General features: G+C 44.9%; 2 protein-coding genes and 1 long non-coding RNA gene across 5 annotated transcripts; all 3 read right to left on the bottom strand.

Annotated features, from left to right (window-relative positions):
* Nucleotides 1-43,700: 43,700 nt before the first annotated feature.
* On the bottom strand, nt 43,701-74,277 carry LOC128842861 (uncharacterized). The gene is made up of 3 exons (XR_008446136.1): nt 72,975-74,277; nt 47,824-47,955; nt 43,701-45,270 (listed from the first exon to the last, which is right to left on the bottom strand). It is a non-coding gene; the product is annotated as an uncharacterized LOC128842861 (long non-coding RNA).
* Nucleotides 74,278-74,356: 79 nt separating this feature from the next.
* Nucleotides 74,357-76,386, bottom strand: LOC128842857 (potassium voltage-gated channel subfamily A member 5-like). Its single transcript, XM_054039103.1, has one exon. It carries the CDS (start codon nt 76,303-76,305, stop codon nt 74,434-74,436), a length of 1,872 nt encoding a protein of 623 aa, XP_053895078.1. The 5' UTR covers nt 76,306-76,386; the 3' UTR covers nt 74,357-74,433.
* A 13,222-nt stretch (nt 76,387-89,608) lies between these two features.
* On the bottom strand, nt 89,609-108,956 carry LOC128830492 (elongation of very long chain fatty acids protein 4-like). 3 transcript variants are annotated; one of them, XM_054016332.1, is made up of 8 exons: nt 108,795-108,956; nt 105,011-105,077; nt 102,550-102,737; nt 96,107-96,187; nt 95,068-95,124; nt 93,295-93,409; nt 92,299-92,426; nt 89,609-90,646 (listed from the first exon to the last, which is right to left on the bottom strand). In XM_054016332.1, exons 1-8 carry the CDS (start codon nt 108,810-108,812, stop codon nt 90,476-90,478), a joined length of 825 nt encoding a protein of 274 aa, XP_053872307.1. In that variant the 5' UTR covers nt 108,813-108,956; the 3' UTR covers nt 89,609-90,475. The 3 variants fall into 3 exon arrangements, with proteins under 3 accessions (XP_053872307.1, XP_053872306.1, XP_053872308.1); XM_054016331.1 differs by having other exon boundaries at nt 95,068-95,127; XM_054016333.1 differs by having other exon boundaries at nt 95,068-95,127; nt 108,633-108,956.
* Between the last annotated feature and the right edge of the window lie 35,223 nt (nt 108,957-144,179).

Here is a 144,179-nt window from a genome sequence, read left to right on the forward strand (position 1 = left end):
ATTTTGGGGGTGGGGAGAGAAGAGTGAGTGAGGAGGGGAGGGTGTTTTTCTGAACTTTGGTATATTTCAGTATGGTGTGATAAAGGGTGAGTGACCATGGATTTCAGCTATTTGATTGTAATTTTCGCTTTCTGGTGTGGAATTTGTTTGGAAATTTTCCCTTCTTTTTAGATTTTTCCCTTTAGCCTGGATTTTATTAGGTTCCTAGGCCATCATTCTTTCCTAGGCAGGAACAAACCATGCGGGGGAGCAGAAAATGCACACATGTAGCTTATGCACTTGCCTCCTCATTCTTCTGTTGGGCTGTGGTGGGTATTGTCTCCTCCAGGAAGAGGCTGAAGCCATGTCTTCACTGTAAAAAAAAGTGCATTTTTACAGTGAAATAACTAATCATATTAGTATGTCACTTTAAAATCCTAGTGGCAACAAGGCACAGGTAGTTTTTACTGTGATGTAGGAAGATGGGTCAGCCACAGGTGGAAGGTATAGTGTTGACTTTGCCTACCAACATGGTGATAAAAATTGTGTAAACCTCGTTTCCACTATGTGGAAGCAGAGCAAGGCCTGACAGGGATTTGAAAGGGATTTCAAATGCAAACAGTCTTTGTTAGAAAGAGTCAGGCTAACTGTAACCCTAATAATGTGAGACTTGTAGAAGCGAGGATTGTGTGAGGCGAGTGGGAAAGAACTGTGTGAGAAGTTGTTGCGACCTTGTGTAGATAATATGGAATGTAGACTAGAGTCTAAATAAGTGAGAAAAATAAGATATCAGGATGACCTATGTATAAACAAAATGCAGCTGTTGCTTATTATTGCATGTAACAAAAGGTATAATTGTTTACCTGGAGAGAGACCTGCCTAGGAGGGGGAAACCCTGTGTCCTCGTGCACTCTTTCTCCACACAATTGCTAGAGATAATAAAGTATCTGACTTTGCTGCACCCAAAAAAAGAGTGAAAACTGTTTTTCTCCAACAATTTTGGGGCTCGTCCGGGATGGCAATGCCCGCTGAGACAGCAGCAACTGCTGTGGACCGTTCCCCTTCGAATCCCATGGCGCCACAATAAAGATTAGGGACCTTTTGAAATCTCTATTGGGGTATCGGAGGAGGATTGCCCATGGAGACCGTCTGTCCCTGTTGGGCTTACACCATCCGAACTTATTAACTGTGCAGCAGGATCAGATGCAGAGCAGTGCTAGGGAACTGTTTGGCTGCCCCCAATAAGGTTAGTTTGATGTGGTGCTGGGGACTTAGTTTTGCCACCCCCAATAAGGTTAATGCATAAGGGAAATGCATTAGGTTAATGCAGCGGTGCTGAGGGGTTTTTACCGCCTCAAGAGGGGTTTTGACTGCCTCAAATAAGGGAAAAGTGTATTAAGTCTGGATATAGAGGAGTAAGGTTATTGTTAAATGAGATGCATCTAGATTTGGGAAAGAATGTGTATGACTGTGTGTGTGCGCGTGTATGAATGAGCTTTGTTGGTATAAGCCGCTGATCAGGTCTAATACTTAAGCTGACTCTAGCCGCCCCAGGGCTACCCCATGTGGGAGTTCTGAAAGCAAGGGGGGTCAGACGAATCTTGTGACCCAGCGGAGCCACTGACTCCAGTGGACCCTTTCCTGGAGACGTGAGAGAGTAAGACTTTGCTTTAGCTCATGAGCCACTAGCAGACAGGACGTCCTCAGCCAGTGTAGGTGATTGGAAAATGGGTAAGGGACAGCTTAAGAATTCCCTCTCACCCCAAAGGGTACCCCTGCGTACCACATGTATGTGTATTATGGTCCCCAAACCTGCAGGTATTTAGAAAATTGGAATGTTTGCACGTGTGATAATCCATCTAAATACTTCTCACTAGAAGGTACCTTTGATTTAGATAAACTCACATACCTCAGAGGAACCCTTCTATCTCCAAAAGCCTCTGACACAGTGGGAGCAATTTGTCTATAGCATCCAGATGCCTCCCTATCCAAACCATTTTATTAACTCCCTCGGCTTCTTTATATCCCCAAGTCAGGTAAGGCTGAAAGCAAGGAGGGAAAGGAATGGGTTAATTTGAAAAATTCAGCTTGGCCCAGAGATAAAGAAAAGCTGCTCTGCATTCAAGGTCAAGAATCAACGCAGACCATGCCAAGTACAAAGAAAAACTACTTTCGGCCCCAGCTGGCTGTGGGAAAAAATATAGACAGAGGTAAACCAAAGGCAATACACATTACAGGACTGAGATTACATTTGCAAAGCTTAACTGTCCAGTGAGATCCAACAGTCTGCCTTTGCGACCCTGGAGCCGGTGTGGTTTGGTGACGCTGAAGAAGCGACAGGCAGCCAGCCTGGACTGGAATCTCTGAAAGAGATGCCGCAGGAGACCCCAGGGTGTAAAAGAACAGCCCTCCCAAGAGGGAAGCAAGTTGGAGATTGCACAGCGCCTTCTCTGGACGTTACACACAGACATGGCCAGTCTGGACATACATGAGTGAGTATGAAAGTGGCTCAGGGCTTGGGGCATTAATGTTTTTTTTTCTGAGTGATGTGGGAGTGTTCCCAACACTCGGTTGTTGTTTTATTAATGAAGCTTTAAAATTCAGTCAGATGGTGTGTTTTCTTCATCTTCCCCCAACGATCCTGCGGTGTCAGCCTGATCACCTGAAACGAGGAATAGATTTCTGTTACTAATCTGCCACAGTTTTGGTAGAAAATTGAGAAGGGGGGAGCCCTGCAGAATGCACACCATCTATTTGTTTTGCCCTTGTTATTTTATGTTTGCTTTACTTGGTATTGTTGGTGTTATATGTTGAGGATTGCATGATTAAAGTGTGCCCACTCTCAGCCACAGTAAGTCTGAGAACCGGAGAGGGGTTTAGCATTCCTTTCTCCACCCCGGTTGACCGGGAAGGGTGTCAGGTGGATCTAAACCCAGTTGTAGCAGGACTGGGCAATAGAGAAGTTGGAGAAAAGGGAAGAGTCGTGTACTTGATAACTAGAATTGAGCAATTAAGAGCATAGATCATGAACCAGGCAGCAACTCAAACCTACGCCCAGGGCAAGTTGCAAACCTTGAGACAGGACTTCCAGGCAGAAAAGGAAGCACTGGCTAAGCAAGTACCGGTCCTTCAGGGACTTGTCAAAATTTAACCATTTGTGCTCAGCATACGCCATAACAGCAGTGTATTTGCCACAAGAGAAAATTGAATAGTTAAACGCCATTGGGCCATGCGTTTTGCCCAGGTGGCAAGCCTCATGAGGGAGGACTCGGGTAGCCTTGTGAGTAAGAATGTTTAAGGGAAGAGACCAGGAAGGGTGGGGGCTAGTTGATAAGGCCACCCTCCTAGCTAAATTGGTAGTGGAACAAGCCGGTGCCCATGGAAGGGATGGTTCAGCGAGAAAAACAGGATCGGGCCCAAGCGGGCAGGCAACAGATAGAGAGATTGGAAACTTTGAGGGCATAGTGGAAGGAAAGGAGTAAGTAATTATAAGCATGGGGATTTCAAATCCCCAGGACAATAACTGGAATGGTAAAATCTGAGTTGATTTGGTCTCGTTTCAGGAGACATGCAAGTGATTTAAGAAATAGAGTGAGAAGTTAACTCTGTAGTTGCTAGAGGGAATCAAGCAGTGAAACTTGGTAGGAATGTCTGTAAGTAATCCAGGCAAGAGGTTGTACTGAGTGGACTCCTCAAAAGTGGGTGTGCTTGTCCTAGCTTGTTGCTCTAAAGCTCTGTAATAAAGTTATTTTACTGAAAGGGTATATGTGGCATACATCGAATAATACGACTAATGTACTGTATAATGGCAATATGTACGTGTTCATTGTTGGGAAAAGGTGTATGAGTGAAGAGTGGACGTTTCCTTTGTAGGAAAAGAGAAGCCAAGAAGGGGAGAAGGAAAAAGAATAGAATGAGTTAACTGAAAAACTATAGCTAGCAACCTCACTCCAAAGGTAAGACGCTGGCCCCCATTCAAGGACACTGCTCACAGCTAAGACTTGGCTGACAACCAAGAAAAAGGGGGGCTTGAATGAGCCCAAGCAGCTGTAAAATCTGCAAAACGCTGCCAGGCCTTAATGAAATGTGTTAAGCTTCTTTTCTCACAGGTAAAAGAAGTGCTACCCAAAGACCGTAGCAGCCCTGCCATTCATTGAAACCAGGAGACTGATCTACGTAAAGTCCATCAACGAAAGACTGCTTTGGCTCCACGCTGCAAAGGCCCTTCCAAGTCCTGTTAACCACCAACACCACTGTGAAGTGCCAAGAACTGACTGCCTGGACCCATGCTTCTCACTGTAAAAAGATCCCTCCACCTCAGGAGGACTCTCCGACTGATGAGCCTATTTTTCCTTCTAGCTCTGCTGTGCCTTCTGGACAGCAGGAAAAAAAGACAAGGTGAAGTGCTAGTAACCTCTCCCTTGTCCCCTGACAGACCTACTGTGCTTTTGGATTTTTCTAGAAGAAACAAAACCATTACAGGATGATGTGCTAGTAACCGCTCCCTGTATGATGTTGAACCACGACTGTTTCAGGAAAAGAGAAGAAGGAACACTCGCTACATTGAAACCGACAACTAGGATATTGCAGCAATATAACTAGTGTGTGTAAAAACAACAGAAGAAATCTTTTTAGTAGTGAAGACATAGCCTTAGAGTCCCACTACTCCAAATATGCAGTTCCACTGAGGTCTGGGCAGACCTTCCATGACCTACAAGAGGCAAGAAGCATCTCTGCCAAAATCATTAGCTTCCACGCTGCTGCCTAACCTCCCTGGGCAGTATGGCTCCTTCTGCTGACATGATCGCCACAGCACAGATGTGGAAGTTGTTTCACTCAAAAGAGTGAAGCTGAATACAGGTTAAGTTGAACAAGTGAAACTTTATTGCACTTCTCCATGTGTTTCTCTGTCCACGTGACTGAGTTGCTTCCAGCCTAACTCTCCACATTCTCTGTTCCTTGTGTCCCTATTTTAAAATGTTTGCAATATAAACATTAAAAACAAATAATTGATGCCAAAACTCCCACCCTTTGTCCCGAGGTTGCTAGCATATGGTGGAGTTGGAGTCTTATCTTCACCACAAACTCAACTGGTTATATAGTCTGAGACAGGTCACTCTGAGCGTGGTTGCCTGTTGAGGAGACCAAACTCTGTCTCCCTGGAGCCCTGTGCCCTTTAAATCACCACCACGGAAACTGGTCCAGTCCGGCATGGAGTACTGGCTCTTGCCAGTACGCCGTACCAGCTTACTTTCACCTCTGGCCATATCTCCATCCTTCTGGCTGCAACAGATCTCCCCTGATTGGTAGGAGGGTTTTGGCCCTTTATCCCATTAGTGCCTGCACTTGAGTGTTTTGACACCCAGGATGGGGTATTCCTGTATGCCAAACAATGCTAACAAGAAACAGTCTTGTGTATAAAATTCTGATGCCGCACATTGATCAGATCCAGGGATTGTACAGCTGAATTCCCCAAGAGGGGTCTGTAGTGCTAACCCTACATCACCACAAACTTCAGTTGGTGCCCTCTGTTATTTTTTTGAGTTAGGTATGATAAGATCACATTTTTCCATGGGCTGCATTATGCTCTCATTGTATATTATTAGATTGTGCCTGCTCTTTGTAATGGGTGTATGTGAGTCCAATTCACCTGAGGAATCACATTTCAGGATGCCCTGCTATCCAGTGAATGTTGCACAGAGCATTACCCTATTAACATTGTTGCATACACCGAGGTTGGTATTGTCCCATGTTGCTTTCCTTTCCTGACAGCCTGAACCTGTTATACTCTTGGACTCAAAGGAGAGTGTCAAAATGTCATTGTCTGATGTGCCACCACTATCTTGTACAAGACAGACAACCTTTCACACACTGCTAAAATGGTTCAACTTGCCACATTCCTTGCAATTCTGTCCTAATACAGGGCACTTCTTTACCCACGCATGCATTCTCCCACAATAAATGCATCTCACTATGGGTATGGAACCCTGGCTTCCTCATTCCTTTACTGTTGCTTCACTGCATGTACCTCTCAGTGGGAGGGGGTGTTGTGCCTTCTAGAATTTTAGCCTGCCTCCCAAGGCTTCCGTTGTATGCCCCATGTCGAAGCATCTGTCCATTGTGAGGGATCACCTTCCTGGAGCAGCCACTCCTTCAGGAAGTTTTCCCAGCTGCCAGAGTATCCTGTTGTAAATTACAGAGTCTGTCCAGTCCCCAGAATTGCATGCAGCAACCAGGGTACATAAGGAAGTAACAGACCTCAATCCCCTACCCTTTGGATTAGTATCCAATGAATGAAACTGTCACTCCACAGTTTCATCCTGCTTTTGGAGGTATTGGGAGTGAGGGCAATAAGTCCTCATGGCTCCTAGGACTGCTGAGAGGCTTGAGCCAGTGGTAAGGTTCAAAAAGTGGTACAGATCTCTCTGCTTTGTTCACCAATAAGGTAAAGTGACAGTTTTAGTTTCCTGGTATTGTGCACCTGCATGGCCAGCTCTGTGTAAAGCTCAAACTCCTCATTCCACCAACCCCATCACTGGGCTCAATGTGCATGTCTGTAAAATGCAGGACTCCAGGATGCTTCAGACCGAGTTTCATGACTCACACTGCCAGCTGGTGTGCTTTGGAGACCTCACAGCTCCGATGCTGCCACCACGTTTTATTAACAAAGAGAAGGTGAATGAAGGTCAAGCTGAACAAGTGGACCTTTACTAAACCCTTTGCAATGCTCTGTCCAGGTGGCTGCATTGCTTCCAGTCCCACTTCTCACATTTCCAATTTTCCGGATATTGGATTGGCAATAGCCCCTCCAGGGAATATGAGCCCTCTTGACACCAGCTCCACTGATAACACTACAGAAGTGCTGCAAGACTCTAGCCACAGTGAAGTCTCCAGGAGTTAAAGATTAATTTCCTGGATACTACTGTGAGCAAACTGAGGAAAAAAAAAAATCAGACTTCTTAGAATGAATATCCCAGCAGCTTAGTGAGTTAAAGAGCAGCACTACTCTGGCATCAGCTTCGTGTGTCTCGGGCCCTCATTGGCCATTAGCTGCCTCTACCTGAATCATCAAACTGTCTTGGGATCTTTTGGGCCTTAGGGTGTGGGCACCTGACTCAGCTCAATTGTTGGTTCAGTCTGTCATCTGGACAGCCATTCATTTCTGCCTCTGGGTGGGTGTCATGTTCTGGTGTGCAAGCTAGACCAGTGAGGGGTTGTGTCACAACCAGCCCCACAACCTTGGGTGCCTCACAACATTTTTATGCTGTAAGTCCCAACCAGGGCCACTCACAAACAGCCTAACATCATGCAGGTCACACCCTGAATGTTTGTCTATAGATGCAGCCCTGGTTCTGTAAATCTGACCCCAGCACCCTGTCAGCAACATACCAGTCACATTCTGGCTTCTACCAGCCTTGGTTACTGCTTTCAGGGTGACCCCAACACTCCCAGGTCTCAAAGTTCCCCCCAAATGTGTGTTTTGCACTGTCCAGCCCTCTCCTGGACAGTTCAGATCTGTTGCCCTGGTGAAGAGTCAATATTTGACTGTTTGCTACTTTAACTGGAGTTAAACACTTCAGCTTAAACACAGCACTGGATTGTTTAGATTAAAAAAATAAAGTTTATTAACAAAAGATAGGATTGTAAGTGAATTCGAGAAATCAGGTATTAGTCAGAAATGGTTACAAGATACATTTTAGATACTAGAAAGTTTTAACGAACTAGACTTGGTTCAAGGTCAAATCCTTACCACATAACCCCAGCAATGTGATGGACCAAATTCTCATCTCAGAATCTCCCCCAAAATTCAAAGGGCTGAGTCTTCTTTCTTGTTAGGTGAAAGAGAAATACCTTGGGTGGTTTTGCCCCTTACTTTTATAGTCCAGTCACCCTTTGAAATGCATTTTCCTGAAAGTTACCCCTAGATAAAGTTCATTTCAGCTGTGAGGACAGAGACGGAGTCTCATGGTGAAAGAGGTTCCATGTTATTTGCTAAAATGCAGATTGATCTGTTCCTTCCCTCCTTTGTTGTCAAAGAATGGCCCACTTGATAGATGATTGCCGGTCAACTTTGATGACACTTGTCTAGAGGCATCAGTTTGTCCTTTGTCTTGGAGAAACCAGCTTACACCCATCTAGACTTGTGGTATAATATGTGGTAAAACATTGTAGTCATTTCAGCTTATTTTCATAACTCTTATTACACATTTCATACATCCATTACACAAGACTATTGATCAGTATGACAGTTTTTAAATGATACCTCACAAAGCATAATTTGCACAAAGATTACTTCAATAGTGTACAGGATGTGAATACAGGGGTGCTTTTGGTCACAGTGGGAGTGTGGGCTGGGGAGGCTCCCAGAATGTGCCCAGCCAGAGTTGGCATCCCTAGTCTGCACTAACTTATGCCATTTTATCCTGAAGGTGAGTGAGGATGGGAAAATAATCAGGAGAGGACCTACTTCTACCCACCCCGAAACTGTCTGTTCCTCCTCCCTCCCCTGGGTTGGCATGGTAAGGAGGGACTGGAGACCCTCTTTTCTATGCTGATCCCAGCTGAGATCAGTATGTGCAGCCTCCCCTCCACTCAGTGATATAGGGGAACATGAAGCCCCTAGTTCTCTGGTCTATATCTTATTGGGTTTTATGTGATCCTAGATATCCTTTATAGCTTTATTTTGATACTGGGTGAGATTCTCAGATGGTGTAACTGGCAGAGCTCCACTGAAGTCAGCACTACATCGTTTTACACCAGATGAGAATAAGGCCTTAGAAGGCTAAAAACGAATTCTCAAAATTTGAATAAACGAAACTTTTAATCAGCAATAAACTTAGGAGACAGAGAAAAGTCTATCCTTTACTCCTTCCACAGCCAGACTTCCTACTGAAATCAATGGTAAGGAGGCTGTAGTAGTCTGCTTCTGCATAAATCAGATCCAGTATTATATGTGGAGAACAAATATTAAATCACATTGGCAGACAATTGATTTTCAGAAATTGATTATCTGGAGAAATAATTCCAAGGGCTTATGTCTAAAGTGCATGTGATACTAAATCGGGTGGTGGGCAAAGAAAAGGGATAAGGATAAGTCCCAGTCATTAGATAAGAATCTGTCTCCCTCACCCCAAAATGAAGAACACTTGGCACTGAAACACAATAGATCTTGCACATTATTTGGCAGCCAAGAGAAGTTGCTTTGACGCATTGTGTCCCAAATGAAATCAGGAACAGCATGAGAGGAGAGGGAAGTGAAGGGGCTGTGTTGTGGAGAGCTATTAAAACAAGCTGTTAATTTTCTGGAAAATTGGGCAACATGCCTGTGGCTTCTAACCCATAAAAAGCAAATCAATTTTGCTTTATGTTGTTTTAAGTGATTTGCCTTTGCCATTGCTCTGTTGAGAGAAAAACAAAACAAGAACACACGGACCTTAATTTTCTGGAGCATACAGGAAGATTAGTGCATAAGGGAGAGAACATCTGTTTCCCTTCATCACTAAACTAAAGATTTTCACCACAGAGAAGATTGCAACCTTTATGATCTTGAGCTTATAAATGCTTATTATTTGAATGAAGGCAGGAGTCTAGCAAGAGATTATTTCCCTTTAAAAGTGATGGAATGAAATCACATGGACAATCAGCCTTTGAGCTTTCTTCCCCCAGAACACATCTTCGTAGTGTCTATTGTAAGCCTTGACCAATTTCAATCTGGGGGTCCTGTATGTGGTCAATCACCTCCAGATTTTGGTATTGATGGTTTCTTCTCTTGGAAGACATTGAATCTTGGTACACACCACTACCATGATACTTTTCTTGTACATGTCCATAGCAATGCAGGCATCTCTAGGATCATCCTATTTGTAAGTAGGCAGCACTCCCATCTGCTCCAATAAAAAAAGGCTACCCTGTATATTGTCAGCTCACTCCCTTCTTGGGGTTTGGCTTTGTTAACAAGGTAATTCATAATACCTAGCTCTTACAAGTAGATGTCAAAGCACTTTACAATCTATAATGTGTTTATCCTCAACATCACTGGGAGGTAGGGAAGTAGTAGTCCTGTTTTACGGATGAGGACCTGAAGCACAGAGAGGCTAAGTGACTTGCTCAAGGTCACCGAGGAAGTTTGTGGTAGAAACTGAAATTGAACCTTTGTCTCCCATGGCCTAGGCTAGTGCCCTAGCCACTGACTTCAATTTAAATTCAAGACCAGCTCTGGCCTGCTTTATCTTGCTTTGTTTTTGGGTTCTTGTGTGTTAGACTTCTAGATTCCAAGAAATAAAATAGTGTTACATCATAGAAACAAAATGTTTTTCCATCTAACTTCTGTTTATGTGCCATAAATATAATTCTCCTCAGGTCTGAATGTTCCTAGGGTTCATAGTATTGTCAACCTCAAGCATTCAAAAATCAGGAGATTAGCTTAAAAATAATACATTTGAGAGTAGGAGGTTGCCTTATGTTTGAGGCTTTAGGATGTACTCTGGTCATATTTTCAATCTTTCCTCTACAACAATATGGGCTAGAAACCCGCCAGCCCAGATTTCTGACACATAGGCCGCGTAGTATTTAGGCTAGTAATCTAGAACTCATGGAAAGGTTCCCTACTCCTCTTGGTAGTCTTTCTAGCTTTTTGGACAGAGCTTTTTCCTCTCAACTGAGCTTTATTACCAGACTCAGGTGCACTAGTCACAGAGTCAGGGAGATCCACTCTCTGCAGGGCATATCCTGTACAATGCCTAAGCCCTTTCCTGAGGCAGAGAAGTAATCTATTATTGTTGATACACAAAACATATGCATGGTACCCAAAGCAACAGAACCCAGTAGGTGGAATTATGGGTAAGCAACGTTATAATTCATGCAAGTGAACCTGGCCTGAGCTGGCTTTTCCTCTTCTCCCCTGCAGAGAGAGAAGGGATCTCCATCCCTCAAAATCTTGAGTCTCTGGAGCTTACACATAATTGGGGCCCCTAATGAATAATGCAATACAGCTAGCGAGCAAACATTCAGGACTGAAACTGGTATTTGTTCAACTTCCTTCCCTTTGCACCATAGGAGCTGGGGAACAAGTTCTTCTGCAAAAATAATAAATAATGGGAATGCAATTTAAAAACCACCACCACTCCTAACTGCCCAGTGAACAGTAAAATGTCATTCCCAGCTTCTCTAAACACAACTCTAATCTAGCCTTATTAGAAGTGGCTTGATATTTCAGCATGCCCTTGTGACATTTTTCGGATGACTTGATAGTTACATGAGGGCTGTTACTAACAGGGACTTGTCCCCCTCTTCAGACTAGTCATTATGGAGGGAAAAAAAGTCCATCTGAACAATATTGGAAAAAATTGGCATTGGATGTGGTTTTCCTGCAGATTACCAGCAGCACTCCTTGCAAGTATGTCCTTGTACAGTATAACTTCATGGCAAAAGCCTGGCTTTTAAAAGAATGGGCCCAAATTTGTGAAAATATAGGAATGTTTATGTAACTATCACTACCACCTTTTTGCTAGAGGATGTTGGTATCTGACACTGGGAGATGGCAGCCATGTTTATAGGTTTCGGGGATTGCTCCAAGGTGAGCCCAGGAGTGCTACTTATGCTTTGGATGAGGGGTAGCATAACTGAGGGGCTTGAGGAAGAAGGTACTTTCTGTTAAGGGAGACTTGTGGGAAGAGGAGCAGAGCTGTGGAATTAGAATGAAGTGGGGTGGAAGAAGAGAAGAAAAAAGGAATGGAGACAAAGTAACTGTTAGCAGAAGGGCTACAAGTGAGGATATTTCTATTAGGGCTTGTAGCAGTAATAAGGGCTGTCTAGAGGTTCTGTCCCCCTCCTCTCAGGTAAGTGTCCTTTTCTTAGGGCTATGGGATATTCTGATGAGTGTTTCTCCATTTCTCTTGTTGAAGCAGTTCCACTCCAATTAAATATTCATTGGGCCAGAAAGAATTACTCTCTAGTTCAGCAGTTAGGGCACTCACATGAGAGGTGAAAGGATTTGAATTTGGGTTTCTCTCATCAGGCAGCAAGGAGTGTGTGAGTGTGAGTGAAGAGAATTGAACCTGGGTGTCTCACACCCCAGATGAGTACCCCAACCACTAGGGCTAAGGGAGACCACCACCTCCTTTTGCTGCCTGCCATTGTGTGGGGGTTAAAGAAGCTCAGAGAACACCTACCAGCTTGGGCCTAGCAGGCAAGATAGGTGGGGGACCACCTCGTTCGAGGATCTCACTAGGATTTAGGCATGAGATAAGGTGCCCAGATTGAAGTGGCTGTACACATGTTCACTGGCAGAAACTTGACACCGACATTTCCTAGGCACCTCCAGGATTAGATGGCAGTTGAGTAGGGATTTTGGGGATCTCAGTGGTGCCAGAATGTTAGGCACCTAAAGTTAAGTCCTTGTCCATAGTCCCTGCTCTTTCCAACAAAGCTATTCTCTCACATACAGCCCCTCACTCCACTTGTTGGTCTTGTACTCCCTATCCACCAGAGTCCACTAGCTGTCAAGTCAGGGTGACCCACTGGCTACAGGGTCTACCTTGTGTTGATGAAAGGGCATACACTTTGTACAATTATGTTAAGCTATTATCATTCATAAAACCAGAGCAATTTTGAAACCACCACCATCTGGAACCATGGGTAAGCAAAAGTTATAAATTATTATAAGCAAATCTCATCTGAGCTGGCTTTTTCCTCCTATAGGGGAAGGAGAGTCTTTTCCCTTTCAACTTCCTGTAAGCTCCAGAGCTAGAAGGGTTTATGCCAAAACATTGCAATCAAATGCACATAAATGTTAGCACATGCATCCAGCACCTAGCATATCTGCTGCTTCAGCACTGAATATTGCCCAGCTAAAGCCTCCCCAACCCCCCATATCAGACCCAGCAGCACAGAAGAGGAATGAGAAGAACCAATCATTTATTCAAAATAAATATATTTGAAGGCAGGTTCGTGACTGTAGGGAAAAAATGGTAGGGGAATAGCTGTGCTAGAGAGTCTGAAAACCACTGCTTTAGTGACCCCCATCCTGTCTGCCATACCTTTCCAATCTTCCCATCTCGATTAAACCAACTGATGACTTACTCAGCTTCCTTTGCTAGATGTTAAGAGGCTGAAGTGCTTCTTCCAACCAAGAAGCATCTTCAAACAAAGCTACAACTCTGGTCTTCCTCCTTGACTCAGGCCTACAAGCCTGTATGAGGGGGAATTACTTTCTCTTGGCCCTTGAAGGGAGTGGGACCAGGATCTAATCTTAAGAGCCGGATTTCCTGATTGTCTTCTGTGATGAGATAACTGGCTCTGTGGATATGGGGAAAGCAGTGGATGGGATATATCTTGACTTTAGCAAACTTTTGATATGGTCTCCCACAGTATTCTTGCCAGCAAGTTAAAGAAGTATGGATTGGATGAATGGATTATAAAGTGGATAGAAAGCTGGTTAGATTGTCGGGCTCAATGGGTAGTGATCAACAGCTCGATGTCTAATTGGCAGCTGGTATCAAGCAGAGTGCCCCAGGGGTCGGTCCTGGGGCCAGTTTTGTTCAACATCTTTATTAATGATCTGGATGATAGGATAGATTGTACCCTCAGCAGGTTCATGGATTACACTAAACTGAGGGGAGAGGTAAATATGCTGGAGGGTAGGGATAGGGTCCAGAGTGACCTAGACAAATTGGAGGATTGGACCAAAAGAAATCTGATGAGATTTAACAAGGACAAGTGCAGAGTCCTGCACTTAGGACAGAAAAATCCCATGCACTGCTACAAGCTGGGGACTGACTGGATAAGCAGCAATTCTGCAGAAAAGGACCTGGGGATTACAATGGATGAGAAGCTGGATATGAGTCAGCAGTGTGCCCTTGTTGCCAAGAAGGCTAACGACATATTGGGCTGCATTAGTAGGAGCATTGCCAGCAGATCGAGGGAAGTGATTATTCCCCTCTATTTGGCACTGGTGAGGCCAAATCTGGAGCATTGCGTCCAGTTTTGGGGCCCCCCCACTACATAAAGTATGAGGACAAATTGAAGAGAGTCCAGGGGAGGGCAACAAAAATCAGTGGGCTGGGGCACATTACTTACGAGGAGAGGCTGAGGGAACTGGGATTGTTTAGTCTCCAGAAGAGAAGAATGCAGGGGGATTTGATAGCAGCCTTCAACTACCTGAAATGGGGTTCCAAAGATGATGGAGCTCGGCTGTTCAGTGGTGGCAGATGACAGGACAAGGAGCAATGGTCTCAAGTTGCAGTGGGGGAGGTCTAGGTTGAATATTAGAAAACACTTTCACTAGGTGGGTGGTGAAGCACTGGAATGGGTTACCTAGGGAAGTGGTGGAATCTCCATCCTTAGAGGTTAAGGCCCAGCTTGACAAAGCCCTGGCTGGGATGATTTAGTTGGTGTTGGTCCTGCTTTGAGCAGGGGGTTGGACTAGACGACCTCCTGAGGTCTCTTCCAACCCTAATATTCTATGATTTGGTCCTCAAACGGCCACATTTATTCTGCCCTCTTTCATACTGGCTTAAAATATAGGACTTCTCCTTCTGTAATAGGTTCTATTGTGCCAGATAAACGTACATGTGCACTGAAGCCGATAACTTTTGATGCTGAAGCTAAGCCTTGACACCAATGCCATGTAGCTGTGAGACTATTTTTGCCCACATTGTATTTGTTTGTACTTTGATACCCTCATTTACGTTACAGTTCTTACAACAATGGATTCAAGAGCATGATCAACAATTCCAAGTTGCATTCAGCTGTGAAATGAACAAGACAAGATTTCACAACACAAGAATACTTCTGAGAAGAAACCTAGCCTTATCCTAGAACCTACAGGATATTCATAAGATTTTCATCTGAAATGAACCTCCTCCCCTCCTTTGTTTACCTCTTTCACACACACCCTTGGTCCCACCAATAGAATTATTGTTATTGTTCTTTCAATAAAACATGTTTTAAAAAAATAGAAATCTGTGAGTGACATTCAGGTTTACTAGCTTTTTATAATAACTGCTGCATGCAATTAAGAATTGAGACCCTAATCCACCAGTTGGATCTATTCAGGCAGGCATTATACCTACTGGACAGAGGGTCTGCTCAAGGAGTTCTAATTCCAGGATCAGATCCTTGGTCATAACATAAAAAAAAATTGAAGGGTATGTCTTCACTACCGGCCGGATTGGCAGGCAGCGATCGATACAGTGGGGATTGATTTATCGCATCTAGTCTAAACACGATAAATCGATCCCTGAGCGCTCTGTCGACTCCTGAACTCCAGCTCGGCGGGAGGCGCAGGCGGAGTCGATGGGGGAGCAGCAGAAGTCGACTCACCGTAGTGAAGACACCGTGGTAAGTAGATTTAAGTTATTCACATAGCTGAAATTGTGTAACAGCTCAATTCCCCCCAACACACACCCCAGTGTAGACCAGGCCAAAGTGATTAATGCACTGTGTGACAGGACATGACTCACCACTGCAGTGCCCCCTGCTGAATGTCCTGGGGATCAGCTCTGCTAGGTGGTGCAGCCTCTTACGAGCATAACTTCTTCTCCAGGGACCCACGTCACTACCAGGACCGTGACATCCTCTTTAGTGATGCAGCCCTCTGGCTGTGCCACAGTCTGTGCTCCCCCTTCTGGGTGACAATATCACAGTCTGCTGCCCAGCCACTTCCTTCAGTGGTGACTGGGGCCCAGTCAATACTCCAGGTCCCAGCCCAGGAACTGTCCCCTCCGACTCCTCTATAGACCTCCCTGGGCCACTCCCCCATGGCCCCAGCACCTTCTTTGTCCTTGCCTCAGGGCCTCTGAAGATCCCTGCAGCCTACCAGGAGCTGCCTTTAGCTCCCCAGGTCTCTGCCTGCAGCACTCATCTGTTCAGGGTGCTTGCTGCTTTCAGCCTGCAAGGCAGCCAGTCCCCCCTCCCTCCTTGAGCTCCAGGGAGTGAGTGAAGCTGCTTTGCAGCCTTTCTTATATGGGCCAGGCCAGCCCTGATTGGCTGCGCCTCGCAGCCCCTCTCTAATTGGCTGCCTCCTGTGTGCCTCCCTAAGGCACAATTCGCCCCTTATGGGCCAGTGTGGGGCACATGCCCCATCACACACTGAAAAGTTAAAACTAACACTTTCCATTCTAGCTATTAATACTGGGCACCTATTATATAAAATGCCAGAGTCAGACCATTATTTAAAACTAATAAGAACAAAAGACACCCAAGAAATTAAAAACAGACATACAGATTCAGATTTTCATTACAGATTCCTTTCCCACACTCAGCCGGAGAGTCTGTGGGGCTGATTTGCCTCATTTACAGTGTAGACCAAGAGTAATAGCTTAGATCTGGGCTGATAAATTAGTCTAACAAGTTTCATATCATGTTCAAATGAATTATTCAAGATTAACAAAATATTCAGCCTGCTCTAGTTAACAAATGACAATGGAAGGTGGGTAGGAGAGGTCAGTGAGTAGGAAATTTCCAATGTACCTTGTACCTGTTGTGTGAAGAAAGAGGACTTCAGTCTCCAGTTCAGTCTGTTTAGTTGGCTTCCGTAAGGAAGTTCTCTTCAGCTGTGGGGCCCACTTCTATTCCCTCATTACTTCACGCATCCTGGCATAGTTCTGGATAGTGTCCAGTGATTCCTTTGTGAAGAAGTAGGCGCTGTCTGGGGTTCTTTGTTTGGTATTCCGTGATTTTAAAATGGACACTTCATTGGTTTTTCATTTGTTGCCTTGTTATCTGTTTTCTAAACCATGTGGCTCCACCCTCACTTAGGGGACAGGCCTTTAGCTGGTGGGCTCTGCTCATCTTCCTCAGAATTCAGAGAAGAATGTTTGCATCCTTGGGGCAGGGAAGGGGTGGAATTCTCTGCGACTGCTGGGCCCTTTTCCAGTCCCCTATTCATTCACACATCTAGAGAGGAGTTCCTCTAAAGTGGACTTACATTGTCTCAGAGCAGTGAGTGTTTTCTAGAGTTATCTGCTTGGTTCCCCCTTCTGGCTTCCTTATTGACTCCCATGATCTATCATTGTCTGTTCATTTTTTGACCCCTATGCTCAGTTCTGTGTTCAATGGCCCCTCTCATTTGAGAGAACAGGCGGTGTTTTTTTGGGGGGGGGGGTGGAGGGGGATGTTGTCCACCATCAGGATTTAAACAGGCTAACTGGCTTCCAAGTCTGGGGTGTCTACTCTGAGGTGGAGGCTGTCACAGTTTCAGGGTAACTGCATCTGTATTTCCTCACTCCATGGTCCACGCCAGAAGTTCCCAATCAGGTCTCCAGTTGTCACCTGTCTCTGGGCAGGGTTCACACTACTTTCTGACTGGAGGCACAGCCCCCTGCCTTTAAACTGATGTCACCAGCAAGCCAGTCTGGCTAAAGGCCAGCCCCTGTACATTGCTTTCTCTCTCTCCAAGGGTGAGCAGTGTATTGCCAGCAATTACAAGTTACCACACAGCCTTTTCTAAGCATGCACATTTATTCTTGAGGCAAAAACCAGAGAAAACCTAAAACACAGATTTAAAGACACAAACACACACATGGAACATACCCACAGTCACCCATCAGTTTTATGGGGTCTAGTAGGCTTAAGTCTTTTCAACCCTTCCACAAGGGTTGGGGAGCCTCCCTTGGACAGGTCCTGATAGTTTGAAGGATCAGAAAGAAGGCCCTTCATCCTCCTCCTATATTATAAGTAATGGGAAGTAAATCAATCGAGATACCTTGATTGGGGCAGGGGGATGGGGTGCAGAAGGGGGTACAGGGGTTGGGCTTTGGGTGCAGGCTCTGGGCTTGGGATACAGGAGAGGTCGGGGGGCAGCGATTACCTTGGGCGGCATAGCTCCCAAAGCAACTGGCACACCCCTCTCTCAGCAGCTCCTAGGCGGGTGGGGCCAGAGGGTCTCTGCATGCCACTGCCCACAGGTGCGGCCCCCGCAGCTCCCATCCAAAGGCAGCTGCGGAGTTGGTGCTCATGATGGGGGCAATGTGCAGAGACACCCCCCGCCCCAGGGGCTGCAGGGACATGCTGGCCACTTCTGGGAGTGGCACGGTGCAGAGGGAGGGAGGCACCGTGGGCAAGGAGCTGCCTTAGCCCTGCTGTGCTGCTGCTGCTACGTCTCTGCGCACCCTTGGGGGGAGGGGGTAGTGGGTCTCCGTGCACTGCCTGGGGCAGGAGCAGTGCAGGGAGCTGCCTCTCCCTGCCAGGGGCATGCAGAGATGTGCCAGCAGCCAGCCGCTTCCGGGAGCAGCGTGGGGCCACCGGCCATGGCATGCAGGCAGCCAGCCTGCCTGAGCCCTGCTATACTGCCAGCCGGGACTCGGGGGCAGGTTGTCAGATAAGATTTGTCCTGCATTTTGGGGGCCCCCTGTCATTGGGGGGCCTGTGCCACTGCACTGTTTATTTCATGGTAAATCCACCTCTGCCTGAGTCAGTTCAAGCTCAACCTTTTATACTGAAAGGCCTTTCTTTGTCTCCTAGTCTCTGGAAAACCCAACCTGAATCGGTCTATGCAAACCACTCCACGGGGTGGAATGTCTCTGGAGTAATTTACTGTCTCAGGGGTAACCACCACCCACTGTTTTTGTTTCTGGAGAACTTGCAGTAACCCTCCCCCATGGAGTAGAACACAATCATACATAAACTGTTACAAAATGCAATACCATGATTTCCAAAGATACTGCATGCTGTTCCAATATCTGTCACACCACCCATGGCTGTTCCTGGGGTGGGGACTCCACCTCCTTCTGGGAGGTCAAAGACTAGTTGGCTTATGTATTTGTTGTCTTTCCCCCTGTGAAGGCCCTTCCTGTGGTGAGGCCCTTCTGGAGGGCACAGGATTGCTAGACAGGGACCTTTCAGGAGCTTGTTTACTTGAAAGGCAGAGAGAAAATACAGAGCTGTAAGTACAGCTGAAAAAAAAAAAAATGAAGTTCCCAGGTGAAACATACAACTCAGAAGTAAAGAAGAAAACCCTCATTAAAGTGGGTTTACTATGAGCTACTGCTTGACAATCAAGAGACCTTTCAATAATGATTCTATATTAATTGTAACTTCCTTATCTATTAGCTACATTTTATTTCTGAAAGCTTCATTCATCAGATTCTACAGAGGAGTAACCACAAAGGCCTGTAGAGGCAAGGCATGGGGGGAGGGGAGGAAGATGCGGGGTCACATCCCTACTTGGATTGTACTGAGCATGCTTAGTAGCACTGCTGAAGCCAGCTGCCCTCTCTGTTCCCCACACTATCGGTAGGCATGGGTCATCTCTGCTCATGTGTTTGAATAGGGAAATCCACTTTAATCCCTGGAATTGCAGCTCTTGATGTCCTGTTCTTAGTAAGGCAGCAGCTTTTAGAAAAGCTTTCATCCTCAAGCAATACAAGGAATGGTGGAAGGAGACCATCAGCTGCAAGCAACATTCCCATTGCTGGCAAGGAACACCTAGAGCCATGTCAAGTGCCTGGCTTCTGGTTGACCTCACTGTGTGGGCACAATACAGAGAGCAGGAAGGGAAGGGAAAGAAATTGCAAATGAAAGAGGTATTCAGGGATCTAAACATGCCTATTTATGGCACTTTTCCCCTAAGGCCCTTCATGTTTGAGTTTAAGTATAGTTAGTCACTTTGCCAGGTCAACTCAGAGTCAGGACTATATACTTCTCCATCTTTTGGTGCTGTGCTTGGCTGACAGTCAAACCAGTGCTCATTTGAAGATGGGACAAAGCATTGGTAAGGGGCCACTACGATCACTGATGGTGCTGTATTCAAGGGTCGATTTCTGCTCTGTTGGATGAAGTTTGCATTCAGGTACAGCCTGTGCAACGTCAGTGGACTGGATTCTCCTCACTTACTGTTGTGTAAATTGGGATAGCTCCATTGAAGTCAAAACATGTAAGGGAGGATAATCAAGCCTACGGACTTCAGTGGGGTAGCTCAGAATATGACTCTGCATAGATTAACAGGCCTGATTCTAATCTCACTTACACCAATTTCCACAAATTTACTTCAATGGAGTCACTCCCAATTTACACCAGCATGAGATCAGAATCAGGCCCTATATATCTGAATGCCAGGGAAATTGGTGGTCAATTACAAAGAGGAGAGGGCTTGACAGGATGAGAGCAGGTTAAAAAGTTTTCAGTGGAACGGTTTTCCCCATCAGAAAATGCGGTTTTGTTGAAACTGAAATGTTTCATATCGATTTTGTCAAAATAGATGGAAAAAATTGGAACAATTGAAATCTAATTGGAGTGTTGCACTGCAACTCAGTTTTTGTTATGATAAAATATTAACCATACAACATATTGTATTATGTTTAATATTAAATTTGTCATTTCTGGAAACATTAAAATGAACTTACTAAGTAGAATATTTCAGAGTTTCTGCTGTGAGAAATTGAGATTAAAGTGGATTCGGGACAAAAACATAGCAGTGTATATGTCCTAAGGCAGATCATCTGTGATGCAGCCTGTCTAATGAAGAAATCTCAGTACCTGAATATTAGTGGACTGCTGGCTTCATTTCTAATCTCTTGCTTATAAAATTGCTGTGTTAGTAACAGGGCAGCCCCAAGCATGCTTGGATCAGACTGGTTTTTGGTGACATCTTACAGATGAACTCATTAAAAGCCCTGGATAACGTGGTAGATGATCTACTCCAGGCAATGAAGAAAAGGAAACTTCCCCTCTCTGAACACCACTTTTCCTCCTTTGAGAGATTATCAGCAGAGTCTAGTTAAAAAAAGACACAGATACTTGCAGTCTGGGACTAACTGGGGGAAAGAATAAGCTGATAAAATCTGCCCATCTCGCGTCAAAAAGATAAAGCTGCATCAGTCTTAGCCCCTGAATTTAAAGATTAATTCATTGGCTGCCACTTTTCTCCTGACAGACTGTTACAAAATAAATCCTAGAATGGATTGTAGTCTCTTCTAATGGCTTGCCTGCCTGCCCCTCCCTCATTGGAGTCCTCTCCTTTGGCTAAGTCTACAGAAGCCAGGCTGCCACTTTTGCACCTGTATGTACATGTACATGTACATGCACCCATACTTGTCAGGTGCAAACACGAGTATGCTCCAACACCAGGTGGAACCCCTTTAATAATCAAACAATTGCTCAGGCCCAGCTGTTACTACTAAAAGCACATGCACTAGGATTAGAGTTTTCAGAGTGTGAGCAGGCACTTAAATTTCATAAATGAGGCACATGTGTGTGAGCAAACCTGTATGTGCTCATTACACATGTGAAGGCCCAGTAAAGGCCCTTTTGAAAGTATATCCCTTTATGTCTGGGAGCACTTGGAATTTATCTAGGATGTCAGGACTATCTAAGTCTTATTTCCAAGCTAGATGTTGGAGAGGATCTTACATTCCCCCCCCCCCCCCCCCAGTCCAGTTTTATTTGTTCTATGAGTAATAATGGGCCACATTCTCAGGTGGTGTAAATCAATGTGGCTCCATTGAACTCTGTGGAGATGCTCTAATTTACACCATGATTACACCTACACTGAAGTGGGGTGGTGAAATGTCTAGCTCAAGTTGACATACACGTTAGGTCTGCTTGAGCTAGCATGTCAAAAATAGCAGTGTGGCCACAGCAGCATGGGCTAGCTGCCTGCGTACATGCCTAAGATCTTGGGCATGATTTCACTTGCGCAGCTAGCCCATCCCAATGCACATTACACCTTAGGGAATTCTGCACCACTGTGCATGTGCAGAATTTGTGTCCCCTGCAGATTTCTTTGCTTACCTGCAGAAAAATAACTCTCTGATGGGGAGCAAAGAGAAGCCACAAGAGTAGTCATGCAACCCTCCCCAGCAGTATGTTTTGGGGGCCCAGGACAGCTGGCAGAGAGATAAATCACTGTGGGTCAGGGGCCAGGACTGGGGAAGACTGGGCTAGTGGCTCCTACTTTGCATTAGGCTCAGTTGCTAGTCCAGGTTGGGCAGGACAGGACTTCCTCTTCCCCTGCATAGCATCCAGGGCTGGGTCAGGCCCACCCTCAGATTTCTCCTTCAGCTGCAAGAAGCTCGGACACCCCCTCCTCCCAAACACACACAATTCCTGCACCCATTGCTCCTCAGCTGCAGGGGGAGGGATCCCTGTAAAGAGAGCTGCTCCCCCCATCTGCCCAACCCCCATGCATCCAGACCACCTCATACCCAGACCCTCCCACCCAGCCCTGAGTCCCACTCCCCCAACTAGCCAGTCGCACCTGAATCCCCACCCCACAGAACCCCACTCCCCCAGCACCTGGATGCCCCCAGAGCCTCCCAGTTCCCCATGCCAAGTTATATCCCCCACAAACATCCAGACCCCACCACCCCTGCTGAGCCCCAACCACCTTAATTGGGACTCCCCTGCAGAGTCCCATTACCATTGCACCCAGAACCCTCTGCCCCAACAAGCCCTTGTGCATCCACATCCCCCCTCCCCCCCACACACACACCTGGATCCCCCACTGAGCCACCCGCACCCAGGTTGCCCCACAAAAAACCTCTCAGCCCACACTTGGATTCCCCCCACACTCAGCCCATCCACACTTGGATCCTGCCCTGCTGAGCCTGCCTCCCACACCTGGTGCACCTGGCCCAGAGGGGCAGGGCCCTGCGGTGTTACTGAGGCAGGCCCCATCCTTGTGCTGTCAGGATTGGATGTAGCCTCACTGCTGAGTCTGTGTCCCAGCGCGTGGGATGGGGGAAGATGCACAATAGTCTCCCACCTTTGTGCAGCCAGTGGCTTGTGCTCCCCAATGCCATGCTGGAGTCTCCACATTTGTTTGACAAATAAATGTTGCAGAATTTTAAAATATTGTGCACAGAATTTTTAATTTTGAGGGCAGAATGCCCTCAGGAGTAGCATTTGCAGCTACACTGATATTTTTAATGCACTAGCTCAATTTGTGCTAGCTACCCAAGTTCAAAGTTACACCTCCCAGCTGCAGTGTAGATATTCCCTTAAAGGAGGGTCTGACCCAATGTGTTTAAAAGGCAAAGAACTAATAAGGCAATGTGATGAGTAATCTAGATTAAAATAGATATATGTTACAGAATGTGTAACAGCCCCCCCCAACACACAGGGTTTGAACTTGCAACCTTCAAGCTACAAGACAGGAGTATGAACCATTAGGCTGTGCAAAAGATCACTGTTTTTTCCAAGCAAAAACACCAAACCACCAGAGGGAGCTCATTCCATCCTATGACTGTAAATGATGAACTACAGTGGAACAATGAAAATAGAATGTGGAACAGGGGTCGGCAACCTTTCAGAAGTGCTGTGCAGAGTCTTCATTTATTCTCTCTAATTTAAGGTTTTGCGTGCCAGTAATACATTAACCTTTCTAGAAGGTCTCTTTCTACAAGTCTATAATATATAACTAAACTATTCTTGTATGTAAATTAAATAAGATTTTTAAAATGTTTAAGAAGCTTCATTTAAAATTAAATTAAAATGCAGAGACACCCACCCCAGACCAGTGGCCAGGACCTGGGCAGTGAGAGTGCCACTGAAAATCCGCTTGCGTGCCACCTTTGGCACACGTGCCATAGGTTGCCTACTCCTGATGTGGAAGTTCGGTGTGTTCTTCAGTTCATACCAAGTTCTGCTTGCACACAAATCTAGTGGGGGGGGGGGGGGGGGGGGGAGAAGGGAAGGATTTTTTGCCTCTTTGCTATCACAATTAGACCTGGTTTGGAATTTAATGACTAACCTGTTTTTTGTTGGATGTGTTGATTTGTCAAAACAGGATGGTTGTTTTTTGTGGATTGTACCAGTTTCAGCTAGACTTTCATAGGGAAAAGTCCAGGATGGAATTTCTGGTTAAAACTAGAGACCGAGACCCACCCCAGAATAGCCAGTGGGCAGGACACTCACCCAGGAAGTGGGATGCCCAGGCTCAAGTCCTTGCTCTACCTGATTCAGGGACTTGAAGCAGGGGGTTCCACATCTCAGGTGATTACTCCAACCACTGGGCTATAGATTATTCTCTTGCTTGCTTTTAGTGAAAAAGTTTGGAAGGTCTCAGTTTTGTCTTGTTCAAACAGTTTTGAAAATCTTGAAAATGTTCACAGGATGGAAAAGCCCATTTAGCTGCAGTCTCGTGCAAGAGAGAGTGTTCATAAGAGGAGCATGATTGGAACTAGTCAGTATTTTCAACGGGAGATTGCTTCTCCTCCTCTTTACCTGCTCCCATGCGTGCTCAGATACTACAGTGATGAGGGCCATATAATTACATAAGTAGGCATGGATCTCAGGTGCTGCAATTGGTTAAGCAGGTGGCCTTTGATTCACTGCAGAGCCATGGCTTCAGTCTAGTGGTGTTTGCAGCAATGTGCTGCCATAGCCTTTCAGAGGCACATGTGGGTAGATCATTCCTTGGCTATTAGAATCACACAAGTTACAGACAGAAGAGGTCTCTTTGGTCACCTACTGCAATTCATCCCCTGCAGTGCTAGTCCAGGGTTTTCTCCCTCCAAAGGTACTTTGACCAACCTACTTTTAAAATGTGAGTGATGGGGCTTTCCCCATTCCCTTTGGGAGACTTCCAGAGTGAAATACATCACACCATTCCAAACTGGTTCTATTAGGCCTGTTTTCCTAAACTTTTTTTTTTATCACATTATTTGTGTATGTACCCGGCTGTACAGCTCCAAAAAATCCTTTTCTCCCAAGTGTTTATATGCTTCACATTCTTGTAGACACACTTAATCTCTTCATTTAGCAGTCAGTCAAGATATCAATGGATCTAATCCAGCAATTTGCTGATGTGACTATGCAGATCCTCTGGTACTCACTCCCCTGGTCAGAGGAGTGTGTGCATTACAGCTATAAAATGCTACTTAAACTTGACTAAAGTGGCCTCTACAGCTAAGGTGACCGGACATCCCGATTTTATCAGGACTGTCCTGATATTTACTTGTTTGTCCCACATCCCGATATTTTGCACTCCAACTCAGCCCCAGCCCTGCCCCAACTCCGCTCCCTCCCTGCCCCATTGGATCCCTCCCCAAATCCCTGCCCTGGCCCTGCCTCTTCCCCAAGCACGCTGCATTCCTCCTCCTCCCCCCTCCCGCCCAGGCTTGAGCAAACCAGCTGTATGGCAGTGCAAGCGCTGGGAGGGAGGGGGAGAAGCAGGATGTGGCAGCCCACTCAGGGGAGGTCGAGGTGACCTGGTGCAGTGGGGGGCAGGGTGTGGAGCTGCTGGTGGGTGCTCAGCACCCACCAATTTTTCCTATGCTCCAGCTCTTTTTTTCCCCCCTCTGCCAGTGACCCCCATGTCCCAATATTTCATGTCTCTCATCTAGGTCACCCTATCTACAGCATAGCGCTGCAGTTTCTCCATGGCTTAGAAGGACATTCCTTCCTCCTTTCCCTATCCACGTGCATCCCAACTTCTTAGCCCATAGTCTTCATAACTGCAGAGAAGACCTGCTGGTTTTAACTCCTAATAGCATGTGGGAAACAAGAATAAAGAGGATCCTGAAGAGGTCTGCACTTGTGCCTACCCCATACATGTTTGGAACTGTAACCAGGAGAGTCATCACCAGACCACTGAACAAATGGAAAAGACGACACTTTAGAGACTGAGCTCTGTCTTTTACAAGTGGAGCAGCACCAAGGCTGGTTCCTATGCTTGGAATCTGAACTTAAGGGAATCTCCATGAAGACCAGATGTGTTCTCAGTTGTACTGGTGTAAATCCTTAGAAGCTAATTGGACTTCACTAGAGTTACTCAGGATTGGCCCCAGTAAAACAGAGGTAAAATTGGACTTTGTGTGAGAAGTTATTCAATCTCACTAGTTCAACACCAGAAATTCAGACAGATTTGGAAAGCTATAACATAGATATGTATGAAAAAGTGCAACTTATTTATGGTTAGGCTGCTTTACATCTACTTTTAAAATGTCATTAACCATTATGTGCCTCTTCTCTTTTTCCATTGTCTCTTATTTGTTTGGATTTGATGCAACAGGCTATCAGATATTAGATTATCTGAGGAACAGAGATAAGAGGAACAAATTACATCTATTAAGGTATTTGGAAATGCTCTTTGGTGTGTTCAAATAAAGATTTTTTAAACAGGAAAGCAGGACTGTTGAAATCACTTAACTGCTGCTGCTTTCTCCAGCAAGGAGTCAAATCCTGCAGTACTTATTCAATGAAACCCTAATTGAAATCAGCAAAAGTTTTGCCCAACTATGAACTGCAGGACTTATCCCACGGTTTTTGAGGGCCTGATTTTCAGACACTGGCCTCCACTTTTATGTAGATTTCTAAAAAAAGAACAGGAGTACTTGTGGCACCTTAGAGACTAACAAATTTATTAGAGCATAAGCTTTCGTGGACTACAGCCCACTTCTTCGGATGAAGAAGTGGGCTGTAGTCCACGAAAGCTTATGCTCTAATAAATTTGTTAGTCTCTAAGGTGCCACAAGTACTCCTGTTCTTCTTTTTGCGGATACAGACTAACACGGCTGTTACTCTGAAACTTGTAGATTTCTAAGTGACCCTAACCCAGCATTTCTCAAGTGTGGCCACCATGGCCACATGTGGACACCAGGGGCTTTTCTTGTGGTCACAGCCTCCTGGGATGTGATTGCAGGTGGGGCAAAGTAGCAGCCCCTCCCCCTCCCTGATGCTCCTGGATGCAAAGCCTTGGTGTTGATTGCTGGGGCTGCTAGCAGGAGTTGGGATGTGCCCTCCCCTCTGGAGACACCTGGGGCACAATGCTGTAGGAGATGGCAGTCAGTGAGTTCCCACCTTCCCAGGGGCAGTAGGGCTCAGGCTTTAGGCTTCAACCCTTGGGTGGTGGGGAGGCAAGCTCTGGCCAGGGGGCTTCGAGCTCCAGACCCCTGCTGTCTCCTCCAACCCCCCCCACCCCATCCAGGGCTTAATTTATCCCCAGGCTTGGTAGGGCTGAGTAAGTCTGCTGTGAAAAGTGATACTTGTAGGTTTGTTAATGTTACTTTTCCCGACAGACTTACTAGCTAGCAATTAAATAAATTACAATGAATTGGACGTGTATCTGTGTTGGCTAAAATTGGTGGCTGCACTCTGAGACCACCAAAAATTTGGTCTTGAGAATTCCTGCACTAAACAGTGGGTGCCAGATTGCACCTGCATTCTGGATGCTAAAGAAATGGAGACCAGTGTCAGAAAGTTTGGTCCTCACTATCTAAATGTATTTGCTGGTTACTCTGTATTTACTTAGCAAATTTCAATAAGGAGCAAAGCAGTTTTTACTCTGCTGATGAAATAGTAGCAAAAGTACAGAGAAAACCATGCAAACACTAAGCAACACAGTAATTCCCAGAGGACTGGTGCAGAGCCTGGGAATTCTCTACCTGCACAGTCAGGCATTGCCAAGAAGGCTCAGGTGTACACTGTATGAGATGGAGAACATGACACTGTGGAGGGCTGTTATAGTTGATATGCAGCAATGTTTTTAATCTGGAATTAAAAGCTTTGATAGTATAAGTTATTTGAATCTCTGCTGGAATAGTAGAGAAGGGAGAGAAAGTTCTAGAGGAACTATGAGCAGACTAGGAGAATTTGTTCCAGACAACAATTGAATAAAAAAATGTAACTTGATTTTCTGTGAATTATTATATTTGGATTTTTACCAATTTGTTGTGACTTGTAATATTTAATGAGTTATTTATACAAACATATTTCAGCCTAAAGTGACTGAGTGATGCACTATTTGTTACTGCTAAGAGTAGCTACAAGTTGTCATTCACTATCCATGCTACGTGTCCAGTCACATGGTATCCTCTCCATTCTGACTGGAGGATTCCTAAAGCCTCAAAGACCTTTCAAGATGGTCACACAAACCCTTCCAGTGCAGTCTAATGGGAGACCACAATCACAAGTTGTCACAACATTTACACTTTCTACACAGTTTGAGTCAGATGAATGTTCAAAAAGAAAACAAGGGGCTGAAGTGAATTGATGGGGTCTTTCCTCAGATGCTTTTTGGGGCTGTTTGCCCAGGTTTGGCAGCCCTCAGGGAACAAGGATTGTTCAGCACAAGAAGGAGAGGTGAGCATCCTAGATATCAAATGAATACATTTGCAGAAATTAACTCAGCTCCCTTTCCTCTTATGTGCAGCTGTGTTCATGTCAGCTGCGATGGTAGTTTGAGACTATACCACAATATCAAAAGCAAGCATCTTTATCTGGCCATGTTTCAGAGCCATTTCCCATCCTTTTAGGTCTCAGAGGCCAGTTCCTCTGGAGGGTCATTTCACATCTTGTTTTCCCAATGTATTCTCTGGTTTAAAATAATCCCATTTGCTAGATAGGCTTCCTACAGGTCCATAACCTCTTCACAGAGGAGGAACGATGCCTTTGATACATTTAGTAAATGGTTTTTCGCTATAGATAGCCCTCCTGTAACTGCTACCCCTCCAGCCCACAAAGTCTGTCAGTCTGATTCTGCTCTCCCTTATGCTAGTTTTCTATTGACCTCACTGGAATTACTCCCGAGTTAAACCAGTGAGACTAAAAGCAGAATTAAGCCTGATGTTTCATAGAACAGGAAGATTTCTGAAACCTCTTCTCAGGCTGGAAAGCTATTCTAGAAATGACAAAGCACAAAACAGTGACCCAGTGGTCCTTTAAAAAGCAACATGGAAAGTAGTGATTCATGTTTTACTAGCTGCTGGAGCATACACTGTTTTTAATGGAGGAAGATAAAGAAAGATCATGCATACTCAAGGTAGGTACCACACTTCAAAGCATTCTATCTCTGCATGGAAATGGTTAGGACAGATTTCAGTGCAGAAGAAAGTGATTGCACTGGGAAATTCACTTTTCTCCCCAGTTTTAAAAACCCAAATCTATTTACACATTAAAAAGGCAGCTCTGAGTTACACTGGCTACAAACAGCCCCAAACAGTCCCTATAAGCTCAGCTGAGCTTAGGGAAGTCCTGACAGTGCCTCCTTTCCCTTGGCAGTGGCATGGGACATGTATGCTAGAAAAGCCACTATACCAACTTTTACCCCACAGGAGGATCCCTGCACACTGGATTTACCTTCCCATTGCAAGCTGTGTCAGATTTAGGTCCAGAATATACCACTTCTAATGTAAAAAGCACTCACATGGGTCGCTAACTTCAAAACCCATTCATAGTTAACACCTTCTGTGCTGTACCTAAGCCAGCCTTCTATCTGGACCTAGTAAGCATTAAATTAGAGGCCACATGAATAGTGACTATTAGTGAGTGAGGCACTGCTATCAAGTTGCTCATCCTCAGAAGCAACTCACTGAAAAGACTGAAGAGAGGTGGGCCATGGCTGTCTCCTCCGCTTCCATGCGTGGACCAGCAGAGCTGGCTGGCCACACAGAACTGGGGAGGGAGTATGCCGAGTGACTTTAAGAGCACTAGTCAGTCACAAGTGAATGCTACTCAGACCAAGTGAGGGTTGCAGAATTGGGCCCTCTTTTCAGGAATAGGAGGGTAACATTAAAACCCATCACCCTTTCCCCATCTGAGCCAAACATGGATTCTTTTTGCACAGTGCTTGAGGAGTGCAGCTTCCTCCACCTTTTTTGCCTCCACACAGGGCCAAGGAGGACTTGCTGCTGCTAGCTATCCATGAACACCCGGAGAAGGGAGATAGACTGCTGTGACTGTGCCAGTGTGGTAAGGAGAGTCTATTCAGCTGGGCTGGGAGTGGGTGCAGGGCTCTGCCTTCTGCTAGTAACCAGGAGGATGTGGCACTCACTACAGCTTATATAGCCTAATTCTGCCACCCTTACTCATAGTGAGTATTCCCTTAACCTTGTTGATTTCAGTGGGACTAGCTGGTCTGAGTAAGGGTGGCAGAACTGGGCCCACACAAACAGCACTGGCAACATCAAGCATTAAAAAACAAAACAAAAACAAAAAAACACACACAAACCTTCATGAGCCAGTCTGCCTCCCTGCATCCACCCCCACACACAGGAAGTTGGCTTAAATGCCATGATATTTAAAAATAATAATAATTTGGGGTTCTCTTTATTTGACCTCAGGTTTTGAGCCATTAGGATTTAGGTTTTCAAGCTTTTCTACAGCTTTGAGAGCGCTTTTCCTTGTTATCTGAAAGCGGAGATTCTCTCAGTCACAGGATTTCAGGAGCTGCTGGGGCTTTAACAAAACAAAACCCACACACCAGCTATCGTGAGACTTACAATAGATCTGAGAGAACTGGCAACACTAATGAACCCCAATGAGTGTTCTTCTCCTGAGCTCTCTACACCCCAGTGTATTCTGTCTGCATAGGCAGAGTTCCTCCAGGCCTGCCCCAGCTGTACATCCCCTGCAGCGTGGATAATGTGCTTAGCAGCACCATTTGGCCTAGTAATCTTATTTACTCCTGTCTTGGCTATCGTTTTGTTTTCGTCGTGCCTGTTCTGTAATCTTGTTTACACAGGCTTTCAACCCAGAATGTAAAACAAATGATGATCTTACAGGAATGTGTTTACCAGTCTCACATGGACAACACCATGCTGTTTGATTGCTGCCCAACACCCAGAGTCTATTAGCAGTCCCCTGAGTCCACCCATTTTTTCAAATGGGCAGAAGAGAGCAACAGGATTTGTGGCGTGACAGTGGAAAAATACAGTTACCTGATTCAATTGTCAGGGAAACAGAGGCCTCTGCACTGTTTGGAAAGGCTTCCACACACACTTGCATGCTGGATGTAATGTACTGTATACCTGCAGCTGCCCTACTCTAGTCCCATCTGTTGGAAATTAATGTTCATTTTCCTCATCTTGCCTTCTTAAAAAAATGAATTAGTGTTCAATAGATGGAGTTGGCAGTGATTTTAGCCAGGCACATTGGGGGCATGAGCTGTGCAAGTTCCCTTGACACAAACATACATAGGCCTGGTCTACACTACGGGTTTAGGTCGACTTTAGCAGCATTAAACCGAATTAAGCCTGGACACGTCCACACAACGAGGCCCTTTCTTTCGACTTAAAGGGCCCTTTAAACCGGTTTCTTTACACCACCTCCGACGAGGGGATTAGCGATAAAACCGGCCTTTGCGGGTCGGAATTGGGGTAGTGTGGACGGAATTCGATGTTATTGGCCTCCGGGAGCTATCCCACAGTGCTTCATTGTGACCGCTCTGGACAGCGCTCTCAACTCAGATGCACTGACCAGGTAGACAGGAAAAGACCCGCGAAGGTTTGAATTTCATTTCCTGTTTGCCCAGCGTGGAGAGCACAGGTGACCACGCAGAGCTCATCAGCACAGGTAACCGTCATGGAGTCCTCCCAGGATCGCAAAAGAGCTCCAGCATGGACCGAACGGGAGGTACGAGATCTGCTCGCCATATGGGGAGATGAAGCAGTGATAGCTGAACTCCGTAGCAGTAAAAGAAATGGAAAAAGTATTAGAAAAGATCTCCAAGGCCATGAAGGACCGAGGCCATAACAGGGACACACAGCAGTGCCGCGTGAAAATTAAGGAGCTACGGCAAGCCTACCACAAAGCCAGAGAAGCAAACGGAAGGTCCGGGGCAGAGCCGCAAACTTGCCGCTACTACGCGGAGCTGCATGCGATCCTAGGGGGTGCAGCCACCACTACCCCAACCGTGTGCTATGACTCTCTCACTGGAGAAACACACAGGGAAGACGGTTCGGGGAACGAGGAAGATGACGATGGAGGTACTGTAGGTAGCTCACAGCAGCAAGGAAGCGGAGAAACCGGTTTCCCCAACAGCCAGGATATGTTTGTGACACTGGACCTGGAACCAGTAACCCCCGAACTCACCCAAGACCCTCAGGGCACACAGGAGACCTCTGGTGAGTGTAACTTTGTAAATATTTGTAAACATTACAAAAAAAAAGCAAGCAAGTCTGTTAACGTGTATGGGGATGGAGCGGAAATCCTCCAGGGACATCTCCAGAAAGCTCTCCTGGTTGAAATGGGGTGATTTTATTAAGGGGGACATTCAGAGGCGCCCGTTCCTGCTATTCTGACCAGAAATGTTCCCCGCTGTTAACCACGCGGTGGGGGGGGAGGGGTGAAGTGATCATCCCAGAGAATCGTGTGTGTGTGTGGGGGGGGGGGGGTGGTGGTTTACTTGTGTTTGTGCCGCATGTTAACCGGGAAACCGCAGCCCCCTCCTTTTACATTGAAACCCCATTTTAAATGGACAACCCAATTCATCCTTGATATGGGAAATGCGCTGCTGTTTGCAACCTTTCCCGCATGTTAAGAAGGTTAAAAAAGCCAAAACACTGTGGCCTACGATGGCTGCCTGCAAGCCGAAATATGTGACCTTGTAATGAAAGAGTGTACCCATTGTTCCCTAAAATGTGTCTTTTTTAACCACCTCTCCCTTCTCCTCCACCAGCTGCAAATGTTTCTCCTTCGCAGAGGCTCGTGAACATTAGAAAGAGAAAACGTAAGACGAGGGACGAGATGTTCACGGAGCTGCAGATGTCCGCCCAGGCTGATAGAGCACAGCAGAATGCGTGGAGGCAGTCAATGTCGGAGATGAGAAAAGCCCAACATGAACGAGAGGAGAGGTGGCGGGCTGAAGACGATAGGTGGCGTCAGCTTGCAGACAGACGGCAAGAGGCAATGCTCCATCTGCTGGAGCATCAAAGTGATATGCTCGAGTGTATGGTTGAGTTGCAGGAAAGGCAGCAGGAGCAGAGACTGCCGCTACAGCCCCTGTGTAACCAACAGCCCTCCTCCCCAAGTTCCATAGCCTCCTCACCCAGACGCCCAAGAACACGGTGGGGGGGCCTCCGTCCACCCAGTCACTCCACCCCAGATGATCACCCAAGCATCAGAAGGCTGGGCTTCAATAAGAGTTAAAGTTTTAAAATGCAGTGTGTCCTTTTCCATCCCTCCTCCCCCACCCATCCCAGCTACCTTGGCAATTATCCCCCTACCTCTGTAAGGAACTAATTAAAGAATGCATGAATGTGAAAAAACAATGACTTTATTGCCTCTGCAAGCGGGAGGGGAGGGTGCGGTGGGGTGGTTGGTTTACAGGGAAGTAGAGTGAACCGGGTCGGGGGGGGGGGGTTGGAGGGTTCATCAAGGAGAAACAAACAGAAGTTTCACACAGTAGCCTGGCCAGTCACAAAACTCGTTTTCAAAGCTTCTCTGATGCGCACCGCGCCCTGCTGTGCTCCTCTAACCGCCCTGGTGTCTGGCTGCGCGTAATCAGCGGCCAGGCGAGTTGCCTCAACCTCCCACCCCGCCATAAAGGTCTCCCCCTTACTCTCACAGATATTGTGGAGCGCACAGCAAGCAGCAATAACAATGGGGATATTCTTTTCGCTGAGGTCTGAGCGAGTCAGTAAGCTGCGCCAGCGCACTTTTAAACGTCCAAATGCACATTCCACCACCATTCGGCACTTGCTCAGCCTGTAGTTGAACAGGTCCTGACTCCTGTCCAGGCTGCCTGTGTACGGCTTCATGAGCCATAGCATTAAGGGGTAGGCTGGGTCCCCAAGGATCACGATAGGCATTTCAACATCCCCAATGGTCACTTTCTGGTCCGGGAAGAAAGTCCCTTCCTCCAGCTTTCGAAACAGAGCAGAGTTCCTGAAGACGCGAGCATCATGTACCTTTCCCGGCCATCCCACGTTGATGTTGGTGAAACGTCCCTTGTGATCCACCAGGGCTTGCAGCAGCATTGAAAAGTACCCCTTGCGGTTTACGTAGTCGGTGGCTTGGTGCTCCGGTGACAAGATAGGGATATGGGTTCCGTCTATGGCCCCGCCACAGTTTGGGAATCCCATTTCAGCAAAACCATCCACTATTGACTGCACGTTGCCCAGAGTCACTACCCTTGCTATCACCAGGTCTTTCATTGCCCTGGCAAATTGGATCACAGCAGCCCCCACAGTAGATTTGCCCACTCCAAATTGATTCCCGACTGACCGGTAGCTGTCTGGCGTTGCAAGCTTCCACAGGGCTATCGCCACTCGCTTCTCAACTGTGAGGGCTGCTCTCATCTTGGTATCCTGGCGTTTCAGGGCAGGGGAAAGCAAGTCACAAAGTTCCATGAAAGTGCCCTTACGCATGCGAAAGTTTCGCAGCCACTGGGAATCGTCCCATACCTGCAGCACGATGCGGTCCCACCAGTCTGTGCTTGTTTCCCGGGCCCAGAATCGGCGTTCCACGGTATCAACCTGCCCCAGTGACACCATGATTTCCACATTGCTGGGGCCTGTGCCTTGTGAGAGGTCTATGGCCATGTCAATTTCCTCATCACTCTCGTCGCCGTGCTGCAATCGCCTCCTCGCCTGGTCCGGGTTTCGCCTTGGCATGTTCTGGCTCTGCATATACTCCAGGACAATGCGCGTGGTGTTCATAGTGCTCATAATTGCCGCGGTGATCTGAGCGGGCTCCATGATCCCAGTGCTAGCTATGGCGCCTGGTCAGAAAAAAGGCGCGAAAGTAGTATCTGATGGACCAGGAGAAGGAGGGAGGGAGGGAGGGAGGGCCGAGTGACGACATGGCGTACAGGTACAGGAACAGGGAGAAACACAAACAACTGTCACACAGAATGGTCCCCCCAAAGATTAAACTGGAAACCCTGGGCTTAGCAGGCCGTTGATTTCACGGAGGAAGGGGAAGCAAATGAACACAGAACAAATCTATTTTTTACATCTTAAGGTGGCAGCCGACGCTGCAGCATGAGTGACAGCCATACCAGTACGATGATGATGGGTACCAATCATAATATACCATCATCTGCCAAAAGGCAAGGGGCTGCTGCTGTGTAGCAATGCAGCCCCACGTCTGCCAGCCCCACGTCCGCCAGCACCCAGCATCGCCCTCGGCCTCTTCTGGGTGCTTAGCAGACAATATTGGGCATTTGGCAGAAAATAGTATATTATGACTGGTAACCGTCATCATCAAAACAGTAGCATGTCTGCCCAGGTGGCCATGATTGACAGCCATACCAGTATGACGACGATGGGTACCAGTCATAATATACCATCGCCTGGAAGGGGCTGGTGCAATGCAGCACTACGGCTGCCAGCCCCACGGCTATCACTCATGCTACACCATCTACCGCCAAAAGGCAGTTAGCAGCTGCTGCTGTGTAGCAATGCAGTCCCACGTCTGCCGGCACCAAGAGGACATATGGTGACGGTGAGCTCAGCTGTGCTGAGCGGGCTCCATGTTGTCTGCACAGGTAACTCAGGTAACCCAGATAAAAAGGCGCGAATCTATTGTCTGCCGTTGCTGTGACGGGGGAGGGAGGAGCCTGATGACATGTACCCAGAACCGCCCGCGACACTGTTTTGCATCATCCGGGCATTGGGATCTCAACCCAGAATTCCAAGGGGCGGCGGAGACTGCGGGAACTGTGGGATAGCTGTGGGATAGCTACCCATAGTGCAATGCTCCGGAAGTCGACGCTAGCCTCGTACTGTGGACGCGGTCTGCCGACTAGAGCACCTAGAGCATTTTATTGTGTGGACATACACAATCTGCTGTATACAACCGATTTCAATAAAACCGGCTTCTATAAATTCGAACTAATTTCGTAGTGTAGACATACCCATAGGCCTGTGGATTATAATCCACAATTGCAACATCCCCTGATATTCAAACCCTGGCACCACACACAGCTCTGCCAGTGTGCATTATTTCTGACCTACAGCATCCCCTGCTATTCAGACTCTAGGATGCTACACAGCTCAGGCAAAATACACCCCATTCCCGGCCTGCTTCACCCCCTGATTTTCCAGCCTTTGAGCCCACGCACAGCACAACTGATTACAGCCAGTTGGGAATTTACTGAAAGTCTTTTCTCATCTGGAAATGAGAATATGTCAAAACCAAAACTGATCACAGGAAAGAGTTGGTTTCAATAAGTGTCCTGTTATTCCCCGCCCCCCCGCAAAAAAAAGTTAAGTCTCGTTCTGACATTTTCAAAACAAAAACTTCAGTTTGACTCAAAAATCTGATTTTTTGCTTTCAAAATTAAGTATAGTAAAAAAAGTAAAAGATATCAAAATCAAAAATAGAACCAATCTGGTTGTTGTTTTCAGGGGAGGGGGAATTTTCATTCATGAAAATCTAAGATTTCAATTTTTCATCCCAATTTGGGAGGGGGAAGATTTTTGAAATCTCACAAATTCTCCAGGGATAAGAAAACCCCATTTCCTACCCAGCCCTATGAATGATGCTGTTTGATCCTGGCTTGCAGTACCCCCATAATTTCAATCCCAACACAGAAATGTCAATCCTCCTATGTTAACTGCTTCTATTACTGCAGTCTACAGACCCTACACCACTCAGATGCAGATGACACTAAACTGGGAGGAGAGATAGATACGCTGGAGGGTAGTGATAGGATACAGAGGGACCCAGACAAATTAGAGGATTGGGCCAAAAGAAATCTGATGAGGTTCAGCAAGGCCAAGTGCAGAGTCCTGCACTTAGGACGGAAGAATCCCATGCACTGCTACAGACTAGGGACCGAATGGCTAGGCAGCAGTTCTGCAAAGGACCTAGGGATTACCGTGGATGAGAGCTGGGTATGAGTAACAGTGTGCCCTTATTGCCAAGAAGGCTAACGGCATTTTGGTCTGTTTAAGTAGGGGCTTTGCCAGCAGATTGAGGGACATGATCATTCCCCTCTATTAGATATTGGTGAGGCCTCATCTGGAGTACTGTGTCTAGTTTTGGGCCCCACACTACAAGAAGGATGTGGAAAAATTGGAAAGAGTCCAGCAGAGGGCAACAAAAATGATTAGGGGTCTGGAGCACATGACTTATGAGGAGAGGCTGATGGCACTGGGATTGTTTAGTCTGCAGAAGAGAAGAGCGAGGGTGGATTTGATAGCCGCTTTCAACTACTTGAAAGGGGGTTCCAAAGAGGATCGATCTAGACTGTTCTCAGTGGTAGATGACAGAACAAGGAGTAATGGTCTCAAGTTGCAGTGGAAGAGGTTTAGGTTGGATATTAGGAAAAAAAATCACTTGGAGGTAAAGCTCTGGAATGGGTTACCTAGAGAGGTGGTGGAATCTCCTTCCTTAGGAGTTTTTAAGGTCAGGCTTGACAAAGCCCTGGCTGGGATGATTTAGTTGAGGCTTGGTCCCGCTTTGAGCAGGGGGTTAGACTAGATGACCTTCTGAGGTCCCTTCCAGCCCTGATATTCTGTGATTCTATGATTCTCAGTTTGCAGCTGCTCAGAAGTAGATGCTTTTCTTGTTGTCCTCTGAAGTATGCTGGAATCAATCATTGCCATAAGGGATTCAAAGTATGTTGGATTCAGCTCTAGTTTTGGATTTATATCCAGCATGTGTTTTGATTTCTTTATTACATCTATACGGGGTAGAAAATCCTTGGTTTTAATAGAATAATATTATGCAGTTGCATGCATTTGTCAGGATTCTACAGAAGTTACAGTAGTAAATTAATTAGGAAGAAAAATGTTCTCTTTGGATTGCTGAAGAGTACATGAGCTGGCAGCTGTGCTCAGAGCATGCATCAGAATAAAAAAAACATATAAAAGGAATCAAGAGAAGTGAGAGTAGCAGTGCCTAATAGCAGTTTGTTAACCAGCTCATGGGGTTAACCAGAATGGCTTCCAACCCTCTAATAATTAATGATCAGTTAGAAAGGAAAAATGACAATGTAGAAATGAGTTCATCCAAACTAAAGTAGTCTTCATTTAATGGTAATTCTAATTAAACTACACAGCCTACACAACTACCTGTTTATGTGGATGGATCATACTACTTATTGAACATTGCTAGAGGAGTATATACTCCATGTCCAAAACTCAATGGGAGTCAAGCAGTGGCCATACAGGCAGAGGCAGATTAAGTATGTTGGAGCCCTGGGCAAAAAGATTTGGGCCCCCCACATCCCTCATCCCCATCATGAAGCCATGTCCCTGCTCCTCCCCTTACCCACCCCCCCCAGGCCCTGCCCCCTGACTGGGCCAGAAGCCAGGTCCTGGTAAGAGCTGCCCAGAGAGCCTGGACCACTGTGGGGAGCCCTGGACCCTCCATCTGCCCTGTGCAGTGCACCCTGGGGGGCAGGGCTGGGGGCTGCTCTCAGGCACCCCCATCCAAGGCAGGTGCAGGGCCGAGTCTCCCGACAGCTGCCCGGGCAGCTCTTACCACAGCCTAGGGCAGTGGTCCCCAAACTGTGGGGCACACCCTCCTATGGGGGCATGGAGGAATGTTCAGGGGGGCACAGCAGGGCACAGCCCTAGCCTCAGCCCTGCCCCCACCCCCACCCCCAGCTCCACCCTCACTCACAGTCCCCAACCGCGGGCCCTGGCCCTGCTCCTGGCCCCAGCTCCTGGGATAGGGTTGCCAGGCGTCCGGTTTTTGACCACAATGCCTGGTCAAAAAGGGACCCTGGCAGCTCCACTGCCAATGGGAGCTGTGGGGGTAGCACCTGTGGATGGGGGCAGCAGGCAAAGCCTCTGGCTGCCCGTCCACCTAGAAGCCAGAGGGGCATACCAACCACTTCCTGGGAGCCATCTGAGGTAAGCTCTGCCTGGAGCCCACACCCCAAAGCCCTCATCCCTGGCCCCACTCCAGAGCCTGCACCCCCAGCGAAAGCCCTCATCCCCTCACACCCCAACACCTTGCCCCAATCCTGAGCCCCTTCCTGCACCCAAACTCCCTCCTGAAGCCTGCACCCCCCTACTTTGAGCAGGGGGTTGGACTCTTTGAGCAGGGGGTTGGATACTTTGAGCAGGGGGTTGGATACTTTGAGCAGGGGGTTGGACTAGATGACCTCTTGAGGTCCCTTCCAACTCTGATATTCTATGATTCTATGATTCTTGTACCTCCAAGCCCAGCGCCCCCTCCCACACCAAACTCCCTCCCAGAGCCCACATCCCACACTTCCTCTTGCACCCCAATTCCCTGCCCTAGCCCTGAGCCCCCTCCTTCACCCCAAACCCCTCATCCCTGGCCCCAATCCAGAACCCACACATCTAGCCCTCACTCCCCTGCACCCCAACCCTCTGCTCCATCCTGGAGCCCCCTCCCACACTCAAACCCCCTTGACCCCATGCCCCAGCCCCCTCCTTCCCAGCCCACCCCAGAGCCCACACCCCCCAGCCAGAGCCATCACCCTCTCCCATACCCCAACCCCCTAACCCAGCCTGGGTCCCTTCCCACACCCCAAGCCCCTCAGCCCCACCCTGCAGCGTGGAGCCTCTCCTACACCCCCAAGCCCTCCCAGCCCCACCCCAGAGCCTGCACTCTCCAGCCAGAGCCCACCCCACCCCCCCACACTCCAACCACCTGCCCCAGCCTGGTGAAAATGAGTGAATGAGGGTGAGGGGGAGCAAGCGACAGAGGAAGGGAGGATGGAGTGAGCAGGGCTGTGGCCTTATGGAAGGGGCAGGGCCTCAGGGTAAGCATGTTCAATTTTCTGCAATCAGAAAGCTGGCAACCCTATCCCAAAGGGGGCGCAGACTGGGTAATGGGTGCGGGGAGGCACCACTGACAAAGTTTGGGGATGTCTGGCCTAGGGTGACCATACTTCCCATTTTGACCCAGACATTCTGAATTTTTTTTGACAAAATTGGGCATTTGTCCTGTTTGTAAGACCAAACAGGACAAATGCTCAGTTTTTGCCAAAAAAGGGGCAGGGGGATGAGTGGGGGGGTGAGCAGTGGAGCTCGGGGGGGTGAGGGGAGGGGCACAGGCCAGCTCCACCTGGGGGGGAGGGGGAAAGGGAGAAGGGGCTCAGAGGAGCTCCATGCCATGCAGGAGGGTGCAGAGGGGGAAAGGGAGAAGGGCTGAGAGCAGCTCCACACTATGTAGGGGGAAGGGGGAGAGAGAGAGGCACGCTCCAGCTTTGTAGGCGGGGGACTCGCTCCAGCGCCATGCAGGGTTGGGGGGGTCCTCGGCCCAGCAGTCCTCAATCCAGCACTGCATAGGGGGTGGGGGCTCAGTCCAGTGCCACACCAGGCAGAGGGGAAGGGAACATGCTTAGGTCAGCTCAGTGTGGGGCTTGGGGTAGAAGCACTCAGCCAGATCTGCCTGGGGTCAGGGGGAATTGGTCATCACCCTTCCACAGGCTTCTGGCTGGGCCTCGGGGGAAGAGGAGGAGCAGAGAGTGGGACTAGAGTTCTGGCAGCTCCTGCAGGGCCACTGGGCATGCCCTGCCCTCCGCCCCATCCGCCCATACGGTAATCCACCACTGCATACAGTTTACAGATGGAAGCAGAAGTCCAACCAAAAGAGTTGTTGGAGCATATGGGACTCCATAGAGACCGGAATAGAGAGAGCAAAGACTGAGACTGGGTCAAAATTAGTCATCCATTTGAATGTCATAACCTTAATTTATACACAATGTCACTGAGAGTATGGCCTCAGACAAAAGCTATATTTGGATTGGCTATTTGGGATATTTTTTGTGAGTTTACATGGTCCTTGTGGCCTTGTGACTGAAGATATGAAGAGGAATTGGAAAGATCTATGCTTTGCTTCTCACAGGACAGAATTCCCATTTCCTTCATGTGTCTTAGAGCTACAGCCTGGGAGGTTATGTTCGACCACAGAGAGAAGAAAGCAGCCTACCTTATATGCACAATGGACTAAATCCAGTTCTCATTCAACCTGTATAAATCCCGAGTGACTCCATTGGAATCAACAGAATTACCCTAGATTTACCAATATGTTGGCAAAATAAAAATCTGTCCCACTATCTTCCTTAAGAAATGACCTGCAAACCATTCTTCAAAAGCAAAATAAGAAAACTTGAGAGTTTTCAACTCTACCTGTTGGTCAATAATTAGGTACAAAAGAAGTTAATTGGGTGCCAAAATGCCACTCTGAAACTCAAAGGAGGAACTGTTCACCTCTGATAATTGGACTCAGTCACTTCCATTTCAATAAACCACCAGTTAACTTGATGAATACCTAAGCAATTAATTTATATATTAAAATATATACTACTAGATTAAGATAGGTACAGTATTACTGGATAATTCAGTCACACACTATAGGTGTAGTCCCCATTACTACAGGGTGGGACTATGTCTCCCTTTAGTGGCTGCTTTGCCTAGAGAGGCTAGTGACTACGCGACAGCTGCTGGCTAGGGAACTTAGAATTTCAGCTCCCACAGTCCCAGAGCAGATGCAAAGCTAACAAGCATCCCACTGGCTTTCCATAGCGATAAATATCCTACTGAATAGAAGGACTCGGTAGATTCAGAATTGTAGGCCTGGCTTGACATGAGTAATTGGACATGGGTGAGGCCTCATTTTTTGGGGAGACAGGATTAGGGAGGCAAATAGATCAGCAGGCTGGAAGCACAATGTCCACAGTAGCTAAAATAAGAGGGGGAGGGACACCCTAGGAATAATTTACAAAGGACAAGATAAAAATGAATAAAATGAGCCTGCAATGTAAGATGAGGTAATGAGTAAATTGTGCATGGGCAGTGCATGCTGTACAGGGACTGGTTCCCATTACAAAGTGACCAAGCCAATCCCCAAACAGGTGATGCAATGTATAGTAAATGCAACAGAATGTGTAAGTGTATATAACGGAAGAGTTTTGCTGTGTAACTTTGAACGTGCGGTACGCCCCATATGCCTGAGGGCTGATCAACTCAGCCTAGTCTTGCTGTATGCCAAATAAAGGAAGCTGAATGACAAGACTGAGTTCTGGAGGAACTGAGTGGAAAAGTTCACAGGGGAACCCCAACAAGAGTTTTCTTTTTATTGACAGAGTTAAAGTACTATAAACAGTCACTGACATGATCAAAAGTCTGAAGTGGGCAAGGATGAAAAGCATCTCTAATTTTGAGAATGGTTCATTAATATCCTGGTTTAATGGACTCGTGTGGCAGCAAGAGCCTGAACCAAAACCCATTGATGTCAATGGGAAAAATTCCAATTGACTTCCATACGCTTTGCATCAGGCCCCAAAGGAATATTGCAGCAGTAATAGTGGCCTTGAGTGTCTCTGGATAGTGAGCAGCTCCTAATACAGTTGACAAGAGAAACCAAATCTCCATAAAGCAGAAGAGACATAGGAGTGTTTCATAGCCTTCCTGAGAGTTTTTTTAAAGTTTATTAAAATTTATAGCCCTGTGAAGTTTTGTAAATGCACACCAAGATCAAAAGACTATTTGATCACTTTTTAAAAATGCTAATTAAGGCCTCTACCTGCAGACATTTGAGTATGTAAATAATAGTCTCATTCACATCAGCTGGGATTATGCACATGCATAAAATTAAGCACACTACAGGATCAGGACTTCTGACCCTACGCACAAGAAAGAGCAGTGCTGAAAGTCACAGGAGCCGCTTGTCATGGAAAGGAAAGTTAACGTTATTTGAGGCACTCTTTGTTTTTCAGACTGTGAAGGTCTAAAGGCTTGTGTCTGATCAATAATATCTCAGGTCACATCATTCATTTTATTTCAGACAGAGAAAAACCCCTGTGGGAGGCTGGGTTTTATGGCAACAGATTTCAGCTAAACAATAAATGGCCAAAAGAACAGGAGTACTTGTGGCACCTTAGAGACTAACAAATTTATTAGAGCATAAGCTTTCCAAAAGCTTATGCTCTAATAAATTTGTTAGTCTCTAAGGTGCCACAAGTACTCCTGTTCTTTTTACAGATACAGACTAACACGGCTGCTACTCTGAAATAAATGGCCAGATCCTCAGTGTCAAATAACTGAACCCCTATAATGTCAAAGGAGCAATGTTAGTTTACACCAGCTTAGGAGAATGGCTCAAAGGGTTTGAAACAGGTGAGCCAGCCTTTTTCCAGGATCACATAAGAGTATATTCAATTCAAAAAGCAACACAGGGTTCACAGAAGAAAAATATTATACTCACCCAAGCTTTTAAGAGCCATCCATCCTAGGAAACCTCTCTTGTATCTTCCTCTATAGCTCCTCTCCTGCTGCGTAGCACTCCTTTAAATAGAGGAACAGAACTCACCTGCTCTTCTTGAGCAGAGGCTGGGATACACACAGCTGTCTTTCTTCATCCCACAGTAATAAGAGAGTTCTCTGCTTCTAATTTAAAGCAGCTGTGTCTGGTTAATACCCTGTTGGTGTCCCCTGTTACCCATCTGTGTATCTTAGGTATTTATATGGCTGCCATTACTGTAGCATCTGATCACCTCACAATCTTTAATGTCTTTTTCCTCACAACATCCCCATGAGCTAGAGAACTACTATTGTCCCCATTTTACAGATGGGGAATTTAAGTCACAGTGTGACTTGCCCATGGTCACACAAGAAGCCTGTAGCAGAGCCAAAATTGAAGCCAAGTCCTCCAATTTGCAGGCTACAACCCTAACCACTAGACCATCCTTCTTCTTTTCTGAGGGAGGCTGTGGTGTAATACTACCCCCAAAAGTTTCCTCCTACGATCCCTAAAAGGCATATACACCCTCATGAGCAGGACAAAGGATGTATTGTAGTCACTGAGGTGGAATAACATGTGATATACACATGAGGCCAAATTAGACCTGGTGTAAATGGGTGAAACGCTATTGATTTGCATCTGCTTATACCAGCTCTGAATCAAACCCAGGGTGTGCAATGTTTTAGGAAATAGATGCTTTTGAAAAAAAAATCTTCTCAATGTAAGCAATATGGTGTAGTTATTGCTGGGATTAATTTACCCCTTCACTGGTATAGCTCCACCCTCTCAAACTCCACATCAGAAGATCTCCTATGTATGCCAGATATATCCAATGCACACCTACAAAGACTTTGTTTCGGTACAATATACCGTAAATAACATAGTTTTGAGGAAAACATTTTTTTATTGAATTAAGAGACAGGGGCAAAAGGCAGAAAGAATACAGGCAGCGCACATTTCCCAAATACCAATATTAACAGAAAGAGAAATGGAAAAGTGTTCAAGTCAAAGCCACACAAAAACTAAGACTAACCTTCAGATGTGTACTAGACCTGTATGCACAGCACTTTGATGCTAAGATTTGAAATATTAACCCTGGAGACTTCACATCTTAAAAATACAAAAGAAATAAAAGAAAATTAATGTCAAAAAAGACAGAAATAAATGGTGCTTGAATAATCTCCCTAAACTATGAGAGAGTTTGACAAAGAACAGCACTAGTGGAAGGAAAGCAAAGACTTAGAGACGATCATTCATGTATTTCCATACGAAATCCAAAATAGCAGAGTCCCTGATGTATTTCACTGTGTCTGAGAATGAGTTCAAAACTGGGCTCTGAATGCAGAAAAGCTTCTCTGTAAGAGAAAACTCCCAAAATAACAGATTTCCAAACATCCAAATTGAGGAATCCAACCGATGAGAACACATCCATGTGAGGGGGAAGGGAGGGCGGCGGAGAAGAAGCTGGGCAACTCCAAAGCAATGTATGGGGGGGAAAGGTTTTCAATAGAGTTTCATATCCCAAGAAGGTATGGGAACAGGGAGCAAAGGAATCTGGCTACCTGTGTTAGTTCCAATCTCTGAACTTCTTCCCAATGTCCTTTTACTGCAGCGGGACACCAGGAGAAAGGCAGCCAGTCCTCTACCAAGCAACTATAGGTGCAGTCTTTAGGATGCATACCAGATACAGAGATATGGCTTAGATCAGACACATAGATTGCAATGTTCCATTATTTTGCTTTACTTTAGAGCAAACCAATAATGTATCCGTGCCTCCGGAAACCATTCCTGACTTTCCTGTTGGACAAATCTTCTAATTCAGTACAGTTGCATAGACAGATTTCACAGAAGAAAGAAATTACTTTTCTCCCCTACACTCGTAAGTGAGATTTCTAGGGTAACATTTTCAGAAAAGTAGGTAGATCCACTTGCAGGATAGTATGCTCAATTACATGCCTACATTTGTGCATGCAATGAATACAGCTACCTCTGCAAATCAGGTATTTGCCTATGCAAATCACCAGTTAGCTTGGCCAAATAACCATTTACAACGGACAGATTTCCATTGACTTCAAGGGCAGCTGTGTATTTTCTTACCTCCAGCCTCCCTTTCTGAAAATTTGGACCATAAAGGTCCTCTCCCAGGAGGTTACCTTCAGCACCCTATTGGGTTTACAGATATGATTAATGAAATGGTGTCTTAACCAAAACAGTGGCCACTGAGTAGCGAATAAAATTTGTTGCCAAAGATGTCAAACCACAATTACAATGACTTCCTTTTTCTTGCATAAATATAAATTAAAAAATAAAATATTTTTTTTTACAAATTTGGAAATAAAAATACGTAATATACAAAAAAATGACAAGCTAAGTAGATGTAAGTATAAATTAAAAAAGCAACACAAGATCAGTTAAAAACATTATAAAAAAAGATGCCCTAAATAGCTTCTCAGGCAGCCTCTGAAAGAGAAAATAGAAATATAAAGGATTATTCAAGATGGTTTCATCTTAGTGGAATCACATAAGCCATTTGTAACAAGGTCTGGAAGGAAGAAAAATATTCTGCTCACAAACTTAAACCCCGATCCTGCAAACACAAATATACACATGCTTTATAGTGTTTGCAAGACAAGGGGCATTCTCACCTGGCTAAACTTCAGCATCTCTCAGAGGCAGGGTAAGTGCCCTGTCCCATGAGGCAGCTAAGAGGAGGGGAGGAGGAGGAGGAGAATATTTACAAATACATGTAATTTACATTTTGAATAATGTAGCATTGTGAATGGTAATCAGAGGCGGCTCCAGGCACCAGCGCAGCAAGCGCGTGCCTGGGGCGGCAAGCCACGGGGGGCAGCCTGCCGGTCACTGTGTGGGCGGCAGTCAGGGAGCCTTCAGCGGCATGCCTGCGAGAGGTCCGCCGGTCCTGCAGTTTCGGCGGCAGTTCGGTGGCGGGTACCCCGAAGCCGCGGCACTGGCAAATCACCCCCAGAAACGCCGCAGAATCCACGAGACCACGGACCACCTGCAGGCGTGCCGCCGAAGGCCACCTGACTGCCATGCTTGGGGTGGCAAAAAACATAGAGCCACCCCTGATGGTAATTATGTCATTCAGAGTTAGAGAATATGATAGATAAGAATATACATAGACTTGTGTTATAAACTCCTGTTTTCACTAGCCTCTCACTTTTGCAAGTCTTCTCTGTTTTGGCTGAAATTTTCCACACTCCCATCAGAGCCCAAAGGTAAATGATGTTAAGAAAGTTGAAGTAAAATACACTTTAGTGGATTTTGAAATGACTTGAAATGACTAGACTAAAATAGATCCCTTTTCCCACTTAAAAAAATGAAGACACTTTTTTCCTTGCAATGCTAGGAGCTGTCTATGTGGTATCTGCAATGATGACTATGGGTGTGAACCTGTGCTCACTGAAGTCAAAGACAAAGCTCCCATTGACTTTAATGGTGCAGGAGCAGGGCCTAGATGCCTAACTAAACCATAACGGACCTCCATCAATCCTTCCCATGAGGCTCTGGGGAGGAAATCCCCATGACATTCCCCTTACTGAGACCCCATTGTCCTTTCGGGGCGGGGAATGGCATCTACCCTTCCCAACCAAAAATGGCAACACAGCATAAGGACTTGATCCAAATTTCCTTTCAGGTGTATGGGAGTTTTTCCATTAACTTCAATGAGATTTAGCTCAGTCCTAAGGACCAGATTTACAAAGGTATTTAGGCACCTAAAGATGAAGATAAACACCCAAACATCTAACTCCCATTGAAATCAATGGGTGTAAGGCACCTAGGGACAGATTTTTAGGCACCTAACTCCCACTGATTTCATCAAAAGTATAGAATATTTTGGGAAAATTTTCAATATCACTCAGTGCTGGCCTAACTCCTCTCCCAGAATCCGATCTGGTCTCTAACTCCCATTGATTTCATTGGGAGTCAGGCACCTAAACACCTTTTAAAATCTGGCTCTTACTGCCTATATGCAGTGGCCTTTAACTTTCCTACAGGTGTTTATCTTGGACAGAACATAAAGGTAAATTTGGGTGGAAATTTTGAGAATCACCTTGGGAGCTTTTTCAAAGTTAAAATATCCGGATAATCTTCAGTGCAGAAAAGATCTCAGAGATGTTTGGTAAAATCTGATTTAATCATTTTTCAATTACAGAGATTTTGTTTGGGATTTCAGAAATGTTTAGCAGTGGCCTAATATTGACCCCAGGAAGAGTTAAGCCAATGGTGAGTGCGAGGTTGCCACCCTCCAGGATCGCCCTGGAGTCTCCAGGAATTAAAGATTAATCTTTAATTAAAGATTATGTCATGTGATGAAATTTCCAGGAATTCGTCCAACCAAAGTTGGCCACCCTAGTGAGTGCTACTGAAAATTTCACTCTGCATTTGAAATTTCCCCCAAAACATTCTGATGAAACAATTCAAAACAAACAGACAAAATTTTTCAAACTAATCCAGAAGAACACGTTTTCATACCGATTCACATCAAATAGAAGTGAAATGAAAATGTTTCAATTTTGAGGCTTTTTCCTCCTCATTATCTATTTACTCCTGGAAAAGGGGCAGAAAAGAGGGAGGAAGGAAACAAAAAAAGGGAAACCAAAAAAATTTCATTTTGATTCTACTCAGTTCAAATTGAAATGAAAATGTTTTCATTTTAAATTGTTTTGTCCAAAGTCTGGAAATTTTGATTGATGCAAAAATTGTATACAGAAATGTCCATACTGTTTGAAAAGGCATTTTTCATTGAAAAAAATGTGATTAATAATTTTCAATCAACCCTAAAAACAGGAATTATAAGGCATAACCAATCTACCATCCTAAACCGTATCCTTTCAGAATAGTATACAACGATCTGTGTTATGCACTGCAGTGCACACTACATGCTATTTTGTTATGGGTAATGCAAGCAAGGATAATGCAACGTAACAGATTAACATTCAGCATCATATTGTGTTCCGTTATTTTTATCCTGCTGTTTCTTTCACTCACCAACTCATGACTCACACCCTCCCCAGACTGGAATTTCCATCCCAGTACTGTGTCTCATTGGGTGTGCTGTGCACTGCTATGTCCCGGGAAGCCTTCTCAAGAACAGCACCACTGTCTCTGCTCCAGGTCACTCTAGAGAACAAAAAAATGCAACGTCACCTATAATATGGCATCACAATTACTGTGACTACTGCAGTCTGTTTAGCAAAGTGCTTTTAGCATTCAGTGGGGTTATGGCATTAATTTAGCTTATTACATAGGTGTCGACACTTAGGAACCTAGGTGATAGAAACGTCAAAGACAGGTAGATAATACAAATACAGAGAGACCATTGCATGGATAACCTACATTTCAGAAACCTTTATGAAGGCTCTTGTGAGATGGGCAAATGAAGTTCAATGTGGATAAATGCAAAATAATGCATGTTGGAGGGAAAAACTTAAATGACTCCTAAACCTTACAAGGTTCTAAATTAGCTGTATCAACTTAAGACAGTGACCTGGGTGTCAGTGTAGACAGTTCAGTGAAGACCTGTGTTCCATGGGCAGCTGCATTAAAAAAAAAACTACCACAATGTTAGGATGCATAAGGAAAGAGATGGGGAATCAAACTGAAAATATTATAATGCCTTTATTCAGTGATGCCACCTGGTCAGGAATAGCATGTGAAGTACTGGTCATCCCTTCTCAATCCATGACCTCTCCCTCTCTTTTCTGTTTTAGGGCCAGACTGTGGTCCAACCTTCCGTGACTACACTGGGGCATAAGACCCTCCAACCTCCCTCCAACCCACATCGCTGCTTAGGATGTAAATGGGAAAGCAAGCTCCATATGGCCACTACTGCCACTGCAATCAAATGGTTGAGGCGGGGAGCAAAGAGGGGCAGGAAGAGGGAGAATCCTTGGCTCCACTCCACGTACTGTGTGAGCCTGTGAAACTGAGCTGGTATGGACAGGAAGTAATCTGTCCCTGTTATGGGGCTGTAGCAGAAGACTTGCCCATGCAGCAAGGGGGAACAGAGAGGCAATTGGACTTTCTGAGTTACAACTTCTTCCCTGCGTGGCTGCTGGGGTTGCACAGATATGCATCGCCCCTTACACAGGGCTGTGCCTAATGGCACAATCTAGCTCTTCATCTCTCCAGTGCTCCCAGTCGGATCCCTTGGACCTCTGTTCTCTCTCAGTCTTTCATGCCTGGTCTTACAGACACCCACAAAAACCTTCCCGAGGAGACACCGAAGCATGCTGCGCTCCCATGAAAGTTACATGATGTTCTCTGCGGATCCATTAGCCTCATAGCAAAGCTTAATCTCCTGTCAGCTCAATTTTCAGCAGGTTCTTCTAGGTGCACTGCTGATGGTGAGCTAGACAGTCAGACAGCAGTGCCAAGTGGCCTGCCACTGCCAGAGACACTTTACTGCTCTACATGCTGATGCTACCTCAGGTCACCCGTTGTGTCCTCTGTCCTACTCTCTCACCCAGCCCAAAGCTAGAGTACAACTGACTGGCTGGAAGGGAGTGGATGTGCATCAGAGGGAAGGAAGATTGAAGGCTTAGTCATACTCCCCAAATGCAAATGTCAGGGCCTTCCCTCAGTCCAAATAGCAGGACATCCTGAATATGGAAGCATGTCCTTAGCACACCAGTCATGTCATTGCCTCCCACCATCTTTCCCAGCTGTAGAAACCCTGAAGCAGAAGCCTGAAGAGGCTGTGGTTACTGGCCTGAAATGAAACCTGTTGCCATTTTAAAGACAATTTTTTGAGTGGGAAAGCTAATGGAATCAAAGAGGCCCAAAGACGAAGCAGTGCTCTCAAAGCAGTGCAGCATCCTGCTGTCAGCGCCTGTGAATGTTCGATCCCAGCTGCAGCATCCCAGTATCTTGGTATTACTGACTCAAATCAGTAACAGGTTCTGCTTGTCAAACCCTGATCAGAGGCACTATTCAGCAACATCTGTCCTGTGCTTTAGTCGCTTGTCCTCAGCCTATATTTTTCCTGAGCTTGTAGCTCATTTGTCTTGAACTAGTAGCATCCTATCTAGGTCATTCCAACATCTAACTGTCTGATTTGAGTGGGACTCTGACACTATCTTGCTAGATTCTCCCAAGCATCCCAGCCTCTTCCCACCATCTGAGAGTGCAAAGGGGCTGGAAAGCAGCCAGTCTGGCCACTGCTGTGAATCCTCCTGGCAAGGGGGAGCTCTCCACTGTCACAGAGTTGTGTACTGAGGCCTTGTGCTAGACCCATCCATTCCACTCAACCCCAGCATAGGGAGAGGGAGGCAGCTTGGATGAAATACACTGTGCTCTATCTGTGACTCAACTGATATATGGACCATCAAGGAACATAGCCAGTTGGAAACAGTTAGCGCAGCCCCCAGGTTGCTCTCACCTGTGCAAGGGTGTCATTGATCAGCTCTGAGAATCAGGGAGCCATAATCAGCTTCCTATTCCCCCTGCCATTTTGTTGAGTCAAATGGAAGTGCAGTAAAGTTGAGCCATCAGGGCCTGACAATAAATTATTCTGGATCATAAGGGCCTGAAAATAATTTGTTCCTTAAGGACAAGTCCTATTTTAGTGCAAGACCTATAGGTAGCTCCCTCACTCCTAGTTTTGCTACCAAAGATGTTTCTTAATGTAATAACTGGTTTGTCTTTCTTGTTTGAAAAGAGGCTTTAAATAGGCAGCCTAGAAAAGATATAACTAGGGCGACGTTCTCTTAGATGTTAAGGCAAAGGAACGGGCACCTAGGGGGTCTGGACTCCTAATCCTCTCAGTTGCTATCTCTCATTGACTGGCTTTTACCAAGTCACTTGACTTCCATGCACCACACAACGGCAACTTCATGGTACATAAAGGATCACACTAGAATATAAATGTTGACTTGGCTTGAGATGCACTGAAGAAAAGTGATCAATGGTTCCATGTCTAGTTGGCAGCCAGCATCAAGCAGAGTGCCCCAAGGGTCGGTCCTGAGGCCAGTTTTGTTCAATATCTTCATTAATGATCTGGAGGATGGCATGGACTGCACTCTCAGCAAGTTTGCAGATGACACTAAACTGGGAGGAGTGATAGATACGCTGGAGGGTAGGGATAGGATACAGAGGGACCTAGACAAATTAGAGGATTGGGCCAAAAGAAATCTGATGAGGTTCAACAAAGACAAGTGCAGAGTCCTGCACTTAGGATGGAAGAATCCCATTCACTGCTACAGACTAGGAACCGAGTGGCTAGGCAACAGTTCTGCAGAAAAGGACCTAGAGGTTACAGTGGACGAGAAGCTGGATATGAGTCGAAAGTGTGCCCTTGTTGCCAAGAAGGCTAATGAAATTTTGGGCTGTATAAGTAGGGGCATTGCCAGCAGATTGAGGAATGTGATCATTCCCTCTATTCGACATTGGTGAGGCCTCATCTGGAGTACTGTGTCCAGTTTTGGACCCCACACTACAAGAAGGATGTGGAAAAATTGGAAAGAGTCCAGCAGAGGGCAACAAAAATGATTAGGGGGCTGGAACACATGACTTATGAGGAGAGCCTGAGGGCACTGGGATTGTTCAGTCTGCAGAAGAGAAGAATGAGGGCAGATTTGATAGCTGCTTTCAACTACCTGAAAGGGGGTTCCAAAGAGGATGCATCTAGACTGTTCTCAGTGGTGGCAGATGACAGAACAAGGAGCAATGGTCTCAGGTTGCAGTGGGGGAGGTTTAGGTTGGATATTAGGAAAAACTTTTTCACTAGGAGGGTGGTGAAGCACTGGAATGGGTTACCTAGGGAGGTGGTGGAATCTCCTTTCTTAGAGGTTTTTAAGGTCAGGCTTGACAAAGCCCTGGCTGGGATGATTTAATTGGGGCTTGGTCCTGCTTTGAGCAGGGGGTTGGACTAGATGACCTCCTTGAGGTCCCTTCCAACCCTGATATTCTATGATTCTATGATTCTATAAAAAACATTTCAATAATAATCAAGTAGAGAACCTAGTTACTTTGCTGAATGCATCATTGGCAGGGCCGGCTTTAGGCACCAGCAAAACAAGCTGGTGCTTGGGGCAGCACATTTTTAGGGGCGGCATGGCTGGCGCCAGCATGCCGCCCCTGCTGCCCCTAAAAATGTGCCTCGGATGCCCTAGCTCACCTCCGCTGCTGCTGCCGGCTCGCGCGCCGCTGCTGCCCCTCCCTCCCAGGCTCGCAAACCTGGGAGGGAGGGGGAGATCCCGAGCGGCTGCGGCGCGCATGCCGCTTCTCCCCCTTCCTCCCTCCCTCCCTCCCTCCTAGGCTTGAGAGCCTGGGGGGAGAAAACAGGGCTGGGGATTTGGGGAAGGGGCGGAGTTGAGGCGGGGCCGGGGGTGGGGTAAGAAAAAAACGGGGGCCGCCAAAATTGTTTTTGCTTGGGGCGGCAAAAATCCTAGAGCCGGCCCTGATCATTGGAAGGTATAGTAATAGAAGCAGGGTTAGAGACTTAATGGAACAGAACAGGCTCTTTAAAGGGGCAGTAATCTTCCCCAATATAAAGTGATACCATTTTGGTATAGTAATTTAGCTGGTGTGGCAGTTAAAGGAAAGGAATCCTATAAGAAATTAGCACTGCCATTTTATTCTCCTCCTTTATCCGCAACCAGAAATGTCCCTTGACTTTTGAGATTTTATGTTTTCTCAATGTTGTGTCGAGGCCTCCAAATTAGGAGATCTGAATTTTCTGGAGCTGGAATTTTCTTTTCCAGGAGACATTGTGTGTGTTTCCCCTTACTAACCGCCCTCAAAAATCCATGAGCAAATGCAGGACTCTGCATTTTTTGGCTGATTTAGGCCACATTTACATTTAATTTGACCCTGAATTAACTAGTTGGTGATCTTGCTGGAATTTAAGTAAGATCAGTTACAGAGGGAAAGCCAACAATCTTTCTTATTACAGGTTTCCATTGGAAGAGTAATTCATCATAGATACCACTGAAACCTGATATTGATATTTAGGATTGTACAGTGCATCCCTCAGAAATGTACAAGAGTCTGATTTCATTCTGTTGCATTCAATATCTTAAAGTCACTGACAATCACATTCTAGTTTTGTAGGACTGTTCAATGCCAAGTAGTGTAACTGTATTCTCTCTTTACAGGTGTTCTTTATAAAATGTAACAGTATTGAACCTAGTCCTCAACTCCCTGAAGTCAATAGCAAAGTCCCAGAGACTTCCATGGGATCAGAACTGGGCCCACTATTTTCAATACAGAGACGCACAACTAACCTGCATGTGTTAGCTGTTCAAATTTGTTAGGGTTAGATTATCACTTTCACTTCAAGGCATGGAAGAGAACTAGACTGAACAGACCTGACCTGGCATACAGAGAAAGATGGGAGTAATAGCTCTGTGACATCATCTCTCCTTCTCCCTGGTCCTGAGGAAACTCCATGGCAAATGTAGCATGAGAATCAGGTGCTCTCTCTGTGAATCAGGAAGGAGAACTGGAGCATCACCCTCTCAGAATGTGCAGGGATTACCCAAGTAAAATAATATTGATCCTGTCAACACAAAGTGTGGTGTCCTTCACCATGCAATTAACAATTGCCCCTCCACACAGAGGGAGTTTGGGACAGTGGGGACTGCAGGAAGGTACCTCCACTCTGATGAGCCTTTTAAAGTCTGTCAGAGCTAGATTCCTCTTGTGGAGACCTTATAAACTAACCTGATTGAAATTATTGGTGCTTGTTCAAAAAACGGGGTCATTCATAAACCAACTGCTATGGTCCCATCATACACATAGGATATGTCTACACTACAGGGACTATACTAGCAACCTGGGGCCTCTGGAGCTTAGTGCATGAGCCTCTACTACATGAGCTAAAAGTCAACGGGCTGTTAGCTAAGGCTGTAGAGCAGACTCAATCTCTCTCTCTTTAAGTGGTCTCGGTGCCATTAGATGGGACAGAACACCATACCCAGAAGGTGTGTGGGTTACATGTGGTACTGCCAGCATAACCTGGTAGTGTAACACAGCCTACATTTCCATCGGTATGGGAACACCACCTTCCCTAGCGATGTTAGCGAGATCAGAGAAAGCATTTTTCTGTTGACCTTGCTGCATCTATACTGTGGATTTTTCATACCCCTGAGTGAGGTAACTCTGTCAGCCTAAATTTTTAAGTGTAGACCAGGCCACAGAAAAGTTAGATAAAAACATAAATACACTTGCTGGAAGACTGCAATATAACACTACTTCATTTCAGAGAATTCAGAGAGAGATCACATAAGAACCCAAACAGAGAGAGCGAGAGAGAGAAAAAGAAAAGCAGGTTGGTCCCTAAGGCAGTGAGATACAACTGACCCCACCTTGCTTTAAGCTGGCTTTTTCCAGACTGACTGTCTGCTGACTAACTAAGATGACCCAAATCACATAGCTTTGGTAAGAGACCTCATTCCTGCAAGCAGAACTAGGAAATGCCTCACATTTAAAATGATAGCTAATCGTTTTTAACCAGCTTTCAATACACCACACAAACAAAATGCGTTAGGTTGAAAGAATGTTTCATTGTAGTCCAGTGAGCAGCCAAACTACAACATTACACTTTTGCTACACAACTTCTGCACTTCTTAAAAAATACAATAATTAGAATACCTGGCAATGAAAAGTTAAAGTGTCCAGTCAGTTCCCCATGGCCTTATAATCCTTCATCACTCACCATCCACCCCATAAACACCACTTACCAAGCTTAATTTTGCCTCCTAAAATTTGAAAACACATGCATGATGGTGCAAATAACACATTGCTAGGAGACTGAAAAATACCATTTTGTATTCAAGGGATTCATTTTCAATAACTTCCCAGTAATTTGTTACTGTGACATCTGAATATCTTTTCAGGAGGGTACATTCAGGTTGGGTGGGTGTTGTAGGTTGGGTGGGCCAACACCAATAACTTTAACTATTGCAGACTTGAGAATAAATTATCAGTTTTCATCATGGCAAAAGGCTAATCGTGAGGTGCTTCAAGCTTCTGTACTAGGTCTCATGTTGTTTAATACATTTATAATGATCTGGAAAAGGGGGTTAATAGTGAGGCAATAACATTTGCAGATGACCCAATGTTATTTAGGACCAGAAAGGACTATAAGGAACTTCAGAGAAACCTAAACAAGGTAACGGAATGGACAACTTGATAGCTAATGGCCAGTGAATATTTGGGGGGGGGGAATTAAACCACTCTTACACTTTAAGGATTCTAAATTAACTGTATCCACTCAAGAAAGGGATTTGGCCATCATTGTAAACAGCTCAATGAAGAGCTCTGCTCTATGTGCAGCTGTGCTCAGAAAAGCAACCGAGATGTTAGTATGCATCAGGAATGAGATGGAGAATTATTTAAAAAAATATTATGATGCCATTGTACAAATCAATGGTGCAGCATCATCTGGGTACTGTGTGCAGCACTGGTCACTCCATGTCCAAAAGGGTACTGCATACTATAGGGGATTCAGAGAAAGACAATGAGAATGATCAAAGGCCTAGAAATACTGTTATATGAAAAGAGACTGAAAAGACTGGGATTTTTATTTTATTTTAAAAAGGAGATGAATAAGGGAATACATGATAGCTTCCGCTATCCCTATCTTATAACACAAGAACTCAATCAAAATAAGGGGTGGGAAACTTGAAATCAGTAAAAGGAAATACTTTTTCACACAACGGGGAACTAAGCTGTGGAACTCACTGCCAGAAGAAGTAGTTAAGGCTGAGAACTTAACCAGATTCAAAAAGGGATTGACTAGTTATATGGATATTATGAATACCCAGAGTTATTATAAATGACAATAAAACATTTGGGAGGGATATTAAACTTTGTGCTTTAGGGTTTATGCCAATCTCTAACTATTAGAGACCAGGATGAGACCTAAAGGCTACTGTCAGAGGCAGGATACTGGGTTAAACGGACCACTGTCTGACCCAGTATGGAAAGTCCTATGTTCCTAAATCAGGCCCTGTGCAATCCTATATTTTAAATTGAATGACATCCAATAGCAATAGAACTTAACCTTTCTAATAATCAGTCGTCTCAAGACAAACATGAAAGTGTCCCTTGAATTAGACACAGATGAATTGCTTTTCAATTGTGGTGTCATTTGCAAATTGGATCATGGTTGAATGTACACCAAAGAAATGCATGACAAAGAGAGATGTGAGGCAGCCATGCTGTGTGAAGAGATGGACATTTATTTATTATTCATTACTATTATTATTCAAAAAGCATCAGGAAACCCTAAGAGTCTTGGAAGTACCTAAAAATAGTAGGGTGCATTACTGCTTGAAGACTAACAGATGGAATTCTACATAGTGGCAACTACATTAAAAGAAAAGTTAAGGGAGAACAAAGAGAGATGAGTCCTGCTGCTTTTTGAAGGAGAACATTAACAAGCTAGTATAAAGCCCCCTCATCTCTTCCAGTGGGTGCAGTTTTGCTTCACCACTGTGACAGAGCGAGCTCCAAAGGCCAGAGCTGAAAATCACTGCAAAGCCAAGAAAGAAGAAAATATTTAGGATGAGCGTTTCAAAAGCATTCAGCATTAGCATAACGGCACCCACTGAAATCAATGAACTTCCACTGGCTTCATGGGAGCACAGTTATGCCAATACAAAGTGCCTTTAAAAATTCCATGCTTATTTTTTACTGCAGTGAGTTCAGTTAGAATGAATGTATCTAAACTGACATGTTTGCTCCAATAGTTATTTCTGGTACCCTTCAAAATACTTCTTAACATCCTCTTATACCGTGGTATTATGATGCACTGCAATATCAAATCATCTGTGATATGCTCTCAGATTGATTTCATAGGGAAAGTACAAAGCACCACTTGACTCAGAACTCCTTCTGCAGTTCTATTTTCCAGGTTAAACATTATGCACTGACAGTGACATCAGGCCTTATATAACTTCATGTGATGTCTTTCTAGATAGTGTAGATACTGACTGAAACACAACTTTGCTTTAGAGTTGACAATGAATAATAATTATATTGCCTCCAGCCTTTACCAAAATACTTTCTCATCTCACAGCTAGTTCAGAGCCACGCTGAGGCCCAATACGGCTCTTATTGAAGCCAATGGCAAAAGTCTCATTGATCTATATGGTGCAAAACCAGGCCTTTGGGGTTCAAGTTATAGCACAAACCAAATTGGTTTCAGCAGGTCTGTGTGTGACCTGAATTCTGTCCCATGGTGTGCCTTCTGGGCAGGAACAGAACAGAAATGTCTACACCTTAAAGGATTTGTTTTGCTCTGCCAATGTTTGCCTATAACACCCATGAACCTTGACGAGACCTATAGTATGTTTGCACATCAAGCACTATAATGCAACCCCAGCAGCATCTTGGGGCCTTGTCCTCCAGGGTGCTGAGCACATTCTGGGAGCTGCTGATGGCCTTTAACTCCCAGTGACTTCAATGGGCATTGAGGGCACTTAGTACCAAACAGGAGGTGTCCAACACCTTGCAGCATTGGGCCTTCGTGTAGATGTATAGATGACTATAGATGGTGGGTAACATTTCATTGGTGATTTAGGAATCTAAGGGTTTGTCTACATGGTGGTGTAATGTGTTCGACGGAGGTACAATTTCTAAAGCACACTAATGTGTTGCACAGTAATTAGTCCATATAGACTCTGCTGGTGTGCTTAAATGTAGTGCTCTTTCAAACAGCACTATGTTAAAGTGCACTAGGGAACCATTAGTTCACACTAGCAGGGTCTACATGGACCAATTAATGCACAAGACATTAGTGCACTTTAGAAATCACATCCCTGTAGAGCACATTACCCCACATGTAGACAAGTCCTGAGTACCACTGGCTTTCAGTGACTTTCCTAAGCATCTATGTGACTTTTGAAAATGGGATTTAGTCCCAGATCCTCAAAAGGTATTTAGGTGCCTAACTGCCATTGGTTTCAAACGGTATAAGGCTTGGTCTACACTTGAAAGTTGTACCAGTATAACTATTTCATAGGGGTCTGGGGTTTTGTACCATTAGAGTTATACGGGTACAACCCCTACTGGAGGCATAGTTATACTAGTATAAAGGTGACATTTATACTGGTATAGTTTATTCCCTTTCTTGTACAGAAATAGCTATACCAGTTTAAAGCACCTTTATACTGATATAACACCAGGTGAGATGTATCGCTTTGACTATACAGTATAGTTAAAGTAGTGCAACTTTCAAATGTAGACAAGGTATTAGGTGCCTAAATGTCTTTGAAGATCTGGGCTTTAGCACTTGTCTACATGAGGAAATTTACAGGCATTTCAATTCCAATATAATTATACCAGATTAGTTAAACCAGATTTAGCCCCACGTGAACACTGTCAATTGGAAAAAAGTGGCCTTAATTAGGTTTAGTTTAATCCACTTCCAAAGCAAATTAAACTAAACTGAATTAAATCCATTTTTATTCCAAATGAGAGCATCCACATAGGTGTTTAATCCAGTTTAACTAATCTGGTTAAAATTCACATTTTTGGTTAATTCAGATTAACTCTCCTAAGTGTTCCCATGTACATAAGGCCTTAGGCTCTTAAGGCACATAGGTGCTTTTGAAAATGTTATCCCCAATGCCTAATTTTTATCTATACCATGAAAGTTATTGTGATATGCTGATAGCACACTCTAAATGGGTATAGTAAAGTTACACATTGAGTCCATACTGCACATCTAGCTAGCTAGATAGATAGCTCCCTTTTAAGATTTTTTCTGATAGCACTCACCACCATAGTGCCCAAGCTGTGACATTAAATTCATAGGCGGATTCTCTGGATGCGTACATCATATGGCAATGACCAAAATACACTTCCAGCTCCAATTATTTTATGGCATATCAACTCTGGGAATAAGCCCGTTTGGCAGCACGTTGGGCTTTTATTCTACAATGTACTTTGCGTATACATTCCTTGCTTTTAGCCTGTGTACTTACTACATTAGTTTAGGTTTCAGAGGGGTAGCTGTGTTAGTCTGTATCAGCAAAAACAATGAGGAGTCCTTGTGACACCTTAGAGACTAACAAATTTATTTGGGCATAAGCTTTCGTGGGCTACAGCCCACTTCATCAGATGCATGGAGTGGAAAATACAGTAGCAGGTATAAATACACAGCATAGGAACAGATGGGAGTTGCCTTACCAAGTAGGAGGTCAGTCTAACGAGACAATTCAATTAACAGTAGGATACCAAGGGAGGAAAAATTACTTTTGAAGTGGTAATGAGAGTGGCCCATTTCAAAGTTGACAAGAAGGTGTGAGTAACAGTAGGGGGAAATTAGTATGGGGGAAATTAGGTTTTGTAATGAGCCAACCACTTCCAGTCTTTATTCAGGCCTAATTTAATGGTGTCCAGTTTGCAAATTAATTCCAGTTCTGCAGTTTCACGCTGGAATCTGTTTTTGAAGGTTTTTTTGTTGAAGAATTGCCACTTTTAGCTCTGTTATTGAGTGACCAGAGAGCCTGAAGTGTTCTCCTACTGGTTTTTTAATGTTATAATTCCTGATGTCAGATTTGTGTCCATTTATTCTTTTGCGTAGAAAATGTCTGGTTTGGCCAATGTACATGGCAGAGGGGCATTGCTGGCACATATCACAGTCTCTATACAAAAGAATATTTTCAATTATCATTAAATACATATTTTCTTTTTAAGACAGGCACCTTTGAGGGTCACAATTTACATCCCTGAGGGCTGTAAGTGGCTCCCAGTACACACATTAGATACCACAGCTGCATCCAAATGTATTCCGTTATATAGTGCATAAACTGATTGTATAAATGAGGCATACGTGAATGTGTTGTTTTCACAGTAGTTAATCAAGGAAGCAATGATATTTTTCCAGAAACAAATAGAGTGTTTATCAAAAGTTACTACCCATATAACAAGAGGTTTAAGCAGAGCATGAAGGTACAAAGAAAGACCTTGGGCAGATTTTTCTGCCTGTTTATATGGTCAACATCCAGATATGAACCAACCTCTTCTTCAGTTAGGCCCAGATTACAAAGGTATGCAGGTACCTAAACCCCAAATGTAGGCACCTACAACCCACTTTTAGGCTCCATAGAGATCCACAAAACTCTTGCCAAACCACGAAGGTACATAAACTCATTCAGTGGCTAAGTTTTGGCAGTGAAAGTTCCCTAGGGGCTGTGATAAATGAAGGAAGGGGGGTAGCTCCCTTTTATGGACACGCAGCCAGCCAGTAGCTATAAAATCCCACTTAGTAGCTGTTCTCTAATTGCTCTACCTGCAAAGGGTTAAAAAGTCTCACTGCTATGCATAGGTAAAGGGAAATAAGTTGGCACCTGGCCGAAAGAGTCAATGGGAAGGCTAGAACTTTTTAAAATTGAAACAAGACTCCTCTTTTGTCTGTCTGTGTTGTTCTCCCAGGGAGAAGCGAACAGGACAACAACTATGCTGTAAGAAGCTTGGGGCCAGGTATGAAAAATTCCTGGTATCATACCTAGAAACTACTCATATGAAACCCCAGATATTTAAGTAGATCAGGAAATGTCTAGGAAGAAGCGATTAGGTTTATCTCTTTTTATTTCTTTATGGCTTGTGAACTCCTCTGTGCTAACCCCAGGTGTTTTGGTTTTGCTTCTAACCTTTAAGCTGGACCTCAAAAAGCTATTCTAGATGCTTAATCCTTGTAGTTTTTTTTTAATCTAGCAAATGCCCAAGTTTCCAGATGTATTTTCTTTCTTTTTTTTTAATTAATAAAGTTTACTTTTTTAAATAACAGAATTGGATTTTTGTGTCTTAAGAGGTTGGTGCATATGTTGTTTAATTAGCTGGTGGCAACAGCTGATTTCTTTTATTTTCTCAGTTCTTCCCCAGATGGGGGGTGAAAGGGCTTGAGGGTACCCCACAGGAAGGAATTCCCAAGTGCATCTTCCTGGGTCCTCAAAGGGGTTCTGTACTTGGGTGGTGGTAGCATCTACCCCTCCAAGGTCAGAGAAAAGCTGTAACCTTGGGAATTTAATACAACTGGAGTGGCCAGTATTAATTTTTAAAATCCTTGCGGGCCCCCACCTTCTGCACTCAAAGTGCCAGAGTGGGGATTCAGCCTTGACAGGGCTTAAGTTTCTGCCTCCAGGTACACGCAGTGCTGCCTCACTCTAGGCACCTGGGGAATATCTTCCACCTAAGCTCCAGAGCAATTCACAAATCAGGGAAGACAGTCGTTTGGCTACCTAAGTCCTGTGCAGGGCCCAATCCAGTAGGCATGCTCAGAAGCCATCTACAAGATAGGGTCCCATTCAAAATCCAACCAGGGGAGGAGGTGGTGGTCATGCCTTTGCCCTCTCAGGTGGGTGCCCTAATCACTGGGCTACAAAGTCATTCTCTCTCTCTCTTTCTCTGGCCCAATGACTCTTTAAGCATTTATCCAGAGTGGAACAGTCATTGGGAGTGTGAAAGAGAGAGTGCGAGAGAGCATGACTCTGTGGTCCAGTGTTAGGGAACCCATGTGGGAGATTCTGGGTGCCTAGTCCCTGCTCCAATCACTCTGTAATGATCTATCCACAGTGGAACAGCTTCAACAGCTACCTACCTCACTAATCTGGGCTTGGTTATTTGAACATTGATCATCACCTCTCTTGCCATACAAAAGAAGAACAGAAGAGATTGAGGGAGCCCCCACCTCAGATTACCCCATAGCTCAGTAGTTAGAGGGGTGGATGATCCCTGTTCAAGTCTTTTCTCCCACCCACCCAGCAAAAGGGAGGAGAAAAGACGGGTGGTGCCGCTGCCTCCTCCTCTGCCTGTAGTTACTGCCTACCTAAGCTTTCGTGGGTAAAAACCTCACTTCTTCAGATTTGTGAGGTTTTTACCCACAAAAGCTTATGCCCAAATAAATCTGTTAGTCTTTAAGGTGCCACCAGACTCCTTGTTGTTTTTGTAGCTACAGACTAACACGGCTACCCCCTGATACTTGCCTGCCTAAGCCACTCTTGTGAGAAACTCCTGAGGCGCCTAAACCACCTAACTCCGGAGAGCGGTTCCTGGTTGTAAATAGCTAGCTGAGATCATCACCTCCCTGCAGCCTGGACGTAGGCACCTGTCTCTCTGAGGGGGTGGGGCATAGCACACACCCTTCTCATAGACATCACCCATTGGCTAGTTTAGGCAGCTCCCCACCTAGCGCACTGGCTCTTGGGACACTGAGCAACCCAATGCCTAAGTCCCGTTACGAAACTGGGCCCTCGTGCCTGATTCAATGGGAGTGTTTCTAGTGATTCCAAGGGGTGATGGAAGAGACTCTTAATGAGGGAGCACTTAACCCTTTGCATACAGCTACTGTACCAACAAAAGAGTAGCATGATGAAGCACTGTAACATACCAAATGACCAGAGTGACTGCAGGCCAGACTTTTAAAAATTTTAAAGGTATTTAGATGCCTAAAGATGCAGATAAGCACCTAGTGGGATTTTCAAAAGGCTCCTGTGAGGCACCTCTGCCTGCACCTGTAGGCACTTAAATACCTTCCAAAACCTGGCCCTAAATCCTTGGAGTTAAGGCACAAGACTGAGGCTCAGGAAATGTGCATCTTATTCCTGGCCCTGATGTTGTGTGCCCTTGGTCACGGTGCTTAGGGCTCAGTTGTGCCCTGTAGGCAAAGCCCTGTATTGGGAACAATATGGAGCTCCATTACCCCAAGGGAAGTTCTAGGAAAAGTTTTTCCTCCAAGGAGAAGCACACCAACTCCTATGCCAATTCTGGAGGTGCAGCATACATGGCTGCTTGGTGCACGGAGTGGGGAGGCATCACCCAACCCCATTTAGGGGGACTTGGGCCCCTGCAATTAAAATAAAATTAGCAATTCCGGAGCTCCAGGAAGCAAAGGGGCTGCAACTGCTGTCCAGGGGTGCAAAAAGCAAATGGGGATAGGGCTACTTTCCTTGTAACCCAGCCACCCACCCAGCTGGGCAACTGGACAAAATCTGACCCTTGATCTTTCTGTGTTTCATTTTCCTAATGTGTAAAATGGGGGTAATAATATAATTTACCTCCCTCCTAGGGGCGTTGTGAAGTTTAATAGGCCTGATCCACAGCCCACTGAAGTCAGTGGGAGTCTCTCTGTTGATTTCAATGGGCTGAGGAGCCGGCTGAATGTTTGTAAAAGGCTCTGGAATCACTGGATGGAAGGAACTATCTTAATGCAAAGTTATTATTTTCCAGTGTTATAACAGACCCCTGCTTCCCACTGGTATTTTGTAACTTCCCTCTAATGTTTGTTACATTGCAAAAGAAAGACGGGAAAGAAAAATCAGCATGAGCTCAATTTGGTTCCTTCTGATTGTTTTCTGTAAAGCCAATGTGATGTTTTTCACTGTTACTCAGCAATACTACCTATAGCAGTGATAGCACAAGGTAATTAGCATACAGTGGGCCTAAATCTGTTCTCAGGATGCACCAGTACAAATCACTTGAACTGAGTTCTGTGCTGACTTACCCCATGTGCAACCATATTAACTTTAATTGGGTTGCACCTCTGTAACTGACAGCAGAATTTGGCCTGCTCAGTGTAAAATGCTTCTGTATGCTAACTCGATAGTTGATTTAATAAGGTAATTAAAATGAGCACACTGGGAAGCCTATAAAACTTGTTGACATGCCCAGTACTATTAATCATCCGCATTCATTCTTATAATTCTAGTTTTAATATGTATAATAAAAGGCCACGGGCCTGATTCACCTCTGTGTCAGCCCTGTTTTATGCTGGTTTACTCCAATTACACCAGCATAAAACTGGAGTAATGCAGTGGTGAATTAGAAACAAGAACAGTATTAACCAATTTTTTCATTGCCATCAGGGTTAAACCTTGGAAAATCTTCTTTTCACCATGGTCCTTTGCAGCACAGATATTTTTCTCCCTCTGGGAAGTAAATGTAAGATTGGCTGCTTATCCTTTGGTAAGAAAAGGGAATTGAATGTATCCTCACTATATCAGATGTGCCAGAATTCATTTCTACTCTTTCCCTAAATAAAGAAGGCAAGAACTACACACACCTGAGTGAAACAACTTCATTAATTAGGCTCCTTTTCAGGAAATGTACCTGTATCATGTTTCCTATTCATGGGAGACTAAAACTTCACAGAATCTGATATTGGCAGCTCTCCCAGGATATTTTCCATTCGCACATATTTCTAAAAATGTCAGCCTCACTGTAACCATTCTCGTATGGGAAGCCTGACATCAGATGTACATTAGATTGGGGGGGGGGGGATAAGGAAATCACAAAGTGCTTTTGAAAAGGAAAACAAATTTCAAGTATGTCATATTGGCCCATGTCTACAACTCTGTTCCAATGATACCGAGAAACCATTTTTTGCACCCTGCGATGACACGGTCATGGTAATATAGTTTGAAAACTAGCAACAAGATCTCTGCGGTTTTAATTTATGAACAATGTATTTTATGTGAGACCTTTATTAAGGCCTGATTCCTGCACATTAGGGTGTATTACCGAATATAGGAAAAAATTCTACATGAGGCACTAAGACCCAAGCCTACTCCCCAATCCTGGAATTAAAAACAGCCAGCTAAGCAACTATGCATCTGGCTGGAGGAGTCTTCCCCAGAAGGGGGAGGAGTGCAATACTGTGGCATGTGAATTTCGCACCAATCACCAACCCTAGATGATTTCATCGCCTGATTTTGGACCCCACCAGATCTAATTACTTTGGGACTAGTCTCCTTGTAACTCCTGCTCAGGGTATGAACTAAATATGGAAATACAAAACATGTGCAATTTGGCCATTTTGCATGTCAAGCGTGTGGAATAAGCAGCGTTGGGTCCCCGCGCATCCTCCCTCTCCCTGCACCAACACTTCCACTCTTCCTACTAGCCATATAAGTGAGAACCCAGCTGAATAGGTATATTAAGAATGAAGTGAAAACAGACCATTCTCAGGTCTACCTGAGCAGGACCCAGGGGAGGGTCAAAGATTAATTTGAGTGGAGTTATTCCAGATTTACACTGGTGGACCTGAGAGCAGAATTTGTCCCCTAAACTAGCTGAAATTTATACTTCATTGTCCATTGACATTTTTAATTCTATATTTAGCAGATTCTCACTGCAGAGGAATCAGTAAAAAGGCATAAAATCACCCCATAATAGGCACATCTGCTACTAATTCCAATGGGAGTTTTGTCCACTTCCACCGGGGATGAGATTGGTCCATGAACTGCGGTGCTGTCCACTCATAAATCTAAGCCTCTTTTCTGAGGCAAGCATGTGTTTCAAACATTCATATCATTCCTCCAAGCACTTCATAATACTAAGACATGATAATAGATTCTTTGAGGTTATTTCCAATAACAATGGACCTGCATGAACAGCCTGAATTTTGAAGGGGTGAAGGCAAACCCCTCCTGCTGTGTTTGGATCTGAGTCAGCTTCCCTGTCTGAGGAGTGGTGTTCTAGTGGGGTTTACACTTTCCCCCAGAGTTACAAGAGAGTTCTAGTAATGGTTTATTTCCTATAGGCCACAGTATAGCAATTACTGACAAAGAGAATATCCCTGGGGTTCCAAGAGAATTCTTCTGACACTTGCAAGATTTCCCATCATTTCTAAGTCCAGTGAAGCTCCAGCAAGACAGCTAGTATACAATGGCCATCGGCAGCTTAACTGCCAGGTGGTTAAAATGCCAATAGCCAGTCTACAGTGTTGTTGCGTGGGTGGGATACAAGAAGGTTAGTTTAGAACATAAGCTAAAGCAGCAGCATCCTCCCCTCTTTGTTAAAGTCACAGAAGCCCTTCCCTGGAATTCAACCAGTTTGGGGCTCTGTTGAATGGCATGGCTGGGTGGATGGGGGACAGCCAGAACCAAGCTGGGCTCTACAGCAACAACCCCTTCCAGTCAATGGAAACTGATGACATATAAAATAAGGTCATGTTGATAGAGTCAATATAATGTGGGACCCATAGTCCACTATTCCTAGTGGATCCAGCTTCTCCCCATGGACACTGAATTCTGCTCCACTGCCGGTCCACAGCAGGTGTGTCTACACCCCTCTGTCCTCTGAAGTTGAAGATGCACCCGTTTGCTTTGCTGGGAGACACAGGATGTGTAAGAGAACTCAAGTCTCCTCCTAGATGAAACTTCCAGATCCCTCAATAGGAATAGAACCCACACAGATCCCCACTGGCATTAGTCAGTGTAAACACCACATTGAAATCCATGGAGCTTCCGCCTTTCATTACAATTTCTCCTCACACTTCCGACCCAACCACTTTTGATCCTACACTCTTGCTTTTATCACATTACCCCTGCATATCTCCTTGATCCTATTTCTTTCCATTCCCCTCAATACAGTACCTGATTAACAAGGTTTGAATTCAATGGCAAAACAAGATGGCCAAAATTTAGGTAAAACCAAAATCTTCAGACTTCAGATCATACTAATATTCAGTCAAGTTCATTCTGTATTCAATATATATAAAATCAGCAGCATAAGCTAAAAAAACCCCACAGCTACTAATAATATTTAATATTTGTGTATTTATTAATAATAGTAATTAGCACTTACATGGTGCTTTACCTATTCCAAGCAATGGAGATCTGTGAACTAGTTCCACTTCACAACACTCCAGAGAGGTACATGGGTCAATATCACTAAAGATGGGGAAACTGAGAAAGAAATTCAAAGTGCCTTGCCCATGGTCACACAGTGAGTCAGTGGCAGAGTCAGAATTCAGAACCTTCTGGCTCCCACCCATGAGCTCGTTCCTCCAAACCATGCTGCCTTAAACAAAGTTGTGTTGCCACTGTGTGCCTCAGTTTCCCCATCTGTAAAATAGGGATCATGATATTGGCCTCCTTTGCAAAATACTTTGAGATCTACAGATGAAAAGTGCTATATAAAAGCTGGGTGTTTGTTTGTTATTATTTATTATTATTATTATTATTATTAAAGGCCTCTTTTCAGACTGATCCTGTCTTCCTAATTAGTCATTTGGCAAGCAATCTGAAACTTACCAGTGCACTAATGGATACTTTAATTAAAACGTTCCACAATTTCATTGTGTAATAACAATCTATTTTCAGATTAACTTTTCTCATCTTTAAATAACTCTTTTATGCCTTGAAAATGATAGTGTTTTCTAAAGCAAAAAGAAAAATCATAAAGTTCGTTCACATTGAAAACTTCCCTCAATTACTCCCCCTCAGATTTCCAAAACATTTAACAAGAGAGAGAAATTACAAGGCTACGCTCTTTCAATCATGCAAATCTCTTTTCAGCTGTCCACAAAAATCACATGCATTTCCAGCTATGTGAAGGGATATGCAGATTCAGTGAGGGGGAGAGGGAGGAGGGAGAGATTTAAAAGTGCCTTGAGCTTGCCCAAGAGAGGTAAGTAGAGTAGAATCTCACTAATCCCTACTAACTTTAGGGAGGGCAAAGAGAACCTTGGTGCGGATTTGTGAGGTCTGAAGATTACCAAGTGCTGGAATGAAACTAGTGCAGGTAATGAAATTCTACTGTACACACAGTCCGGAATGTCACCATTGCTGACCCCCAATTGTCTGCACTACTGTCTACCTAGCCATCATATTTATAATGCCCTCATCAACCCTGTTGTAGCTGAGTGCAAGCAAATTGCAAACCTGATTATGAGGATTTGCCATTGTACTGGTTATTGAAGGCTGGAGCAGCAAGATTATACTGTATGTGTCATCTATATGGAATATATAATATTATAGTGGGCTTCCCTGCCTCCCACTGTCTGGGTTGCAGGTGGGCGAGGTTTGAGAGAGAGGTGAGGTAAAGATGCATGGTAAAGATGAGGGCTCTCAGGTTGGCACACATTAGGTCTGTAAGTGGGGTGGTAAGGGAGAGGGTGGTGAGGGGAGGCACAGTCAGGGTGCTCAAGGTCTCACCTTTTGAGATGAGCAGCTGTCAGTAATTGGGGCTCTAAAGTTTGAGGCGCTCAAAATATGGGAAGGGACAGAAGCATGTGATGCAAATGTCAGTGGAGCCAAATGTACATCAACGCACCTGGGCATAGGGTGTAAAACAGCACGGAATTTGGCCCCTGCTACTCAGCTGCTTTCTGCAAGGTAGCGAGTGACAGTCTTCATGCCACACTGTAGCCAAAATACAGAGCTGTAATTTGTCTTTCACTTCGCCCTTATGAATGTCATCAAATGCTACAACCCTTCTTGCTTTCTTTTGGAACCTAATTTCTTGGGGGTTCTAAACCTGAGTTGACAGATGATACAGCAGAGGAGTTACAAGATCTTTGACGTTATTGTGATAATTTGACATTTTTGGTAAACTGGCTTTAGGGTAATCCATTGTACCGTAATCATTTGGATTATCTGTACTGAGACCCCCAGTTCTTACACTGAAACAGAAACTGTCTTCAGAAAATGCTTTTGTCAGCTAGGAAGATAATTAATCTACTGCCAGATAGGGCAATTTCTGGAGCGCTATTCTGCCCTTACACTGCTGAAAATTCAGAGCAACAGCATCCCAGTGAAGTCAATGGGCCTGATTTTGATCTCATTTACATTGATGTAAATCAGGAGTAACTACATGAAACTAATGGTATCATGTCTATGCAAAATCAGTGTTAGGGAGATCAGTGGATTTCAGTGGAGATACTTCGGATTTTGGCAGCATAAACGAGAGCAAAGTGTGGCCATTTGTGTTTAACAAGTGCTTAAATAAACCTCAAGGATGGGACTAGCTATCAACTGGTAATGTGTTCTGGAGTGCAGATGGGCAAACTTTTTGCACAACCAGATTCCCAACACTGATAATATAGACTTGATTGTCTTCTCACTTATACTGGTGTAATCCGGGAGTAACTCCACTGAAGTAAGTGCAATGCAAATCTGGTATGAATGAAGAATCAAGTCCTATGCCTTTATGACAGTGGGGAATTTGATAAAATTATGTTTCTGTGTGCAAAAAGCTGCTGAAAATCAGGAATTGTTAGTACGGGGTCAGAGCCTCAGCTGGTCTAAATCAGTGCAGCCCCATTGTCTTCAGTCTTCAGTCAACAGTCTTCAGCTAATTTATACCAGCTGTGAATCTGGCCCATTATTTGGGGGCTTTTATTTTTACTGCATCCATGATAAACATGAACAGGTACAATATACATACATAGAAACCACAGAACACCAAGTAAATCCACTAGATTATAGGAGTGAGAAGGAGTTGCATTCCGATGGATAACACTAATTCTATATAAATGCCATTTTTTATTTCAACCATTTTTAATCTTTGTAACTTAGAATTGCAATGAATTAATTATTTGGCCATAGTATTATTCATATTACTTTTTGTAGTATTCTATTCCTATAAAAATTGTAATTACCTCTGCTTATTATTGATAATGTTATTTATACAGCAGCAGAGTTTTATAAGAGGTTTTACAGTACAAGATATAGATAGATTCCCTGACATGGACTGATCCTGCCAATACTTGCTAGAGTGAGCATAGTGTTTACTATCATGGGCAAATCCACCGAAGTAATGTAGCAAGCATTATGCTGCATAGTAAGTGAATGATTGGGCTAAGGCAAGAACAGTAGGGGAAGGAGGAGAACGAGTGAAAGACCAAGGAGAGGCTAATGTGTGTGTATCAAGAGGGCAACAAAGACAGGTACTACTAATCATACTAATAAAATTATTATTATATGTGACAGTGTTAAACATTCCTTGACAGAATGATTTTGCCCAGTGATTTTGGTGATTTGGAGACTATAATACAATATGTTCCTTCTTTTAATTTAAAAAAAAAACATAGCTCTGTTAAGTAAAGTGGGGAGGCTGGTGCTCATGAAAATAATGGACAGAAAATGTGACTAAAGTAACACCTGGAGCAAGCAGATGCTATTAAAGCTTTATATCACATTTTCCCCCAATACACCTCAATTCTGACATGAATCAATCCTATTATTACAGTTAGTTTCTAGAGCACAAATTACCAAGTGTGCAAAACCATATACAAAATCCATCTTTCGGGTGAGTTGTAAAACCAACATCCTGAATAGCTCCTTAAAGATCCATACTCCATAGCCTTTGAATCACACAGGTATATAGGGAGCAGCCTGCGAGAGAAGCCAGGGAACACCCACTCTAAGTAACATATTCCTTGTACGCAGCCCAAAAATCATACAGAAGGAGGATTTGTTAATGCTGCTGGAAGCAGCATTAACTGTCCCGTGTATTCGGCGTGCTCAGTGACCTGTCCAATGATGGCTAGCTAGGTCACTGAGCACAGATGCTGGCTCAGAGCCAATGGTTGCACTGCCCCCCAGCCAGCCAGGCTGCCACTGCTGGGTGTGAGTGCAGGAGAGCAGAAAAGAACATGGAGAGTGAGCCGCTCAGTCTTTGGTCTAGGGATCCCTATTTTATATATCAGGTCAGGCACTGCCCAGTGACACATGTGCAGCACTAGAAGAGAAGCTGTATTGAAAACACAGCTCCCTTTCTCCGCAGACATTTTCAGTTGGTGTTTTCTGTTTATACCTTTCTCTATGGCAGAGGAACCCAGTATCCACTGTTCATAAAGCACTTTGAAGATAAAGGGGGTTCTAGAATTGTTAGTTATTGTATTATCATTTGTAGAATGACAGGCTATGATGTGCACGAATGTCCACTAGTGACCAGGCTGAGCAAACCAAACTCATGTCACTGGTGACCCAAGGTATGATTCAAGCCAGCATACCAGAAATGGAAGGCTAGTGCTTTTCAATACATTGTAGCATTCTGCCCAAAATGACAAGTCATTAATAACCGTTACATATGTTTCAGTGACCGAAGAAGGTCACTTGATGCAGTACATTGCCCATAAGGCCTAACCAATAACTACTATTATTTTCAAACGTTGATTGATTTCTTTTTTTACTAAACTCTTACATTTTGTGCCTTGTATTGGACTAAAGAGGTTTTTAAGTTTGTTTTTAATTTTTAATTTCCAGGTCAGCTAACATAAAATCAGTAATGGTCTGGTGCAGATTTTCTTCCTGAAATGAATGGAGAATGGGTGAAAGCAGCATTAACTCTCTCCAAATTTCACTCATAGTTTTCTTCTCTTTCCCCTCCTCCCATTTTCTTTTGCAGCAGTAAATTGGGTAACAATTTGTTCCTCCTCATTGTTATACCTCTTCAGCACTGCACGTAGGAGTGATCAATGCCAGAGCCTGCTCCCACTGAAAGCAATGAGAGCTTTGCCAGTGAAGTCAATGGGAGCAGAAGCAGGCCCTCTGTACTGGAAATTTATTTATAGATATTCTCAGTCAGGGCACAAACTTGCAACTCTTATTCACGCAGATAGTCCCTACTAGAGTGGTTAGTGCTGTTGACTTTAATAAGACTGTTTGAGTGAGGAAGGACTACTCTCAGGAGTAAGGGCTGCAGGTACTCATTTATAATAAGAATAGTGGAATATGATAGGACAAGTGGAAAGCTGAGTTCCGATCCTGGTGTACCACACAGCACTTAAGGCCCAGTCTTGCAACCTGTGAAGCACCTTCTGAAAATGACCAAGGCTCTCAATTCCTGCCCTTGAAGTCAATGGGAACTAAGGGCTCTAAGTCCCCATTTAGGCACATGCTTAGCTTTAAGCACTCGAGTAGTTACTGAAGGCAATGGGACTTAAGCACATGCTTAAGTGCGTTGATGAACCAAGGCCTAAGCACTTCTTGAATCCAAATCCTCAGCACCTTACAGGCGCTATCTCTTTCTACCTAGTAAGTCTCCAGCAATCTCTTATTCTTAAAAAGCCATCAAATCTAAATGTGTGATTGACAGTTTAAAAAGCCAAGCCAAACATATATTTTCAATCATATCTGAAGAATAATTGGTTCCCCTTGTATTTGACCACTCTTTCCTTTTATTGGGGAAAATGCATCATGTGAGACAGTCCAACACCAAAAGAAAGCATCAGACAGTCCATGTGAGTGTTCAACCTGAAGGATGAAGAATGATCTGATGGGCTTGTAAATGGCATTGTGCGGAAGCAGACTCCTTTGCTTTCCTAGGGCCTGATCTTGATGGATGCTGAGCACCCACAACTCATACCGGACAAATGCTCCCCTCAATTACACCAGTGACCATCCTGCATAATCGAAGGCAGAATTTGGCCAATTGATGTAACTGGACTTTAAGGACACTTTGCACCTTGCAGGATTAAGTTCTATGCTACCTCCCCAAACTCACTGGGTCTGATTCTGCTCTCACCTGAACCAATTTTACAACAGTGCTACTCCATAGACTGCAGTTAGTGTGTATTATTTTTATTACATTAGTGCCCAGAGAACCTAAACAGGATCAGGACTCCACTGGTATGCCAGGCACTGTAGAAACATTCAGGTCCCTCCCCTAAAGAGTTTACAGCCTAACCTGAATACAAGACCCAAGTGGGAGAACAAACAATGGAGAACATGAGGGAGGGAGAACTAGGGTAACAGTGATAGGGAGACATAGTCAAGGCCTGATCCTGCAAGCCCCACTCAGGTATCTCAAAAAGGGACTAACTGAAGTCAATGGGACTATTCGCCCATAAAGGCAACTCCGATAAGGCCTTAGAGGATCAAGACTTTAAGAGCTGCAGTAGGCAGACTGTGACACCTACTTTTTTTTTAACATTTTTGCTCAACCTCACTATAGGCTGCACTTCTCATGGAGGCAGAACTCCCACTGAAAAAAAAAAGTTTGCCTATATCAGGAATGCGTCAGAATCGGGCCCTTTATTTGTAACTTCTGTTGTGAATGATTTCTAAACAGACTACAGCATCACATCCAATCTAAAAGACAAAGATCTAATGCCAACGGGAAGAATCCTGCACTCCTTTCTCAGGCAAATTGTCCCTGGCTTTGAGTTGGGCCTTATGTGATATTTCTTTACGCCATCTTGAAAAGATTCTACTTGCCTGCTCACCTGGCATGAATCATATTTTTTGGAACAGGAGGGGAAAATATCACTTTTTTTCATTAGCATCAATCATGGTAAAGGATGGTTGGGTAGATATTGTGCATGGACTATGGAGCATTAAAGGAAATTTTTGCAAGGTTGATTTACATTAACCTCAGTGCATACAGTTTACTATCTTGCATAAAATATATTCTTGTCTTAAATAACTATTAAGTGCATTGAAAATTTGATAAAAACAAACCTTGACCGTTGACAATCAAGACTTCTCTTCCATGACCTGCTAATCTTGCCATGGTAAAGGCATGAAACATCCTTCAGTAGTGCAACAGAAGTATGCAAAAAAATAGTAAGTTCTTTGCAACAGAAATGATAATGTAGCGCTTTCATTTGAAGTAACGAATCAACTTCATTTCAGTGTTCACTAAGGTAGCTGCACAGTGCCATGTCATCAAAATGAAGACGCTCTGTCATTGTCATTCAGGAAGATTGAAATTGTAAAATCCATAACATTGTGACGCTTTTGCTTTGAAATAACAGAAAAAGAAAACATTTTGATGAAAGATGATTCTTTCCTCCTCAGTCCAAGACATAAGCCACATGATGGTTACTTAAGTAGCACTCTGTGCCATGTCAGACTCTAAGTGCCATCCGTTTTTGAAATATGATCATTAAAAACAGCGAGCCATTTATACGAATGGCCTGGGTACGCAATGTGACTGATTCGTGTGCTAAAGAAATCTGGAGTGCAAATCAAAAAAGCTTTGCAGATACTGCACACATGATTAGCTTTCAAGTTGTTTCCTCCAGCTCCCACTGTTTTTGATCTGTTGTGCACTTGGATAAAAACTAGTAACAGCAGACAATAGCCTATAAAAAAATCTCAAAATTATACCAGCGGTAGAAAAACAAACAAACAAACAAAAAGCTGCACAATGTTTTTCTGGGATATAAAGCACAGGGCTGAATTATTAGAAATTCTGAAACAGTAAGATTGTTAATAAAAGTACTTATAAAGAAATATATCTACAATATTTAATAATTTAAGGCTCACAAAAAACCTAACATTTTCTCAACAACAAAACAAAAGTTTTCTGCTATAGGGTTAAAAGCACCAAATTCACTTCACATACTAGATAACCAGATCTGTACTGATCACAAGGGAGAAATCTGAAAGTGTTTCTTAGCTAATGTTTCTAGTGCTTTAATGAAGTCATGTTTCACAGGAAAATAAATACCCCATTCATTCTTAAATACAATTACACATATATAAAATATATTGGAATAATTTCAGTTTGAAACTACAGTACAAAAAATATCCATTCATCCTCCATACACAACCCCCCTCCCAATCTTTTAATACTAAACTTTGAGCAAGTGAATTAGTTACAAATGACCCCTTTAAAATCACAGTTTGCTAAAGTAAGTGTCTACAAATAACACCAGTTTGCACTGCAATATTTACCAGCTCCTGCATCATGGAGTGTAGCTTATTCTTAGTCTATTTTAAAAATAGGTGACCCTTTGTGTCGTGGAAAAAAGAACATAAAAACGTACTCCTGGAGATCTGTTCAATTATAAAATATAGGCTGACTTAAAATACTGTCTAAGTGATACAAAAAATTATATATATATACATATATATATAATTTCCAACATCAACAAATCCTGCTGTACCTCAGAACCCAAATTCATTCCCTTTCTTACAGATCTGTTTCCCTATTGGTGTCCAGACAGAGTGCATAGAGGGATTTTCTAAGATCTAGATTGCTTTTAGCTTTGATATTGGTTTTCTCTAAGGATCCAGGGCCATTGTTGATCCCCTCACTGTTTTCCAAGTGCACAACAGATTTGTTCAGAGAGTTTTTACTGTGACTTCTCTTCAGCTCCCCCCCAGCTGAGCTGCCCTGAGCGCTGCTGGGCTCCTCCTTGAGAATAGCCTGCTCTTCGTTGTCAGTTCCTCGGTGGTAGAAGTAGTTGAAGTTGGACACGATGACAGGTACAGGCAGGGCTATGGTCAGCACGCCAGCGATAGCACACAAGGAGCCCACGATCTTGCCCCCTACGGTGACAGGCCTCATATCCCCATAGCCCACCGTCGTCATGGTCACCACTGCCCACCAGAAAGCGTCGGGGATGCTGGAGAAATGGGAGTCTGGGTCGTCCGCCTCGGCAAAGTACACGGCGCTGGAGAAGAGGATCACCCCGATGAAAAGGAAGAAGATGAGGAGCCCCAGCTCCCGCATGCTGGCTTTCAAAGTCTGCCCCAGGATCTGCAGCCCCTTGGAGTGTCTGGAGAGCTTGAAGATCCTGAAGACCCTGACCAGGCGGATGACCCTGAGGATGGCCAGGGACATGGCTTGCTGCTGGCCCCCGTTGTTGTTGCTGGCGGTGCTGGGGGTCCCGGGCTCCTGTTGCTCCTGAGCCAGCTCGGTGCCCAGGGTGATGAAGTAAGGGATGATGGCCACGATGTCGATGATGTTCATGATGTTCCTGGAGAACTCGGGCTTGCTGGGGCAGGCGAAGAAGCGCACCAGCAGCTCGAAGGTGAACCAAATCACGCAGGTGGTCTCGATGATGAAGAAGGGGTCGGACAGGCTGCTGGGGGGCTGCATCGGGGGGGCCTCCCCGGCGGTGCCGTTCAGGGCTGCCCCGTGCGGGGGCAGAGGGGCCTGCAGCTCCCTCTCGTCCCGGAACTCGGGCAGGGTCTCCAGGCAGAAGGTGATGATGGAGATGAGGATCACCAGCACCGAGACGATGGCGATGCCCCGGGCGGAGCTGGAGCTCTCCGGGTACTCGAAGATGAGCCACACCTGGCGCTGGAACTCGTTGCGGGGCAGGGGCTTCTCCTCCTCCTTGATGAAGCCCTCGTCCTCCCGGAACCGCTCCATGGCCTCCTCGCCCAGCTGGTAGAAGCGGATCTCGTCGGCGAAGACGTCGATGGAGACGTTGACCGGCCGGCGCAGCTTGCCCCCGGACTGGTAGAAGTAGAGGATCCCGTCGAAGCTGGGCCGATTCCGATCGAAGAAGTACTCGTTGCGCAGCGGGTCGAAGTACCGCATGCGCTTGTCCGGGTCGCCCAGCAGCGTGTCCGGGAACTGGTTGAGGGTGCCCAGCTGCGTCTCGAAGCGCAGCCCGGAGATGTTGATCAGCACCCGCTGGTGGTGCAGGGCGCGCTGGTTCTCCTCCTCCTCCTCGGCCGCCGCGGCCATGGCCATGCCCAAGCGGTGCCCGCCTTCCTCCGGCAGTACCATCGCCTCCTCTTCGCCCCCTCCCGGGTAGGGGCGCGGCGGCTGGGGAGGAGCAGGCGGCGGCGAGGCGCCCCGGGGAGCGGGCACCCTCCGGCTGGTGCTGCCGGTGCTGTTGCTCCTGCTTCTGCAGCCGCCGCTGCCCGCCCGGGGCTGCTCCTGCTCCGGGGCGCCGCTGCAGTCGTTCAGCCAAGCAGGGGCGGCGGCGGAGTTGGGGATGTGGTGCAGGTCGCCCCGCCGCCGCGCCCGGCCGCCTCCAGCATCCTCGCCCCCTCCCCCGATGGCCGTGGCGCCTCCGTTCTCCAAAGTCACCAGCGCGATCTCCATGGGCAGCGGCGGGAGGGTGGCGTGGGGCAGGCGGCGGGCATGCTGCGCTCCCCTCCCTCCGAGCCGGCCACCTCCGGGCTGCCCCCGGCCGCCGCCTCCGGAGCGCTAGTGCGCCGCGAAAGGCAGCCCAGCCGAGCCCCAGGGAACCGCGCGGGGACCCGGATATGAACGAGCGAGCATTAGGCTTGACGTCAAAGAGGATCCCTTCTTCCCCGCGCCCCCCAATGCAAACAACCAGCAGCCTCCCCGGTTACCAGGCTACAGCATCCCTGCCTGACAAACACAGCCCGCCCCGGCCAGCCGCCCTGCCCCTCGCCCAGCCCTGCCCCTCGCGGCGGCGGCCCCCGGGGGACAAGGGGATGTTCCCGTGCCGTGCACATTCCTCCCTGGAGTGGTAACTGCCCGGGAGTCAGGGGAGCTGAGCGGGGAGAATGGCACTACAGGTAGTTGACTTCACCGTGGAAATTCTCCCCCTCGGATCTCAGTCACTCTGAAGCAGATCCAGGAGAATCAGTGGATCTACTCCGGGTTCACACTGGTTTCACTGGGATCTGAATCTGGTCCATGGGGGGTGGGAAAGGGTTCTCAATGGAGAAATGGCAGGGAAGAAGAAGGGCAAATATGACAAAACAGGGAACCATTCTCGAGCTCCTTACTCGGCAAAGTTCCCACTAGGATCCATGGGGCAGCGATCGCAGTGGGCTTTAATGAGACTATAACCATCCAGCTCAGACCCAGAGAAAGTCTCCTTTCAGTTACAGATCCATTGATGCCAGTGCGTGTAACGGGAGAAATGGGTTGATGAGAGAAGGGTCGGCTAGACAGGACCCAGAACCGCTGTAATAATGTGATGCAAGAAAGGACATGGAAAATTGTATCTCGCATCAAAAGGGGGTATTTTCCCTTTGTGGGGTACATGAGCGATTGAAGTTAGACTATTAAGCCTGTCCTACAGTGAATGTATAGACATCGCCCCCACACCAAAACACACACAAGCTCCCTCTCTCACACACATGCCTGCACACACAACCAGTTCAGGCTGAAACAAAGGATTATACTGGCTGTCCCCATTCATGGATTATTCGTTAAAAGGATTTTATACAAAGAGGTCTGTAAAGTCTCTCCGGCTACAAAACCCCATTTACACATAATGAAAATCATAATCAGAACACACTTTGGGGATTCTTTTGGCCTTTCGATTTTTTTCCAAGTTCAGACAGAACAAAGAAATGGGGTGTTGGAGCCTACCCTGCGTTTGCTTAGCCTGCAGAAGACAAGAGTTGATATCTGTTTCAAAGCCCTCCGAAGGAGAAAACAAAATATTTTCATCCGAATACATTTCTATTTAGGATTTCAGCATGTCAACACCATTGATCATGTTTTCCATTGACATACGTTCTTAATCCATATCAAAACTTTGTAAATGTCAATAGATGTAAATTTATTAGATAAAACGGATTGAATCTATTTTCTACCTTATCACACTGAGTGGAATCAATGCTAAGATATTATTTGTTTGCCATCTTCAGTACATCTCCTCAATTTCTATATGGGATCATAATAAATATGTATAAGAATATTGTAATATTCAGTATTTTACAATGTGTTGTACCTATTTTTTAACTGCTGTGGATTTCTGGGGTTTTGAAATAATCAGGAGTAAAATATTTAATATTAAAGTGGAAAACCATTTTCCTTCCTCTGCTATGCACCACTGCAGGAACATTATTCATTACTGCATCCTTTTGTTATATTCATGTGGCTGTATAATGATGTGCCTCGTTTCACGGGGATTAATTCATTTCCACTTAATGTAAAATGTTATCTCTGTACATAACATATGCCCACACATATTAACCATTCCTGAAATAGAAAAAAAACATAATTATATTAAATGGTTGTCATTAGTGATTATTTCCCATTGACACGGTCCTGTTCTATAAATTGCCTCCCAGAGCTAACACAATATCAGTGACATGTAAGGCTATGCGGCTATAACCTAGGGTCCAATTCTGCAAACACGAGTGACTTTGCTCACGTGAGCAGTCCCCATTGAATCCAATAGGACTACCGGCCCAGGAGCAAAATTGTGTGTGTATTTGCAACATGGGGCCCTTATTTTGCAACACCAATTATTTAGATAATAATTCAAACCTGCAAAATGTATTGTAATACCTTCTGGGATATTATTTATTGCTGTGTTTGCCATCAAACAGACCTGCAAATAGCACCCAATTGGTAGCAAAGATACCTGACTCTAGCCTCCCTCCAAGAGAATAATAATCCCATTTCAAAAGGATATATCACCAGAAGTTAGCCCAGATCTCTCCGAGTCAGGCCCAGTGCTACTATTGAATCACAGGAGAGGAAAGAAATCTCCACTGTTTCCACTTTGGTGCCATGGAGCTAGCAGGCATACTCCAGAAAAGAGCTCTGGTATCTGGTCATCACTGTATACACTTTCTACACCCACTCATGAACCTCTCCCCTTCAAAAACTCACTCATACATACCCACAGACACACATCCCTGCTCACATTCACCCACTGCTACACCCATCCACAGATACATATAAGTTTCCCAAACACACACTGGATTACCTGTATACACCCACCCATACCCAGACACATCCATCCATGTATGCTTCCATGCATGCACTGTATTTACATGAACACATAAATCCACTACACCTCTGCACTTACCCACTCACATAGGTGTATGAATGAACCTCCTAACACAAATGCCACACACACATCCTATCCTCTTTAAACAGTTCTCCCACATTGCACCCCCAGTAATCCATCCATGGCATTAGGTACACCTTGACAAATACCCCAAAAGATATCCCATACATACCAACCTTCACCCTTTCATACACACGTCACATACAGATCCACACTCAGGCATATTCTTGAAGCATCCACCTATACTCACCCCCAGAAACACCCTCTGCAATTCTTCCCCTCCTCCCCCACCCCTGCCCCACTTAACATACACAGTGCAGTAATACTGTGGAGATCACAGCCTTTCCTGGCACAGCATCTAGGGGTTGATACCACTGCCTCTTTTGGGGAGCCGGGGGAGGAGAGAGTGGGGGAAGGACAGGCAGGTTTCTGCCTCTCAGAGTGTTCTGTCCTAACCCCAATCAGGGGTGAGAGAGAGCGCACTCTGTGACACACTGTACCAGCATTTATCTGATGACAGTAGGAGTTTCTACAGAATTTAAGCTTTCATTTGAAACAAAGTTCTAGCCTTCACAGTTGTGAAGGTAACCTTCTGAAGGTGAACCGATGCAGTGCTGTTTTCCTGCTTTTGGAGGCAAATGGGAATTATAGCACTAAAAGAGAGATAAGCTGTCTTCATTTAGCTCAGGTAGGGTGTTAACTCTGAAACCTAATGAAGGAAATTAAAATGGCAACATCCTTACCTCTTGCCCTGCTGATCATTTTAGCAGAAACATCCGACTTCTTTGGGATTGTGGGCAATGTTTGGGTAGAACACAACTATTTCTCTCTCCCCCGACCCCCACCAGCGTCCCAGTTTAACCATCCTGGGAACCCTCATGTCCTTGTACCATTGAGTCTGGGTCCCCTTCCTCTATACAGGGCAGGTTTTCAGGATGTTTTATGTGAGGGGGACATGATGAACAAGCAAGGAGGTGACTGGAAGCAGGGAGCAGCTCTTGTTCAGGACCCCCACATTTCTCAGTGCAGTGAGCAGTGGCTGTGTGGCTGAATGCTTTCTTGAAGGGTAGTAGTGTCTATGGAAACCCCAGGCAGAGGACATTGGATAGGGAGGGAGGCATGGAAAATAGGCTGACTTGTAGATAGAGTAGTAGTGCTGCCAATATTTTAACAAGGGGCTTTCTCAGATATGTTCCACTTCACTCAGTGATACATGTGACATTCCTTGGATAACATAACACCAACCACACTCTCATCCATACCAAAACATTCCATTCCTTCCAGCTCCATCCATGCGTCAAAGGAATCAACACTTCCACTCTTAGTTTGTCATACTTCCTGCCTCAGAGAGGTGCTACTACATGGCTCTCTTACCTATTCCTCACAGCAGGAGCAGGTGGATTGGCTTGTGGCCTGGGTAACAAACCTCCTCTGGTGGTTGGTTGGCTGGTAAATGGGATTCCTCTGGTTCTTTAGGTGGGCAGGCCCCTTCTGACTGCTGCTGGTTTCCCCGGGCCAGGGGGATGCACAGGGAAGAGCAGCTTCTTCCCCTTTGCTAAGAGCAGAGGGAAATGCCTCCCTTTTCCTGGTTTCAAAGAGTGCTACTCCCCTGGAGCACTCCCTCCCACTGGCTTGTGAGATGAGGCCTTCCCAGGGCGGAGAATCTGAAGTGTGGACAGGAAGAGGAGCCAGTGCCTGGCTGAGGCTCCCATCCTTTCCCACCAGTGCCTTGGAAAGGCCTTCCCATAGCAACAGTGCCTGAGAAAGAAAAAAAAGGTATCCCAGCTGTGATACCTCAATCTCCTCTCTAAAGGCAGGCCTGTACCCAACCCATTGTCTCCCTATACTCTTGCATACATCCCTCTGCCAGCTCCCTCCCAGGCACAGATAAATAATATAATCATACATAGATTTACCATTGAACCTCTATTTTGAAAGGTCTATATTTTTCTAAAATACAGGGAATTGCACAATGTTCCATGGAAGGATCCCCGACCCCAAGCATCCATCTTTACTTGTTTTTCAATCAGTCCAGAGTCTCCACCCTGGCCACATTCTCCATCGTGGTAGAAATGGGGATGGGAAGCATGTACTAGCTTCACAGGTCGTGCCACCTAGAGCTGGGCAAAATCTTTCAAATATTTGACCATACCAAAACATTGAGCGACTTATCAGCTTCACCAATGTGTTTGTGTCTAAAACTGATTTTTTTTAAATTCAGTACATTTTGTTTTGATATTTTCTAATCGAAAGATGTCAATATTTTGATGCAAAACATCGTTTTTGTTTAGAAATTCCCTTCCATTTTATTTTTTTTAATTAGAATCCTTTAAAAAATTCTTGACATCTAAATGAAATGTTTGTTATCCCAAACAATTTTTTAAAACTTTTATTTACTGATAGTTTTGAAAAAAAATGTTTTCAGACCAACCCAAAACATTTTTTAAAAATTTTTCAGAATTGCCTATGAACCAACCCCTGCTCCCACAACCACCAGCCTTTTGCACAGCTCAAGTGCCCCCTGCCCAGCCCTACACTCTGGACACATACACAAATAATTTTGTTTTCTTGGCTATGAATCATCTTGGGGAGACTAGCTGTTTCCAGTTTCATTTACTTGTGTGCCCATGTGCTCTTCCCCTTGATGCATCCCATCCTTACTAGTGCTGCAAAGAAATACACATGACACTGAGCTGTAACTAGCCCTGCTGAGCTCTCTCTTGATGTTGATAAGCTTTTACCATTGACCTCAGCTGGTGTAGGGGTTGGAGTGAGAGAATGGGCCTCCATTGGTAGGTGAAGTGGGGGGCAGGGTCAGCTGCAGAAGTGAGGATCTACTATACCTTTCCCCCTTGTTTCCTCTCCATTCATGCCATAGCTGACGCATAAATAACATGTCCCTCCTGGGTAAGGAAGCCATTTGAAGCAGAGAAGCTGCTGAAGGGGTTAAAGGCAAATCCATGCCCTCCCTTTGTTAATCCTCCAGCAGCTTGATCCTGTGCTGTGATGATTCAGGCCACAGAGAGAGAGAGAGTTTCTGCAAACTGCCATAGTCCCTGAGGGAGACCCCTATGCGACTCTTATTTCCTGTTCAGGAGGATTAAGTACAAGGCCATTGACAAATCACAGTAAACATCTGTACTTGAGCACTCTCTCCATCAAGGCCTAATCCACAAAGAAATTCATTAATGAATTCAAGACATTCACACTGTTCTATCTATAGCGTCTGGCTGATCCATTTTAATGTAAGCTGTGCAGATGTGTATTTCTGCACCACTGATTTTTTATTTATTTCATGTGACAATCTACTAAGTTACCCTCTTTGTCCAATGAGATGCAGAAAACTGCTATGTAGATGCATCCCTTTGCTTTTGGACTGTACACTGCATCACATACATTGATAATAGCTGAAAAGCTCTGAGAATTATAACAAAGCCAGCTGGTGTTCCTATCCTTTATATTTCCGTTCTTTAGCACCTTACCATCATTTATTATAGTATATGGAAAAGATTTAAAATCAAGATTTATTTTATTTTCTGTATTTTGCTTTGATTAAGATTATAATTCCTCAGGGATATTTTCTTTCTTAAACTGAACATTAGGCTAATGTTCTGGTTAATTTGGTACATTATGGCCAAAATGTCTAAACTTGAACATTTTTTAGGCACACATTAAAAAAGCAGCTTGATTTTTCAGAAGTCCTAAGACCCACATCTCCCTTTGACTTGAAGAGCAGCAGTGAGTGCCCAGAACTTCTGGAAATCAGGCCACTTACATACACTTATATAGTGATTTTTATCCAGAGAGCTCAAGGTACATATGAAGGAAGACCTAATGAGCCCCATTTTACAAAGGGGAAAATGGAGGTACACAGACATGAAGTGATTTGTCCAATATCACACAAGAATTCAGCAGCAGAGCTGGCAATAGAATGCAGATTTCCTGATCCAGTGTCTTACGCACTGGCCGACCCTGCCTCTTAAAACAAAACAAAAAAGAAATAGAAAATTTTTAAAATCAGGCCATCTATTACACTAGAGTGGTTCTTCTAGGTACTATCTTCTGTATAGGCCATATTTCAATATCATCCTGCTCCCACTGAAGTCTATGGGAGCTTTGTCACTGATTTTAGAAAAAGCAGGATTGGGCCCAGGGACTATTACAAATCCGGCTGTTACCGAGTATTTTCCAATCCACTCTCAAAGCTTTGGCCTCCACCAGAAAGCATGAATCATTCCGACTTGCAAACACGTGCCTGATTTTTTTAATCTCCATCCTTTTGCTACTTACAGTATATTGCTGTGATGTAATCTTTAACTCTAGGGACATGACATTGAAGGGAAATTCACATTTTTTTGCTTTTTTTTTTTTAAAGAAAAATTGCCAGAAGAATAAACCTCTACTGTCAAGTTTCAGCTGTTGCCACGTGACAGGATGCCCAACTCTGATAATAACAACTTTGATCACCCAGTTTAAATTTAAAAAGTTGAGTACTGCAAATAAGGAGTTCATGATCACTAATTTAGTCCTAAGTGGAGCCCAGGATCTGGTCCAAGAGGTAAATATAGCTGGACCGCTTGGTAATAGTGACCATAATATAATTAAATTTAACATCCTTGTGGTGGGGAAAACATCCCAACATGGCAACATTTAATTTCAGAATGGAGAACTACATAAAAATGAGGAAGTTAGTTAAACAGAAGTTAAAAGGGATAGCACTAAAAGCTGCATGGAAACTTTTTAAAGACACCATAATAGAGGCTCAACTTAAATATATACCCAAAATTAAAAAAAAAAACATAGTAAGAGAACCAAAAAGTGCCAGCATGGCTAAACACCAAAGTATAAGAAGCAGTGAGAGGCAAAAATGCACCCTATAAAAAGTGGAAGTTAAATCCCAGTAAGGAAAATAGACAGGAGCATAAACTCTGGCAAGTGAAGTATAAAATATAATTAGGGAGGCCAAAAAATAATGTGAAGAACAGCTAGCCAAAGACTCAAAAAGTAATACATTTTTTTTTGTTAAGTACATCAGAAGCAGGAAGTCTGCTAAACAACAAGTGGGGCCACTGGACTATTGAGATGCTAAAGGAGCACTCAAGGATGATAAAGCCATTGCAGAGAAACTAAATTAATTTTTTGCATCAGTCTTCATGGCTGAGGATGTGAGGGAGATTCCCAAACCTGAGACATTCTTTTTAAGTAACAAATCTGAGCAACTGTCCCAGATTGAGGTGTCATTAGAGGAGGTTTTGGAATAAATTGATAAATTAAACAGTAATAAGTCACCAGGACCAGTTGGTATTCACTCAAGAGTTCTGAAGGAACTCAAATGTGAAATTGCAGAACTACTAACTGTGGTTTGTAAGCTATCATTTAAATCAGCTTCTGTACCAAATGACTGGAGGATAGCTAATGTGATGCCAATTTTTAAAAAGGGCCTCAGAGGTGATCCTGGCAATTATAGGCCGGTAAGCCTGACTTCAGCACTGGGCAAACAGGTAAAAACTATAGTAAAGAACAGAATTGTCAGACACATAGATTAACATAATTTGTTGGGGAAGAGTCAACATGTTTTTTGTAAAGGGAAATCACCAGTCTACTAGAATTCATTGAGGGAGTCAACAAGCATTTGGACAAGGGGGATCCAGTGGATATAGTGTACTTAGATTTTCAGAAAGCCTTTGAGAAGATCCCTCACAAAGGCTCTTAAGCAAAGTAAACTGTCATGGGATAAGAGGGAAGGTCCTCTCATGGACTGGTAATTGGTTAAAAGTTAGGAAACAAAGGGTAGGAATAAATGGTCAGTTTTCAGAATGGAGAGAGGTAAATAGTGGTGTCCCCCCAGGGGTCTGTACTATTCAACATATTCATAAATGATCTGGAAAAAGGGATAAACAGTGAGGTGGCAAAATTTGCAGATTATACAAAATTACTCAAGATAATTAAGGCCAAAACAAACTGCGAAGAGCTACAAGAGGATCTCATAAAACTGGGTGACTGGATTACAAAATGGCAGATGAAATTCAATTTTGATAAATGCAAAGTAATGCACATTGGTAAACATAATCCCAACTCTACAAATAAAATGATGGGGTCTAAATTAGCTGTGACCACTCAAGAACGAGATCTTGGAGTCATTGTGGACAGTTCTCTGAAAACATCCACTCAATGTGCAGGGGCAGTCAAGTTGTACCCGCTTATTATTAATTATTATTACTATTACTGTACTATTATTATCATTATTATTATTATTATCTGACCATAGCACCTAGTATGTCAGGGATGTATTTGCTCTAGCATTGATATGGGTATATCAGAAATCTGATTAGAAAACTCTAATTTCAGAAATCTGCGAGTCAGCAATGACTAATCACCCTTAGGCAAAAATTCTCTAGGCAAGTTTTCAGGAGAGGGATAGCTCAGTGGTTTGAGCATTGGCCTGCTAAACCCAGGGTTAGGAGTTCAATCCTTGAGGGGGCCACTTAGGGATCTGAGGCAAATCAGTACCTGGTCCTGCTAGTGAAGGTGGGGGGCTGGACTTGATGACTTTTCAGGGTCCCTTCCAGCTCTATGAGATAGGTATATCTCCAAAAACCCAAGAAAATTGGAATGCAGTAAAAAAGGTTTGTCATTTATGGGCTATGGATGGGATTTCCAAAGGTGTTTAACTTCCATTTAAATTACTTTCAGTTAAGCACCTAGATGCTTTGAAAATCCCACTAGACACTAGCTGCATCTTTAAGTGCTTAAATATCTTTGGAAATGAAACTGACCCTAAGTGACTTAGGAGCACTAAAGAGCCATGCAGGCTTTTTTAGAAAATCCCACCCACATGTCACAGCTGATGTACAGCAACACTGACTTTCAATGGATCTGTGCCAATTTATACAAACCCAGGATCGAGCCTTATATGGGATTTTATGTAACAGTACGATTTAATAGTGTAGGCGGTTATCAATGATAGGCCTTGGCTACACTTGCGAGTTACAGTGCAATAAAGCCGCCCACAGTGTCGTACCTCACTCCCCGTCCACACTGGCAAGGCACGTACAGCGCTGTATCTCCCTGGCTACAGCGCTGCAGGTACTCCACCTCACCGAGAGGAATAAAAGATGCAGCGTAGTGACTACAACTCCCAGGTGTCAGTGTGAATGAGGAGTTAACTTGCTGCACTGTGATAATCCCCTTATCAAGTGGCCACTCTTCTCATTGTTGTGATCAGCTCCAGGCAAGGCCACCCGGGGGAGGGGGAGGGCAAGTGGGGCAATTTGCCCCAGGCCCCGGGCCCCACAGGGGCCCCGCAAGCCCTGGCCCGGCGGCGGTCTGGATCTTTGGTGGCATTTCGGCAGCGGGAGGCCCTTCAGTGCTGCCAAAGACGTGGAGCGACTGAAGGGTCCCCTGCCACCGAAATGCCGCCAAAGTCCCGGACCGCCGCTGGCTGAGTACAAGCACCGCAGCTCCCCCACTTTGCCCCAGGCCCCCTAAATCCTCTGGGTGGCCCTGGCTCCAGGAATGCGGAAGTGCCATTTCAAAGCTCCGTACCAGAGAGAAAAAGCAAACATTTTGCTGTTTGCTTTGAGTGAGTGAATGAGAAGCGGGGGGGGGGGGGAGGGGCGGAACTTGCAAGGCAGCGCTGACACACTCTCAGCACCCCAAAAAACATTCTCTCTCCCCCCACACTCCCTGTCAGACCCCATCCCATCCTACCCTTTTGAAAAGCACATTGCAGCCACATGAATGCTGGGATAGCTGTCCATATACACCGCTCGCAATGCCGCTGCAAACGCTGCAAATGTGGCCACGCCAGTGCGCTGTCAGCTGTCAGTGTGGACAGACTGCAGCACTTTCCCTACTCAGCTCTACAAAGGCGGGTTTAACTCACAGCGCTGTACAGCTGCAAGTGTAGCCATACCCTTAGTCTAAATCTCTTCCACTTCTGAGTGGAAAAATAAGTAATGGTAATAATAATCAGTAACAACAATTATAAATGGGAAAAGTGCTTGCTCTAAGAACTGAGCAATGGCAAGTGGGCTTCATTGCTAAAAAGTAGGACTGTTGATTAATAGCAGTTAACTCACGCGATTAACTCAAAAAAATTAATCATGATTAAAAAAATAATCGCAATTAATCACAGTTTTAATCATACTATTAAGATACCAATGGAAATGTATTAAATATTTTGGATGGTTTTCTACATTTATATATATAGTATTCTGTGTTGTAACTGAAATCAAAGTGTATATTATTTTTGATTACATTTGATTATATTTGCACTGTAAAAATGATAAACAAAAGAAACAGTATTTTTCAATTCACCTCATACAAGTCTGTAGTGCAATGTCTTTGTCATGAAAGTGCAACTTACTGATATAGATTTTTTTGTTACATAACCACTCAAAAACAAAATAATGTAAAACTTCAGAGCCTACAAGTCCACTCAGTCCTCCTTGTTCAGCCAATCGCTAAGACAAACAAGTTTGTTTACATTTACAGGAGATAATGCTGGCCTTTTCCTATTTACAATGTCACCAGAAAGTGATAACAGGCATTTGTATGGCACTTTTGTAGCTGACATTACAAGGTATTTACGTGCCAGATATGCTAAACATTTGTATGTCCCTTCATGGTTCAGCCACCATTCCAGACGGCATGCTTCCATGCTGATGATGCTTGTTAAAAAAATAATGCATTAATTAAATTTGTGATTGAACTCCTTGGGGGAGAATTGTATGTCCCCTGCTTTGTTTTACCCACATTCTGCCATATATATCATGTTATAGCAGTCTCAGATGATGACTCAGCACATGTTGTTCGTTTTAAGAATACTTTCACTGCAGATTTCACAAAACACAGAGAAGGTACCAATGTGAGATTTCTAAAGATAGCTACAGCACTCAACTCAAGGTTTAAGAATCTGAAGTGCTTTCCAAAATCTGAGAGGGACGAGGTGTGAAGCATAGAATCACAGGACTGGAAGGGATCTTGAGAGGTCATCTAGTGCAGTCCCCGGCCTCATGGCAGGACTAAGTATTATCTAGAGCATTCCCGACAGGTGTTTGTCTAACCTGCTCTTAAAAATCTCCAGTGATGGAGATTTCACAACCTCCCTAGGCAATTTATTCCATTGCTTAACCACCTGACAGTTAAGAAGTTTTTCCTAACGTCCAACCTAAATTATAGTAAAGAACAGAATTGTCAGACACATAGATTAACATAATTTGTTGGGGAAGAGTCAACATGTTTTTTGTTTTCTACTAGAATTCTTTGAGGGGGTCAACAGGGATGTGGACAAGGGGGATCCAGTGGATATAGTGTACTTAGATTTTCAGAAAGCCTTTGACAAGGTCCCTCACAAAAGCTCTTAAGCAAAGTAAGATTGCTGCAATTTAAGCTCATTGCTTCTTGTCCTATCCTCAGAGGTTCAGAAGAACAATTTTTCTCCCTCCTCCTTGTAACAACCTTTTATGTACTTGAAAACTGTTATCATGTCCCCTCTCAGTCTTCTCTTTTCCAGACTAAACAAACCCAATTTTCTCAATCTTCCCTCATAGGTCATGTTTTCTAGAACTTTTATCATTTTTGTTGCTCTTCTCTGGATTTTCTCCAATTTGTCCATATCCTTCCTGAAATGTGGCACCCAGAACTGGACACAATACTCCAGTTGAGGTCTTATCAGCACTGAGCAGAGTGGAAGAATTACTTCTTGTGTCTTGCTTACAACACTCCTGCTAATATATCTCAGAATGATGTTTGCTTTTTTGGCAACAACCTTACACTGTTGACTCAGATTTAGCTTGTGGTCCACTATGACACCCAGATTCCTTTACGCAGTACTCCTTGCTAGGCAGTCATTTCCCATTTTGTATGGGTGCAACTGATGGTTCCTTCCTAAATGGAGTACTTTGCATTTGTCCTTATTGAATTTATTTCAGACCATTTCTCCAGTTTGTCCAGACCACTTTGAATTTTAATCCAAAGCACTTGCAACTCCGCCCAGCATGCTTTCAGAAGTCTTAAAAGAGCAACACTCTGATGCAGAAACCAAACCACCAAAAAAGAAAATCAGCTTTCTGCTGGTGGCATCTGACTCCGATGATGAAAATGAAGATGTGTTGGTCCGCACTGCTCTGGATTATTATCGAGCAGAAACCGTCATCACCATGGACGCATGTCCCCTGGAGTGGTGGTTGAAGCATGAGGGACCTATGAATCTTTAGCGCATCTGGCATGTAAATATTTTGCAATGTCGGCTAGAATGCTGCCATAAGAATGCCTGTTCTCACCTTCAGGTGATATTGTAAACAAGAAGCGGGCAGCATTGTATCTTGAAAATGTAAACAAACTTGTTTGTCTGACTGATTGGCTGAACAAGAAATAGGACTGAGTGAACTTTCCTGTTTTTATTTTTGAATGTAGTTATTTTGTACACAAGTCTACATTTTTAAGTTAAACTTTCATGATAGAGAGATTATACTACAGTACTTGTATTAGGTGAATTGAAAAATACTATTTCTTTTGTTATTTTACAGTACAAATATTTGTAATAAAAATAAATATAAAGTGAGCACTATATACTATATATTCTGTGTTGTAATTGAAATCTATATATTTGAAAAAATATTTAAATAAATGGTATTTAATAATAATTATATTATTGTTTAACAGTGTGATTAATCATGTGATTAATCATGATTCATTTTTTTAATCGCTTAGCAGCCCTACTAAAAAGTTATGTCTTTAGTGTTACAACAATAATCAAAAGATAAGTACATGCAAGGCAGAAAATGGTATGTTAATACATTTTCCTTCATCACGTTAATTTCTTAGGATGAATGTTAGTGCTGGGTGGATAGCTCTGGAGACCAATGCCCTTTGTTGAGCCAGAGAGCAGGTGCAGCAGCAGAGCAAGTTTCTTGTGGTGAGTACCCGACTCTCCTCTCTCTTATATTGATGTAAACTGAAGTCAGTGGGGTTACACGCTTGTGAACGAGAGAGCAGGATGAAGTCCACTCTCTGTTCGTGTGCTCCGGATATGGAGGGATAGAATACGGAGATAGAATATGTGCTCCCTGATATGGAGGGATGACAAGTTAATACATTCTCGAATCCCAGTGAGTTCCTGGCCTCTGCTGTTACTCGTAACAAATATGCCAACTGTGCTTTGGACACTTACTCACTAGCACTGGACTTGAGACAAACAACCAGTTTCACACAGGCCACCAAGTGTTGATGACTATCATTATCTATCAGCTTGGCTTGTATTTGCACCAATGTTCAATAAGCAAACACCTTAGTACCCCATTACTCGTCTTCTGAGCCCTCTAGTTCCTTTTCCCTTCCCAAATGATAATGCTAAGGCAACCAAGAATCTGCTTGTATGATCCTCCCTCAACCTCTCCAAATGCACCTTCTACGTGGAATTGAGGTAGAGGCAGTGGAGTATATGTGAATTCCAGCAATGTCCTCAGACCATGCCCCTCTCCTTCATCTTAGTTTCTCCCACTTCCCCCTGATGTAGGTCCAGTAGTAGAAGTTTAGGAAGAGAACAATGAGGCTGAGGATGTAGAGGAAGACTGCAACGTTGAAGCCATCGGGGAATGGGCACTCTGTGAAGAGGTTATAGGAGGAGTGAACAGCGATGGCCACAAACTGGCACTGCCAGGGGGAAAAAAAAAACAGAAGCAGGATTAGAGATGCTACATAGCAAAATAGTCAAGCTAAATCTGACTATTGGTCCATCCAGTCCAGCATCCCCTTCACTAGTCACATCACAACAGACTATTGGTCCACTCAGTCCAGAACAAGCCTTCTTTTAGACTGGAGTAGGTCAGATATCCCATCTCCCACCTTAGTGGAAGAAACCATTTATTCACCAAGTCCAATATTCGGTTTCTACCATACTGAAGGATATCATGGGTCCAGGAAGTACTGGATACTGCCCACTGCCACAGGGGAGCAGGAAATTAGTTCATAAAGTTTAGTATCCTGCCCCATGCCATACAAGAGCAGATCACTAGTCAGTCTTCTGTTGTGTCCCTTCTCTGCTACTGTCCAGTAACTGATGCTTTGGGATAGGTGTCTGAGGGTAAGGAGAATCCTTCCTTTCACCAGATGGTGTTCAGATTATACCTTTAAGCATCTGGATTGAGAGCCCTTTACATTTTAGCTTAGCGACTGTAACTGCAGCTATTACTCTTATTCATATAAGCATCAATCCATTTTTTATCTTACTAAGCCATTTGCCTTAATATCTCGCAGCGTGGAGTCCTATACATTGAATGTATGTTGTGTAGACACGTATTTCCTATGCTCTGTTCTGTATTTTTTAATCTTTCATTCATGCAGTGCTTTCTTGTCCCTGTATTACAGCATAGGGTAAATAAGAGCTCCGAACCAGGCTTCTTTACACCCTTTATTATTTTAACTTTACAGCATCTCCTCTTACTCTTCTTTAGTAACTAAATAATCCTAGTCTTCATAATCTCTCTTTGTATGGAATTAACTCCCTGCTCCCCCAGGCACATGGCTCTAATCATTGCCCTTCTCTGTACTATTTCTATTTATGTTGTAGCCTTAAGCAACCAGAGAAACACACGGTTGAAATGTCAGGATTTGCCACATCCTCAGAGATGAGAAAAGGAGAAAGCCAAGAGAAAACAATTTAGAAGGCACTAAGGCCTACTATTTGTTTTTTTGTTTTGTTTTTTAAACCTGGGTGCATACAATCTAAATCCATACTAAGGAATCAAAATAAAAGGAGCTCTGATTTCCACAGTTACTGGACAACCACAGCTCCCACAAACTTCAGTGATCACTCAACACTTCCACGCAAAAAAAATCAAGCTACTTGTTAAGGACTTCGGGGGGGATGGGGGAAGGTGGGGTATGGAGCCAGCTACCATACACAAGAAGTCAAGTCTTCCTGATGAGGAATCAGTGATTGGAATGATCTTTCCCCAGAGTCCCTGGCTGAAATGTACTATGCTGCGATGCAAAAAACTCTTCTTATAAATTGGGGTGGGGAGGGTAACAGACATGTAAAAGTCTTCTGTCTGTTTTCTTCCCCTCATGGGGATAAGGCTTTTCTGGAAAAAGTCACTGTAGGTATTGAAATGTCTCTTGGCTTACTCCTGAGTACCACTCAACCCAGACTTCTCCCTGATCCGTTGCAGTAGGACACCTAGGGAGATGGCCATTCCAGTAGGTTAGACCAGGGATGAGAGAGCCAGGGAGGGGACAGACAGAAAACTGGTGCCACCCTATCCCAGGTCTGGAGTGGGAGGAGGTAGATGTATGAAATTAATTACCAGCTGCAGGATGGTGAGATAGCGTTTCCACCACAGGTAGCGCTGCATTTGTGGTCCCAGGCTGGCCAGCCCATAATACAGGTACATGAAGATGTGCACAAAGGAGTTCAACATCCCAATGAAGAAGGCTGTGGGATAGAGAATACAGGAAAGCAGGAAGAACAAGGCACACAGTCTATGAGACTTGTCCTCCTGTACTGACAGACAGTCCCCTAGGTGACATGTCCAAAATATTGTCCCCTTGTGACCCATACATGTGTGACACCCTTCAGTTCCTGAATGCCCTAGAAACATGACCCTTCATCCTATACCGTCTCACACCCTCCAAGGAGCACCCTATGCCACCCTACTCCCTCTGTGTGGGTTGCAGCCATAACTGGTTTCTAGAAGGGACAGACAGGAGGTCCAACGACAGAAGAGGGAATGCTAGATTAGATATTGCAGATCACTCAGATATCAAGACCTTTTACAAAACTGCTTCCCATGCAAAAGCACCATGAATTCCTATGCCAAGCTTGGCTCTATAGTTCTAGCATTGTGCATTAGGGTGGGTTAGTGAGAAGGGGCAGTCAGGCTAGACAGGGGGTGGGGAATAGTCTGGATATGAGCTGGAGAGTGAATGGGACAGTATGGATCTGGGCACAACAGTGAATGGGACAGGCCCTAGCTGAACAGAGAATGAGGGTAGTCCTGCTCTGGGAAGGAAAACAAGAAGGTGCAAACTTAGGCCTTGAACTTGGTGTTCTCATTTCTGTCTGGGCAATGAATGGGGCAGTCTTGTCTTGGATGAGACAGTGATTAGGACAGTCTAGAGGCGGACAGGACAGTCCAAAAAAGCACCCAACGGGTGTCAGTCGTGATACCCTCGTCTCTCACTACCAAAGTGGATAATGTGCAGTGAGGTTTCTGTCCACTAGCCAGTCAAGATGCAGGGTTCAAATTATCTCCAGAACAAGAGAGAGGGAGACAAAGTATGCCCAGTGAAATGAAGCTTACCCTGTCCTCCAGGCACATATTTGACACCAGCCCACCAGTTGAAAAGCATGGTGCCATGATGATACACATGCAGGAAAGTCACCTGCTCAGGCTTCTTGCGCAGAATGAAGAAGACCTGAAAGAAGTCAGAAGAGAGAAAGTCTTGAATTCTTCCGTATGTTTAGAGAGGGCCTAGAAGTGCAAGGGGCTACGGGTAGCCAGCGCTTGACCTGAAGCGCCACAACTCCATTCTGCTTGCATCTTGGTGACCTATCATCCTTCCCTTTAGAAGCCAAGCTGAGCACTGGCAAATCCAACACACACATGGACCTTATGCTATTTGGAAGGGGAGAGGCCAAAGGACAGTGCCTCTTCCACAAAGCCTCAGCCATCCGTACCTTGGGATTCCACTGCAGACTCTCTCAGTGGTTACCCACACAGATGGGCCCAAGGCATGACATCTGGATCCAGACCTGAGCCTCCATGTAGATTGGAGGTATCTGGATCTGGGGTTTTGTTTGAGGTCCACAATGCAGAAGCAGAGGTTACATGCCTACTAGCACTGGGGACAGCTCTCCAGGGGAGGCATCACATTGAGCAGCCAAGCTCTGATGGTGTTCCCATTAGGAAAGAGGGTGATATCAACCAGTTATATGCTGCTTTGTCACTACCAGGAAGAACTGGTTTCTGGGCAGTGGTGACTGGGGGAACAGCCCCTATTTGCTACTTAGAATGCAGAGGGGTAGTCCAGCCCATTAGCTATGCAACTTTCACTCCTTCAAATCAATCCAGTTCGTAGGCAGTCCCTACACTAATAAAATCTGGGCATAGAATCAAAGTATTTCCCAGTCAGGATCGGTTCTAGGGGATCTAGGCAATCCAGAAAACACCGTGCTCTTCCTGACCAGTTCCCCCTGTGGGGTCCAGTCTGCCATTTGAGTGCAAGGGAAGGTGCGGTATATTACTATGGAGCAGTTGGCATGCATGATGGAAATTCAAGGTAAGTCAAAACTCACCCGGGACACAAACACTTATCCCAGGATCAGTGGCCTGGAATAATCTCATCTTGTCAATTCACATGCAGCAATGGAGACTCTGGGGCATATGCCTACATAGTCCTAGGCTGTTTACTCTTCAGCTTAACATCATACTTTAGTCAGAAGGACAATGACTAGGCTGGGTCTATTGCAAAATGGGCAGACGCTACAATAGACATGACCAATTGGTGAAATTAACCCTGCACCCACATTTGGGGACTGGACTCTCCCAGTGTGTGGGTGTGTAACCTCACCAGTCCCTCTCCCACCCACCCACTGCTCAGGTTCAGATTTCTCCTCTTGGCCCTGCATGAACCCCTGGTACTCTGAGTTATCTAAACATCAGAAAGTGTGTTTGTGTAAAGGGGGCTGATCCTAGATTTATAGGGAATGTCCACTCAGAGAATATGATGTCAGGTATGCAGTCATTGGGACAGAGAAGGCTCAGCCAATGTTTGTAAGGAATCTTACTGGGCTGATGCCAGTGGCAAGGCTAGAGGCTTGAAGGCAAGTGGTTTCCATATGACATTACCCTGAAGCTGTGCCCTCATCCCATGATGGTATCAGCATTATTCCCTGAAGTGGGCAGACAGAGTGTGTGTGTGTGTGTGTGTGTGTGTGTGTGTGTGTGTGTGTGTGTGTGTGTGTGTGTGAGAGAGAGAGAGAGAGAGAGAGAGAGAGAGAGAGAGAGAGAGTCAGAGCCAGGACGATTTGTTACAGAGCCTCAGCCCTGTTATTTTGGCCAGGCCCACCTTACCGTATCAAGCAGCTCGATGACTTTGGAGAAGAAGAACCACCAACACACTCTCGCCATCTGCTGGAAAAGACAAGGAAATGCCATGTGATACTGAGACAAAAGTCCTTGCTCAACACATAGCTATCTATCTTAGGGAACGTCTACACTTAAAACACTACAGCAGCACAGCTGCGCCGTTGTAGTGCTTCAGTGTAAACGCTCACTACAGTGACAGCAGGGGTTCTCCCATTGCTGTAGTTAATCTGCCTCCCCGAGAGATGGAAGGAGGCATTCTTCCAAGCGCTGTCTACACTGGGGGTTAGCCTGGCATAGCTATGTCTCTCAGGGGGGGTGGATTTTTCACACCCCTGAGAGACGTAGCTATGCTGATGTATGTTTTCAGTACATTGTCCTCTGACGGTCTTATACTGCTGCCCTTCTTCATAGTATCTGACTGCCTTCTACATAAAATCTATAGGCATAGTGAAGTTCCTAGTGGACTTTATGGATCTCCCTTTTCACAGGGTAAAAATTCAGCCTACTTTATTTATTTTGGTTGGTTGGTTAGTTGATTTGTTTTTTTATTTTTGGTGGGGCAAGGGCAGAGTATCATTTCACTGATTGCCAAGTATTTTCAGTCTCATGGCAAAGCAGTGGACTCATCAGCATGGGAGGCAGGCTCAAGCCACAAATCCAGATCCACACCTGTACTCATTTGAAGTTTGGCTGTATTTGCAGACAAATAGGAATATGGTAAAACCGCAGAATTACCAAAAAAAAATCATAGATTTTTTAATGAAAATTACTGAATCCATAAGCCCTTATGAAACAGTTAGAAAATACAGACTTATCCATGTGCCAGGAGTTAGAGAGATTCCTTGAGTGCTGAAGTAAATCATTTAGTAAAATGGATTTGAAAGTAAGGGAATAGGAGCAAAGGCCTTCTTAGGACATGCAAAGGTAGCCAGAGTGCAGTTTGGCACCAGTCTTCCAGCAAAGCAACCCATCTATCTCTGAAGAAATGAGAGTGACCGAAGACTAGTTCTGTATGAAACTGTACCCTCATTCCCAACTTGCTTCTGGTGTAATCCACTGGCTGACACAGGTAACTATAGTTGGCCAAGACTGAAGTTACCAGGAACTGAAAGAAAAGAAAAAAAAAACTAATAAGAGAAACCCATTCTCTGTCCTGCATCTATCCAATCTTTCATATTTCCTTGGTTCCAAGGAGATTTACACTCTAATGCTAGGTAACCAGTCCCAATCCAGCACAGGCTGGTAGTGATTCAAATTCATCACTACAGAAAAAATATCTGTAAATATTTGTAGCTATCTGTCAGAATCTGAAAGTGAATTTCTATATGATCATGTTTGTTACCCTTTGCTGCAGATATTTGAGTGCTTGAGCTTTTCTAGAATGAACAGTGAAGTATAAGCTTGAGAATTCTCTGAAAACAAATTTTGAATTGCGTATTGGATTGTAAACTTAATTGTTCATTTTGTGTTGGTAAGTTGCATTAGTCATCTAATTAGGGAGCTGAACTCATACCACGTGGCCCGACCAAGGATGAGAAGTGAATATTCACTTTTACCTGGTTGTGAGCAATCTTTAGGACTAAAACTGTTTGCTAAATAAATTTGCAATTCTTTCTGAATAAGTGTGAGAATTTCATGATCCTTCTGAAAACAGTAAATAAAAAGCCATGTTCATTAGTTAGATCATTCATTTCAAATGTACTCAGCTCTAGTCATTTGATGGGTATTCAGTGGCCCACATGTAAAGAGTTGGTAGTGAATTGGGAGTGCTTTATTCCAGGTGGGCCTTGAGTGGGCCTGACTGGTAATATAAGGGCAGTCAGCAGCGAACCAGCTGAGCGGCGAACAGCAGAGGCTAACAGAGGGAGTTTGCCTGGGAGCTGTCCGAGAGGAGGTACGCTAAGTGCTGCATTAGGGGGGCTGTGTTGGTGAGTATCTGAGTGTCTGCTGCTGGAACAGTTGGTCAGTTTGACTGTGTGTTTGATTGATTGCTTGTTTGTTTGAAAAGTGTGAATTGGGAGTGCTTTGTTCCAGGTGGGCCTTGAGTGGGCCTGACTGATATATAAGGGCAGTCAGCAGCGAACCAGCTGAGCGGTGAACAGCAGAGGCTAACAGAGGGAGTTTGCCTGGGAGTTCGACTGGGGAGAGCTCACTGAGGCTTTCATCTGCAGGTTTCTCTGAGTAGTTCCTGCAACAGCTGTGAAAGCTCTTAAGAGGACGGTGATATGGAAGGTGAGCAATCAACTGTTGTAACCTGCACAGGTTGTGCCATGTTTGTCTTTCTTCCACAGGACAGAAGCAACTTTGTCTGTACAAAGTGCAAGCTGGTCTCCATATTGGAAGAGAAGGTTCGAGGGCTGGAGAAACGAGTATCGACTCTGCGTTGCATAAGGGAAAATGAAGATTTCCTGGACAGACATCAGGAGATGCTTCTACGGCCACAATGTTCTGAAGATTCAGAGCAGGCGCAGCAGGGACAGAAGGATTGTGAAGAGGTTTGGCAGCATGTGACCTCCAGAAGGAGAAAGAGGAGCGTCCATGCACCAGCAATGGAGATACAGGTGAGCAATCGTTTCCATGTTCTCTCTACAGGTACTAATGCGGAGAGTGGACTAGATGACCCATCTGAGGGAAGGGAGCAGAAGGAGACTCCACCGATTGGAAGGCAAAAGATGCACTGTCCTAGGGATGGGGGTTCCACGACCACCACTCCCAAGAGGAGGAGGAGGGTGGTGGTGGTCGGGGACTCCCTCCTCAGGGGGACTGAGTCATCTATCTGCCGTCCCGACAGGGAAAACCGAGAGGTCTGCTGCTTGCCAGGAGCTAGGATACACAATGTGACTGAGAGACTGCCGAGACTCATCAAGTCCTCGGATCGCTACCCCTTCCTGCTTCTCCACGTGGGCACCAATGATACTGCCAAGAATGACCTTGAGCAGATCACTGCAGACTATGTGGCTCTGGGAAGAAGGATAAAGGAGTTTGAGGCGCAAGTGGTGTTCTCGTCCATCCTCCCTGTGCAAGGAAAAGGCCTGGGTAGAGACCATAGAATCATGGAAGTCAACGAATGGCTACGCAGGTGGTGTCTGAGAGAAGGCTTTGGATTCTTCGACCATGGGATGGTGTTCCAAGAAGGAGGAGTGCAAGGCAGAGACGGGCTTCACCTAATGAAGAGAGGGAAGAGCATCTTCACCAGCAGGCTGGCTAACCTAGTAAGGAGGGCTTTAAACTAGGTTCACCGGGGGAAGAAGACCAAAGCCCTGAGGTAAGTGGGGAAATGGGATCCTGGGAGGAAGCACAAGAAGGAGAGCACAAGAGGGGAGGACTCCTGTCTCATACTGAGAAAGAGGGACGATCGATGAGTTATCTTAAGTGCCTATACACAAATGCAAGAAGCCTGGGAAACAAGCAGGGAGAACTGGAAGTCCTGGCACAGTCAGGGAACTATGATGCGATTGGAATAACAGAGACTTGTGGGATAACTCACATGACTGGAGTACTATCATGGATGGATATAAACTGTTCAGGAAGGACAGGCAGGGCAGAAAAGGTGGGGGAGTTGCGTTGTATGTAAGAGAGGAGTATGACTACTCAGAGCTCCGGTATGAAACTGCAGAAAAACCTGAGTGTCTCTGGATAAAGTTGAGAAGTGTGAGCAACAAGGGTGATGTCGTGGTTGGAGTCTGCTATAGACCACCAGACCAGGGAGATGAGGTGGACGAGGCTTTCTTCTGGCAACTAGCAGAAGTTGCCAGATCGCAGACCCTGGTTCTCATGGGAGACTTTAATCACCCTGATATCTGCTGGGAGAGCAATACAACGGTGCACAGACAATCCAGGAAGTTTTTGGAAAGTGTAGGGGACAATTTCCTGGTGCAAGTGCTGGAGGAACCAACTAGGGGCAGAGCTATTCTTGACCTGCTGCTCACAAACAGGGAAGAATTAGTAGGGGAAGTAAAAGTGGATGGGAACCTGGGAGGCAGTGACCATGAGATGGTCGAGTTCAGGATCCTGACACAAGGAAGAAAGGAGAGCAGCAGAATACGGACCCTGGACTTCAGAAAAGCAGACTTTGACTCCCTCAGGGAACAGATGGGCAGGATCCCCTGGGAGAATAACATGAAGGGCAAAGGGGTCCAGGAGAGCTGGCTGTATTTTAAAGAATCCTTATTGCGGTTGCAGGAACAAACCATCCTGATGTGTAGAAAGAATAGTAAATATGGCAGGCGACCAGCTTGGCTAAACAGTGAAATCCTTGCTGATCTTAAACACAAATAGAAGCTTACAAGAAGTGGAAGATTGGACAAATGACCAGGGAGGAGTATAAAAATATTGCTCAGGCATACAGGAGTGAAATCAGGAAGGCCAAATCACACTTGGAGTTGCAGCTAGCAAGAGATGTTAAGAGTAACAAGAAGGGTTTCTTCAGGTATGTTAGCAACAAGAAGAAAGTCAAGGAAAGTGTGGGCCCCTTACTGAATGAGGGAGGCAACCTAGTGACCGAGGATGTGGAAAAAGCTAATGTACTCAATAATTTTTTTGCCTCTGTCTTCACGCACAAGGTCAGCTCCCAGATTGCTGCACTGGGCAGTACAGCATGGGGAGAAGGTGACCAACCCTCTGTGGAGAAAGAAGTGGTTCGGGACTATTTAGAAAAACTGGACGTGCACAAGTCCATGGGGCCGGATGCGCTGCATCCGAGGGTGCTAAAGGAGTTGGCAGATGAGATTGCAGAGCCATTAGCCATTATTTTTGAAAACTCATGGCGATTGGGAGATGTCCCAGATGACTGGAAAAAGGCTAATGTAGTGCCCATCTTTAAAAAAGGGAAGGAGGAGGATCCGGGGAACTACAGGCCAGTCAGCCTCACCTCAGTCCCTGGAAAAATCATGGAGCAGGTCCTCAAGGAATCAATTATGAAACACTTAGAGGAGAGGAAAGTGATCAGGAACAGTCAGCATGGATTCACGAAGGGGAAGTCATGCCTGACTAACCTAATTGCCTTCTATGATGAGATAACTGGCTCTGTGGATGAGGGGAAAGCAGTGGATGTGTTATTCCTTGACTTTAGCAAAGCTTTTGATACGGTCTCCCACAGTATTCTTGCCGCCAAGTTAAGGAAGTATGGGCTGGATGAATGGACTGTAAGGTGGATAGAAAGCTGGCTAGATCGTCGGGCTCAACGGGTAGTGATCAATGGCTCCATGTCTAGTTGGCAGCCGGTTTCAAGTGGAGCGACCCAAGGGTCGGTCCTGGGGCCAGTTTTGTTTAATATCTTTATTAATGATCTGGAGAATGGTGTGGACTGCACTCTCAGCAAGTTTGCAGATGACACTAAACTAGGAGGCGTGGTAGATACACTAGAGGGTAGGGATCGGATACAGAGGGACCTAGACAAATTAGAGGATTGGGCCAAAAAAAACCTGATGAGGTTCAACAAGGACAAGTGCAGAGTCCTGCACTTACGACGGAAGAATCCCATGCACTGCTATAGACTAGGGACCGAATGGCTAGGTAGCAGTTCTGCAGAAAAGGACCTAGGGGTCACAGTGGACGAGAAGCTGGATATGAGTCAACAGTGTGCTCTTGTTGCCAAGAAGGCTAACGGCATTTTGGGCTGTATAAGTAGGGGCATTGCCAGCAGATCGAGGAACGTGATCGTTCCCCTTTATTCGACAGTGGTGAGGCCTCATCTGGAATACTGTGTCCAGTTTTGGGCCCCACACTACAAGAAGGATGTGGAAAAATTGGAAAGAGTCCAGCGGAGGGCAACAAAAATGATTAGGGGTCTGGAGCACATGACTTATGAGGAGAGGCTGAGGGAACTGGGATTGTTTAGTCTCCAGAAGAGAAGAATGAGGGGGGATTTGATAGCTGCCTTCAACTATCTGAAGGGGGGTTCCAAAGAGGATGGAGCTCGGCTGTTCTCAGTGGTGGCAGATGACAGAACAAGGAGCAATGGTCTCAAGTTGTAGTGGGGGAGGTCTAGGTTGGATATTAGGAAACACTATTTCACTAGGAGGGTGGTGAAGCACTGGAATGCATTACCTAGGGAGGTGGTGGAGTCTCCTTCCTTGGAGGTTTTTAAGGCCCGGCTTGACAAAGCCCTGGCTGGGATGATTTAGTTGGGAATTGGTCCTGCTTTGAGAAGGGGGTTGGACTAGATGACCTCTTGAGGTCCCTTCCAACCCTGATATTCTATGATTCTATGATCTCAGTTCAGTTTCTAATGGAAAGTTGCCCATTCACACACACACACCCTAACAACAACACAAAATAAACATCCCTTCCACTGCCAGTGGCATTAATTTGCACCCTGGTTGGAGGTCTCAGCAAACATGATTGCAAGAGTTTGGGAAATAAAATTCCTCTCACACCCTCAGAGATGGACCTGGTCAGGCTGAGGCACAATGTAGGGGACAAATGTACATCATGTGTTCTGTAGCTGCTACATAGCGGATTTTATATTCCAGGTTTATAATTCAGAGACCTTTCACCAGCATTACTTCTCTAAAACTCGAAGGGATGGTGTATTAAGGAAGGTTGAAACATGGAAGAAATTGTGTTTGCCATATAGGGTATGTCTATACTACAACTAAAAACCTATGGCTGGCCCAGGCGTGCGGGGCTCAGGCTAATGGGCTGTTTAACTGTGGTGTAGACATTCAGGATCAGGCTTCAGCCTGGGCTCTGGGACCCTGAGAGGTGGGAGGGTCCCAGAGCTCAGGCTGCAGCGCGAGCCGGAACATCTACACTGCAATTAAGCATCCCCTTAGCCTGAGCCCGAGTCAGTGGGCACAGGCCAGCCATGGGTTTTTAGTTGAGGTATAGACATACCCCATGTTGCAACCTTCCCTAACATGGGTGTCTAATTGCAGTATAGAAATACCCATAAAGCAGTGGTTCTCAAACATATTTGATCGCGCCCCCTTCTTTGTATTTGTAGTAGTTTATGCCTCTCCCACCCCCTTCTGGGCACCCGGCCAGCAGCTGCCACTCTTCGGCCACCCAGTTCTGAAGGCAGAGTGGAGAGTGGCAGCTGCTGGCCAGGCGCCCAGCTCTGAAGTCAGTGCCACCACCAGCAGCAACACAGAAGTAAGGGTGGCAATACCATACCACCCTCACTTCTGCGCTGCTGCTGGCAGCAGTGCTGCCATCAGAGCTGAGCGCCCAGCCAGCAGCTGCTGCTCTCCAGCCACCCAGCTCTGAATGTGCGCAGTAAGTTTTTTCCCCCTAAAGCTTGTCACGCCCCCACCCAGAATACATTCTGTGCCCCCTCTTGTTGAGAACCTCTGCCATAGATGCTTCACCACAATACATATTTAACTGAGTAGAATGTGCCCTCTAGTGGCAAAATGAAAATATATTACAGTCACCTGTTCATCAGAGAAGGAGTTTAAAGGGCTCCTGCTTCAAATCCCCCCTGCCAAAATGTTTATCCAAATGGAGCTGATCGATTATCCTTACCTCATAGAACATATAGATTGACAGAACCACCAGGGTCAAATTATAGGCAGTCAGCAGACCCTTTAGCCTCAGTGGCTCCCACTTCTGCATGAGGTGTGGTCCCAGTGCCACAAATAAGAGGTAGAGGGTGAAGAGCAGGGTGACTGGAAGTGGAGAGTAAACCAGGAGCCAGGGGTCTGTCCTTGGGTCTGCGAAGCAAAACACATTGCACAGAAGCAAAGAACAGTGTGGCTTGTGGGCCTTGAGAGGGAAATAGACTTTATATCTAAATAAACGGCTCCTGTCCTGGATTTTAATTTATCCCCTTCATCCCTGCCAATGAACGTCAGCCCTCACCCATTATGCCAGGGCTGAAGATCCACACAACACAGCCAGTTTGGTTCCTTTCTTTTCCATCCTTGAGTTCCACATGCAGCTCTACCAATGACCCTCAGTCCTGCCCCGCAGGCCCCTGCTATTCCAGCCCTGGGCTCCCCACGCAGCTCTGCCAATGCCCCTCAATCCTGCCCTGCAGCCCCCTGCTATTCCAGCCCTGGGCTCCCCACGCAGCTCTGCCAATGCCCTCAGACCTGCCCTGCAGCCCCCCTGCTATTCCAGTCCTGGGCTCCCCACACAGCTCTGCCAATGCCCCTCAATCCTGGCCCTCAGCTGCCCCTGCTATTCCAGTCCTAGGCTCCCCCACACAGCTCTGCCAATGCCTCTCAATATTGCCCTGAAGCCCTCCTACTATTCCAGTGCTGGGTTCCCCACACATATAGCTCTGCCAATGAACGTCAGCTCTCATCCATTATGCCAGCGCTGAAGATCCACATGCTCTGCAGTACTGACCTTCTCACCACCCTGCCCTTCAGATCTCCTGTCTACACAGATATCCACTTGCAGGGTCCCTTGTTACTCCTGTCATGGACTCTGACGCCAGAACTCTTCTAATATCCTACTTCTGAGTTCCACAGTCTGTCAGTGCTCCTAAATCTCCACTCAGACTCCCATCTGCTATTCCAGTCCTGGGACCCACACAGCTCTGGCACCATGCCTCTCAACTTGCCTGTAGAATTCCCTCTCTTTTAGTCCTGAGCCCCCTCTTCAGCTCTGCCACTCAAAGCTGCTGAAGACAGATTTGAACCTTCTCTTGTTATCCCAATCCTGGGCCAGCACACAGAGCTGCCAATACACCTTAATTCTGATCTGCAGCATATTCCAATTCTGACATGTCATGCTACTCTGCAGCACCTCCTGTTATTCCAGTCCTGGGTCTCTCCTAAGTATACCCTGATAACATTGTGCAGTGGTTTGTCTCAACATTTCACTTGTTACCCAAGGTAGGATTGTACCTGGGTCTTCAGAAGTCAAAACCTGAGCTCTAATCACCTGGTCTACCAAGCCTGGCCATGACATACCAATGCACATTTTAAGACGTCACTTTACACGATATTTCAGAGTTTACAAGCAGCAAGGTGCACTTCTTGCTGGACAGACTTTCAGAGCCCCACGCTGAACCCATAAAGGGCTGCCTTCTTTAACCTTAATCCAGTGTCAAGAAAAAAAGTTATATTAACTGTAGTTTGTACCCCAAATGCATTTAGAAACCAAAAACAATTCTGTAACATTTTAGGTTAAAAGACTTTATCTAAACAGCAAATTGAAAGAAAGAAGTTTCATTCAGTGTGAGCCAATGTGCAATATTCACACATCGCCGGAATACCTTCTACTTATGGTGACTGTATGCATCAACTGCATGATCAGTTAGCATATGCAATGCCTAAAACAGCATAGCTGGATAGCCACTAGTTCATGAGGTGTCACAACATACATCCTCGTGGGGTATAACATTACCCCACACACGTATTATCAATTCTAACATGCAAGTTACATTTATGCAAAAAAACGTAGCTTGTTTTGTGTGGGAGACAGTTACCAGTATTACAATACAAGATAAATATTGTCACTGGAAGCAAACATGTATACGTAGAACTACTAAAAATACAGTATAACAGTGCAACATGTTTGCAGTACACTTGTACCTCACATACTTTTTGATGCAGAAAAAGTATTTTTTATGCTAAATTAAAATGTTCACTGAATTGTGTACACGTGCCTAGGGGACAATGTCTAAAACAGTATAATTGGAGGGCTACTATTTCATGAGTTATCACAACATGTATGCTTGTGAGACACAACATTACCCTACAAATGTGGATTAGGGTTAAAGAGTTTTCCTTTGCAAGAACAAAGATGCTTAAATCCCTTCCCTCATCCCCCAAGCTGGTGTTTCCATGGGCTATAGTTCAGGACTCTAAAGAAGCTTAAGATCTTGGTAGGGAAAAGTGAGATTTTGCCATGTATCCAAGGAAAGGAAGTGAGCTCAAGAAAGGGATGATTCTTATTAATGGTTTGTACTTTCCATAGTGTTGTCTAATAGCATCTTTGGCCAATTCCTATACAAGGCAGCTTCTCCACCTACCTCCATTTTCAAGGGCCCAGTTGTAGAACTCTTGAATTTTCTGCCAAGCTGAAGCCATCCCGGATCCCTGAATGGAAAGCAAAATGAGATTTAACCTTGTCTGTGATCACCTAACCCCATTTATGCCACTCCAGGCTCCAAGTCCTGCAGTGTGCAGAGACTTCTGGTTACTCATAAGACACAGTTTTAGGACTCAAGCTGGTCAAAAAAAAAATGTGTGTGGGGGGGAAGAGAATTAGCAATTAAAAAAATAAAATTTAAAATTGTGTTGAAATTTCAACAAATTTTCATAGAATTATGGAAGTGTTAGGCTGGAAAGGACCTAGCGAGGCAATCTAGTGCAGCCTCCTCAGACCAGATATACCTAGACCGTTCCTGAGAGTCTAAATATTCTTAAAAACTTCCTGTGATGGCTGATAGGACAAGGAGATCCAGGACTTCTGCTCTGCTCCAGGCAGGAGTGTGTCTAGGTGTAGTTCTCTGTATGTACTGAGCAGGCATAGCTGGATACTTGAAATGTGGGCTAGTGGGTGTGCTTGCCAAGGTGTTCAACTGGGGAAAAGGTATTTCAAAAATATGCTGGTTTTTTAAAGGGGAAGGAGCGGATTCTGGTGTGTGTGACTCCTGGGCAATAGAGTTCAGAATGGAGTGGCTACTGTTGTGGGAACAGGGGCATTTTTGAACAGCTGCTGGAGGATTGTTAGAGTTGACACGGGTAATTCAGTGTCTATGCTAGCACTACGTTGGATGGAAGAAGGTAGACTTTGTCTTTGTGTTATTGGGGGTGTTGTTATTGCATTGATGTAACTGGGTGCCTGCATCACAACTTCCCTTGGAAGCCTGTTCCAATGCTTAGCTATTCTTATAGTTAGAAAGTTTCCCCTAATATCTAACAATCTCTCTTGCTGCAGTTTAGGCTAATTATTCTTGTCCTGTCTTCAGTGGACCTGGAAAACAATGGATCAAGATTCCCTTTAGAATAGTCTTCAAATATGGGCTGTTACTGGGTCAGTCTTCTTTTCTCAAGACTAAACATGCCCAGTGTTTTAACATTTCCTCATAGATCAGGTTTTCTAAACCTTTTATCATTTTTGTTGCTCTCCTCTGGAATCTCTCCAATTTATCCACATCTTTCTTTAAATGTGTTACCCAGAATTGGATAAAGTACTCTAGCTGAGTTCTCACCAGTGCCGAGTAGAGTGGTACAATTACCTCCTGTGTTTTGCATACCACACTCCCGTTAATATACCCCAGAATAATATTAGCCTTTTTAGTAACTGCATCATACAATGGATCTCAAATTGAGTATGAGTTTAATCCTCAGAGCCTTTTCAGCAGTACTACCACCTAGCTAGTTATTCCCCATGTTGTATTGGGCATTTGATTTTTTTCTTCCCACTTGTCTTTATTGAATTTCATCTTGTTGAATTCAGACCAATTCTCCAATTTGTCAAGGTGTTTTGAATTCTAATCCTGTCCTCCAAAGTGTTTACAGTCCCTCCCCTCTTGGTGTTATCTCTGCAAATTTTATAAACACACCCTCCACTCCAAGTCATTAATGAAAATATTGACTAGTACTTGACCCAGGACTGACCCCTGTGGCACCCCACTAGATACATCCCCCCAGTTTACTAGAGAATCACTGACAATCCGCTTTGAGTATGTTTAATCTGGACCACATTTCCCTAGTTTGCTTATGAGAATATCATATGGGACTGTGCCGATCGCCTTACTAAAAATCAAGCTATATCACATCTACAGCTTCCCCCATCTACTAGGCCAGAAACCCTATTAAAGAAGGAGATTGGGTTGGTAATTTTGACCATCTCTATAACCAGGTTAAAAAAAATGGAGGAAAAATGTCATGAAAATTTAGTCTAATTTTGGTGGGGGAGGGTCACTACATTTTCTTGCAATTTCAACATTTTAAATATTTTGTCTAGCTGCACTCAGGACACTAGAGCTTTGGTCCCAATGTGATGACGGGCAAAGTGTGTGAAAGGTCCAAGAGATGAACAGAGTGTGCTATACTGTACCCTGTGGAGGGGGATGCGGGTGGGGATCACTGAAGCAATGTATCCCTTTTCATTAGCTCACATGGCAAAATAGTCACTCTGGGACAAACACACAATCATCACCTTACACACCTGTCACAGACTCACTCCGACAGATTTATCACCTGCTGCAACTCCAGTCAAAGCAGGGGTGAATTTGACTTCTTGACGCCTACTCGGCACAGTTGTACTGTTTTACCTATACTGGTGTACATAAAGTGGAATGTGTTAAGGGCTCCCCTTGCCAGTAATTCCAGATTCCCACCACTTGCTTTGCGAGGAAGACCTCTCCTACAGCCTTTGGGGAGGCAGGAATTGACCCAGAAATCACTCCCAGCTCTGTCATCAGTAACAAATCAGCTTTATCGGTCCCTTCATCAGCTAACACACAGTCCCAACGACCATCCCCAGCATCAGCCACTCAGTCACTGACTAGGGTTCTTCTTCCCTTTGGGTTCTGGCTTCATTTCATGTATGCTGCAAGCAGATCACTGTGGTCACACGCTCAGTCTGCTCCCTGGACTGGTCCCCAGACTCTCAGCTTGCTATGTCACTCCAGCAGCAGTAGCAGCTGGTGCCTTCTCCAGTAGCCTGAGCACCCCCTTCTTAAATGGCAATCCCACCCTCCAGTCACAGGAGGACTGGTAGATGCAAGTAGGCACAGGATTTTCTGCCAGCTCTCTAGCCAACCAGTGGTGTGGTGAGGGTGGAGAGACCAGCTTCTCCTTTCTGCTTATCCCCAGCTGACCAGGGCACCAGGGTCAGAGCCAGCCTTCCCAGCACTGCTATTTATCTGTGGAGGTGGGTTCCACAGCGACAACAGCTGCAGCTCTGTCCACATACAGATGCTTTATACTGGTATAATTGTATCTACACTAGGGGTTGTGCAGGTGCAACTAATTCAGGGTGGGGGAGGGGAGAGGAAAGACACCTCTGACTGACATAGCTGTAGTAGTACAAAAATTAGGACTAGACCAGGCCTGACACTATGGGCCAAATACTGTTCTTGTTTACATCATTGCAAATCTGGACGAAAACCATTACAATTAAAGATCTCATTACAGATTTACATTGGTGAAACAGAGCCAAATTTGGCTCTCCCTACTTAGGTGTTTATAGCACTCCTAACACCTGAGAACCTAAATGCAATCTGACAGACACCCAATCACACCCTAAAATGTACATAGCAATCACACTCAAAGACACACACAAGGCTCTTTCTCTCTCCCACACATGTAGCAATCACACACACCTCCACTTTCATTTTTTCATTCTCACACACTCTCCCCCCATCCCCCAGCATTGATGCCCTCTGACACACTCACTTATATACACACTGTGACACAAAAAGTACACACTCACATAACCTGAACAGAATTCTCCAGCAGAGATCTGTCAAGGGATTATCAGCAGACTCTGAGTCAAACCAAGGAGGATTTCCTTGTGGTTATTTATACACACACACACTTTACACACAGCTCAGCTTGCTCCACTCCAGCTCTTTTTCTCCCAAACAGTGAGCTGAACCCCCAAGCAAAAGAGAACCCCATTACACAGAGCAGACTTACCCTTCCAGGGGAGATGCTGTAACTTCTCTCTTTTTCCAGGAATACTGTCAGGGTGCAGAAATCTTTCTAGTCCCTCCTGATACACCCCAGAGACAGCAGAACAAAGAGCTGCCGGAGTCTGTGCCGTTGAGCAGGCACCGTGCCACATTTCCCTCTCCTCACCTGAAGAAGGTGTCTCATCCGCTGGGTTCCCACACAGATGCTCTGAATTCTGGCTCCTTGACAAGATTCAGGGTGTGGTGTTCACCACCAGTGACTGTGAGCTGCAAACACCACCATTGCTGAAGGCCGTCTCTGACTTTGCCTGATCTGGAGTTACATCACATTCCCCTCCCCCACTCCGTTTTACTGCTCCTCACATGCTTTGTCAGATTAAGGGACTGGAAGGACTGAGAAAACAAAGGTTGAATTGGGCTGAGCTTCCATAGGAATGAACCTCTGACCTTCGGCCTCGTGCCTGGGAATGATGCCAACTCTTCATGTTTAGAACCATGAAAGCCTTCTGTATTCTGACTCAGGGCATGCTTTGGCAACTTTTCAACCCCTGAGAAATGGGGAAGGGTGGGGCGACTTGATTGCGGAAAACTGGAAAAAGTACTATTGGCAGCACTCTTACAGAGCTTCCCCCATCCCACCCCTTGAGGATTTGTTCAATGGGATTTTCCATCTCCAAAAGTGACAAGTCCGAATCAGATGATGACAGCAGAGAAAGTGCTGAGAGCACCCAGCAAATAAACCCTCACTGGGATGTGGGATGGGGACACTGAGAGTAATCTCCTTCATTATTTCCAGCCTCCATCCCTAGGGGAAGCACCTGGACCATCTTTAAATGAGACAGGGAGAATTCTCTGCACGATCACCAAGTTTCATTCTTTAGGTGTTTTAAGGTGGGCTCAATGCCACCACCAATAGGGTTACCATATTTCAGCAAGAAAAAAAGAGGACGGGAGGAGCCCCGCCCTAGCCCCGCCCCTGCCCCTCCCACTTCCCGCCCCCCCAGAACTCCCAACCCTCCCCCCGTTCCTTGTCCCCTGACTGCCCCCTCCTGGGACCCCTGCTCCTAACTGCCCCCCAGGACTCCACTCCCTATCTAAGCCTCCCTGCCTCTTGTCCCCTGACTGCCCCAACCCTTATCCACACCCCCACCCCCAGACAGACCCCTGGGACTCCCACGCCCCATCCAACCACTCCCCACTCCCTCCCCAGAACTCCCAACCCATCTAAACCCCTCTGCTCCCTGTCCCCTGACTGCTCCGATCCATCTCCCCACCCCTGCCACCTGACAGGCCCCCCCAGAACTCCCAAACACTCCCCCCCTGCTCCTTGTCCCCTGACTGCCCCCTCCTGGGACCCCTGCCCCTAACTGCCCCCCAGGACTCCACTCCCTATCTAAGCCTCCCTGCCTCTTGTCCCCTGACTGCCCCAACCCTTATCCACACCCCCACCCCCAGACAGACCCCTGGGACTCCCACGCCCCATCCAACCACTCCCCACCCCCTCCCCAGAACTCCCAACCCATCTAAACCCCTCTGCTCCCTGTCCCCTGACTGCTCCGATCCATCTCCCCACCCCTGCCACCTGACAGCCCCCCCCAGAACTCCCAAACACCCCCCCCTTCTCCTTGTCCCCTGACTGCCCCCTCCTGGGACCCCTGCTCCTAACTGCCCTCCAGAACCCCACCCCCTACCTAAGACTCCCTGTTCCTTGTCCCCTAACTGCCCCCTCCTAAGACCCCCCCCCAACTGCCCCCCAGGACCCTACCCCCTACCTGTACCCTGACTGCCCAAAACTTTCTCCACTCCCCCCAAAAAGCCCCCCCCCCCGTTTCTTGACTGCCACCTCCAGAACCTTCCTGCCCCCGGTCCCCCTTACCCTGCTGCTCAGAACAGAGTGTTGGGCTCTGTGCAGCCGAGCTGGACACGTGGCTGAGCTCCCCAGCACAACAAAACCCGGTCTGGCCCTGCACAACAAAACCCGGTCTGGCCCTGCACAGTGCTGCTGGACTGGGCTGCAAGGGAGCTGCCGGCTCAGAATGCAGGGCGGATCCGGCTCCTCTACAGCTGCTCCTGAGTCCAGCCCGGGACTTCCCTGCAGCCCTCCCAGCCGCTCGCTCTGCTAATCCCGGACATTGTGAGTGCTTTACAAATTCCCCCCGGACGCTATTTTTAGCACACAAAAGGAGGACATGTCCGGGTAAATCCGGACGAATGGTAACCCTAACCACCAATGAGCACTGGTTGGAAATTCCCCCCTCTGGGATCTCCAGCTTCCATTCCTGAGAGCAGGATTAACTCTTTGGAAACTATGATTTTCCCAGTGAATGTGTAATATCATGAGATTTATAGCTTCCAAGGCCAGAAGGGGCCATTGTGAATAATTCCTTGATCAGATCTTTTAGAAGAACATCCCATCTTGATTTAAAAACTGACAGTCATGGAGAATCCACCACAGTCCAAAACACAGTATTCCAGCAGTGGTCACAAGACTGCCAAATACAGACATAAAATAACCTCTGTCCTCCTACTCAAGATTTCCTCATTTATGCATCGCAGGATTGGCCACAGCACTAGAGTTCATGTTGAGTTCCAAATCTTTTTCAGTCACTGCTTTTCGAGACAGAGTCTTACATTCTTTGTTCCTAGAAGTACATATTTACATTTAGCCATATTTAAAGGCATATTGTTTGCTTGCTGAATCACTGATCTGTCCTCTTCATTATTTAACACTCGCCCAATTTTTGTGTCATCTGCCAACTTTTTCAGAGATGATTTTATGTTTTCTTCCAGGTCATTAATAAAAATGTTAAATAGCATAGAGCCAAGAACTGATCCCTGCGGGATCCCAGAAAAGCATACCTATTCAATAATGATTCCCCATTTACAATTCCATTTTGAGACCTATCAGTTAGCCAGTTTTTAATCCATTGAATGTGTACCATGTTAATTTGATATCTTTCTAGGTTTTTAAAATCAAAATGGCATGTGGTAGCAAGTCAAATGTCTTCTAGAAGTCTACATATATTACAGCAAGACTATTACCTTTATCAACCAAATTCAGAGGTTAACATTCCAGCGCCCCTCATATCACTTCCACATGCTCATTACTAGACATACCACAACCACTCTGAAGAGCAAAAACATGTAGTCTAATCTCCTACTTCAATTTTAAAAGAAATAAAAATTAGGATATAGTATGAGCTCCTGTAAGAATCTTGTAGTGTTTGACTGAAATGCCCTGCCCTGCTAGCAGGTGCTGACACTGTTGGGAAAGGATTAAGTTGGTCCTGCTGACTCATAGAGGGAATAAGGGAAATTGTCGTGATTCTCTGAGGAGGAAGTTCTAGAAGGTATGGGCTGAGCAGCCATTAGGGAGGAACCATAGGAGCAGCCAAGCCTGGGGAAAGGTTTGAGTTGACCTTTGTTATCTTAATGTTGTTTTGTTTGTCAGTCCCTACTCCAGGAAGGGGCTAACATTGGACTCTACCTACTGTGTTTGCAGGGCATTTGAGGACAAACACCTGCTCACAGTTCTTAATTAGCCAATTAATTCACCAATTACATTTCTGAAGCTTGGGTGCCCAAGCTCTTGGTAGGGTATCTGCAAAAGCTCTCCTCACATTCCTTGGCTAATTTAATGTCACTTTAAGCAACAACAATGCCTCATTATTTCTAGCTCATTTTCAAGAGCAGCAGGTGAAGACAAGTTTAGTGATCAAGCCAATTTGCTTTCTTTTTAAATTTGAAATTACTAAGGGGCACAGGGTAGTTGTGAAAATGAAGTAATTATAGTAGCAGTTGGAGAGAGTGAATCTCTGTAAACTGGGACAGATCCCCAGCTGGCATAAAGTAGCATAGTTCCACCGAAGTCAACCGAACGATAGCAATTTATACCAGCAGACAGTCTGGCCAAATGCTCCGTCAGAGCATAGTAGTCCTTACCTGCAGCAGTAATTGCTTCTGATCAGATATGTTAATCTTCCCAAGTTTACATGGGCCAGTGTCCACTGAGACCTTGAATGCGATCATTGCATTCATTGCACCCTAAACAGAATCTAAATCAAGTTTTAATTAGTCCATTGTGCTACTGCTAACCAAGGCCAACAAATAGTTGAGGTAGAACAGAGTCTGATCTAATTCCCACCTAAGTCAATGGGGGTCTTTCCAATGACTTCTGTGAGAGTTGGATTAGACCCTTAGTGCTATTGGTAGATAAAGAATGGATACACTTGTGCAAATAAGTGAATATTATTTGGAAAGTTTTTAACTGTTGTAATGGGTGTTTTCATAAACCGTTGCTAAGCACAATTGTCAGGAAGGTAATATTCTGGAAAGTGTTTGGATAGATGTTTTTACAGCAATACAATTTCCTACGGAACCAGTACTGAAACACTCATTTTGTTATGTTAATATGCAATTATCAGTTCCTGAACCTTTTTAACAGTGTACAAATGGAGTAAGATTTTTCAGGTGGATTTTTGGAGACAAACAACTATCAATAATATTTGAGTAACTATGAAAAGCACTGCAATTTCAGCCTGCCCTGATTTAGGGATCCCTACTCCATGGGGACAAAAAGAAAGAGTCACAGGTGAAAAACAATTTTGCCCTGTTCTTGTCAGTGCCAGTGAAGCCTACCAGTTGAAGGGGGAATTGGGAATCTGGACACCGGGATTCTATTTCTTGTTTTTATTATTGACTCATCATGTGCCTTTACTCAATCAGCTAACCCAGGGATTCTCACAACAATTTTTTTGGTGGCCTCAGAGTGCGGACACCAATTCTTGCTGGTGGCTGCTGTGACAATTTTAACTAAAATTCCTAACTAAGTTTAGGAAAGACAAAATATATGCCCATATACACATCCCAATCATTGCAATTTTTTTATGTTGGGATTTTTGGCAGACTGAATAATAAAAATAATGTACACTTTTCCCTATCCTTTACTGGACCTCAACAGAATAGAAACACAAATAAGGTGCTTTGCACGTTCTTGTCTTTTTTGTTGTTATTTATTTTGCTTTGTGGGTGCTTTATTTAAGAGTTGCTAGCTAGTAACTGCTGCTGTGAACAGTGATATTAACAAACATACAAATATCACTTTTCACAGCAGCAGACTTATTCAGCCCTGGCAAGCCCAGGGACAAAATAAGTCCTAGATGAGGGGCCAGGGAAGGCAGTGGAGTCCAGGGGGGAATGGATCGGGGTTGAGCCCAGGGCCAGAGCCTGTTGCCTGCCACCCCAGGGAAGGTGGGGAACTCACTAGCAGCCTGCTCCTTCAGCATTTGTGTCTCCAGAGGGGAGCAGAGCCCAACCCTCCCTGGCGGCCTTGGGGGAGGGCCACTGCTTTTCTCCTCTCCCCCATCACTACCCAGGAGGCTGTGGCCACAAGAAAAGCCCCTGGTGGCCACAAGTGGCCACGGTGGCCACATTTGAGAAATACTGAGCTAACCTCTCTGTTCCAGATCCTCAAAGGTATTCAGGTACTTGAAATCAATGGGCGATAGGTACCTAACTACCTTTGAGGATCTATGCCTCAGTTTTCCCATCAGGAAAATAGAGATAACTACCTACCTACCTCACCAGGGTATTGTGACGGTTACTCAGTAATGTTTTTAAAGGAGCTGTATGGTCAGTTATATTCAGTTAATTTTGAATGGGAGACATGAGCTCTAATCCTAGCTCTGCCACTGACTTTTGTGATGGTGGGATAATCATGCTCTGTGCCTCAGTTCCCTCCCCTTGTCTGTCTTGCCTGCTCAACTTATCACCACTATGGGGCAGGAACTGTCTCTCTCATTATGTGTTTACACAATGGGGGGCCTCAGTTTTAGTCAGGACCTTTACCGACTACTGTCATAGAAATAATAATAATAATGAAGCTAATGAATGCCACTTCAGTAGGACCTAGCTCAAAATCACCAACTCATTTGACAAAGGCTACTGAACAGCTGACAGCTCGGCATGCTTTTTGATCACTGTTGCTCCAGGGATGGATTTTAACTGGTAACTTTAGAAGAGAAAGGCTCTGCTACCTCTTCTAATCCCCTGGACCATTCAGCACCCAGGCCCCAAGAGTTGCAAATCTAACTTGATCAACGGAGGGATCGTCCTGTGACATTTTAAATTCCTCATGTATTCAAAGCTCCGCTCCCTAAAGACAGCTGCAGCCCAGGCAGTTTTATGATTTACAGTGGCTTTGACAGAGATGTGGGAAGGCAAAGGAGAGAAAGTGTCCAGAAGCTTGTCCCTGTCATAGTGCTCTGTTGAGCAGAGAATATTAACCATACTAAACTATAATTGATAGAAGCCTCTGGTATAAGGAGCATTTTGGATACTGGAACATCTCAGATACACCTCACGCTTAGCTGCCAGCAGTAGGATGCATGTCTAGTCATTGCAGTTTGTGTAGTACCCAGATAAGGACATAGTATTGTTACCAGATTTGTTCGTTACTTTGGGGTACACTCATTTATTAGGGTTACTCTTCGGGGGGGGGGGGGAGTTTCTCTAATTCTATCAATGTACTGCTTGGGGCACTTGTGTTCTCATACGGAGCTCTACTTCTGCAAGTTCCCTCCCAATGGAGCTATCCTGCAGGACCTCGGTTCCCCAGGGCTGGGTTTTTTCAGCCCCAGAATCTCTCTCTCTGTCTCTCTCTCACACACACACACCTCTCTGAGAGGACGAGATTAATCAGCACTCCCAAGCTGACCCCTTACATGTTGCTGGACTCAGTAGGGCTGGGTCGAGCAGCACTTTCAATTTGCCACCCTTATATGTCCCAGGTTCAGCACGTCTCTATCCCCACTTTCACGTTACAATTGTTCTGGTAGTAACCCACTTGATGAGCAAACTCTACAGGATTTTTGGGCGCTGGAGGGATCTTTAGTTTACGTACGAGGAGCGTTGCTGCAGAGCAAATGGAGAAGTCAAAAAACACCCACTGGGGGGTAGGGACGGGAGAGAGAGAGAGAAGCAACCAGCTTAACAATGAAAGTTATTTATTGCAAGGTAATAACCATACAAGGGGAGCCAAACAAACAAAATAGTGATAATGTTAAATCTAACAAATTTTATTATAAAAGTCAGGTTTAGAAAACTACTCAGTAACTCCTCACTTAAAGTCGTCCCGGTTAATGTTGTTTCATCGTTAGGTTGCTGATTAATTAGGAAACATGCTCATTTAAAGTTGTGCAATTCACCCTTATAACGTCATTTGGCAGCCATCTGCTTTTGCCACTGCTTGCAGAAAGAGCAGCCCGTTGGAGCTAATGGTGGGGGCTTGGAACCAGGGTGGACCGGCAGCCCCCCGTCAGCTCCCCTAAGTTCCCTGTGCGGCAGCCGCCCAGCAGGCTACCAATTGCTGGCAGTTCAGCTGTCCCTCCCCCCACTGCCATGTGCTGCTCCTGCCCTCTGCCTTGGAGCTGTTCCCAGGAGCCTCCTGCTTGCTGTATGGGGGTGAGGGGGAAGAGGGGTGCTGATGTCAGGGTGTTCCCCTCCCCCCCACTCCTGCCTCCCACTACTTTACCTGATTTCCAAGGAGCAGGGTGGGGGACACGACAGGGCTCAGGATGGAGGGAGCTTGCTGGCAGCAGCTGCTGTCTCAACTTGCTGATCTACTTAAAAAGGCAGTGTACTTAGAGTGGGATCAGCGTATTTAAAGGGGCAATGTGCATCTCTCTCTCACACACATGGTGTGTGTCTCTGTCTGCCATGCTGTCTCCCCTCCCTCCATTCCTGCTGTCTTGTAGAGTATGAGGCAACATTAACAATGTGTTAACCCCTGAGGGCTCAGCCGAGCGCTAGTTCATCATTTAGTAGTAAGGCATTCCCTGGGAAATATCCCTCCCTCTTCCACCCTCTGACTTCCCCACCTCAACCAAGCTTCACAATCATCATTGCTGTGTACAGTATTAAATTGTTTGTTTAAAACGTATACTGTGTATATGTGTGTATACATATATATAAAATATAGTCTTTTGTCTGGTGAAAATTTTCCCCCTTAAAGTAGCATTTTTCAGGAACATAACTACAACATTAAGTGAGGAGTTACTGTAACTGATCACACAAGTCAGGGTCAGAAGGCTAGAGAGAGAGAGAGAGAGTGCCCTGGGTTCTCACCATTCTATGAAGCTTGAACCAGTTGGGGGTCCCAGGTGGTGGTGGTAGCTGAGGGTCCGGAGTGCTGAAGACAGGCAGAGCCCCCAGCATGATCAGTCAGGAGAAGATGAAGTCCCAATGGAACTGCTGCAGATTTTGGATCCAGGCATCAAAGCACTTACTTGAGCGTGGGTAGGGGGTTTTGTAGGGAAAGAACAATGGTTCAAAGGAGAACACTAGATTTGTTTATGGGTAAACTGATGGCTCAAGGGAGTACACCAAAGTTGTTTTATTCAGGCTAGACAATAGGAACTGCTCATTCCTGGCTATGGGCAGTGTTTCTTCCAGGGAGCTCACAGTGCAATTAGGCAGCTTCAGTATTTTGGATACCAGTAAAGGATTTATTACTAGAACTGGTCTGATAACTACTGAGCTGGGTGTGTGCAGGCATGGGCTCATTAACATCTGGAGCAGAGATCCCCCATCATGCAGTGCTTCCCTGCTTTTCTGGTCCCAGAGTTCAATGCAGTTCTTGCCTTGGAATCTCTGTTCTCCATTCTGTATGCTAATGGGGATGCTTTCCTGTCCCACCTTCAATGCAAATGAGGCTAGGGGAGTTTCCTTTATCCTGTCACCCTCGTCGGGAGGGGTTTAGGTGTGTCTCCCACTGCCTTTTCATTGCTTTCTGTAAGTCTTTCTTCTGATCGGTTTTGGTTCAAGCAGAGGCTGGGGTGTGTGTGTGTCCGTCATGAGTCAGACAGACTGGATACTGCACCCTGGTTCTCCAAGAACACAGAGCTGATAGGTAACAATATAGAAACTATGACCTTTCTCTCTATAGTGCTGCTGCCCAGCATCAGAGAAGGAGTACAATGAACCATAGACTTATTTGCCACAGGGCCTCTAAGGACAGCTCTGAAGATCTGACCTTGTGGATGATTCTAAGAATCTTCACCTTTTATTTCCTTCCTGGACAACTGATTGAGCTTAACCACTATGAGCACTAAAAATAATTTGAGAAATCAATTTTGACCGACTATTCCTATTGCACACAGCAAACGGTATTATCTACAGCTGATCCTTCAAAGCCAGGAAAAGGGAGATTGTATTTTATCCCATGCATTCACAATTGATATTACCTTGTCTGTCAGTAAGAATGAAATTCATCCCTGGGCAGATGGCATGCACCAAACCTATACAACACTTGAGTCCCACTTAGGCTCTACTTTGAAGCCTTTAATGAAACTTATGTGGCACATAGACCTTGTCCAAGCTCTGTGCATAGGGGTGAGTTCCCACCAGTGGGGAGGACAATATTGTGCTTAAGGCACAAGAGTAGAGGCAGGTCACCTGGACTCTGTTCCTGGTTCTTCTGCTAATATGCTGTGTGATCTTGGAAAACTCACAATCTTTTTATAGCTTAGTTTCTATGTCTATAAGTGGAGGGAACACCTGCTTCATAGGGATGTTGTAAGGGTTAGTCCATCAATTAATATATGAAGAGTGCTCTGAGTCCCTTTGAAAGCACGTGCTACAGAAGTACAAAGTATTATTACTTATAAATCCAACATCATCACAGGTATTGCAGTAGAATACTCCTGGCAATTTAAAGACAAAGTCCCCCATCTGATCATAAGGTAGATGTTGACCCCCATCTTCACTCTTCCACTAATGCCAGCCTCAACTGCAGACCTGCCTGCATCTCCCTATAACACCATTGGGCTTTTTGCAATGCTTCCTCCACCTTCCCCATGTGAAAATCTCCCCATCAAAATTCATAAAAGCCAGCACCTTATCCCCTTTTAAATCCCTCCTTAAAATTGACCTTATCCATGATGCTTACCAATCACTGCCACCTGGCATTGGTCGGGCAAGTGGCAAGCCTTGACTTGTTCTTAAACTCTGGTCACTTTAGTATCACATCCTCCCACTGCACCACAACCCTGTTTGTCTGTTCCATCCAGCTGTTGCATCCTGTCTGCCATACAGATTGTGAGCCATCTGGGGCAAGGACTCTCTTGCTTGTTACTAGTTTGTACAATGACTACCACAAACTGATCTTAGAGGCCCAGATTCCTAAGCACTTATTGTAACAACAAATGATAAGACTAGGAAATTCTAGTGAAATTCTGGTGCATACTCTCTCAGTTATCTGGAAGCTGAATATGGCTGATATTTATAGGAGGAAGAAAATGAATTATTCAACTCATCTTCCCCATCCTCCCAAACCAGGGATGAGCAGTGTGGTCTTGTGGTTAGAAGTCAGGCTCCCGTGCTCCATTCTCTAGCCAGCTGGTGAAATTCCACTTTGGGGAATGCCAAGCCCTCTCTAAAATTCCCTTGACTGTTTCAATTGGAAAAGGGATTTTGCTTTGTGATGTCCCACTTCTGGTATGTATTTGTGCACTGCATGATATGGAAGTGTGAAAGCTTTGCACCATATTAATAAAGCTCTCATCAAAGAGCCAGCTTTGCTTTTAAGAAGTGAACAGGTGTACCAGGATTTTTGCCAGGGTCAGACTGTGCCCTGGGCTGTGTAACTGGCTAAAAAAGCAGAGATGAGACATTTGGGGCAGTTACAGGACCAGAAGGCAGGGTTCTCTGGAGTTCACTAGTGGGATATTGCGTCTCTCTTCAACTTTGATCATGTTCATGGGGAGAATTTCAACTGGATTTTCTTTATGACACTTCAGCAGCAGCACTGAAACCAGCACTGAAGAGCAACACCACCGTGCATGGTTATTCTCTCACATGGACAGGGCTTAGTTCACTACTGGCATCATTGGCTGCAACTCCATTGACTTCAGTGCATTTGCACCCCCTTATACTAATGGCAAATTCAGCCAGTACGGTCTAGCGAGGCTGTGTGCTGTTAAACAGCTGCCATGGTGTGTTCCAGAAGTGTATCTGAGGGCGGGTTGTCGCCTTAAGTAATTAACATTTACAGATACTTTGAGATCCTCAAATAAAAGGCAATACACAAGTGGAAAGAATGATTTTTACTGCCGCTGTAGGCTAATGTGGTCCACGCAAAGGTGGCTACAAATTACATAGAGTATCACACAGGAATAGGCTGACTGCTGAAGTGTCCACTGGACAGTGCTTTCCTCTGCAATAAAATAGCATACTGTAGAAAACAATTCTGCTGTGACACAGATATGGACTAGATGCACCATATCCTTCTTCATCTCTATGGGCCAAATCCTGAGTGACATTATGCACCAGTAACTCTTACTCAACACATCATGACCATGCAAGGTGCTGAGTGCCTTCTACCCCTGACACCTACTGAAGTAGGTGCCCAGGACCTTGAAGTATGAGGCCCATTGGCTCTGTTGGGTTTGCATATGGTCTTAACCTTGTCAGACTGGACCCATGATTCTATGACTCATTGGGATAAAAGTCATTATGTACTAGTAAATCAAAGGCATTGCTAATACTCCTACTATGTATCTAATCTGAAAGCAACCTGGCACATTTTAGAGAGGAAAGCACTCAGCTGTCCCATGTAACAGGACACAGTGCAACACAAAGCAGTAACTGGCACTGGGAAGAATGGCTAATTATTTAATATGCCGATAGCATACCTCTGTTTCATTTGTCTGTTGGAGGAATAGTTGCATACTACTGCCCCCTTCATGTCTAAGAGAGAGCAAGGAGGCCTTTCAAATGACTTTCTGTCAGAAGATTGTACAAGTCAAGTGTATGAAAATGACTGCAGCAACTAGTGGAAAAGGAAAAAAAAGCAGAGGGCTCTACAGTGGAAGGGAATTTCTTTGTCTATAGAAAGTGCCCATGTTTTGCACTGTTTTATTCTTCTTTTCAGTGCTGCTAAGAAATACTCAAGTAGCAGGGATACCTTAGTAGAGCTATGTGTTACTTGCATTGTCTGACACTTGTTACAAATTGGAGAACTGGCAAACAACAGTCTCAAGCCCATTACATTGGCAAGGAGGAGAAATTAAAAACAGAGCTGCCAGGAAATGTCAGATTTCTACAAGTCCACAGAGCTAAGAGCATTATAGGGGGACTAAATCTAGGGAGCCAAAAAGCAGTAAGGACACAAGACAGACCTGGAGCTGAGATTATTATGGGGACCAGACTCTGGGAGTTGTGAACATGATATGACTGAATGTTGGGAGTAAAGAGACAGTTGAGAACTAGCTACTGGGATACACTTCACCTCTGGGCCTCCAGTTCTCTCAGTAGCCAGTTCTCAGCTGTCTCTTTACTCCCATGGTTCAATCCTCATCATATTCACAACTCCTCTGGGGTCCCTGGCATCATAGCCAGTGCTAAACTGTTTATTAATCGGTATTGCTGGCTGCCCTAATTTTTTTCTCCCTGTTAATTTGGCTCCCCTTTAGCTCATGAGATTCATTACCAGACTGTATCTGGCAATGACAACTCCTGCTGGAACTAAGCAAAGAATGGTTTTCAGCATGTTTTTTTAAGTGTCCATGCTAGGCTCTGGGCCTCATTTTTTCCTGCAGGAGCCACTAAGATTTGTAAATAGGCCCCTGGCACAGTCATCTCAGTAATGTTCATGTTCTCTATTTTGAAATATTGTTTATTTTTATTACAGAAGAGCCTAGATGCTCTAACTTTAGGGCCCTTTTGTGCTAGGCACTGCACAAACATATAGCAACAAATAATCCTTGAAGATCTTATAATTTAAATTGACAAGACATAAGGGAAAGAGGCACAAAAAGGCAAAGTGACTTGCCCAAGGTCAGCCAGAGCCAGAATTAGAACTGTAGGTTTCTTGATTTCCAGTCCAGTGCCCTATCCAAGAGACCATGTACCTTCAATAAATTCTTGTTACATTTGCACTCAGATTAATGTAATAAGCTGAAGCTCTGTCTTAGGACCTGGTGGCGAAAACAAGTAGGGCTGGCCAGAAAACTGGGCTTCAGTTTCAGAAAAAATGTTGAGGTTTTAGAATTTGTTTTCATTCTGCAGGGGAATAGGTGGGGCAAAGACACACCCCACCCAGTAAGCTGGTGGTTAGGACTCACAACTGGGATGTCAGAGACCCAAGTTCAAATCTCTCCTCTGCCTGATTCACCACATCCCAGGTAAGGGTATGTCTATACTACCTGCCGGATTGGCGGGTAGTGTTCGATGTATCAGGGATCGATTTATCACGTCTCATCTAGATATGATAAATCGATCCCCAAATTGCCGCCTGTACTCCACCTCGGCAGGAGGAGTAAGCAAAGTCGATGGGGGAGCTGTGGCAGCCGACTCACCGCCGTGAGGACGGCCAGATAAGTCGAACTAAGATACTTTGACTTCAGCTACATGAATAGCGTAGCTGAAGTTGCGTATCTTAGTTCGAACCCCCCGGCTAGTGTAGCCCAGGCCTAAATGTCCTACCACTGTTCAATAGAGCCAGTCTCTTGCTGTCTGGCCCAATGAATATTTATAGTGCTGTTGTGGCTGTGTTGGTCCCAGGATGCTTTTGAGCTTCACAGAGCTGAAGAAGAGTCTCTTTAAATCCTTCAATGGAGCATGTCTCTTTCACCAACAGAAGTTGGTCCAATAACAGCTATTACCTCACCCAGCTTCTCTCTCTATTTATGCAAAGTGGAACAGCTCCAACAGGGGAAATTCAGAGAGATTCCCCCCACCCCTCATACACACACATACACTCCCTTTCTATCCCTTCCAGTTCGACCAGAAATTCCATCCTTGACCTAAGAAAACTTCCTGATGACAATTTTCTCAAAACTGACACAGTCCCACAAAAAGTTTGGTTTTGATCAATTGGCATTTTCCAATGAAAAAAAAAATAGATTTGGTCAAAAAATTCCTCACCATCTCTAACAACAAGCCCTAAATTACAATAGTGGGTGAGGGGAAAGCACAGGCGTAAATGTTTTCTCCCCTCTGCTCCCTGCAAAGGCAGAAGCCATATAAATAAAAGAAGAGTGTTACCAGTCTGGCTCATTGTTTGGGTACATTGACACAATGAGCTCTTTGGGGGGCTTTTCCCTGCCAGGCTCCTAATAGCCATTTAATCTGTCCCCCCAGCTCAAATATATGGTAACGTTATTATTTCATACTCTTGGTCTTTTTCCCTAGCAGCTCTTAGGAGCCTGCAGCTCAGCCAAACAACTGATGTGGCTGTATTAAAAAAAGAAGGTGAGCTAAGAGCATATCATCACATTCTAGTGTCTGCAATAATGTTCTGGGAAGATGGCAATTCAGCAATGAAATTCAATCAGCACCAGGACAGAATTATGGAAGTCTTTTCACAAGGGGGACACTGCATTTCCCTTTGATTTTTTCTTAATTGAATTACTGTCTCCCCTCCTCCCGATTCAGTACCAAAGAACTACTTCCAAGGAGTTCCCTACATGCTGGGCAAGCAGAATATGGAGCTAAGGTTGGCCACACAGATCTTATGCTAAATCCATTCCCTATGTGCCAGTCAGAAGTCAGTCACAAAAGCAGGACAAGATAGAGGGCTGGAACACAATGGCAACTTTATTCGTAGAGTATTTGTTTACATGGCAGACGTGAGTATTTAAGCATGTTTCCTACAGCTTTGCCTTTTTTCCCCCCACTCATATATGAGTGAGTGAAGATTCTACAGATATACAGCCATGTGTTTAAAAAGTTGTTGCGAGTTGGCATAACAAAGATAGCATGGTGGCTGCAGCACAAGGGATGGCACTATGCTGAGCAAACATCTTAACACATCAGGATGTTTTTAATGGTAAAGCAGATTTCCCACACTCTCACTTGCTGGAAGGGACCTCCAGTAAGCCAGGTATTCCATCCATTTGTATTGCAGTAAGATTCATTTAATTAGCCCTCATCCATCCCACTACAGGTGAAGTCTGAACTCAGAGGTGAGGCTAAGTGTAGAGAGAGTCTAAAAACGGCCAGAAGAGAGGAGAGTAACAAGAAAAAACAAACAATAGGAGGGTGTCATAATATCTAAGTAGGTTACCCCTTTATATCTACTTGACATGTAAATGACCCCAGCTTAGAGAGACTCCCTTACTCAGTGGATGCAAGTATGTCAAGGGGAATCTGAATATCACAGAGTCTAACTTAGACCAACCTATATATCTCTTCTGAATTTGACAATCGGTCTTAAATCTCTCTTCCCCTGGGGCTTTACCATCTCCCTTAGCAGCTTGTTCCATTGCCTGGACAGTTCCTTGAGTTCTAAAGTCAAATTTACCATTGATATATGTGGTCAATATAAGTGGCAGAAGTGAAGCCAAAGGAGATCATATAGCCAAAGTCAAGGCAGTAGTACCTACTTACACTGATGGTGAATTTAGCAGACATAGCTTCTTAACCATATTCATCCAAATTCTACACTTTATACCCATCTGTAGTGGAGCCCCACTCCAGAAGAACAGGGGTTAAAAGCAGCCTGGGAGAGGGCTGTGGCTGGGATAAAAGGAGTGAGAACAGCTGAGGGACTAGCTGACCACAGGTGTGGCCAGCTTAATCAGAGCCCAGCTGGCCCTGAGGGGCCAGGAGCTGCAGGAGTCTCACTCTAGCCCTGGAGTGGGAAGGGCTAGCTGCTTGAGAGCAAGGTACCTGAAGCAGAGCAGTGCTGCAGAAAAGGGCAAAGAGAGCGGGGGAGCTCCAGCCTGGTAACAACCCTTCCCCCCCAACCCCTTCCCTTTCTCTCCTATCCCCCTTACTTCAGGCCATCCTGCCAGCCTTATATAGTCCCCTGGCTAATGAGGCCCACCGGTGCTTCCCTTCTAGCAATTAGGCATGGCATACTCAGCCAGCCCCAATTAATGCTTCTTAATTGGAGCTGGGCTAACAGAGGGCTGGCTCAGGACCTCCTGGCCAGCACCCTGTTACACCAGCGTTTTGTTCTGGTATCACTGACTAATGAGAATAATTGATCCCTTCCATCTTTATAACAAGCCCTTATATGCCCAGTTATACCCTCTTGTTACACCTTACACATGATAAGTACTGAGTATGTGAGCCACTTTGCATTTGCCTTTATGGGACCTCTTTTTTTTTATCTGTAAAATGTGGAGTGTTGTGAGACTTTAATTGACTAATGTTTATACAGCACTTTGAGATCCTTGAATTTAAGACACTAGATGTGCATTAAGTGGTCGTGTTGCTACTGCATATATTGCATATATTTTAGTCCTGTCTTCCAAAATATACATGGTCCCTCCCTATTTTCTTTAGAGGGGGATTTGATTAGCACGTTCACATTTAATGCAGTCTGAAACTTATTGAACTGTATTGGTGCTATTTTCACTCCCTCCATTTGGGTACTTCAGTTGTATTTCTACTCTTCTGTTATACACAGATTAGGGGAGGGATTAGGCAGCAGAGATAATACAGAAGTTCATCCAGGGAGCCCTAAATTCACATCTGATTTAGGTTAGAAGTGAAGATCTGTTTGGTTCCTCCTTAACCTTTAGGAGATATTTGTCCACCTCACAAAATCATCGAGGGGCTGATTCTTCCCTATCTTGTACCTTGTACAGTCATTTCTTCCCCTGCAAAACAAACATAGTTGCAGTTTAGCACTAAGATGTAGTGGCAAAGTCTCATGGAGTCACAGAATGACTATGGATCTGTGGACCAGAATTTGGACATTGGTAGTGCTGAGAATGGTCCAAAACTGGAATTCCAGAGGATACTGCATGTTAAGCAGGGTGTTAAGATTCTGCAGGCCTATCTGGTGATATGTAGACTGTATTTCTTATACAGTTCTCACTGAATTTCCCTTGTTTCTCTGGATAGTGATAATAGCCACTAAAATTCAGCAGAATCAAATTAACCCACAATATTATTTAAAATCACATTATTTTTAAATGAAGAATAAAGTTTCCAGTTTATCCAAAAACTTTGCCAAACATCTAGTTTTCTATTGAGTTTCAGTTTCTATTTACCCAAGTAATTAAATTATCAGTCCCAACCACCAACGGTGTGATGTATAATATTTAAGAGTGCAATAATAACCACCAGGAACAGTTACAGTATAGCCTGTTTATACATTTTTATTTTCTACCACTAGAGGGCTGTGATGTTCTGTGTATTTAGCAAAACCCAACTCATCCTGTCAGTGATACATTTGTACTGAGGTGCTATTGTAAGTAGCATTTCCAAAGAAGTCTCTTTGGATCACAAGCTAAATATGAGTCAGCAGAGTAACACTGCTGCAAAAAAAGCAAACATCATTCAGGCATGTATTAGCAGGTGTGTTGTAAGCAGGACACAAGAAGTAATTCTTCCACTCTACTCCATGCTGATTAGGCCTCAACTGGAGTATTGTGTCCAGATCTGGACACATCAGAAAATATGTGGACAAATTGGAGAAAGTCCAGAGGAGAGCAACAAAAATTATTAAAAGTCTAGAAAACACGACCTATGAGGGAAGATTGGAAAAAAAAAAACTGGGATTGTTTAGTTTGGAGAAGAGAAGCCTGAGAGGAGACATGATAACAGTTTTCAAGTGCATAAAAGGTTGTTACAAGGAGAAGGAAGAAGAATTATTCTGCTTAAGCTCTGAGAATAGGACAAGAAGCAATGGACTTAAAATGCAGCAAAGACAGTTTAGGTTGGACATGAGGAAAAACTTCCTGACTGCCAGGGTGGTTAAGCACTGGAATAAATTGCTCAGAGAGGTTGTGGAATCTCCATCATTGAAGATTTTTAAGAGCAGGTTAGACGTCAGGAATGGTCTAGATAATACTTAGTCCTGCCTTGAGTACAGGGGATTGGACTAGATGATCTCTCGTGGTCCCTTCCAGTCATATGATTCTATGAGCATTTAATTTAAACTTAGAAAGACAGAAATACCAAGTCTAAAATAATCAAATACTGGGGCTTAACAAGTTCATAAGGTAGCATTTTTTTTCCACCGAAACCTTTCACACATGAGTAACTTTAGGCACCTGAATAGTTCCATTTAAATCAATGGATCTGATCATTTAAAGTTACTCAGATGTGTATGTGTTTGTAGGATTGAAACATTAGTTTCTATCCAGTTAGCGTCAGGTGCAAATGACTATGCAAGGCAGTGGAAAGCGAGACCACATGAGTCCACAGACCCAGTCCAGTGCTCTAACCACTGGGTAATGGTCACATGTGATATGGCATGTAGTGGAAAAAATGCTGCTCTGAGATCTATGCAACAGAGATCAGCTTCCCTATTCTGCTCTTTCTACATGTGTAGAAGTCCCATACACCTTTATACACAGGGAGGGAGTAAAAAACCACAGTAGAGACCTGAGAGCAGAATTTTGTCACTAGGATATGAAAGCTCACTTATAATGAATCAATAATAATCTGTATTGTGGTAGCACTTAGGAGCTCCAGTTAGGGACTAGGACTCCTTTGTGCTAGGTGCTGTACAAACACAGAACAAAACTTTCTTAAACATTTGTCTCACAATAGCATTGAGCAGTTAACCTGACTGAATGTGTTAAGTGTCAGGTCCTCAGCAGGTTTAAATTGGCATAGCTCCAGATGAGTCTGGCCCAAAGTATTCATTTGAGACGTATAATTTAATCACCAGGGCCATGCTAAAGATTTTGATCTCATTCACACTGGTTGTGAACTAGTGCAGCTTCACTGACCTTCAGCTGAGTTATTTCTGATTGCCACCAGCATGCATGTGTTTTATAACAGTCGTGTGTGGTGCTTCGGTGTTTAATAAAGCCCTAGCTCCCCACCCACAGTAGACGCATCTTTTGAAATGAAGCACCATTCTAGTTGTATGTTAGTGTGTTGCATTTTCATTTTGAATCATTTATACCTGATAAACAAACCCATGGAACCAGATCCTCAGCTGGTGTAAAACAACATAGCTCCACTGAAGGAAGTGGAGATATGGGGTCTTACACTGCTGAAGATCTGGTGTGATAACTGAGGGGTACAAAAGTACATCTTCACTAGAGAGCCTCTAAGTCTAAACATCCTTGGCACCAATTTGTACCTACATATTCTCCCTGTGTAGAAGAGTCAGAGGACAAAATGACCCTGGCAAGCAAATCAGCTTCTAATTCCAGGAGGAGAATGAGACTCTCACAATGCAATGTCAGCATTCTCTGTATTCACTCTGGTCTGGTTAAAGACTGCAGACACCAGCGGAACCACTGGGGAGGTTTTTTTTAAGACTTCATCAGTAGCCTACTGTAAACACAGCAATAAATATGTGGCAAGTACAGAAATGTCCATTCTCTAGGCCAAAAATAACAAATTCTTTGGCCTGGTAGAGGACACCTTTATGTAAACAGCTTAGGTTTGCACACAGGAGGCCAGATAGCTCCATTGAAGTCAGTTGACACCAGCTGAAAATCTCGCAAACTCACAGACTTTAAGGCCAGAAGGGACCATCATGATCATCTAGTCCAGTGGTTCTCAAACTTTTGTACTGTTGACCCCTTTCACATAGCAAGCCTCTGAGTGCGACTCCCCCCCTTATAAATTACAAAAACTTTTAAATATATTTAACACCATTATAAACGCTGGAGGCAAAGCAGGGTTCAGGGTGGAGGTTGACAGCTCGTGACCCCCCCATGTAATAACCTCACGACCCCCTAAGGGGTCCTGACCCCCAGTTTGAGAACCCCTGATCTAGTCTGACCTCTTGAGCACTGAAGGCCATAAACCCTCAGCCACCCACTCCTGTCCCATTGTTTCTTCTGGTGCATATATTGTGTAATCCAATGAATCAAAATTACCATGGTTTAAATAAGCAGGTCAGCTCTTTCCTTGTGATTTATAAGAAGTGTAATTCGAGGCAGGGGTTGTCTTTTTGTTCTTTGTTTGTACAGCACTTAGCATATTGCACTCCTGATCCATGAGTAGGGCTCCTAGGTACTGTGGAAGCAGAGAAAGAACTGACAGGAAGGAAATGCAATGCATGACAGTTCGTTAGCAAGAGTTAGGTTAACTGAGATTTGTAGAAGCGAGGAATGTGTGAGGCAAGTGGGAAAGAACTGTGTGAGAAGTTGCTGCGACCTTGTGTAGATAATATGGAATGTAGACTAAGAATCTACATTAGTGAGCAAAACAAGATATCAGAATGACCTATGTATAAACAAAATGCAGCTGTTGCTTATTATTGTCTGTAACAAAAGGTATAAATGCTTGCTGTAATTGTTTACCTGTTGAGAGACCTGCTTAGCTCTCTCCCTCTGCGCAGTTGTGAGAGTTAATAAAGCATCTGACTTGCTGTACCCAAACAAATAGTGAGAACTCTGTTTTTCTCCGACAGTACTATGGTAATATAAATATATAACAATCATCAGCAGCAGCAGCAGCATCCTGATGATTAAAACAAGACCATCTACATGAAACTGCTCAATCATGAATTGCTCCTCTCACTACTTCGTACTATAAAACAAGAACCACAGATGAAAAGGGTAGTGCTGTCTAATGGTTAAAGCAAGGGATGCTAGAGTTAGGAGCATAATGGATTATTCAGTTTGCTGGCAATTGAAACAAAAATGGGAAAAATCATTTCAGAATTAACTGACAAGCTGAAAATAAGTTTGTCTTCTGTCGAATAAAACATTTAGTCCAACCCATAATGAAATGTTTCGTTTTGATTCAGCATTTCTAATTTTTTAAAAATAAAACTAAAGGAAATTTTGAAAGAAATCCTTTCAAACTGAAAAATCAAAATGTTTTATTTAGACAATGTTTCAATTTTTCAGAATATTAAAGGGTTTTTTTACTGAAACAATTTGGCAAAAATCAACACAAATCAGCTAAATGTTTTGGTGTTGCCAAATCTGTGTTTTTAGCAAAAAATTGAAAAAAAATTTCACCCAGCTCTACTGGGAGCCAAGAGGTCTGGGCTCTATCACCAGCTTGGCCACTAACTTGGTGTGTGGTCTTGAGCAATCCCCTAATTTCTCATTGAAGGAAGTTAATAATATCGCCCTACCTTTATAAAGCAAGTTGGGATCCTGGCCTGAAAGATGCTGAACAAGTACTAGCAATTATTATTAACATGATTTACATGCATTTATCTAAAGGTGAAACAGGCCTGTTAGGTCAGCTAGTCCAACCACCTGCCTGGGCGGGATTCTGAGTATGGTAAAGTCTCCATAGATTTGCAAAGTCGAATTTTAAGTGTACAAAGCACTAGGGATTCCATCATTCCAACAAGAGACTGACGGTCCTGTAATCTAGTAGTCTGCAATATCGTATCCTATCAGTTAATCTGACATGATTTCTCCAAGGTAGAAACGTGTAGCCCAGTTCTCCATTCCCTTGAACCTTGTGTAGTCATTTACATCTATGCACAATGAGTGTAAACTACTATCTATTCAAAAGGGTGGTGCTCCACTCCTCCTCCCCTTCGCACTGGTGTAAACCACTGCATAAGATACAAGGCAGTGGAGAATTTGGCCCATAACCAACAAATCAGATAAGAACGGCCATACTGGGTCAGATCAAAGGTCCATCTAGCCCAGTATCCTGTCTTCTGACAGTGGCCAATGCCAGGTGCTCCAGAGGAAATTAACAGAACAAATAATCATCCAGTGATCCATCCCGTTGCCCATTCCTTGCTTCTGGCAAACAGAGACTAGGGACACCCTCCCTGCCCATTGTGGCTAATAGCCATTGATGGACTGGACCTATCCTCCATGAATTTATCTAGTTCTTTTTTGAACCCTGTTATAGTCTTGGCCTTCAGAACATCCTCTGGAAAGGAGCTCCATGGGTTGACTATGCATTGTGTGAAGAAATTTTGTTTGTTTTAAACCTGCTGCCTATTCATTTCATTTGGTGACCCCTAGTTCTTGTGTTATGAGAAGGAGTAAATAACACTTCCTTATTTACTTTCTCCACATCAGTCATGATATTATAGACCTCAATCATATCCTCCCTTAGTCGTCTCTTTTCCACGCTGAAAAGTCCCAATCATATTAATCTCTCCTCAGATGGAAGAGAGATTCCGTACCCCTGTTCCATACCCCTAATCATTTCTGTTGCCCTTTTCTGAACCTTTTCCAATTCCAATATATCTTTTTTTAGATTGGGCGACCACATCTGCACGCAGTATTCAAGATGTGGGTGTACCATGGATTTATATAGAGGCAATATGATATTTTTGGTCTTATTATCTATCCCTTTCTTAATGATTCCCAACATTCTGTTTGCTTTTTTGACTGCCACTGCACATTGAGATGCCAATTGGTAAAATGTTCCAGAGTGCCTACGTGATTTAGGAACATGAATCCCACTTTTAGAACTAATTGAGGCACTTAGACCAGATTTTTAAAGGTATTTAGGTGCTTAAAGATGCAAATAGGAACTTTTGAGAATCTCACTAGGCACCTAGGTGCCTAACTCCCATGGATTTTGAGCCCTTGGTGCCTATTGAGATTCTCAAAAGTGCCCATCTGCATTTTTAAGCACCTAAATACCTTTATAATGTGGCTCCTATGACCCTAAGTCCTATTGACATTCAGTTAAATTTAGATTCCTAAATAGAACTGGTCAGAATTTTTTTGACAATGTTTTCATTGGAAAATGCTTTTCATCAAAACAAACTTTACATGGAAAAAGATTGGTTTCAATGAATGTTTTGACACAAAGTTTTGAAAAAGGTTAAAAATTGTCAAAACAAAATGTGTCAATCTTTTCAACATGAAAAAATCTGGTTTGAAACCACTTTTGATTTCACATTTTAAAGCTAATTATAGTTTTGAAAAATTAAAATGGGCCTAATCAAAAGGAACCATTTTGATTTATGTGAATCAATGGTTTTTTTTCTGAGTTTTGGTTCACAAAAAATTGAGATTTCAACTTTTCATCCAGATTCAGGATGGGCAAATATTTTGACATCTCAAAAATGTTTGTGGGATGGGAAAACCCATCTCTTGCCCAGCTCAACTCCCAAGTGCTTATGCAATTTTTGAAAATGCTTCTTAAGATCTTACCTCATTTAGGTAGTTTTGAACATTTTATCCCAAAATCTCACATGACAACAATATCTTCTGGCCAAATCTGATTCTTATTTGTTTAAAGTGGGTTTATATCAGCACTGCAAGACAAACATGCCCACGGTTACTACACTCATGCTTTGGGAAACATATGATTTCCATGTTTGTCGTCTTCATCACTACAATATTTCACACTTACAGAGCTCTTTAACCATTCATCCTCAAACACCCCTTTCAGATCATTACAATTTCCAATATTATGGATGGGGAAACTAAGGCACAGATGGTGGAGTGTTTTTCCTCAAGGTTATACAGCAACTTTGTGGCAGAGCTGGAGTTACTATACTTGATAATAATTCTATATGACCTTTCATCCGAGGATCACAAGGCACTTCACAAATACTTAGGAACTAAAAAGCAGTTCTACTCAGAAAAGTGACTAAGTGTGGCATCATGGGACTCCATGTTTATGGTCTCTGTGTGACTCCAAAACCAATGTGTCAAGTTTACAAATAAAAAAAATAACTGCCAACTCTGCAAACTCAGCCTGGGAGTCAAACTGGGCTTTCTTCTTGCACATCATCACCAGTCAAAGATTTTATAGTTTAGATTCTGCCCTTGGTGACACCTGTACAATACCATTGCCCCTGCCCCCTGCATTAGCTTGCACAGGTGGAACTAATCGGTCCTGCGAATGGAACTTAGGTAACAATTCTACTGAGGATGCACAGCAAGGAACACAATCCAGCTCCATCTCGCTGAGCTGTGTAGAGACTAGGCATAGTGAAAACTTATTTTGGTCAGCAGGCAAGCAGATCTGACTCTGAACCAGTGCTTAATTTGTAAAGAAAGAGGTGCTGGGGCTCAAGCAATTAGGTGCTGGGGCTCAAGCGATTTTTTTATTTTCATAGCTGACATGGCAAGTCCAGAGGTGCTGGGGCTATGAACTGCCAAGCCGAGAGGTGTCAGGGCTCAGCCCTGACAAGCCCTGGCACAAATTAAGTACTGCTCTGACCACACACTGGGAACAGATCTCTCCAGTAAGAAAAGATCATTTTTACATCATTATGTACATTAATCCTCAGTAATGCTGTGAGGTAGGCACGTATCTCTGTCTCCGTTGTACAGATGGGAACTCAGGCATGGAGTTAGATGACTTGTCCAAGGTCACACAGGAAATCTCTGGCAGAGCTAGAAATAGATCTTAGATGTCTCTGCTTCTGGTCTCTGATTTAACCACAATACCAAACATTTCTGTCCAAGACCTCCTGGTTCTCAACCCAGTGCTTGTCCCCTACCCCACCCTGCTTCATACGTCCAGCAGCGGGTGGGGAAGGCTCCTGTCTGTAAATGTCTTAGAAAAGAAACATTGCTCAGATGTTTATAGCATGAGACATAAGTGACATTGAACAAGCTGAGGGAAAAGGTAGCAAGTTATCCATTTGTTAGGAGCTTAGCTCATGGGGAAGGGCCAGTGGGTAAAGAAGCTTGTCAACAGGCAGAGTGATATGTTGCAGATTAAGGCGTGCACCAGAGTGATACCTGGCCTAGATAGTAAACTCAGCCATTGTTTATCTACCGGTAGTCAATACGCCACTAAATGTTTCCTATGATGAGATCTTTTTCTTTGAAGGCTCATCCTTACAGTCCTGCACATGAAACATCCTGGCAAAGAGAGACTGCACAGATATTGAATTAAGTGTACAGGCAGACACTGCATTACAAATTTAAAAAACACCACCATCTCAAAACACATGCATGCCAGCCTTGTAAAGTAGTGGGAATTTCTTGCATATAATAACCCTGATCCTGCTGCGACACAGGGCAGCTTCACATCACACATTATAATTATCTACATTATAGTAAAGAGTGGGAGAACAGATATTTTTTCCAGGGCTACGGCATATAATTGCAGATTTTACTCCACCGACCTCCTCATGTTTCAGTCATGCAAATTACAAGGATAGTGCAGTCTCACGGAAGCAGGTGCTGTTCCCGTGAAGTTAATGGAATGCACCCACTTACACCAGGTTTGCATTTGGCCTGCAGGCATAGAAGGGCCACAGCTATGGAGCAAACCAGGTTGGTCGGTCACCCGCACATCTTTCCACCTGCCAGGTGCTGTGGAAGCTGGGAACAGCAATAAGAAATTTCTGCTGAGCTGACATCCCATCTTGTTCACTTCAAAAAATAAAGTATTTAACAAAGATGCAGCAATCTGCTCCCTTGGGTCTAGACTTAGCACTCCAAACCCACTCAGCAAAGTCATTGGGGTGAGAGGTTGGAAGCATAAAAATGGAATAGGACACTGATGTGTTCTGAGAGGCAGGAGAAATTTGACACTGAATTACTACAGACTGTTTAAATTGATGATAAATTTAGACCTCACAAAAAGTCATGGACTGGTATCATTGGTCTGAGCCAGGTTCAGGATGGGCAGGTGCTGTGTAAGCATCCATGCAGCTCTGCCAGCACGCTTCAGTCCTGACCTGCAGTATTTCCATGTCTTGTCACACACACAGTGCCACCAATGCATCTCAGTCTGGACCTGCAGCTCAGCCTCCCACTCCAGTCCAGTGTTCCCCACACAGCTCTGCTAATGGATCTCGTACTGACTGCCAGGCCCCCATGTGATTTCATTCCTGGTCCCCTACACCACACTATTGATGAGCTGCAATTTGCATTGGCTTCCTATATAGTGAAATTCCTATAGCGAAATTCAAGACCTAATCATTAGTACTGAAGACCATAAACAGTCTAGGCCCTGAATACCTGAGTAAGCAGCAGTTATTGCCTTGTGCCCTCATGCAGCAATTGAGATTACTGGGGTTTGAATGGTTTCTTGATCCCATGGTACCAAGTTCACAAGGCAGGGCCTTCTCCATTGAGAGACCATGGCTGTGGAATTTTCAACCCTAAGAGATGCAAAAGTACCTTGGTGTCAACCTTTGGGGCAAGAATCCGTGGTCTCTATTCTGAGCTCTCTTAGGGCTTGTCTAGATCAGTGGTTTTCAACCTTTTTTCATTTGTGGACCAATAAAAAATTTCAAATGGAGGTGTAGGCAATCTGGGGCAGTCTGCAGACCCCCAGGGTCCTTTGCCCACAGGTTGAAAATGGTCTAGACAAACATCTAGTATATGGCAGGTTGGGCTGTAAATCTACAGCTCAGCCGCATGCCACTCACTAACTGGCTGTGTTACCCTATTACCACACACTAAAAGGGCCCTAGCCCACGTTAACCTACTCAGTGGGCATTGACCTACTTCCATTTCAAAGTGGAGTAGGTCAAGTGGCGGTAGCAGCATCCACCCGGGCAGTTATAGTGTGCGGCACGCTACTGCACTGTAGATTTAAACCCCAGCTTGCTCTGCACTAACTGTTCATCGAACTAAGTCCTGATACCCATGTAAACTGGGAGTCATGCCACTGAAGTCAATTGGGTAAAACTAGTCTAAGTGAAGGCAGAATCAGGTCCAGTCATTTTTCATTTCTCATTGTAGTATGAGTGTTTCTTTTGGTGAGGGGAGAGTGATTTTATTTCCCCTCAGACCTGGTTCCTGCTCTGAGATTTACTCAGGCATGTTGCCCAGTTATTGTAAGTGATACTTTTAGCTTAATTTGCTAAGGCGCCCAATGGTCCACAGCCATGGGCGCCTAGGAACAAAAGATTGTTGTTGTTATTGCTATTACCTCAGTCCTGACCTGACCTCAGCTATTCCAGTCCTGGGCCTCTCATGGTCACGGACTGCCAATCACGACCAATTTTGGTGGATTTTTAATGAACTGGGATGGGGATGAGACCCACTGCACTTGTGACCTAGATGGAATCTAATCTTTGGTCTTCAGAAATAACAGACTCATGTGCTAACCCCCTGAAGCACTTCACAGACACTTGCAGAAGACACTTAGTGCTTCTGTTCTGGTCAGAAGGAATCCTTCTGTGTAATGTTATCTGCATAACCTATAGTAGATATTTCCTTTATAATGCAATAGGGAGCCATATGTTGTGATAATATTTGTGTAGAAACCTGTGGGATTTCCTTTGTGAAAGAAAAGAGTCTTTGTGTGTCGCCATGGTGCTAAATGCTCTACGATTTCTGTGGCAACATGGAGCCCTTTACCACTGCCATGTTAATCAAAGTCTGATGGATTTTTCTTCTAATGTGAAATAGCCCTTTTAACATGACAATAAGTGAAAATAACCAAACTCTCCACTATACAGTGCAGACCGCTGAGAGTCAGGAACGTTAAATGTTATTGGCATGAAGTTCAAGATCCTTTACCAAGAGCATGCCAATAGGTCTACCACCTTTAGAGCATCTTTTTTAATTTTATCCAGAAAAAAATTAGGACGACTTATTTTTTAATCCACTATGCATCACTGCTGCACAAAGCGCAAGAGACTAATTGGTTTTTAATAGTTTGAGGGTCAGAATCCCAATTGGAATTCAATGAAGCTATGCTGATTTACACCAGCTGAGGCTCTAGTCCTAAAAACTTTCATCTTAATGCAATTCTCTTCTATGCTGCTCTTCTCGAAACAGCCTCAGTGGATTAAGGGACAAGTCTCTGCTTGTGCAGAATGCCTCTGGCCAAAGAAATGGTGCTGTTCAGGTGCTCAAGAAGGGGCAGTATTTGGGGTAAGGTTTGTGCATCCCCGATGGGAAGTAGTTATTCTATTATATTTTATTCATCAGATACTCAGCAGGTGTAAAACTGGTGTAGTTCCACCAACTCCAATGGAGCTATGCCAGTTTATACCAGCAGAGTGTATGATTTTATGTAGCTCCCATCACTAAAGCTTTCAAGCTCACCTCCACAGAGGGGGAGGGGGAGGAATGGCAGGGATGCTGAATCAGTCACTATACATATCCTCTAGTCTTCCCTTGGACATGGGGCACATTAGGACCATGGGGACTAGTGCAGTTTTAGTGCTGCAGTAGCAGCCACAGATCAGTTCTGTAGCTGATCTATAGCCCAGGGGAAGGATTGCTTGTTCCCATATCTCCCCAGGGCCCAACCCAACTCCACAGGCTATGTCAGAGGTGGGCAAACAACGGGACCGCCCTGCCTGGCCCCCGAGCTCCTGGCCCAGGAGGCTAGCCCCCAGCCCCTCCCCTACTGTCCCCCTCCCCTGCTGTCCCCCTCCCCCGCAGCCTCAGCTTGCTCGCTCCGCCGCTGGCACAGTGCTCTTGGCGGCAGGGCTGTGAGCTCCTAGGGCAGCGCAGCTGCAGAGCCCGGCCTGACCCAGTGCTCTGTGCTGCATGGTGGCGGTGGCAGTGGCGGCGTGGCCCAGCTTCAGCCAGGTGGCGCGGCTGTAGCACCACCAGCGCTCCAGGCAGCATGGTAAGCGGGCATGGAGCAGGGGAGGTTGAATAGAGGGCAGGGGAGTTCGGGGTGGTTGTCAGGGGGTGGGAGTGTGGATAGGGGACGGGGCGGTCGGGGAGGGACAGGGGATTGAATGGGGGCAGGGGTCCCGGGGGGCGGCAGTCAGGAAGGAGGGGGTGGTTGTATGAGGCGGCAGGGGGCAGTCAGGGGACAGGGAGAAGGGGTGGTTGGATGGGGCAGGGGTCCCGGGGGGGGCCATCAGGAATGAGAGGAGGGGTTGGATGGGATGGCCGGGGGCGGTCAGGGGACAGCGAGCAGGGGTGTGTGGATGGGGCAGGGGTCCCGGGGGGGGGGCCGTCAGGGAACACAAGGGGTTGGATAGGGCAGGAGTCCTGGGGGCAGGGGGCAGATAGGAAGTGGGGACTGGGCCACAACCCCCTCCCCAACTGGCCTTCCATACAATTTATGAAACCTGATGCGGCCCTCAGGCCAAAAAGTTTGCCCACCCCTGGGCTATGTGCTGGGCTGAGGATTAGCCCCTAGATGCTTGTAACATATCACTCTGCTGTACATTGCACCACCAAATCTTCTTCCTGTTCCACTAATACAAGGGTCTATCAGAGCTTCTCCTGTTAAACTTTGCAGGAGGGATTCTTAATCCCCATCACAATGTACTACCATTCTTATGAACTCCTACTGACATGGTAATGTTATCTGTCCTCTTCCTGTAGCTATGTTCATCCAGTTGACTTCTATTGACCTTGTAACCCAACCTGTTCCCTTCACACGGGTATATAATTCTGAGAGACTTTGGCTGACTTTGTAATGAAACAGGTCCCCTTCACAGTGTACACAGTTCAGTTTCTCTAACGCACACCGATCCTCTCACGTTGTAACAGAATTCCCTTGCGCTTTCTCTGATGCTGTAATGTATAGGGTTGACACCCAGCAGATTTTGTGTAGTCACGAGCGTACAGAATCAGGTTCCTGTGACAATATATCTCTGGCTCATTCAGTTCTGGCTTTCACTGTTTCCCACTATAAGAGAAATGCCACCTGAAAATTAAAAGTGCAGGGAAATCACAAGCCACAATTGTATGTCAACTGTATCTCATATGCTCACAGTATCTGAGCACCTCACAATCTTTAACACAGGTATCCTCACAACACCTCTGTGAGGCAGGACAGTGCTGTTAGCCCCATTTTACAGATGGGAACTGAGGCACAGACAGTCTCAGACCCGGATCTTCAAAGATATTTAGGCTCTTAACTTCCATTGAAATCAACAGAAATCAGGGGCGGCTCTAGGCACCAGCAAAGCAAGCAGATGCTTGGGGCAGCCCATTTGCAGGGGCGGCAGCCGGAAGGGATCCAGCCTGGGAGCTGAAAACCAACAGGGGGCCCTGGGAGCTGTAGTTCCTTGGTTAGCTCCCTGCCTATAGAGCCAGCCCTGGAGCAGGGAAAGAACTACAACAGGAAAGGGAGGGGGAGGGAGCATGGTAGCTGAAACCTCATGCTGCAGCTTGCTGTGAATGGAAAGCTCACTGCTAGAAGGGAGTGGCACTGTGAATGGGGAACAAGTGTGCCCAAGGAGTAGAAGGCTTTGCCCCAGAAATCCCCTTCAGAAGACATCCCCAGACTGGATTAGGGATACTGGTGTGACCTCACCTTGCAGCCCCCAAAGAAAGAATTGGGTGGACTAAATGGACAGTGCACCTCTTTGTCTGAAGCCTAGCAAGGGAGGTACGTGGATCCCACTAGAATTTAAAATGAAAAGTAAGGGAGGGGAGGCTCTACTAGACTGGGCAGCTTTAGATACAGTACCAGGCACGTAGGAGGATTTCCACTTCTGAGCCATGGAAGCAGAAATTGACTTTTCTTTCCAGAGTTATCCAATGTTCAGAAAGGGAATCTAGCACCTGCCTTCCAGATTTGAACACCCTCAAAATTCAGGAGTGCTCAAGCTCAATTTGGGCAGCTGTTACTTCATTTCCCCCAAATCAAATATACTGATCCACTGTAACTTGCTGTAAAAAAAGTAGGATAAAATTGAGCAAGAAATGCTTCCCAGTGGTTATTAGGACTGGAATTGCTATTTTCAACAGCCATTGCTTTTTTTTTTTTTTTTTTTTTTTGGTTTATTTGTTTAAAAGGAAGACAGTGATATTGCATTGGCAAATTCCCCATAGAAACAAAGAGTGGAACAAAAGAATAACAAAGGCATCTCAGCTTTTCCTCATTTATGGAGGACAGTCTTATAATATGCATCCAGATATCCTCCAATCACACAAGCTGAAAATTGTTCCACTTTACTGCAGTTCTGCAACCATATGGGAACCAATCCTGTCTTGTGTTCTGTGCACATCTAAAATTCCTGCTGAATGACCCGCCCTGGGAGTGAGTTACCAGTGACCCAGGGCTGGGGCAGAAAGAGGGTGCAGGTGGAGGGGGGAGAGCCCAGGGCTGGGGCGGCAGGGTGTGGGTGGAGAGCCCAGGGCTGGGGTGGCAGGGGGGAGGCCCAGAGCAGGGGCGGCAGGGGGTGCAGGTGGGGGGGGAAGCCCAGGGCTGGGGCAGCAGGGAGGTGCAGGGGGTAGCCCAGGGCTGGGGTGGGGGGCAGCCAAACATTTTTTTGCTTGGGGCAGCAAAAATCCTAGAGCCAGCCCTGACAGAAGGTAGGAGCCTAAGTATCTTTGAGGAGCTAGGTTTATGTGGCACACCCTAAGTCGCACCAGGAAGTTTATGGCAGAGCAAGGAACTGAACACAGGCCTTGCAAATTCCAGGCTAGTGCCCTAATCACCGGAACATCCTTCCTTACAACTATGCAGATAATACCCCTGATCCTGCTGCCACACAGGGCAGCTTCACATCACACTGGAAGATTCTGTCTGTGTAGGGGACAACTTGTGTGGCTCTTCTGCTAACACTCCTTGCCAGGATGTGGCCAGGGAAAAGAGAGCATGGAAGAGCCTTCCTTGTGCCAAACTGATCCCCAGGTGACAAAATGGCCCCTTGGGGCACCTCGGCAGTGAGTGTAGACTAGGACAGCCTTCAGACTGCCCTCATTTATTTGGGGACCAGCCCAGCACCAATAGGACCCCAGGATCAGGGAGGTCGAAGATTATGTCTCCATTACACACCACTTTTAGTGGCATGTAGTGTACATATAGCTACATGCCTCGGAAAGGCTTCAGCAGCTCCTTGCAACCAGAGCCTTTCACTGCAGTGAGGAAAGCCTCTGGCAGGGGAGCTGAGCCTTTCCCCGCTGCCTCTCTGCCGACAAAGCCTTTCCCTGATGCTGGAGGCTCTGCCTGAGAAAGACACCATCAGCGGGGAGGCAGCAGGACACTACACTGCTAAAAATAGCACTGTAGACAGGGCAGCACTACTTGGGCGAGTAGAGAGCTGTGTAAGGTATGTACTCAAGAACTTACCCACAGCCTTCAGCCATACCTCTACTTTACTCACCTAAGCCCTGCCTCACCATCTACACTGCTATTTATACCTGTGCTAGGAGATCTACATGGGTACATACTCTACATGTCTCTAAAAAAGTGTGCAGTATAGATGCACCCCTAAAGATAGTTAAAGGTTGTGATCTTTATACACATACCCCACCCATGTAAACCAGAAGAGGGAGCTGTTCCTCCGAAAGGATTCATCCTAGAGGAGGATAAGCAGGGTTTTCATGACCTCACCCCCGGGGCTGAGGTCTGCTGGAGAAGAGCCACACAGGCTGAGGCTGCCAGAGGGACATGCTAAATCAGCTCTGGCCACATTCCCGAACTGGTCATCACAATCCACTTTGTTTTGTCAGTAGTGTCTGGCTTTGGATTGTCCTGTGAAGCAGGATTACAAGTGCCTCATGCCAAAATGACTCTGACCATCCCCCAGGCAGGACTTTAAAATGCCTTCTCTCACACCAGAGAATATTTGTTTACAAGAACTCAGTGTTATTCAATGGCATTCATGGTACAGCTCTGGAAATTCTCTGCAGGACAGAAGGACATGTAAGGACTGGGTGTGCATCTTTATCTGAAGAATTGAGATTATTTTGTCACTACCATATACTGGCCCTAAAACCAGCTTAACTGTCCTCAGAATGGCCACCCCACTGGAAGAGTACTGTAGACACAACAAAGGGTATGTCTACACTTGGAGCTGAGGGTGTGATTCCCAACACATGTAGACACACACTGGCTCTCCTTGAGCTAGCACACTAAACAGAGTAGCAGAGCTAGGGTATCACAGGCATACTATCCCAGATACACTACCATTGTTAGCACGCTGGCTTGACAAGAGCTAATGCGAGTGTGTCTACATGAGCTTGGAATCACCCCCCAGCTCCAGGTGTAGCTACACCAATAAAAACTCATCCCACTGCCCCTCACTCCTGCAGGACTATCAGGGAAGGAGGCGTGGCCAGGATACTCCTATACCATGCCACTGCTTGGTTGCATTTTGGCCCCTTGTCTGATCCATGTCAATGGAGAGGGACAAGATCAGGGGACTGTTAAGGTGAGCTACATGCCATCCTTGCAACTGTAACATTCCCTCTGTGCAGATTAGCTAAAGCTCTGGATCTGGGGTCTTGTTCATTATTCCCAGTTCTTTGTGCAACAAGGTAAAGCCTAGGTTATGTGAACCTAAAGTCTTCAAGGCTGGCACATCACTGTACTGTAGTGTTTTATGTTCCCTCCCTCAGAGAGAGGAGGGGCACAGACCTCCTCTAAGCCTTATTTTAAACTAAAATAAATATCAGAAGGTTCAGTGGGTTTTATATTTAGAAAATTATGCCCTGTGAAGTTGAGTCACCTCAAGGTACATTAGTTACTCAGCACAGCCTCATTCCTTCCAGGCAGCTTTAGTCATGTACATTACACGCACATGTGTTGCTATCTCAGTGGAGTTTGGGTAACGGAAAGAATTAAATCAGAAGTAGAGCTTCCATTCTTTCCCTCTATGGGCATGTCTACATTGCAATATGATAGCAAACCACTGAGTTAGATGCTAGCCATGGCTTACTAGTCAGAGTGTACCAGTATGAGGGTTAATGGGGTATTAATGAGGGTTAGCTGACAGTTCTGAATAGGTTTGGTCCTGACTGAGAAGTCATGATTAGCATTGTGTTATCTAACTAGATTGCTCACAGCTGTGTTCAAAGATGGTAATATTTTGCAAAGTAGGGAAGTCCGATGGCTATGTAAACCTACATGGATAGGGAGCAAGCAGTAGATGTGATATATATCGATGTTAGAAAGGCTTTTGATACCATCTCACATGACCTTCTTATAAGCAAACTAGAGAAATACAGTAAAGATGAACCTACTATAAGGTGGGTGCACAACAATGGTTTAAAGTCAAGCTGGAAGGACGTATCGAGTGGGGTCCTGCAGTGATCTATTGTGGGTCAAGCTCTATTCCATATCTTCACACATGATTTGCATAATGGCATAGAGAGTATGTTTAAAATGTTTGTGGACAATACCAAGCTAGGAGGGATTGCAAGTGCTTTGGAGGACAGGATTAAAATTCAAAATGATTTTAGAGAAGTGGTCTGAAATAAATAGGATGATGTTCAATGGAGACAAATGCAAACTACTACACTTAGGTAGGAACAATCAATTGCTCAAACACAAAATAGGAAATGACTGCCTTGGAAGGAATACTGCAGAAAAGGATTGAGGGGTTATATATAAAACTAAATATGAGACAACAGTGTAACACTGTTGCAAAAAAAAGTGAGCATCATAGTGGGATGTATTAGCATGAGTGTTGTAAGAAAGACAGAAGAAGTAATTTTTCTGCTCTACTCAGTGCTTATAAGACCTCAACTGGAGTATTGTGTCCAGTTCTGGACACCACACTTTGGGAAAGATGTGGACAAATTGGAAGTCCAGAGGAGAGCAATAAAAATGATTAAAGGTCTAGAAAATGTGACCTATGAGGAAAGATTGAAAAATCGGGTTTGTTTAGTCTGAAAAAGAGAAGACTGAGGGACAACATAATCTTCAAGTACATAAAGGGTTATTATAAAAAAAGAGAGTTGTCAATTGTTCTCCTTATCCACTGAGGACAGGACAAGAAGTAATGGGCCTAAATTGCAACAAAGGAGATTCAGCTTGGACATTAGGAAACACTTCCTAACTGTCAGGGTAGTTAAGCACTGAAATAAATTGTCTAGGGAGATTGTGGAATCTCTGTCACTGGAGGTTTTTAAGAACAAGTTAGACAAACACCTGTCAGGAAAGGTCCAGATAATATTTAGTTCTACCTCAATGCAGGGGATGGACTAGATGACCTATCAAAGGCACTTACAGTCCTACATTTCTATGAGTCAATGAGACAGTGACCTGGCCTAATTTCAATGTGTCTGTAGAGCATGTAACACAACAGGGGCCAGGTGCATGACTAGAGCGCCTACGCTACTACTATACAAATAATACTAATGTAAGTAATTCTATTCCACCAATCTACATTTCTCCTGCAGTTTTAACTGGACATGGTATTCTTCACTTCCTAAACTCTGGTGTGGTATTTCCATGTACTGTTATGCAGCTGCCATGTTCCACCCAAGAGGTGATTCCATTTCAGTAGCGGATAAGGTGAAAATATATTATTATTTTATTCCAGTAGCAGCTAAAGCCTCCTGATTTAGTACACCTATAAAGTTCATTGGGATCCTCCTAGAGGAAGGACACCACCGTCATTATTCAGGGGCCAAATCCTGGAGTCCTTAGTGTTTGTTCAGGCAAACTCCCACCATAGACAGTGGAAGTTTAAAAAAAGAAAACTAAGTAAGGACCTCAGGGTTTGTCCCACTGTTACTCAATGGGCAGTTTCGGGTAGGACTTATGATCTCTTTCAAGTCAGCTAAAAGAGTCTGATTGGCCAAGGTATGCTTAGAATGTAGACATAGGAGACCAAGGAGGATTGTCCTCAGCTATTTAAAATGCAGCTAGGCTCAGCAGAAATCACTCCCTCTCTGTCAGTTCCGATGGTCCTCCACACATTGTGTGAACTGCATTCCTGCTGGCACCCTAGCCCTCTCGAGCAGCGTGACTCCATAGCAAACGGAAGTGACAGGCCATATGGGAAGCAGCAACCTGATAAAGCAGAAGAGAAAATGCAAACTAAATGCCACTTAGCAAGCCACCAGACAGGACACTGGCATTGGTGACAGCCTGCACAAGCAAGAGATACTGT

Source organism: Malaclemys terrapin, chromosome 1 (assembly GCF_027887155.1).
Source record: "Malaclemys terrapin pileata isolate rMalTer1 chromosome 1, rMalTer1.hap1, whole genome shotgun sequence".
In the NCBI taxonomy this organism is placed as follows: domain Eukaryota; kingdom Metazoa; phylum Chordata; order Testudines; family Emydidae; genus Malaclemys; species Malaclemys terrapin.

Excerpts from the sequence above, each read along its gene's own strand:
- LOC128842857 (XM_054039103.1), bottom strand. The coding sequence starts at position 76,305 with ATGGAGATCGCGCTGGTGACTTTGGAGAACGGAGGCGCCACGGCCATC.
- LOC128830492 (XM_054016331.1), bottom strand. Across the intron at positions 102,738-105,010 it reads CTGGGCCCTTGAAAATGGAG|ACCCAAGGACAGACCCCTGG; the intron begins GTAGGTGGAGAA and ends TTTGCTTCGCAG. Across the intron at positions 92,427-93,294 it reads ATATGTGCCTGGAGGACAGG|CCTTCTTCATTGGGATGTTG; the intron begins GTAAGCTTCATT and ends TCTATCCCACAG.